Source organism: Lepisma saccharinum, chromosome 13 (assembly GCF_977018435.1).
Source record: "Lepisma saccharinum chromosome 13, izLepSacc3.1, whole genome shotgun sequence".
In the NCBI taxonomy this organism is placed as follows: Eukaryota; Metazoa; Arthropoda; class Insecta; order Zygentoma; family Lepismatidae; genus Lepisma; species Lepisma saccharinum.
In genome coordinates this window covers 71,434,587-71,578,765 of record NC_139241.1, presented here as the reverse complement: position 1 = coordinate 71,578,765, position 144,179 = coordinate 71,434,587, and the positions used below count along the sequence as shown (strand labels likewise).

The 144,179-nt window shown below is 37.2% G+C and overlaps 1 protein-coding gene, 1 non-coding gene and 1 pseudogene across 2 annotated transcripts; 2 read left to right on the top strand and 1 right to left on the bottom strand.

Annotated features, from left to right (window-relative positions):
- Nucleotides 1-23,746: 23,746 nt before the first annotated feature.
- Cad74A (cadherin 74A) lies at nucleotides 23,747-135,476 on the bottom strand. Its single transcript, XM_083134428.1, has 23 exons — nucleotides 135,330-135,476; nucleotides 100,288-100,614; nucleotides 98,256-98,746; nucleotides 95,040-95,264; nucleotides 92,809-92,944; nucleotides 89,812-90,509; nucleotides 87,457-88,229; nucleotides 86,047-86,177; nucleotides 84,018-84,298; nucleotides 82,690-82,809; nucleotides 78,706-78,981; nucleotides 76,569-76,752; nucleotides 75,614-75,840; nucleotides 57,075-57,210; nucleotides 55,478-55,653; nucleotides 53,579-53,699; nucleotides 47,263-47,432; nucleotides 45,104-45,188; nucleotides 39,125-39,408; nucleotides 37,436-37,623; nucleotides 35,944-36,067; nucleotides 30,996-31,120; nucleotides 23,747-26,368 (listed from the first exon to the last, which is right to left on the bottom strand). The coding sequence occupies exons 2-23, from the start codon at nucleotides 100,595-100,597 to the stop codon at nucleotides 26,182-26,184; spliced, it is 5,448 nt and encodes a 1,815-aa protein (XP_082990554.1). The 5' UTR covers nucleotides 100,598-100,614; nucleotides 135,330-135,476; the 3' UTR covers nucleotides 23,747-26,181.
- On the top strand, nucleotides 47,408-49,324 carry LOC145997410 (TBC1 domain family member 22B pseudogene; annotated as a pseudogene).
- On the top strand, nucleotides 108,364-108,520 carry LOC145997618 (U12 minor spliceosomal RNA). Its single transcript, XR_014443017.1, has one exon. It is a non-coding gene; the product is annotated as a U12 minor spliceosomal RNA (small nuclear RNA).
- Nucleotides 135,477-144,179: the final 8,703 nt, after the last annotated feature.

The window sequence follows — 144,179 nt, the reverse complement described above, 5'->3', positions numbered from 1 at the left end:
CGGAAGCTTGAAATAAATGGGTCGATTTTTTACTTATACACACCTTTTCTTTTGCCACGTGCAATAATAATAGAAGATAATTGCCTGGAATTAAGTAACCATCGCTTCCCAAAAAACAAGTTGTTGCAGCAGGATTGATTCAATTTGTTCCTCCAAATTTCGGACTTACTCAGAGGTGCCACCACATGGGGGGTGGGCATTGCCCCCAACCTTCGACGGAAGTCAATTCTAGGAGGGGCAAACATTGATGGCCAAGGGAACCTGCAGGGGGCACAGAGGAGCAATTGCCCCCTTCTATTTCAAATTTTATAAAAATAAAAATACATTTCGTAACATTTTCTTGCTCGCTTCGCTTGCAATGCCTGCTTTTCTCAGTCTCGTCAAGTTTAGAGCCGTAGGTAAGGGGCTGCGGGAGTCGGCCATGGGCGCCAAATGATCTAAATTTTAAAAAAAGTTGTGAAAGAGAGAATGCCTTGACCCCGTGTGATATTATTTGCTCCCTATTAAATCAATATTGTTTTCAATTGCAAAAATTGGATATAAAATTTCTTTCTCGCTTCGCTCGCAATGTAATTGTTTTCTGTAATGTAATGTAATTAAATAATATGTTTTGTATATATGTATTGAATAAACTTTGAATACGTACATAATTTAGTGTTAGCATCTTGCATACGTATTTTCTTATTTTATGTCGCTCAATGTTGCATATGTGTAAAACATATGTTGTACATGAAACTTATACATGTTATATGTCCAAAAAAAATATCTTCGGCATGCATTTTCTGCTATTCAAAAATACAGTTTGTGTGCTTGTTTTCCATTATTAGCTAATGTAAAGTTGCTGGTGTTGAAAAATATTTCAACACATATATAAATATGCCATTATTAATGTTTTTGTTTTTATTATTGGTACGTTTATCCTGGTACTTGCCCCCAGACAGAAATTCGTGGTTGCGCCTCTGACGAAAAATGTTTATATATCCTCTTTCAGTGCATCTGCTTGTTGGCATTTATAATATTTGATATTTTTAGGTATAGTACTGGGCCCTAAAGGGGGAGGGGAGATTATGACCCACAGAAACCTCCTTGTGCACGCTACTGATTTCTACCCCAAATGTTGACGTTACCGTACGTCACTGTTTTCTTTTCTTTTTAATAAACTGCTCCAATACCCGGTATTGCTGAAATATTCACTTTAGAGAGAGACCTTTCGTCTCTTCGTCTCTCGAACCGAACTAGCACAACACTGAGGCTCCGGAAGTTCCGCTGTCGTCAATGTCTTCAGCTTCGGACCCGAACTGGAAATAGTAGTAGACTTCGTTACTTTACGGTATTTAGTCCTTTTTTATTTTCGAATCACTAGATCTTATAAAGCCACCAATGGACACTGACTGATCACTAATCGACTGTATGAACTGTCACACTTACATTTTAGCCTCATTATATTCTAGAACGTTCCGCAGATAAAAGGATTCGTTAATATTGCCAGTAGTTCGACTCCTTCTCTTATTCAAGAACGTTCCCTCTCGCGCTTTCCAGAGATTAAAAAATTGCAATGAATCGCCCTACGTTTGCAGCTTCCAAATGCTGACAAGTCTTTGCATAGTGCTGCGACAACACCGAAAGCGCAAGAAAAATTTTAATGCAATATTATCAACAACACGGTTATAGAACATATTCCGTGTTATCTTGGTAAGTATTTATCTCCTTATATTATCGGCACATTATTCAAGAAAACAAAAACCTAATTTTATCTAGTGTAAACTGAAAAACTTTAAGGGGGGCTCCAGCGCCCTGATTCCACCTTGGATACGCGCTATTAACAATAACAGGGTTATAGAACATTCTCAGTCTTGCATCGATAACTATTTATCTCCTTATTATCGTCACATTATTCAAGAAGCCAAAAACCTAATTTTATGTAGTGTAATCTGAAAAATATCCTGTGGGGCTCGAGCCACCTGATCTCCACCTTGGATACGCGTTATTGACAATAACAGGGTTATAGAACATTCTGTGTCTTGTCTCGATAATTATTTCTCTCGAATTATCATCACATTATTCAAGAAGCCATGAACCCAATTTTATGTAGCGTAAACTGAAAAAATCCTGAAGGGGGTGCTGGAGCCCCCTGATTCCCACCTTGGATACGTGCTTGACTCAATAATTATTTATCTCCTTAAATTATCGTCACATTATTTTATTTCACACCACAAGAAACAAAAAACTTCATTTTATCTAGTGTAAACCGAAAACTTTCGGCGGTGGGCTCGAGCCCCCTAAGCCCCCTTGGATACGTGCCTGCTGCAAGTGTCCCTTCATCAATTTAAACTAATCACCACTCATCCTGTTCGTCGCGATTAGCCAAAAGTGGAAGAAGACGCTAAATAACAAAACCAAATTTATCCTCATCGTACCGATCAACTGGAGAATCTGAAAATTAACGTAAAAATATTAAAGGGAAATTCCAGGACATTCAGTAAAAAGTCATATGAGAATATGCCCGGACAAGAACTTTCCTTAGAATTAGACATTTAAAATAAATGCAATAGGTTAGCTGGAAAGAAAAGCTAGCAGTAAACTACAGCCTACAGGGACAAGATATCACGCAAATAATGTCTGAAAAAGAAACTATGCATTGTTTCGGAATAAATGTATTCTTCTATCGCGTATTTCATCTCTTGTTGTCAAATTAAATTAACAGCTTTGGTGTATAATATCAAAAGATGAATGAAAACGCAGCTTTTCATGGGCCATTTGCTACATTCTCGGCATAGCTTTATTCCGCTCGTGTCCGCTTGGTGACGTCAGAAGCTCTAGCCAATAACGTGCAAGTTGCGGGGTGGCCCCCTCTGCATATTCTCTATTGACTTGTGCGAACACTTTTCTAAGGCCTTATAAACCACAGTCTATACTATACTCAGTACAAGCAGAGTCATCTGACGGGGAAGACAACGTACTCGAACAGTGAGGAACTATCGATTAATGCGCATATCGATGTTTTAGCTCGGTTCTTGAAAATCGGATCGACTGTTTGCATTGGAATGTAATAATAATAATAAAAAGAATGAATAATTATAATTGTTCCGCCTTGTCTTGGTTTGTGCAAAGGAAATACCTAGTAAATATTCTACGTATTTCATACCCTCTTAGTGAGTTCCGCGTTCGCCATGGCTTATGGGAGTTTCTTATCCTCTTATACATATTATCCTTGGTCTAATCGTCAAAAACCAGTCAAGCAGCCAGCCATAGAGACTTTGATTTAAGGCATTCAAATGAACGAAGAGTCTGTATGCTTGCAACACTAGCCGCCAGGGGACCAACGATACGAGCGTATCGCCCCGTGTCAATTGTAGGATCCTGCAGTTAATCGTTGTCGGCGACCCACATAACTTCGTTAATATTTTCCCTCTGCCACCAGAGTCACGGGGTATGTTAATACGTCATGAGCCCGACCACATGATCACACGGAATCCACGTGGAGTATTTGATTCGGCAGTGATTGCGAGCATTGGACGATTTCCACTGATTCTGAGCGGTCGGATTGGTCCGCTCATATTGCATGGAATGCCGCATCGGCAGGGATTAATGAGATGGAGGTGTTGAGCTAGGAAGAGAGAAAGTGGAGGAATAGGTGTGATAAAGAAACACACGAGGCAAGTTAAGATACAGAAAGAAGAAGAGATAGACACGAGGTACGAACCAAGTGTGTCAGGAATAATATATACAGTGATGGACAAAAGTATTCATACAAAGGCATTGTCTGAATGAAACATGTTATTATACAAAGAAGACCGTAAAGGCAAGTCAAGTCTGTAGCACATATGCTCCATTGGAATGGCAAGAATAGCAAGGCAAAGCAATTGTGTGCATACAATTGAAATTGTCGTGAGAAATGTGGGTAATCCTTAGAAAAACTGCTTTCTGGATGGTCATAAGTATTCATACGCCAGGTTATAAACCCCAAAAAAGTTCGTGAAACAACAGTTTCCATCATTCAGTGCCAGATATTTGTTTACTGCACTTGCACCTGTGTAAGGAAGTGGTTGGTTTGGTGTTGGCGTGCTGCAGGAAGTCAAATGGGCCGCAAAGGGAAGGAAACCACGATCGAAGAGAGGAGAATTATGATATCATTATACCACAATAAGAAATCATATTCTGAAATAGCAGACATAGTTGGGAGAAGTCGTGCGACTGTACAAAGTGTCATCAAACGATATAAAGACATAAAAGTGCTGATAAATAGGGAAAGGGTTGGGCATCCTCAGAAACTTACTTCGAGAGAGAAACAAGGACTGTTGAGAATGATCAAGAAAAACCCAAAATTAACATCGTCAGCAGTGTCGGCACATGTTCACGAACACCTGGGAAAACAAGTGTCCTCAAGAAGTATTAGAAGGCTTTTCAACCGAGCAGAGTACAGAGCTAGTGTACCTAGAAGAAAGTCACACATCAGTAAGAAGAACAAGAAGGCCAGATTAACATTTGCAAAGGAGTATATGAGTAAAAGTTTGGACTTCTAGGATAAAGTGTTATTTACGGACGACAGCAAATTTAATATTATCCATAGTGATGGTAGAATTTTGGTGTGGAGAAAGCCCAATACTGAGCTTGAGCCTCGAAATCTCTTGGCTACAGTTAAACATGGAGGTGGTGGCGTTATGATCTGGGGCTGTAGGCTATGTCAGCCTCAGGTGTTGGAGAACTCGTCTTTATTGAGGGAACTATGGATAGATTTGTCTATTTGGATATTCTGAAGAACAATTTGCAGCAGAGTATCGATCATTTGGGTCTTGGGAATGATTTTTACTTCCAGCAGGACAACGACCATAAACATACAGCTGAGATTGTCCACCTTTGGTTGTTATATAATACTCCACAAACACTCAAAACTCCACCTCAGTCCCCCGACCTTCACCCCATTGAACATCTTTGGAGCCATTTGGAAACCAGACTCCGAAAACATGACATAACAAGCAAGAATAGAGTGAAAGAGGTCATTTTGCAGGAGTGGCACAATATTACATCTGAAATAACCACGCCTCTTGTTCATTCTATGCAAAAGAGACTGACAGATGTTCTCCATAACAGAGGAATGCATACTAAATTCTGACGACATGGTATTTGTTTCTTTCTTTTCTTCAAAATGAACTTTTATGTTGGTGTATGAATACTTTTGTCCAGCCAAAGAAGCAGGTATTGAGAATGTTTTGTATTTTATTTTTCTACAAGCAGCATCTGATATTTATTTTTGTTGTCAATATATCGTTTGGTGCATACTAGGTACAGCATTAACAGTTTTGACTTCCTTATTGTTTTCCTAGCTGCTGCAATTCGTCCTTTCTTCCTTTCAGTTCCACTGTATGATTACTTTTGTCCATCACTGTATATATATATATAGTATATATAAATTATATTAACAATTATAATAATAATAAATGAAAATAATTATATTATAAATATTTTAAATCGAATTAATACTAATTAAAATATATAAATTAATTAATATATTGTTATCACACGAATAAAAGATGGTATAAGAATAGAGATATAACAACACGTATTCATTATCTAGCTTATCCGTAGTTAAGATAGGCATAATTTCTATAAAAAACAAATGCCCTGGCAAAGAAATTACTGTCAAATAGATGAGGAATTGAATACATATTGCATAAGGAAAAAGGATGTTCCTGATTAATATTTTATTCGTATTATCATAAATAGTAGTGTGGAAGCATAATTTTTTGGTACTGTCTTTCAAAAGCCGTATGATTCCAATATAATCCTTCCCTTCCAATAAGCTCAGAGGAAATTAATAACCCATTATACAACGTTCATATATATTATATATTTAATTTTAGTTCTTGGTAAGTCTTCCGGGGGGGTCCGGACCCACTGGACCCCTCCCCTAAATACGTCCTTCGAAGAGAGACAGACAAATCAGAAGGAATGGTAGAGACAGTGAGAAAGAAAGAGGAAGGGTGGTAGATAAACAGTGAACTGATTAATATGTAGTAATGTGTTCGATACCCGGTGGAGGCACATAGTGGTTCGGATTCCACTTTTAAACTGTAGGTCCAGTCCTTATTAACCTTACTGTGAATAAAGTGGACTTAAATACCAAATCAATCAATCTTAAAATGGATTTCTATTGACTAAAAAACTACGTTCAATATCGCAAGTACAAGGTAACCAAAAAAGTTCTTGCCGTTTTTGACGTCCCATTAATCATGCGCTCACAGAGAGGAAACGAAATGACGCACGTGCCTGCCAAGCGATCGGGAGTTAGTCTGACCATCGACTGCCAGTAATACAGACACGTTGCGCACACACAGCAGTCATAGCTCGTCCAGTGTCGAAGAGAAATGGAGGTATCGAAGCAGCTTGTTCGCGTGTGTTTGTTGTATGACTTTAAAGTGGGCACTCAGACTGCACATGCATGGGATAGGGAAGTCATACAAGTTAAGCAAGTGGGTACCCCACACATTGTCGGCAGCCAACAAGGAACAACGAGTGACAGCCTGTTTGTCCTTGCTCACTCGGCACCTGAACACACCCATATTTGATCGCTTGCTCACTGGTGACGAAAAGTGGGTCCTCTATGACACTCCCAAGAGTACCAGACATTGGTTGTCGCCACGTGACCCTGTTCCTCACACCTCAAGACCACCTCTGCACCCACGAAAGGTTATGCTCCCTGTATGGTGGAATTGTCGGCAAGTGGTGCATTACGAGCTCCTTCCACCTGGTCAAACCATCTCTGCCGACCTCTACTCTCAGCAGTTGCAAAGGGTGCACCGTGCATTACAGCAGAAGGAACCGGCATTGGTGAATCGCAAGGGTGTGCTGTTCCTGCACGACAATGCCAAGCCACATGTGGCGAAGAGGACCCGGGAGACCCTTCAGCAACTTGGCTGGGAGATACTGAGCCATCCACCATATTCACCAGACCTTGCACCAACAGATTACCCACCTCTTTCATTCCCTCGACAACCACCTCCGTGGAAGATCCTTCGCAAATGAGGAAGACCTGCGGAACGCACTCACGGACTTCTTTGCATCCAAGCCCGCCAAGTTTTATCACCAGGGTATTGTGCAGCTGCAGGAACGTTGGCAAAAGGTGTTGGATGCTGATGGAGATTACTTCGAAACCTAAAGGTACGTACCGTCGTCTGTATTGCTCTTTGTTTATCACTGCTCTAGAACGGCAAGAACTTTTTTGGTTACCTTGTAGTAATGGGAGTGTATTTCAAATTTGTCAGTTATTCGCAAGAAATTCATCCAACTCTTTCGGTCATGCAGGGACATGTAGTTATTGCGCGAATATGAAGTATATGTTCCGAAATGTATTGAGAGACAGAGAAAGAGATTGATTGCTTGATTTGCTTGATTTTAGTTCGCTTTTTGTGCCACTTTTGGCTATTTTGCGAAGATGAGGATGAATGATGATATCATGAATGGTCACTCACAAACATCCAGGCCGAGATTCGAACCCGGGATCCCTGGTGTCCTAGCGCGATGTGATAACCACTCCACCAGGAGTGCAGCACAGAGAAAGAGAGAAAAGAGGTGATAAGGAAACACGCAAGAAGAGTTCGAGATGTAGAAGAGAAAGCGGTTATCCCGTTTCGCCTAAAATGGCGGCCAGGTGATAAATCACATTTATTGTGCCAATAAGCAATTAAGACAAACTGATTGATTAGTTTGGTGTTTTAAGTCCACTTTATGCACAGTAAGGCTAATCGGGACTGGACCTACAGTTTAAAGTGGGATCCGAACCACTATGTGCCCATGGACGTCCGCCCCCCCCCCTGGAAAATGAATGTCCACCTGAAAATTATGTATTTCACACATAATTTCATTTCAGTCACACTAATTTATGTTAATAATTATAAATTCGTTGAAGGAACATGATAATTTCAGACTAAAATAGTGTTTCTTGAGGGGCCATCACTATTATGGGGAAAACTTTGCCTCCTTTGCCCCCCTGGAAGAAATTGCCTTGCTTGCCTCTCCCTGGAAAAAAACCCTGCGGACATCCATGTATGTGCCTCCACCGGGTATCGAACCCGGGACCCCTTCATTACAAGGCGACGACGCTACCACTGCGCCATCGGGAGGCCAATCTGGACTACACGATAGAAATCAGACAAAAACATACACAATGGAGATGGAGAGCAAAGGATAGAGAAACTCATATGATTGAATCAACAAGAGTGGGAAACAGCAACACATAGAGATGTAACCATAATTCATATCATAACAAGCACATGTCATCGATCAGCGCCTACAAACCGCACGGATCGTAATGAACTTTGATGGCAAATAACGTACAATTTACATTGAAGAACGTGATCTTTAAGTAAACATGGCCAGGAGACCCTTGCAAATACACCTTTCGGCACAGCAGTGGGAGGTCCTATGTGCACTATTACCAACGTTGGCTTCCAGTGTCGTAGGCAGTTCGCTGAGAAAATTAAACAGGTGGGAGCTTACCGAGGCAAAGTTTATTAAGTTCCTCAAAGTCGTCAATAGGTGGAAGATTTGCAGTGGCGCGGTTTTGGTGGCCAGCAACAGAAATCACTAAATTGGTTTCTTCTGGTGTAAACATGCGGGAACCTTCATTTCAAGAATCTTCCTAAAGAAACACGTAGGTGTTCTTATAACATGATATCGCCTTGCAAACAAGTTCTCGGCAATGGTGGCGTCAGACTTTGGGGGTAAGGGGGAGGGGCAAAAGAGTAGTTACAGTAAACAATTTTTCAATTTTATCTATGAACACATGCCTGTTTTTCCACTTCCAGTACAATTCAATAATATATCACGAATATAAAAAAAAATAACTCAAATTTAACACGCATTTTGCAATTTGTTTCCACATTTGAGCTTGTCATCGACACAAATACCTTAAAAAAATAAATTAAAACGTGCATTAACAATAATTTTCAAACCACAAAAAAATTGGAATGATTATTCTGATTAGATTTCCTAGTGAAGGGAAAAGTAATTTTCTATAAACGTTGATGCAAATGTAATACGTTCAAAAATCTGCCAAAGTAAATCATATTTTCAGCGTCGGTATTGCTGCTACAACCACTTTCATCTTCTTCTTCTAAGATAACCATACCCAATTAGCCTAACATAACCACCACAGATTATTTACTACCTCAAAAACCTACCAGCTAATGGAAATGCTTGAAAAGGTTGTAGCAGCAATCACTACCTGTTTTCAGTGCCAGTTTCAACATTAAACTTATTTTTTTCTACTTGCATACAGTGAAACATTTCGATTTGACAAGGGAGTCCAGTACCTTCTTTCAAAGCATAGCGATATTATATACAAAACATCGCCTTGTAATCAAGTAGTCCCGGGTTCGATACCCGGCACATAGTGATCCAGATTTCACTTTAAACTGTAGGACCAGTTCCGATTAGCCTTACTGTGCATAAAGTGCATTTAAAAACACACTTAATCCAAGGACTAAAAATGTACAACGAGGGAAGAGGGAATACCCTCACCCTCACCCCCACCCCAACCCCCATCCCTCTCGTTCTCTACTCGATGTTCACAGCCCTGTCTTCTTTCGTCTCGGCACAATCTCTAATTCCATACTAGATTGAAATCTTTAAAGCCAACGTGTAGGTGAAAAAGCTGACACTACAATTTGCCCTTGCACATATCGCTACGAAGCTAAACAGGCAAGTGAACTAAAATATCATTATACGAGACGCTTGACCGACTGTACCCAGTGGCGGCGATTGGGTTCCAAAACCGGGATGGGACATAGTGCCAAGATAAGGTTTAGCATAGTGCGGGGGCAAAAGTGGCGAAACTTGGGGAGGAACTGCCCCCCACCACTCGCCCCCTAATCCCCGCCACTGATTTCGAGAATTATATCGAATTATATTTCAATCGATAGATTTTGATGTTTTATGTAATATAAAATTAGTTTCAAGACGCGGAAACCACAAATGAACTAGATATTTGATCCCAAAGTAGGACCTACGTAACTAAAAACCTATCTCGGACTACTTTCACCGTTTTTCATTCGTAAAAACCGGTTGTATGCACAGTAAAAAAGAGTAAAGAAAACGTGCAAATGATATACCAACACCAAACCTTGTATTCCTAACCTAACAACTTAAAATTATTGACATCATTATATTAACACTCCTAACGTAATGAAACTCTCACATCTAAAAGAAAACCATTATCACGAAATATACGTACGTGCATACCCTACCTTGAAAATATGCATTTTCCGCTATGAAGTTCCAGGCAGAAATGTGTCAAGTGGCACACGAATGGCATATTAACTTGACAGGTTTTATTCATAAAAAGAACTGTTGTATACGCCCTCATACAGCAAAAAAGTACGTGCATTGTTTTAAATCGATAGATTTTTATGATAACGTCACATTTGTTTCAGGGCGGAACCCACAAGTAACCGAGTTATTTGACCTCAATACTACCGTAAAAAACCATCCACAACTTCACTATAACTCATCTCCGCGAGCTAAAAACAAGAGAAAACGTTCATGAACAACAATCTTCGTAAAATATGCAAAAATTTTCACTTTCTAGCGGGGTTACAGGGAGTCAAGGGTACCCAACATTCGACACATGTGTCCAGATATGGTACTCGAAATCAGATTTAAAAGATACTGGTTTCTGTGTTACTTACGTATACATTAAAACTGTCGTGTTCATTCTCATAATCCAGATATAAGCGTAAGAAATTCCAGTCGAATATGGTCACCTTTGTACACGATCTTTACAACACACGAGCAAATGTTTCAATCTTCACATCTAAAAAACTAAACAAACTTTACATGCTAGAATAATGTCACTTGTCTTTCACACTTAAAACTGTACGTTTTGATCATTTTCACCATGGTAGATTTAACATCAGGGCAAAAATGTACTATTCCACAAACACATGTAACTTCTTCGTTTCGTCACTTTTAACATTCGTACTTACCTATCTGCTTTGCGGAACATTCTTGAAGGTATATTCACGTTGTTTTTTTTTGATGAAAGTAATTTCTATTATTCACATTACTAGTACTTCTTTATTTGCGTCGTTTCGCTTGCGTAAAACACAGTATGGTGCGTACATCTTCGTAGATCATCGCGCGTCGTGCTTGTGTTTTGTTGATGCAGTGTTTCCAACCTTCGAAACCCAAAAATACTCGTGAAGTGCAATTTTTTTTTAGCTTCTTTGCATTATTTTACGAACAAAATTTTAAATATGCTTGCCTAACCTAACCTAACCTAAACTAACCTTGCCGGAAATGGTTCGTGGGGCTATGCGTAAATGGTTTTGGGTGCTATCCGTCAATGGTTTATGGGGCTACCCGTTTTTCAAGTACCTAATTACAAAATCCACTGGATCTTCCACACCCGGTATGAATTTCACCACGATCCACGACAAGTCATCTTTTCGGAAAACAATGGCGTGGTTGGAAACCCTGCAATCGACAAAACACAAGCACGACGCGCGATAATCTAGGAAAGTGTACGCGCCAAAGGCTATTGTGCATCGGAGTTAATTTTCAACAAAAATAATGAACTTCCGCTATCATACATTCCCACATGACAGAAAACACCTTCCAGATGTTAGACAGTGAGTGCTATAGGAACTTATTACCGTAAGTAGTTTCTTGTGTAAAAATGAAGAAATCTGTTTGTGGAATAGTAAATTAGTACTAACATCAGATATCGCGCTGAAGCACCTGTACCTTCGGAGTTGCCTCTTCACTTCCCACTACATCAAAAGTCAAGTTGAAGAGTTTGTATTTCTAAATAGTCAAAAGTAAGATACCACAACACACTTTCTGTCATACAATTATTAATATGAATTATTTTTACCAGGGGGCGTAACGAAATAGTGTAGGTAAGTAGTAATCTGTGAGTGTAGGTCACTAGTGGAGAAAGATCAGTTCCCTGCTCGAAGTAAATTGAATCTAAACAGACTTAAATAGGAGAAAGAGCAAAAAAAAAAAATGTCCTACAAGCTACTTTAATTGCCGTTCAAATCCTCGTCAATGACAAACAAATTAACTTAATACAGATGAACAACTGTGGGCCAAAAGTTTATTTGGAATATTTTATGATAACTAAGTAGTGGTGATCTAGTCGGTCGACCTCTGTGACGGAGTGGTTAGCACAGCGCGCTACGACGCCAGGCCAGGGGTCCCAGGTTCGAATCCCGGTTAAGACATGGATGTTTGTGTTCGCCTGTCCTGAATGAAAAATAGATTTGAGATTAATTGATATGAGTATGGTGTGTGCGGAAGGCTGTCGCTTAGGGTCTTCCTCTTAATAATAATAAAAAAAGTCTGTATGGCGTCTGACTACCATGCGGGAGACCCGGGTTCGATTCCCGGGGTGCATGATTTAAGGTCGGATTTATTTCCGGCCTTGTCCCCGCATAAAGCGGCTCTGGGGCTCACCCAGCCTCAAATCAATGGGTACCTGGGAGCAACCCTGGGGAGGGCGATGCTGATCACATTACATCCAAAATAGCCGAGATCGAGAATGTGTGGGGTCTTACCCTCACATTCTCTAAATGTGCCTTCATGACACGGTCCTAACAAGCACGGGGAACCTTACCTTTACCTTTAAGAAGGATTTCAAATATTCGTTTTCCCGCTTTGTTGGCGGCATAGTAACGTCCAATGAAGTGTTGGTAAAACTAGAGTGAACTTGAGGGACTGCGTCAGGGGTACGCAGTTTTAACAATTCTTCTGCCCACCTTGCAGCCCAAACAATCCAATTCACGGAGGCCGGGGAGGCTTTAGCCTTTGATTTGCATTATTTAACGGCGCTTTTATGCCAATTTTTGACTAATCGCGATCATGAGGATGAGAGATTATTTGATGATAATGATGAAGGGACACTCACAAAGAACACCAATGCCCTGGCCAGGATTCAAACCCGGGAGACATGACGTCGTAGCGCATATATTGCAATTTTTTTTCAATATTGTAAATATTGTAGTTAAAACTTATTTGTAGCACAAATTCTGTTCTCCATTTTTTGTAGAAAATTGGGGTACAACTGAATCGACTTGAACATTAATATCATGATGTGCACCCAAAGGCAAAAGTAATAGAAGGCGAATTGTCCATCACCATTCATTCAGTGTTTTCAACAACGTAATGATCTTGAATAGAAATAAAAAATCCTTAAAACCACATAATGTAGACTAGAAAAAGAATTAAAATAGTGATGGGCAACTTTCCTACCATTATCTTTTCCATTGGGTGTACATTCATCAAAGCTACAGTCTGGCAGAATTAACTTCAGAGAAATGGCCGCTCTGTGAGTGATGCAACCTCGCTTGAATTAGCTAGAGCGGGGGACTTCCCGCTGTAACGGGCCAACGGAAACCCTAATGTTCGGGCGCGCGAAATGTTACCAACTATTGAAAGGACTCACGTGCAGTGACTGGTGAACCTCGGATGTTTTCAAATTACGAATTAAAGGTAAAGAATAAACTGTTTATCCATTTATTGTGTAAGATAGAATACTTATAATGCTTATAATTTTCTTAGCATGTCCTCTTAATACAGTGATATTTCCGTTACACAATGTAATTATTTTTCAAATCTTCCATCTCCCGTTGTCAGCTGATTGCCCGTGATTCGCGTGAGTGTCTAGCGTTCGCTGTAGGTTGGTACTCCTGCAGCGACGCCGGCAGCCATTTCTCTCAAGTTAATTCTGCCAATCACCTACACTTCTTAAATAAAGATGATTAAAAGAAAAGACAGAGAGTTGGCCGGACGGATCTATAGGAAAGATATACGACTTTTGGAACTTGGAACATCAGAGGCCTTAATGGAAAAGAAGTTGAAATAGTAAAAGAAATGAAGAACACCAAAGTAAAATATTTAGCCCTAACTGAAACCAAGAAAAAAGGAAATGGAGAAATTGAGTTAGATGACGGATATGTACTGATATATAGTGGAGTACCGAGAATGGAAAGAGCTAGAGGAGGGGTGGCACTTCTGATCCACAAAGAAAAGAAAAGCAATATAATAGATTGGGAATTCATAAGTGAGAGAATAATGATTGTTAACATTAAAGAAGAAGAAGAAAATATAGCAATGATAATAGTTTATGGTCCAAATGAAGATGATACAGTAGAGAATAAAAACATGTTCTATGATTCACTACAGAAAATCATAGATGAAAGAAAGGAAGAAGTATTGATAGTAGGAGATCTAAATGGAAGAGTAGGAAACAATACGGAAGAATGGAGACAGGTAATATGGAGAAGAGACATTAAATGATAATGGTACACGAATCTTAGAATTATGTGTAACAAATGACATGGTAGTGGTAAATACTAAATTCCCACATAAAGAAATTCATAAATACACTAGGGAAGAACCAACAAGAAGGGAAAAATCTATAATTGACTATTGCATAGTAGAGAGAAATACGATGAGAAAGATAAGAGATGCCAGAGTCAAAAGAGGGGCGGAAATCGGGAGTGACCATAAACTATTAATAATGGAAAGAGTAGTACAAAGAAGTAGAGTGCTAGAAACTAAAGGAAAAAGAAGACAGAAAAAACAAAATAAAATAAGAATAAAGGCATATAAATTAAAAGATACAAAAGTTAGAGAAAAATATCAGCAACTAATAGAAGCAAAGATACAAGAGAAACATGAAAAGGAAGAAAGAGATGTAGATAAATTGTGGGATGAATTTAAGAAGATTTTGCTACAGTCTGCAGAGGAAAGCTGCGGGACAACATACATTGGAAACAAAGTGAAAAGAACGGCATGGTGGACAGATGAGCTGAAAGAAGAAGTCACACACAAGAAAATATTGTGGAAAAAGTACCTATCAGTTAATGATTTAGAAAGCTTCAAAGAGTATAGGAGGCAAAGGGATATAGTCAAAAAGAAAGTGTTAGAGGCTAAAAAGAACTCGTGGAGAAAATTTGGGGAAAGTATGGAAGAGAACAGCCGAGAAAATCAAAAACTATTCTACAAAGTTTTAAAGACTACGAGAAAAGATAAAGAAAGCCCATTAAAATACATAAAAGGAAAAGATGGTAAACTAAGAACAAAACCAGAAGAAATCATGCAAAGATGGAAGGAATACTTCGAAGAATTGCTGAAGGATGAAACACAAACTAACAGGATGGAAGTTCAAACAGGAAACGAAAGAACAGAAGATACAGAAATGGAGGATGAAGAAGAGGAAATAAAGGATATCAAAGTAGAAGAATTAAAAGCAGCATTAAAGAAAATGAAGTTAGGTAAGGCTAGTGGACATGATGGTTTAACACCAGAAATGCTTAAATACATGGGAAATGCTGGAGAGCAACTGTTTTTGAACCTATTGAATGCTATATGGGAAAAGAAAACTGTACCGAAGGAATGGGAGATATCAGTAATAATCCCAATCTTCAAGAAAGGGGATAATAGAGAATGCAGAAACCATCGGGGAATCTCATTGCTCAGTGTGCCAGGGAAGATATATTCAAGAATCCTGGAGAACAGACTCAGAAAATATGTCGAAGAGCAATTGGAAGAAAGTCAAGCAGGCTTTAGACCAGCAAGAAGTGTACAAGACCATATTTTCACCCTCAAACACATAACAGACAAGACAATAGAATACAATAAAAAGGCACATGTATGTTTTATAGATCTACAAAAGGCTTTTGACAGAGTTCCTTGGAATGAGATATGGAAATCTTTAGAGAAGAAAGGAGTGGATAAAAACCTAATAAAAGCAATCCAAAGTTGGTACAAAGGATGCAGATGCTACGTGAGGACGAGAAACCACCAGTCAGAGGAATTTGAAATAACAACTGGAGTTAAACAGGGAGATATACTATCACCATATCTATTTATAATACTATTAGATGAAGTAATAAAGGAATGCCATATAAAAATGAAACAATTTCATGTGGGATACTGGAATATGAAATCAATTAAACTAACAGAGCTCATATACGCTGATGATATTATACTAATAGCTAATACACAGGCTAGTTTACAATATAACCTAAATATTCTTAATGAAGAATTAAAGAAAAAGAATATGGAAATAAATACGGAGAAAACTAAAACAATGATAATTAGCAGAGAAAAGACAAACCATAAGTTAAAACTGAATAACAAACCTTTAGAACAAGTGACAAATTTCAAGTGTCTTGGAGTAATTATAAACAGTCAAGGAAAAGAAGAGGAAGAAATAAGAGATAGAATCATAAAGACAGGAAAGCTATATCAAATGATAAACCGAGGATTTATAGGCAAAAAAAGAAATATCTACCCAAACAAAATTCACTGTATATAAAACAATTTATATACCAACACTTACATATAGCAGTGAAAATTGGACAATGACTGGAAAACACCTGCAAAATGTACAAACAATGGAAATGAGGTACCTTCGAAGAATAAGTGGGAAAACCAGGAAAGATCGGATAAGGAATCAAACCATTCGGCAATCTTTAAATGCTCAGCCACTACAAGAAACAGTTGAACGTAATCAACTCAGATGGTTTGGCCATTTGAGCAGAATGAGTGAGACGAGACTGCCAAAGCAGATATGGGAAGCACGTCCACAAGGAACAAGACCAAAAGGAAGACCAAGAAAGACATGGAATATGAGTGTCAAAGAGATTTTGGAGAAACGAAGCATAAGATGGAAAGAGGCACAGGAAAAGGCGATGGACAGAAACGTCTGGAGAACTCTCTGTAACCCCTCGACACCGGCAGGTAGAAGAGGACGCGACTAAGTAAGTAAGTAAGTAATTCTGCTGGACTGTAGTTCTGAATCTACTCTCATCTGAAGAAAAAAGTTTCGTAGTGTACTGACATTTCACAATTTTAGGGTCAGGAAAAGGCACATACGTCACAAACTTCAATTTTCTGTTGCTTTTATCTAAGTCACACTCAGGTAGGGTGACCATACGTCCCATTTTGAATGGGACAATCCCGTTTCAGAGGCGTGTCCTGGTCGTCCCGTCGATATTATTAAAAAGTCGCCATTTGTCCCGTTTTGTGAAAGTCTTGAACATCAAGTCTAAATTTCAGAGGGCCTTCAGGATGGCGCAGTGGCAACGCCGTCGCCTTGTAATCAAGGGGTCCCAGGTTCGATACCCGGTGGAGGCACATGGCACAGTGGTTCGGATCCCACTTTAAACTGTAGGTCCAGTCCCGATTAGCCTTACTGTGCATAAAGTGGACTTAAAACACTAAATCAATCACAATCTAAATTTGAGAGACATGTCATGCTAAAAAAAATTGTTGACGGAATTTGGTCTACGTTTCAAGAACTTCATAACAATCAAAATATTCCATTATCATCGAGAACATTCGAGCAGACAACAGTTTACTGTTTAAGTTAGCTCACGTCGCGGGTTGTATTTTTTGTATATGTTCCTTTATTTGTAGAGCAGTGAATCAGCATGGCCAAGAAGCGTATATGTAGTTTCAATACGGACCTGCAACAAGAATTTCAATTCCTAAGCCTTGACACACACTCATAAGACAAATCTCTCGTTGTGTGTCAGATATGTGGGGAGTTTTGTTAACAGTTGGCGAAGAATAAAGCTGTTCTGATGAATACTTCTGACATTCCTCAACTTCAGCGTAGAAATAACATCCAAGGTTGATCAGAAGGGAGCAGACACACATGTACAGTAAATCATACCGAGATTATAATAATTAATATGTTTTTAAAACGGAAGATCATATTTCAGTTATAATTTATGATGTATCATTCATGTGATCCATACTTTAATAAATAATAGTAACAATTATTTTATAATTAAGCCTAACCCTTTTTTCTCTTTTTTTTCAGGAAAGCCTTGGGATGTATCGGTTTGGGGTCAAAATATTATGGTCACCTTACAGTCAGGACTGGACTGGCTCACCGGAACAATGGGCAAAATCCTGGTGCGCCCTCTCGGTGACCCTCCCGAAAACACACATTCGGGCCCCCTCCCCCGCCCCTCAAATTCTCACTATTGGCCACCCTGTTGAGGAAAAATACCAGGGCCCTCTTGGCAGTCCCAGTCCGGCCCTACACTGAAACAATTATTATAAAAATGTTATATTGGGCATGTGTGAAGATTATAAACAGTGATGATTCAGCATGTATCAATATCATGAATGTAATGCAAGCACATAGTCAGGGGGAAAGTTCAGGGGCTGACCTTCTCCCCTAAAATCCTACAAATATTTAATTTAATTTAATGTAAAGAGTGTACAGTGGTAGTTAATTTTACTTCCTTATCAGGATGAAACATGTTGTAATATACTGAGAAATTTATCTTCAGCACTTCTACCCAACACTTTTTTGCCTTTTGATGGGCTGCTGATAAGGGATGAGCCCCCCCTCCCCCAAAATAAAATTCTGGCTGTGGGCCTGCTGTAATGTTTGCTATTATAAGACTAAACCTAAAAACTGTCTCCTGTAAAATTGCATTTTATTAAACTTAAGTGTTTTGTCCAAGCAGCTTAGATCCCCGTAGTACCCTGGTAACTGCTTCTTGCAGGCTAATGAGGCTCTGGCGCCTGGATCCTTGGCCAAGATAATCCTCCGAGCGGTCGTGTTGTCCTGTGTTTGTCCTTGTGTGTGCTGAGCACAGCCTGTTTTACTAGGAAAGGAGATTTTGTCCTCTGAAAGAGTATAATTTTAGTTCTTGTTAAATAACACTGGGGAACAGTGAAATTGCGGCACAGTGTTTGAGAGCTAATTTAGGGCAATTTCATGCTGCTGAATAATGATATAATAATATATTTCCTGAATTGGCTCTAATTTATGAAATAAATGCAACTAAACCAAAATGGCGGAAACATAAGATATACATATAAATGAACTTCCAACAACAATTTAATATTTCTTTTTGTGATTACAATCATTATTATAAAAATAAATTTATATAGGACTATGATCATAATAATTAAGAAAATATGTACACAATGAAGTAACAAACTATGTGAAACGTTTTCTATACGATTTCCTGCTGTATTGCTTTTTAGGACAATCCCTCTGTAAGCTCCAACAGTAGTCGGCCATCACGTGGCGATCCCACCGTCCCTGGTACCTTTCTTCCATTATCCTTATATCCTGATGGAACCTTTCTTCCTGTTCTTCACTAAAATCACAAAGGTTCTCAGGGGATCTGTCAATGTAGCTATGTAGAAAATGTATCTTCACACTCATATTAGCTCCCAATTTCTCAAAATTTTTCAACATATTTCCAACTATACTTTTCTGCTCTGTGATTTCCCAAAAAGTTTTTGACGATGGACACAAAGCTCAGCCAGGCCTCAGATTCGATGTAAGACATGTAAGTTGTAAAATTGGCATCATTTATAAGTGTACGAATTTGTGGTGGTCCGTCAAAGATTCCTGCCTTCAATTTTTCAATACTTAGTCCTGGAAAAGTGTGGCATATATGTATATTTGAAACAATCACCACTTGTATCTAAGGCCTTGACAAACTGTTTCATCAACCCAAGTTTAATATGCAGTGGCGGAAGGATGATTTTGTCCCTATCTATCAGCGGTTCATGAATGATATTAGCTTTTTCCACTAATATTTTCCCTTGGGGGCCAAACTTTTATCGTCCAATGCTTTTCTCTAGCACGACTATCCCACAAACATAGCAAACAGGGATATTTTGTGTACCCACTTTGCTGTCCTAGTAAAAAATTCACCATCTTCAAATTCACACACACGAGCTACTTATGTTCAGCATATTCAATTTTTTTCTAAAACCATTTTTATGTTTTGGTATTCTTCCTTAAGGTTTGTTGAGTGTCCAATATATTGCCTAGCAATGCTTCATAAGTTGCCTAGCAACAATTTACAAATAAATAAATAAGTTTCTTATGAGAATTTCAGCCCATTATCAAATTTTGATATTACCGAGAAAAGCGTAGAGTAATTTTACCTCCTACATTTTCCATGGTGTGTTTATTTTTATAACTGGAGTCAATTCAACTGAACCAATCATACAATTGGCAATCACAGCTGTTTTGTGTGCTGAAACTGTTATTAAACTTTATGCCGCAAAATAAAATCTTTTTTTTGTTCCCCAGTGTAATGAATGAATGAGCTAGTTCTACAAATTGAGTGAGAAAGTTTGCATATTTTGTGAGAGCCATATCCTCAATCTTGTTTCAGTTAAGGGTCTTATCCCCATATTGTGTGACAGACAAAAAATTGCCTATCCACTGATGTCCCCATAATACAAAAATTCACAAATCAACAACCAAACTGTCTAAAATTTATCAAAACCATTCGTGGTTTTTAGTTTTGCCTATTTGCCCACATTTCATTTTATTTTCAAATTAAAGTTTTCATTTTATATTATGAAAACTTACTGTTCTCAGACGGAGCATATCAGCTCCACAGCCTCCATGTTTGTTGGCAATTGGGTAGCAGTAGCTTATTCTCACATGCTATCTGGTTGACCACCGGTAAACCAACTTTTTTTTTCATATATACAGTCCTCACAAAAACTTTGGAATATTGTTATGTTAGACAATAGGTGATAAACACAGCATTGGAATGCAACAACACAGTGCATCTGTCTGGTGGATATTCTCATCTTTTTGCCAAGATATGCCACTGTGACTATCACCTATTGCCTAATATACCAATATTCCAAAGTTTTGTGAGGAGTATACAATACTATACACACACACACACACTATAATATATATATAATCGCTCTTCTCCGCTCCTAGTTTCTACAATGAACTCTGCTCTTCTTTATATAGTGTGCTGCCATCTATCGTCGCTCTCGGGAAACATTTGTTTCTTGAACCTTTCATTGTGTCGTCGGAACTGGCACGTGACAATATACTTTTGTTTCCTATTGACTATTTCTGGCAACACTGACTATTCTGTGCCTCTACTCTATGTGATGCCGATCTCTCTTTCCTCTCCATTGAAAATGCGACATATGTCGCGAAATATCGAACTATTTCTCTTCGTGTGGTAAGTATTTACTGTTTCCTTCATCATTTGTGGGAGGCGTCCGGTCATCGGGAGATGCAGCGATGACCAAGCAAAATAATAAAAATATTGCATTTTATATATTTTAGAGAATCAGTAAAAATAATAAGTCAGAATACTCGCATATTTGTGCGAAATAAGCCAAGCGACAACATGAAACAGCTCGAAATATGCAAGAGATTCGCTAATCTTAGCACATCGAAATGAGGCCCCAGTACTACCCCTCGTGCCAAACCCTCCTGCCAAGTTTCCTATTGAAGACAATGGTGTTCCTCGGCCCAGCTCATCGCAGAATGGTGCGAATCTCTCTGGTCTCTGCCAGTGCTGAGAACAGCTGAACACTTCCGAACAGGGAGAGAGGTCCAACGACCTGTACTTTCCCCCACTCTTGAAGGTCTGGGTCATAACAGGCCCTTTTCTCAGCCCCCATCCCCATGTTTACAGCCACGGTAGGGTTTGTCTGGAGTCATCAAGATTCTTCCGAGTGTCCAATGGCGTGCTCAAGGAGGGGTGGTGAGGATCATGACTCTGCATAGGCTCAATATTATTTGAAAAAAAAGAAGAAAAGGCAGGAAAAGATGGCAAAATGAGGACTTCAGGAATTACTACTAAAAAGTACACGTAACCCACCCTCTTCGAAAATCCTGGGCACACCACTCGAATGTCTGCTATTTCCACTTGTTAAGAGGAAAAGTACACATTGAACAATATGAATCTGCTTTTCATTATCAAAACAACAATTGGAGGCAAATCATAAAGGCTCTTTTTACCTTTAAACACGACAATTGAGGTGTTTGCATTTCACTTTCCATCATATTTAATAATTCTCATCGTATGGGATAGAATTATGTGTATTTTGTACAGTCATAAGGTATGTGGTGTGAGCTTTTACATTGAATTGGCAGTGACCTTGGCATTTATCACAGAGGAATATTGTGCCCCCTCGCTCTCCATTGAAAGATCGACACTCACGTTTGGCAAATCTTGCGATGACTACGTAAAAATGTCATGCTTCGCCACTGATTGATATATATAGTATGTATGTATGTATAAATTGGTGGAAAATTTGAAGTTGTCAAGACGTCTGTTTTTGCTTTACTTGCACGCCTGCATTGGCGTTTCATTTATATTATATCTATTTTAATATGTAATAAATACAATAAGTAAGACTTGTTGGACTAAACCTGGTCAAATTTTCAGGACTGTTGAGTAGGTCAATGGTACTACATAACATATCTTGAACTCCACACCCCACTCTTCTTCTCAATTAATAGTAGTAATAGAAATAAAAGAAAATCATGATGGTTTATATTGGAACAAGGGTTTCTGTATAGCTCCACCTTAGGAGATTGGGAGAACATGTGAAGCATAACAGTATATATTTATTATTAACGTTAACACATTGTAACCCAATCGCACTCTAGCTAAATGTCCTTGCATAGTCTTATGTTCCTTGAGGATAGTACCCTGGCTTAACTTTCTCTTTTGGTTATTTTACGTTGCTGTTCTATCTCTTGAGTTAATCATGATGATGATGATTGATTGATTTGGTGTTTAAGTCCACTTTATGCACCGTATGGTTAATCGAGACTGGACCTACAGTTTAAAGTGGGATCCGGACCACTATGTGCCTCCACCAGGTATCGAACCTGGGACCCCTTGATTACAAGGTGATGACGCAAGCACTGCACCATCGGGGAGGCAAATCATGATGATGAAAGTGAATGATGAACCTCTACTTTTAAAGGGGCAAGGCAGTGTTGGCAGAATATGAGAGCACAATTTTCCCTTCATGTTAAAAAACTCAAAACACCAACTATCATCGTCGTCATCATCATTAATTGACCTACAGAAAAACTGAATGGCACACTTCATGAAAAATATGCAAATACAAAAAAGTAGTGTGAACAGTCAACATAAAACACAGAGAAACTTTGTACTACTCACTTTTCCGCGAAGCTGTTTTAGGTTGTTCCATAGAAAAGTGTAAAGTGAGTACCAAGTTTCTCTATGTTTATTTACTACTGCATCTCCCATTTCTCAAAATATGAGTATAAAGTTAACTTTATACTAGTTTATACTAGCTTTGGTATTACAATACCATAATTTTGAAAGATAATAGAAGGCACTCATTGCTCCTAAAAATTAAAATTTTAAATTATTGATCATTTTTAGTGGGACAGTAATTTACTTGCAGAAGAGTTTGGATCTAATACAGGGTTGGAACTCTAAGACCATGATAAAATTCAAGTATAATTCCCGGTTTTCAAGGAGAACTTTCCAAAAATTCAAGGGTACAAGCAAATGCTTCCTCTATTTAAACCTTGCTTATTACCGTGTGTAATTATAAGCATATTAGGGAAATCCTTATGATTACACAAAACAATATTTCAGAAAATTAACAGTCTTCCATCTGCAAGAACGTGCACATGAGTGAACAACAAACGAAGAACTGACACTAACTCAGTCGAAGTTTAGTCATAAAAGAACTCTCAGCTTGCTAGCTCCAAAAAGATTAGACTTGGTGCCATCTTGCATAACTTGCTGTGTGTGTCAGATAGATAGTTCTGTAAAGAACATTAATAAAATATAAGGATTGAGAGATATCTGTCTTTGTTCTCCACTGCAGCTTTATTTTCCTTCCTCGATATAGAGAGGTTGTTCATTAATGAATGAACAAATAAGAAAACAAATTTTTAAAATAAATTATATTTTAAAAGAAAATTAAAATATATCACAAGTACAAAAAATGACAAAATGAAAACATATTTATACAACAGCAGGTTAGTGAAAAAACAATAATACTTCCGCACATTTACAAACTAACAAAATTGTTTATTAATGAACACACTCAAACTGGCTGATTACGTTATTAATTATTTCTAATGTAAAAAAACTAACAATAGGTGGAAAACTTGCCACAAAACTCTACAGAGACTTCATTGAATCTTGCATTAGAATGTTTCTACCTAAAATTCCTTCCTGAATAGCTAATTTGTTACTTATGATCCAGGATATTTTCTAAACTTCCAATGTGTAAATGTGTAAGCATTGCACAGACACAGGGGGTGAATCTAGGATTACCAGATGTCCTAATTTTCTTGGGCAGTCCTGGTATTTAACCATTTCCAGATGGGCAACGGGCTATACCCATCGTTACATACAAACATTTCTTGTGAAGGAACAACATGCTACAATCTACTGCCTCCCTTGTGCACGTATGTTGTAACCACCTCTTTCAAATTCCAACCACTAGATGTCAAGTTTTCTTCCTGAATTTTACTTGGACTCGTGTTGAATTAGGTGACACTTTGTTTATACTCTTGAAAAGAGAATTAAATAACTTATATGCACATTGTGTAAATTTTTTACAAGGATTCCACTTCATATTTCCCATTTAGTGACAATTTCAATCCAAAAAAGAAGTTTTATGGTTAATTTTCATAAATTACATTGTATTTCTATATTATGTTTTGAAAGTATGTTTTCAGTAACTTTTATTACAATGTTTATTTCTTTTACTTTCAAGAAATTGTTACAGGAAAAAATCATAACGTCAGAGAATTTATGTAAAATGTAACATATTATAAATCTGTGGAAAGATGACATATTATTAAATAATAACACACTTTGCCATGCATTTAATTTGGGGAGGTTTGCTGTTGAATACATTCCAAAAATTAATTCACTGCTCGGCGCTTCAGTGTATGTGGAATATGATATTACTACCATTGTCCAACTTATAGAAAATAACTCAAATTACTTTCTTGTAATATATTGACGGTGCTTGAATAGCACTCTATTTTTGTGTATGAGGGCCTCTCCCAATGGCATAGTGGTAATGTTGTTTCCTTCGATTGCTGGTAGAGACACATGGCACAGTGGTTCAGATCCCATTTTTATTTTTTTAAAAAAATACGTAGGTCCAGTCATGATTAGCCTATCTGTGCATAAAGTGGACTTAAAACAACAATTCAATTCATTTTGGGTGAGGCAGATGTCCCAGTTTTTCATTTTCAAAATCTGACAACCATAGGTGCATCCCCCCAATGTGCATGAACGAACTCAACAATAGCTAATCGTTATCAAGCTATAAATTCCATTGGACAGTAGCATGTGAGACAATTTTGTAGAGAAAATAATATATCTTCTTTGGCTGTTCAGTGCTACTTTTATCATCTAGCATGTCAATGTAATTAGAGGGAAAACTTCATCATAAATATAGTACAAAAAGGGGCAGGATTGCAACACTACACCTGTATTTACCCTACCTATAATACTGAAGAGTAAACACCCCACTGGTGCCATATAAACTTACCAAATTACAAGGCTCATTCATTCATAAGACAAGGCAGAAATATCTGGATCGTAAGATAAATCCTCTGAAATTACTAGCACCATTGTCTCCAATCCCATTATCTTTTCCCATAATTCAACCACCTAATTATGTACTTTGCCAATAATAATGTACATATAAAACAATTATTAGCACAGAACCTCTTAGCAAACACAATTTACTATGTTTGCCAGCATATAAGATGCATTTTTCGTACCTACTTTTGAGGTAAAAGCTTTATCACTGAATATTATAATGAATTTACAGTAATATAAAGTAATATATAGGTCTACTTTCAACAAATAACTTACCTAATCTAACTAGGAAAGAATACATTTTAATTTTCTTCATCACACAAGAAAACAAGAAAGATATCGTCCAATTCAGAACAGAGAAAGTTTCAGAAATGAAGGTAATGAAAAACTGACTATTGGCTTATAGGACGCACCCTGTTTTTCAGACCTATTTTTAAAGGAAAAAAGTGCATCTTATATGTCATCAAATATGGTATATAGCTCATGTACAGTTTGAACTTTATACGTTCAAAAATATTTGTTCAGTTAGTCTCCCCACATTAATAGGTTGCATACAAAACATACGATTTGAAGCAAACGGAGTAACAAGTTGAATTTCATTATGCTGAAGTGTAGTGCATAAAGAAACCAAATCTAACATGTCTGTACATGTGGTTAATTTATTAAAAATTAGCATATTGGAAAGAGGTTCAGTGTTAACATACGGAACACCACAAATAAAATTCCTACCAGCACCCTCACAATACCGATTTGTGGCAAGCCTTCCAGCCATATCACCATTTACCTCATGCAACACTTATTGTCAATGTGGAAAACCGTGGTAAGAAACGGCATCTAGATGACCTCCGCCATCTTGCCAGTCGTAGAGATGCATCCCCTCCGATCCCATGACGGATGGTGCCATTATCACAGATCCTGGTGGGTAGCTTTGGGCCATGTAGGGAGATTCAACAATATGCATTCTGCTGCGAGACAACTGGTGCTTGTACCTGGAAAGAGATAAGGGTGGTCAAAAGAATAGGCAGTTATAAATTCTCTGCATGGCATGTTAAAATATGATCGACCCATTTGCTTTGGAAATCGCTAATCGACATTCGCATGCTGGGTTGTGTGATATGTGGAAAATGTCATTTTGCACTTCATGAGTGCAGACTCATACCCAATTATGAAATATTTTAACCCTTGCCAATTCAATATTTCTGTTACCCACATACATCATCAGCTCTTATTTCTTGGTTACATAAAAAAATTAAACAGTTTTTGTTTATAATTTTCTTACATTCCTTCTCTCTGCCATTTTCCTACTAGCACTACTGGAAGAATACAACACACGATCATCTGTTCATATCAAAACACATGGCCTGTCAAGAAACAAAAAGAGTACAACCTGTGCTTTCTGTTGGTTAGAGTCCGCACTACATGAGGAAATGCATCGGACAGGCTCCAACAGCGGAGTGGGTGAACAAATGCCCAAAAAGATAAAAAAATGTCGGACGTCTTCTGACATCAGAGCGGAACAGGAAAATCATGATGTCGGACAAGGCCCAGCGTAGGATCGGAAAGCGTTAATGTGAACATATAAAAACTATAAAAATAACTGACAATTTTTCAGATTTTCCAAGAAATTTGTTCTTGCATAAATGAATGGGTTATTTGTGGAGAGAGGAAAGTCCCAGAAGGCTGGAATATTTGGTAATTTTAGTTTTATAACAATTAATGCGAGGCTACCAGAGGTACTGATTTAGTTGGAACAGTCCATTCTTCTTAATCACTGAACCAACGTTTTTCAAACTGCAGTAGTAATGTAAAAATGCCTCAGTTTCCTTGGTTAACTCAGATTCAGACATGTTCTTTATAAGAATCATTGCTAATATGTATCATTTCATTTATAAATGTATTATTTTCTAAACATAGAATTATCAATTGTTCTGCTGAAAGAAAATGAAAGGAAATTTGAAAGCATTGTTAATTTGCAAAATACGGTACTATTTGAATACTTATGAGAATTGAATGTAAACAATAAGTGCCAAGCTGTACACAATGTGTGACAGCCTTTGTCTGTATGGACGAGACTATGCTGCTGATTGTGAGGCTGGAGGGTCCATCAGCTAGTTAATTTTTTTCAGTAATTTGTGGACTATAATATTGAAACTCTACAATTTTACATCTAGCTGCAATATTCCCACAGCATTGTTGATCACATCGAATACTCCAACAGCATGTTGGATCTTCTCATCTTGCCAGACTGTCAGATCCGCCCCATTTTATTTATCTTAACTTTTAGTGCTCAAAAATTGTGTTTTTCTTTTTTGTTGACTATAGTCAACAATAAATCATAAAAATATATAATGTTCGCCGACCTCCGTGGCAGAGTAGTTAGCACAGCATGCTTCGATGACAGGGACCCTGGGTTTGAATCCCAACCCAGGTATTCTTTGTGATTGTGTCTTCATCAATTTTATCATATCATCACTCATGCTCATCTGTGTGATTAGCTAAAAAGCAAGCACGTATCTAGAAATATGTCTTGGGGGGGGGGAGTGTCCGAACCAAGTATCTCAGGAATAATAATAATGTTTAAATTAAAATAATGATATTAAATAAAATTAATACTAAATACAACACATAAATTAATATTATATTATTATTACATGAATAGGTAAAAAGACTATAAGAATAGATATATAACAGCGCATATTCATTACATAGGTAGATTACCTATGTCAAATAGATGAATAATTGACTATTTATTGAATAACAAAAATGATGTTACATGCAGTTGGACAAAAGTAAGTTTGTGATTTATATCACTGGTCTACATATGAATTTTTTTTTCTGCTGACTTAGATATTTTAACTGATTCTATATAATTTGAGGTCGCTGATTCCAAATATGTAGTCAGAAAAAGTGTATCACGTCACAATTTTTCACAAATCACATTTGAAAATTTTCACAATATTATAATACTGGGCTAAACTCCAACAATTTTCCATATAGATATCTGCACATAATGAAATTTATTTTTCTGCTGACTTAGATATTTTAACTGATTCTATATAATTTGAGGTCGCTGATTCCAAATATGTAGTCAGAAATAGTGTATCACGTCACAATTTTTCACAAATCACATTTGAAAATTTTCACAATATTATAATACTGGGCTAAACTCCAACAATTTTCCATATATCTGCACATAATGAAATTATAGGACTACAGTATACATAGGTGGCGTAGCTGATAACAGGTATTAAGTTGCATTGTTTCACAAGTCATATTTCAAAATTTTCAGAAAATTATATCCGGTTACATTCCAACAGCACTTGCAAAGAGAATGCGACGTAGTCAGATGTCCATGCAGAGTATCACGTCACGTTGTTTAACAAACATACGTTTCTATTTTCTCTATAGGGAGTTCTTAATGGACAAAAAGTTTAGGCAATTACGGCAAATTGATCAATTTGTTTCACGAGCACATACAGTCAACACCTGATGCCTGTACTTATGCTAAACTTAACATAAACCACAGAATAGCACAACATGCATACCTACTTAGGCAAAAAAATTTGTTTCTTTGATTTTCTGGAGTAGGTGGCCTCAGGAACGTCACGCTGCAAGCAAGCACCAGCAATAGTCGGCCATCATGTTTTCATTCCATCTCCCCTGATATCGGTGCTCCATGGTTTTTATGTCTTGGTGGAAGCGTTCGCCCTGTTCTTCACTTACGGCACCAAGATTGGACGGAAATACATCTAAGTGGTTGTGCAGGAAGTGAAGCTTGACACTCAAATTTACTCCTAACTTTTGAAACGTCACCAACAAATTTTCAACTAGAACCTCGTAGTTGAGCGCCCTGAAGTTTCCAAGAAAGTTTGTAATGACATCAGAAAAGGCACACCATGCATCTTTCTCTGTGCGGTTCATTGTTTGTAAGAATTCTTCATCTTTCATTAGCATCCTCATCTGAGGACCATCAAAAATACCTGCTTTTACTTTCTCATGCGTCAATGCAGGAAATTTTGAGCAAATGTATTTAAAGCAAGCCCCATTCTTATCCAGAGCTTTTACATACTGCTTCATTAATCCCAACTTAATGTGCAGTGGAGGAAGTAACACTTTCTTAGGATCAACAAGCTGCTTGTTCTGGATGGTTTTCACCCCGACTTCAAAGCTTTTCCTGGCAGGCAACAGTCTTCGTACCCAATGTTCGTTCCTTGCTCGACTGTCCCATAAACACAAAAAGCATAGATATTTCGTGAAACCTGCTTGTTGACCAAGTAACATTGAAATGACCTTGAGATCTCCGCACAGAAGCCAACTGTCATTTGCATACTTATCTTTCGAAGCATTTCTTTCATTGTTTCGTAGCTTTCCTTCAAATATACAGAGTGGCCAACAGGAATGGTTGCTACTTATTGCCATTATGCAGCAACACACACTTCAAACTCCTCTTCGAGCTATCAATAAAAAACCTCCATTCTTCTGCATTATACATACATCCCATAGCTTCAATTAGTCCCTTCAGATCTGTACAATAGACAAATTCTTCGTCCCTTTGAAAATATCTTAATAGATGCCTCTCTCTGTCCCGATACATGAAGGTTGTTCCAGACGCTAACATATTTCTTTCCTTTAGTCTACACAGGTCCTGCATACTTTATGAGGTGCCCAGGATTTATCTTGGTCACCCAATTTAATTCCGAAATATGCACTATATGCTTTCCTTACAAAGTCAGTAATATTTGTCCTTTGTTTTGGGGTTAACAATGTTCGAATAACTGATTGAAATAATATTCATTATAATATTCCATGTGCTGCCATCTTGTGACCTCTTTACGGACTACGTTGTTTCATTGCTCTAAATATACATCCCTAATATTAGATAATTTTCTATTTTCCTCCGAAACCTGACGTGATAGAAAAAAACGGATTTCGGTTTTGGATTTACCACCCTCGAATTACTAAAGAACAACCATCAGCCTCCAGTCAGCAAAATTGACGTAGACCAGTGTATTTTATGCATATTGAGTAGTAGTGTACATAAATCATCTTTGTAATGTTATTCAAAGCCGTATGATCCCAATATAATCCTTGTCTTCCAATAAGTTCAGAGGGAATTATACAACAAAGGCTAAAATAATATATTTTTCATTATTTAATTTAAGTACTTGATAAATATTTTGGAGGTGGGGGGATCCGGACCCCCTGGATCCCCCTTTACGGCACCTGAACAGGGTACTCAAATTTTGGTCAGAAGTTAGCATCTTAATGAATTCATTCAATGATGTAATTAATCGAACCAGAGCTCCAACTATTTCTGGGAACAAACAATTAATACTTCTTCTTTGGTATGACTCTACCTTCTCAATATTTCATGTCACAAAAGTGCATCTCTTTCAAATGTTACTAACTTGTATTGTGTTCTGTTGTTTTTCTGTCACTTCAGGCTAATCTTGGATGATGAAGATGAGTGATGATTATATGCTCAGGCTGGAACTCATACCTTGGAATTTTGGTGGCAAGATCAGAAGCTGACCACTTAATGTGTTTGTTCACTAAGATGGACCAAAATATTCATAAAATCCTTGAACTCAGCCAATAAACATAGGTGTTACTTACCTTGAGTATAAGCAGCAAATAACAATGCCAGCAATAAGTGCAGCGAGACCAATGAAGCATGCAATGGCAAGCACCCACAGCTCTATCCACGTTGCATCGCTTTTGGATAACTGAGGAGCACATTTCTAGAAAGAACAGAATGAATTTTATTATTAATTGTGCACACAATTCATCTTATTATTAAATTCTATGATACAGTATAATGTTAAGATAAAGTCAAATTATTATCAATATAATTCAATTTGATTTGAATATAGCAAATTGCTTGTCTAACATATGTTTTGCCAGGTTAAATTACTGTTAAAAGTGTTCCGTTAACATACCACCTTTACCTCGGTCGGTTCTGATAAAAAAATGCAAATAAAGAACTGAATCAGCTCACCATACCCTGTCCAGCTAACTGTAGAGCAGGGCCGCACATATCGGCAGAGGAGGAGGAGGAAAATTGAGTGGTGAAAGCACAGTGTTGCCAATCATACAGTCCTGACCATACATGTATGTAAGTACGGACCAGACCTTAGTCCATACGCTAAATGTCCAGCTTGTCAAAATTTGCTCTTGCAGTTTTATCCCTAATATTTCCCTAAGAAATTCTTAAACAAATCGTACGGACCTGGAGATAAAAATATGGTCCGTTTGCCATGTGCGTTCGGTATTATTCTTGTCAAAAGTTTGCAATGCTGCATAGCGAAGGAGGAAATCGGGTAACTCCCGTCGCCCATTACACAATCCCATTTCTCTCACTGTTCATTGGTGGAGCTGGCTCGCATCACAGAGACTTGTTCTTGTTTGCCTGGTCTACAGTTAGCTGGTATGGAGTTTAGTCCTGGGTTTCAATCCTGTCCCACACCGGAGCATTCATAATTAATAATTATATTAATTACAATATAGACAAGATCTTGGATTCTTCCATTGTCATTCTCTAATTTATCTCACACACATACTTTCTCTAATGTGACCCCACAATGGAACTGACTATGGAAACCAGCATCAACGGAACCGCCTGATGCTTTGTAAAATGTTGAAGTCCGTAGGAATCTCCCTCCACACTCTGATCTTCCAAATCTCAGTTTCACTCTCCAGCCCTCCGCCAGAGGGGCCATATTTATACTCCCTCCTTGGCAAGTGGGGGAGGAAGTTCAAATTCTATTGGCTAATTTAAATACTCTTGAGAGCTCATGGAAGAACCAAGAATTACAGAATATATCTACAGTTGAATTTAAACTAACATAAATTTACCATCTGGCCTGATCACACAAACTAATATGAAATACCAATACAATGCAATAAACAAGGCATAAAAACAAATACTGTTTGCAACAAATGTAATCTACGTATTTTCTTACAGTGGATTAACAAAGCTTTATAATTTAGCCCACACGGGACATGTAACTTAAGTGAAAAATGCAGACCTCAACCAGGACTGTGCTCGACACACAAGTTCGAGCCTGCATTTCTCACTTAAATTTCCATGTAGTGCATCTCCTCTGTGTGCCAAATCATAAGGCAATGTACACAGTGTGACCATATTTTCAGAAACGAAAAGCAGGACACTGTACTCGAAAGCCGTAGTTTCCATTTTTTTTTTCTTATTCCTTCCTGGTCTAAACCCCATTCCAAAAAGTACCAAGAGATAAATAAAACCAAGGTTGAAAAAATACAGTTTGAACCAAGATAGTTCAAGTTATAAGTGGTTTCTTTTCTTTAAAACAGTGTTCGAAGTGGGGAAAATGCTGCAGGGCATCCCCCAAATTTCCCACTTTCTCAAACGAAAACAAATCCTGTGTTACATTAATTCATATTAATATTAATGAAGCCATGTTCACACCCAATATCAAACCATGCATAACTTAAACATGAAAAAATGTTAATTTGGCAACTATCATTGAAATTGAATTTTTCAACACACTTATGAACAGCCATAAAAGAAAGATTCATTTGCCTATGATGCAAATAATGAAGTTATAATGCAACAACCAAGTCTTATCCCATTTCTCTTCCGAACTCTCTGAAACAGATTTTTCACGGGAATGAATTGCTTGAAACAAAGTACGCCTTTACAGAATCAACTCATGACAGGCACGTATCCAGAAATTCTTTTCAGGGGGGGGGCTAAACTTTTTTTTTTTACAGGGCTGTAGATAGAACCTCGCAAGGTTTAAGGTCGATGCTGGTGATTCAGTTCCAAAACGGTGAGGGGGAAAAGGTGAAATGAAATGATGAGGCAGGAAAAGTTTACTTTCTCCTGGTAGACAAAGGTTAGCAGTAAAAAGCCATAGTGTAGGGCTAAAAATGGAGAGCAAGTATCTCCTAAATCTGCCACTGTTTAAGATGCTGTTTTTTTCTTCTTCTTTCTTTCAGAACGTGATATCGGGACATTTTTTATCACTCGACTCTTCTGTTGCAATGTACGAACGTTCTGTTTGTGCCGAAATGATCTCAGTATGTGTATGTGTGTCCTCCATTTCACGAAGCTGTTATGCAATGAACAATCCATTCGAATGTGTTCTCCCAGGTTTGGATATGATCCTTTATGGTGTTGTCGCCTGCCTTCGAAACGTAACCTTAACAAAAATCCTAATTTTTCCATCCTTGTGACTTGGATCTTCAAGATTTAGGAAGAATTCAGACCGAAGGCACACACACGTCATTTGCAATGAGTGACCCAATCAACAGAAACTTTTCCCACCGTAGCGGCACGACAGGCTGTACAAGCCTGTGTTCGATTTGTGAAATCCTCAAGCAACACGTATAGCTTGTAGCTTCGGTGTGAAACCTGGTGGGTCAATCTCATTGTCACCTTGAAACGGCAGCTCGTGTTGACCACAGAAGAAAAATATCTTGTCAACCGGTGGGAATGTCCCTTAGTTTTATTCTATCTCCTTTTTCTGTGCTTGTTAATTAAACAGGCAACATCTTACGGGTGGGCATACACAAGAGATATGCTATGCAGAAAGTTTAGCAGAAAATGCAGGCTCCAGCAGGCATACGGTGCCAGTGCTCTACAGCAACAGCGAAAGATCAAGCGAAGCCAAGGGTGAATAGGTAGCTCACTTGGTAGAACAAAGAATGGCATGGTATATGCCAGAGACCTTGGTTTTGGAGTCATGGTCGAGCTTGCTTATTCCGCTAAAATTTCCACATATGCAACATCTTCTTGATTTCTCTTCTCGACATTCATAAAATTTTCGGCCTTCATGGCCGCCCCTTTGTGGTAGTTAGTGTTTGAGTGTTTTTCCAAAACAGTTGACTTAAAAGTCCTTTTTTAACCCACGAAACTCTCGGACTGCATACACGAAACTTGGTCCAGTCACTAATAAATTGTCACTGAAAACTTAGATTTTCAGTCGATCTGTGCAGCTTATTTCTTTTTTTTTAAAAAAAAAAATGATGCTCCAATGCCCATTACTGCTGAAATATTTACTTTAGAGACCTTCGATCTCTTCGGCTCATGACCCGAAACTAGCACTACATGGTCGGCAATGTCTTCAGCTTTGGGCTCGAACTTCTACTAGTGGTAGACTTCAGCACTTTCCAGGAAAATGTATCACAAGTCCTCTACCCCCCTTCCCCCTGAATCTCTACATCTTATGAAATTGTCAATGGACACTGTCACACTTACTCCTGAAGTCTTATTGAATTATTCTGTTGTACAGACCAACCGTGAAATTGAATTCGCATATTTATATCCATATTATATTCGGGAATGTTCCACACATAAAATGTTTTGTTAATACTGCCAGTAGTTCGACTTCACCTCGTATTCAAGAACGTTCCCTCTCGAGCTTTTCAGAGAATTAGTAATACAACGAATCGCCCGACTCATGGCACTACCTTCAACAGTGCTTTGTTGTGCAACTTCCAAATGCTGACAATAACGCTCAAGTTCGTTGCGACAACACCGAAAGAGAAAGAAAAGTTTACATACAATATTATCAATAATAGTGTTATCCTCAGGGTTCTAGAAAATTCTCCGCCTTTCCTCGATAATTATATCTCTCCTTAAATTATAATCACAATATTTTATTTCACACAGACAAGTCAAAAAACATCATTTTATCTAGTGTAAATCAAAACATTTCGGAGGGGGCTCGAGCCCCCTGAGCCCCCCCTCTGGATATGTGCCTGACTCATGACATCTCGAACACATACAAGTTAAGTTACGTTTTGTATTAATCAAATATGCTAAGACTTTAACTTTGAGTTTCGACTTTGCATAATGGAGTAGATGGGGAGATGAACAGGGAATGGAATTCGCCAAGTAAGTGTCAAAGGGAGAACATCCTTGAAAGATATTTAGCTTTTTGGAGTTTGGTCACAGACTGCAGGACAGGACTAACAAAGGAGACTGTCCTGCTACAACCAGGGATGTATGGTCACCCTAGATATGCAGCTCCATGCTTGGAGAGACACATCACGAAAGTGTCAGGCTGAATCCAGTGGTGGCAGAATAGGTTAAAAATTAACTCTATGATTGGCAGGAGCCAAACAAGTGTCTGGTGTTAAGCTAGAGAGAGGATTCTGGTCTCAAAAAGTCAGAATTTGATTAGATTTGATTTTTGTTAATTAGAGTCACTTTTCTGCCATTTTTGACAATGATGAGAATGAGTAATGATATGATGAAAGTGATGAACAGACACTCTCATAGAACACCTATGGCCAGGATGGGATTCAAACCCAAGACCCCTAGCATCATAGCATGCTGTGCTAACCACTCTGCCATGGAGGTCGGCTCGAAAGCCAGAAAACCGTGGCAATGGATCTTGATGCATCGATCACCATCAGACAATGAAAAGCTGTTTGGCAGGTTCTGACTCTCAAAAGACTGTTGCATCATGGATTTTATTAATTTAGTTGCTTTCTTCAATAATCTCTTCTGGATTTGAGAAAGTGGTGCTGTTATCTACAATATTCATAATAAAACGGACAAGTAGCTTTGAGAACCTACCTCTACAGCATGAACATCGTACTTCCGGTATATTTCATCCAAATCAAGATTATTTGGATCGTCCATAAGTGACTGCATTTCATCTAATTCATAAATCTCCTTTCCCACCAGTTGGAAACAAGAACTGAAATAACAAAAATTAAATATTAATGAAGCATTTATTTGATCAAAGATTTGACCACTGAAAGCTTGTTTCTTTAACCCTAGAACACTACCGTACGTAAAATTTATGTATGCTTTGCGCTCAAATTGTGACAATGGCTCCCACTATCATGGTATGAAATTTAATTTCTGATACCAACCGATATTTTTCCAACATTTTTGTATTTCATAAATTACACTTTTGCAGGGTCTAATTAACCTGCAAATGATGTTTTATTATGCATCAGATTTCCATGAAAAACTGGATTTTGTGATTACATGACAGGTATTTTAATATTCTGATGTGTAATTCCTGAATATCTTGAAGCAAAACTCCTGATAAATTGATGCACTGGAATCAATGAATGATTTGATTTATTCTACTTTGCATTTCTGCCACTTTTGGCTAATTGCAAAGATGATGATCATATTATGATAATATGTAATAGATAAAGGAACAATCAGAAATGCAGATGGACAGCATTCCACATACTGGCTGCAAGTCCAGACACCCCAACCTCTCAAGTCTGTAAAATGCAGTCCAGGGTACTACGTGTAAGGGAGGTTGACATTTGAGTGACTTCAGAAAGAGTCCCTTACACCACCCATGTAATTGAAGTGGAAAACATACACACTAATTATAAACTATATTTTGAACAACTTTTAATTAGTACAATTTGCAGGCATTAATATTGGTATCGGGGGGGATTTGTAATAATATTCAATTTATTTGTAAAGAACCTAGGAGTGAATTATCAAAAAATGCACACAGTTAAGGAGAATTACTAAATGCTGTTCTATCAGAAGTGTGTAATTAAGTGGCCTCTTCTAGTAAATTAAATGCACTACTGTACTTGTAGGAGCCACGGTGGTGTAGTCGATAGGGTGTTTTACTGTCATGGGGGAGACCCAGGTTCGATTCCCAAAGTGGGTGATCTAAGGCCTGAATTTTTACAGCCTTGTCCCCATATAAAGTTGCTCTGGGGCTCACCCAGCCTCAAATCAATGGGTACCTTCGGGGTAAAGGTGGCTGGAGCATGGTGCTGATCATGTCACCTTCAAGATCGAGAATATGTGTGACCCCCACATCCCCTAACTGTTGGTTGGTTGATTTGGTGTTTCAAGTCCACTTTATGCACAGTAAGGCTAATCGGGACTGGACCTACGGTTTAAAGTAGGATCCGAACCTCTATGTGCCTCCACCAGGTATTGAACCCAGGACCCCTTGATTACAAGGCGACAATGCTACCACTGCACCATCGGGGAGGCCTGTCCCCTAAATGTGCCTTCATGGCATGGTGCAATATGCATAGGGAACTTTTTACCTTGCTGTACTTAACACTTGAATTACCTTGTACTGCTGAAGTCAAGACTTCCGTCATGTTTTGCATAAAACTGGGTATCATATATGTTTACAGACACCGGCAGAAGTAGAGCTTTTTCCACCTCCTGCTGAAAGTTCTTCAGAATTTTCCTCACTTCCGTTGGAGGTTTGTTGAAAACAAACTTCAGGAGATCTCTGTCTCTGAGCACAAAAACCTACAAAGACAAATACAGTATTGATCAGTGGCAGATCCAGTTCCTAGGGAAGAGTATAAGATGAAAAAAATTCTTTGCTGTTGTCGCTTGTTAAGGCTCGGCTGGACCTTTGTCGATGCCAAATGGTTTCAAATTTTCTTCCCCTTTTGGAAAACCAGTATGATATTCCAAAATCTGAAAAATTACAAGACTTCAAGCGAATCTTCATGTTGTTTGATTTCGCTGTTGCAAAGATATTATCAATAGTTTAATAGATAGAGGCATGCATATTTCATTTTTTAAGGAAACAGGAAATATGAAACAACGCACTGCAATGTTCATTTCTCATGTTTTTCAAAGTTGTGAGGTACATTTTCTTAGCAAGTGTCGTCATCAAATGATGAGAAATGAGCTGCTGAATAACAAAAATTTATAATTTATTTACTGGCGTGGGACTTCCTGAAGTCTGAATTATCTTGCGAGCAGTGGCGGCGATTAGGGCAATTGCCCCCCCCCCCACTTTTTGTCACTTTTGCCCCCTATGCTAAACCTTAGCTACAAGAGAAAGTAAACTGTCTTTGCCCCCCCCCCCCAAGTTTTGGCACCTTGCCCCCCTAGTTTTGGAACCCAATCTTGTGAGTTATGCAAAACATGGAAAATTGATTAATTATGCTATAAATATTTGAAAAGTAAAAAAATGGACTCCTTTACACAGGCAAAACTTAACTCTCATAACTACATAAAATGTACTATTAGGTGGGAAATGTTTATTTTGTGTATTAAGCATAATTTTTACATCAATTTTAGGTTTTTATTTACAATTTAAACATTTTATATACACAACGTTTAATCTTAAAATGTGCCTAGATATTGTACTGAAATCTTGATATTTTTGCACCATAAATATGTGTTCCTATTAACAGACTTATGTAGTCACAAAACTATTGAGAATATGTAGGTAACAGTGAAAGCAAATCACGTGAATGACCTGGAAGCAATTCTAAGCATATGTATATTTTACGATTTTGGGATATCATAGTGGTTTTCCGAAAGGAGAGGAAAATTCTAAAAAAGCTACACTGGCATCAGCCAAAGATATAGCCAACCTTAAAGCTCTCATTTAATAGATCCCCAATGGCCAATAAATATGTTTTCCTTATTGTACTTCACTTTTTTTGTTGTTTCTGTAGACTAATAGTGGCAATGAAGATGGAAGGACAATCACAAAAGAATACACATGATCTGGCCAGTACTCAAACTTGGAACCATCACTACTTAAAGTTGCTACAAATTTTCAGCTATATGGATATTTATATAAAACCAATATGTATCTGAATGTTTCTGATACCATATTTGGATTATAGATATTTGAATTATCCAGATATTCATACAACAAATACCTAAAAAAATCTCTTATATAAAGTGGAGATAAACTATTATTTGTATGTGATCATTCCTATCATGAATTTCAAAACTAAATATATCATTTGGTGCATGCACAAAATAAAGTCATTTTCCTCACCTTTACATGGGCATGTGCAGATTTATTTTCGGCGTCCGTGTTAAAAGCTTTAACCTCGAGTAGAAAGTATCCATCTATGAAGCCAGCAAGACTGTCCGATGTTCGAATCTCTCCACTATGTTGGTCCACCTGGAACACTTTGGTTCCAGATTTGCGCTCTCCTCTGTTCAAAGGGAAGAACGATGCTTCAACAATCTCATATTTCATCAGGCTAGCATCTGCATCAGCATCAATAGCATGTAAAGTCACCAGGGCAGTGTTGACCGGAACATTTAAACGAACGCCTGGAAAATAAGTAAAAAAAATAATTTAATTACAATGCCATACACAGCATGCATATCCCCCTCGACATTTCTGTTTGTGATTCATTTTCTTTTCTACTCATTAATATTATAAACTACTAACAACAAATAATAATAATTATTATTATTTTTATTATTAATAGGGACATTGTTAGTTTTATATAATTCTACTTGATATGACACATCAAAGATTATTTGGCTGTTTTTCTTTCATTCTTTATTATTTTTTCTACAAATAATTAATTCTCTGAAATATGTGTCAGTTAAAAGTGCTATTCGTCACTCAGGGGAGTGGTGAAAATATTTTGCTATGGAGAAAGTCATCATGTTATTTTAAGGTTGCCAAAGTTTGGGGGAGGGGAGTAGCTTCATTATTTGAGTAGTTACTTTGCATGTCCTCTACTGAGATATTCTAAGAAAAGAGAAGTTTGAACGAGAAAACACCCCCCTCCCCATCTTCCAGCAAGTGGTAGCCCATAGACCCAAGTTCAAACCCTCACATGAACTCTTGTAAAGGCCCACGTGGTCATTTATATGTTTTGTTATAATTTTTGCCTACTTCAATTAAGGGAGGTTTCAGACGAAAGTTGCAAACAACACAGGTTGCGTGTCATGAGGATTTCACCAATCAAATGTAGGCTTGTGCAGTATATCATGCTGCTATGGTGTAAAACATTGCCGCTGATTGTTTCATTCCCAAGCAGTGACGTCGCCAGAAATTTTTCTTGGGGTGGGATCAAGGGTGAATAAAATATCTTTAGGTGGGCTCTGGTTCGGTGGTCATGGAGAGGGTCAGCGCTGGGAATTTTTCAAAGGTGGAGCGACGTTCATGAAGATTGTGCTGTACTGGAGAATTCTTGTTCATGGCTCAAATTCATACTTATAATGCAATTATTACAAATATTTTGTATGCCATTTTTATTAGTGTTAAATATTCGGCATATAAATTTCCTGTGTTTTGTAAAAAAAAAAAAATATTATAAAAATAAAGTGAAATAAGCTTTTATCGATTAAAGAAAAGTTTCTCTATACTTTTACAAGACAAACGAAGCTTGTAAACATAATAATGGAAAAATTATATATTATTAATATCAACTGATATTTTTTTTAAAAAAAAAAGATTTAATTTACCAAAACTCATTTAGTCACAGTTACAGGAATACTATAAAGAATTTTGAAATAACCATTTTGAACAAATTTATTCAATAAATTTTTCCTATTTTTGTAGGCTTACTTATTGTTCTTACATGTGTTAAAAGTTTAATTTTATCATTTTTCGCACGTTAATGAAAGGAAACCAACGTAATGGAGAATCTAGAAATGTTCTTCACATTTGAGGTGAAACTGAGTTATGTTAGTCAATTGTTAAGGCCGTTTTGGGTGCTTTATACTATAATTATTTACTAGCTTTATACATCATGTATTCAATATATTTGGGTGGGCAAACAGGTGGCTGGGACTATTTTAAGGTGGGCTAGAGGCCACCCTTGCCCACCCAGTGGCAACGCCCCTGTTCCCAAGTGGCATGTGTCACAGTTACTTGTAAATTTGGTGCAAGATCTTCTTAAGAAAAAAATTTTGCAAGTTACGATAAGTTTTTGTCATAAACATTACATTAAGTGACCTTCATTTCACAAGTAACCAGAACCGTTGGGCCAACTAGAGATTTTACATGAGAAATGTTGGGTTTACATTGGTTAGAAAATTGAAATTGGGCTTATGTTGCACCAACAGTTGTTTCCAATGCTTGCTTAACCATGGAGAAGTGAATCAAAATCAGTTTTAAAAACTACTTTCTCTTGTTAGGACAACTTTCAAGAGTATGATGTAAGTTCTATAGATGGGACAGTGCTGTGTGGCAGTGTTTCTTTCCGAACATTTCAATCATAGCACATACTCAAAATATACAGAGGTTGTTCGCTTTATATCCGACCATTGTCGATTCGGTGCTGCCACCTGGCGTATCATGCTGGAACTATGGGTCTGCTGGCGGGAGCAGTGTTGTGTCTGACCTTGTAGGTGTGTGAGTGTTGGTAGTGAATGTTATCAAATTGCATCGAAAATCAACCGGTATTGGGAGGCCCTTTTCCATGCTAAGTTTTCATACGTACGCATTGTGAAACACTCGGGGTGACTACTGCGAAAGCTATTGTGGCCAGTTACACACAAAAGGCTCTCCTTGCGAAACATTCACCCACAAAAACCACCAGGAGAAGGGCTGCAAGCGAAGTGTCACACACCGTGACATTGACGGCAAGGGGTGCAGCAGCAACTTTGTTCGTCAGTGCAGGGAAAGTTTCCCTCGTGGCTTTATGGTTGTGACGTGATTCGGATATGAGGGTAAGTTGATGATACGCAAGGTGGACAAAAACGTGAAGGTGAATGCCAGATACTTCCAAGACTCCATTCTGACACCTATCTATCGGAGAGACATCCCAAAATTGTATGGAATGGACGCAAACCAGGTGATGATCCATATGGACAAGGCTTCGAGTCATACCGCCAGAACATCACTACGTTTTTATCAGGAAATGGCAGAGAAATTAGGAATTCGTGTCATCCCGTTTGAAGACATTCCTGTGAAAAGCCAAGATGCCAGTCCAATGGATTTTTCCGCATTTGGACTGTTGAAACGACGTCTTCAACATCACCACCCGCGCACCCTGGATAGTCCATGGAAAGCTTGCAGGGAGGAGTGGGACAGAATTCCCATGCCTGCCCTGCGCCGGAGCTTGCTGTAATGTAAACTGCAATGCTGTGCAATAGTCCACAATGCTGGGGGTCCAATAGAACATGATCGGTGGTGTTGGCGAGGTATCTCTTAAGATGAGTACCCGTCAAAAATGGTCGGATATAAAGCGAACAACCTTCTGTAATATTTTGTTAATGAAAGTAGAAGCCATTTGTAACTTGATGTCGTTTGTCAATCACCATGGATGAGAGATATTTCTGTATTGGAAATTGCTTTATGGCTTGTCTGTTTAGCTGTAACAAAACAAGAACATTCTTACAGGTATCCATGTGAAAGTGCGTCATTATTTATAAAATAAACAATGCTATATACAGACTGTTGGCCGGCCATACGTTGGAATGATGGCCAAAATCACAGTTGCCCAATGGTATGTTCTTACATTTGGCCAACACTCTTAGTATGGTGGGTGGCCCAATATTCAGCCAACCACTTTTGATTACTGATATCAGCTGAAGTATCAGTATCGGCTGATATCAGTGGTAGTGGTATCTGAAAGTGTCAGTTCAATTTTATTTACTGATGCCTGCCAATACATTTCTGGCATTTCAATCATTTGTGGAGTCCACAAAAGAGTCATGTGACACGTTTGCAGTCTAATTATTGTGGAAGTTATGCAAAATTGGAAGTTTCCATTAATTTGTCAGCAATCTTGTGCAAAAACTTTATTTGGTGATGACATACTGTGTATTTTCATACCCTGATGTAATTTTCGGATCTTTTGACACAAAACTCTGGTAAATTGGTGATTATAATTTGTGTGGAATACTCAATAATATTAATCAATATTTCAAACAACTTTTAATTGTTACAATTTTCAAGCATCGTTATCAGTGGGAATCGGCGACAGTTGAAGTTAGTATTGGCTCGACCCTAAAATCTAGACTGCATAGTTCAACAGCATTCTGAGATCTGTGCTTTGACAAGTGGCTTTTCACTAGGACATGGCCAATGCATCTAGTCCTATTACCTCAGTAAGGTCTAGAACATTTTGGTACTAGGTAATTTTGGTGCCACACAATTTGGTGCCTGGGCATTTTGGTGCTTAACATTTGGTGCCTTTCTCTTTACACACCCTTTCACCTCTGACTTGAACTTTGGACTTTTACTTTCCAGTGACTATAAATACTGAATGCGAGTTTCTTCCTCATCACTTACAAAATTCAACCAGTTCTGGGTTACTTCGAAGACGACTACATAGGACGTCAGCAACAAAGAGGTGGAAGGCATCAGCCAAAGTCCTCCGTCGGACTTTGGAATCACTATGAAGCTGTCCTAAGTGGAAATGTGGAGGGTTCCAGTTGCATGTTTCCACTGACCATCCCACTAATTGGTGGTTACCAGAAGTCCCGCGTCGAGAAGTAGTACTCAACAAAACTCGATATGGACAGCTAATCAACAGAAACACTGAGTGACGAAGAAAGAAGTACAAGGACTGTTGTGTTCGACTTGAAACACTTGTGGCTGCATGTGATAGGACAATCATCGTTCGCTACTTACGAGTGTTACCCATAACTTTTCCATGAAACATTGCTTGGGTAACAGTATGATATAGTGAAAACACATTTCCTCATATTTACAGGAGAAAAGACGGGAAACTACTTACGGAATTGAGTTCCTGTGGACTTTTGGAAGCTTGGAATAGTAATTTTTCCATTCGTGCAACTTATTCGCCCAGTAAATAATGTAATTTTCGACATTCACGTATCTCCGTTGCACGATAGCTCATGCCACCATTACCATCGACTATGTGACTCAAATGTTCTGTGCGTTCGATTATGTAACCCCCTGTTAGTGTAGCAACCATGCGGTAGTTTTACAAGATGACGTGTGAAGGTGAAAGTGAAAGTGAAACAATGTGTGTTTTTTTTTCAGTTTAATTTTCTATGTTTGCCTAACCTAACTGAACCTAACCTAACCTTCTGTGAATGGTTTGTGGATCAATTTTTGCTTAAAAACCTTTTGTGAATAGTTTGTGCGGCATTTTTCGGTTCATAAGTTTGGAAACACTGTATATCAGCTGACGACACTGCATATCAGCTGACGATAGACAACGTGAGTCAAGATTTGCCCGCCATATTGTGTGTAACGAAAGTGAATTAGCAACAAACAATAAATACTTGTAATGTGAAATATTACGCTTTTTTCAGTGAAAAAAACATAATCCCAAGTTGAAAAATGTTCCGCTATGCATAAAAGGTAAGTATAAATGTAAATAATTCTGAAATAAACGAGTGAAATGTGTTTTCACTATATCATACTGTTACCATAGCTTGTATGTAAGGAACACAAAAAAGAGGAATTAATTCAAATGAACATTAATTTATTTCTGTACACAAAGTTATATGTTGCTTGCACCAAAATCTCCTGGTGCCTGAGTGTGTGGCACCAATATTATCTGGCACCAAAATGTCCTAGCACCAAAATGTCCAACTCCCACCTCAGTTATCTAGCTTTCCATGATTGTCCTTATGATGCAGGATGAACACTGAAATTTTGAAGCTCCTATCAGGAATCGAACCAGAGACTGTTTACAAGAAAACTGAGAGTACTAAGCAATTAGCTGCATATGATTGATTAATTGATTGATATAGTTTATTTTACTTCGCGTTTTGTGCCTCTTGGCTAATTTGCGAAGATGGGGATGATTGATGAAATGATGAAATTGATGAATGGACATTCACAAACAACCAAGCCCGACCGGGATTCGAACCCGGGACCCTTGGCATCGCAGCACGATGTGCTAACCACTCGGCCACAGGGTCGGGCTTAGCTGCATATGAACTCTTCAGTCTTTCACACATATTATGACTGTTGCTGCCAGTATTTCAACATGTCATTGAAATTATATCCTAGCACTCTTGCCTCATACTTATGACTTTGAGACTAGCAAAGTGTGAGTAAAATTATGTAAAGAATAATACTTACCCAAAGTTATATTGTTCTGTAGAAACTCGGGATTGTTATCGTCAATATCTTGTACAAGGATCCTTACTTGTACTTCTGAGGGATCCTGTAATGAGAAAAATTATAAAAATATTACATTTCATTTTCACTACTAAGACACTTGACCATTTCTATAAAGTATGAGTTCAATATTGTTCAACTCCTTCTGTCCTAACATCATTGTTACTACTACTGTACGGAGCAATGTAAGTACAATATTCATAATAATACCATACATCCCATTTTTCACATACTGTAGTTTTTTGTTATACAGTTTCATTCTTTCACCTCTTCTGGTTTTCCTGAAGTTATTCTGTATGGTCAGAGTTTGTTGTTATTTGAGGTAGACTCGGTCCTATCCACCTTGAAGTATCGAGACTCAGTACTATTATCGTATGAGGGGAAACACCTACGAATCATATATTTCGGACTTCTTTACATTGCTAACGTGTTATTTTCGAATGTGGAACATTTCCTAAAGTGAAATAATGCATATCAATGTCTATTTCTTAGATTTACGAGTACTTACTGTTACTTGTTGTTTCAAATCTGTAACACATTATGGCAGTGATAGCTTACTGGTTTAGGGGGCGTTCTGAGAGTGTTTTGTCGATTTATGCAGTGTTGCAACCTCGTTCACCGGAAAATATCTACTTTCGTGCCCAGATTTGAAATTATGCTAATACGTCGCAAACCATTGACGTTAGCCCCAAAAACCAATCACGTTAGCCCTAAAAACCATTCACGTTAGCCCCAAAAACCATACACGTTAGCCCCAAAAACCATTCATGTTAGCCTCAAAAACCATTTTCCGTAAGGTTAGGTTAGATTAAGTTAGGTTAGGCAAGCAAAGTTAAAAAAAAATTAAAAATACTCGACACTTCATGTTCTAGTGAAAACACGGCGAGGCTGAAACACTGGCTACGGGGTTGCATCATCTTAGCACACGGAACATTGCACTCTCGTGCAGAAAGCAAATGGCGGGAGCAGAAACAGCGTGTCGGACAGAGATTTTCGCAGAAAACAACATGCATTCACATTAAAATGGATCAAATCTACATTCAGGAACTTCCACAATGCTAAAGAAAATGATTTCCGTAAGTACTTTCTCCAGTAAATTTGAAGGAATCCGTTTCCCTCATACGATAATGTTACCTGAGACTCTACTGCATTTGCATGTAGAACTCTTATTAGATTGAAAAATTATAGGTGTAATAAGTACTTACCTTACATATATAGGTAACAGTATGGTATAGTGAAAACACATTTCTTCAAATTTACAGGAGAAACTACTTATGGAACTGAGTTTCTGTAGACTTTTGGAAGCTCATGGAAGTGTTTTCTCCCTTCGTTCAACTTATTCAGCCGGTAAATCATGTATTTTTCGACATAAATATATCTCCGATGCACGATAGCCCTTGCCACCATTACCATCGACTACGTGAATCAAATGTTCCGTGCATTCGATTATGTAACCCCCTGTTCAGTGAAAAAAGCAAAATCCCACGTTCAAAAATGTTCCGCTATGCATAACAGGAAAGTACAAATGTAAATAATTAGGAACTAAACGAGTGAAATGTGTTTTCACTATACCATACTGTTACCCATATATATTGTGAATTTATTTAACCTGTTTGTTTTCAAGTATTGGCATAGGTGTAACTTATGGCCTATTTTGGGGGCGAGGGGCAGAATCGAACTTAAGGCTTAATTTTGAGTAGAGCATACTAAAAAAAGTTTTCCATCCCATACAAATATTATTTGCAAAATAACTGTTACATTTGCAAAATCACAAATATTACTCTTCCTTACTTTGCTCCTCACATACCAAGAGGTTAGCAACGTGCCTAGCTTGTAAATTTTAATCGATGTGAAAATTTGGTGGGCAAGTGCCACCCTTGCCCCTACAAAGTTACGCCTGGAGTATGGTGTGTGTATCAGTTGGAGTAGGTAATAATACTGGTATTCGTATTAGTTCAATATTAGTTCTAATCCTGGAGAATATATGAAACTCGGTTACACTTTCAAAATTAAATAAACAAAAATGTAGGCACAAAAGTCTTTGTATCAAAAGAATATAACATTATTGTCAATTTTGTTATTTGCAAATTACTACTATTTTCCTAGCCAAGATATGTTACCTGTCGTCTGTATGGTCTTCTCAGACTTGGAGGCCTTTCTGAGGCTTTGAAGCATTTCACTGTTAGCAGATGTTCAGCAGAAATTTCCCTGTCCACTCGCTTGGCAACAGTGATTTTACCTTTGTTCTCAGGTGTCCTGCTTATCTCAAAGAAGCCATCCTCATTACCATCTGTAAATAAACAATTAGCAAGTAAACAATTAGTGACAGAAGATACAATACAACATAAGATCTGGCAACTATGAGATACAATGTATGTTACAGAAATGAACAATCAACTATTTTTGAATCTGTTCAACACTAGATGTAGTTTATCATGGAAGTTTCTCTGTGGATGAACAAGAAGCGTGTGAACTCTCACCATAAGAAACAATGTGTTAATATTGTGTCGTACTGTGGTAGGACTAATGATTATGAAGTAGGACTGGGATTTCAACTTACTATGTATAATCATGGTGTAAGTATAATAGACCATGGAGCTATAGCCTCCTTTTGGAAGAAGAATTCTAAGACCGTTCCTGGAAGACCAAGCCCAAAGAAGGAAATAACTAAGAGTCGCCAGAAAAATTCACCTTCAACATCATTCCAAGATTTCCAGGAAAGTGTGCGTGATGCTTGGGAAATAGATGATGATGAATTCTGCACATTTTCAGATGTGAAGATATCTAAAAAAGTAGCTCATTCTGCTGCATTGAGTGTTATAAATAGTCATCGAACAACCACACCAGCAGAAACTACATCAGAACATGTTGATTGTGCTATCTCAGAAGAGAGAAAGACTGAAGCCATGTTACGCTTGGCATCACAGGAAGATATCACTTCATCTCCTCAACATAAAAGAAACATTCAGGTCTCTAGCTCTCCACCATCTTGTAAGCATTTTCCTGGAAGACCTCAACTGGTGGGGAGCTTAGGAAAATCAATACTTTGTTCATCTCGGGAAGCCATAGATCGTAAAAGTGCAAGGTTGGAAAAATTTCAAACATTGGTTAGCAAATCTCGCCTGCACCTTGAGGAACTACAACAACTGAGTTGGTCAGGTATTCCGATCCAGGTTCGGGCTACTACATGGCGACTTCTTTCCGGTTATCTACCGGCAAACATTGATCGAAGAGAGAATTCTCTCGAACGAAAACGAGTTGACTATTGGAATTTTGTGAAACAGTATTATGATACTCAATTGGATGAGACACATCAAGATACATATAGACAGATACATATAGATATTCCCAGAATGAGTCCCCTAATAGCCTTATTTCAACAGAAAACCGTGCAGGAAATGTTTGAGAGAATATTATTAATTTGGGCGATAAGACATCCAGCATCAGGTTACGTTCAGGGGATAAATGACTTGGTAACACCTTTCTATGTAGTGTTTCTGCAAGAAGTTTTACCAGAAGGTGCAGATGTTGAAACCTGGGATGTTTCCAATTTGCGTACAGAGCAACGAGATGTTATTGAAGCAGATTCCTTCTGGTGCTTGTCAAAGTTTTTGGATGGAATTCAAGATAACTACACATTCGCTCAGCCAGGCATCCAGCAGAAGGTAAACCAGTTAAAGGAGCTTATTCAAAGAATAGACGTGGAGCTTCATCATCATCTTCAGAAGCATGAAGTTGATTACCTGCAATTTTCATTTCGTTGGATGAACAATCTTTTGATGAGAGAGCTGCCGCTGCACTGCACCATTCGACTCTGGGACACTTACTTGGCAGAATCTGATAAGTTTGTAGAGTTTCATCTATATGTTTGTGCAGCATTTCTTTTACATTGGCGTAGTGAACTACTTCACGAAAAGGACTTTCAGGGTCTGATGTTAATGCTTCAAAACTTACCCACACAACATTGGAGTGACAGTGAAATAAGTCTGCTTGTTGCTGAAGCGTACAGACTGAAATATATCTTTGCAGATGCTCCTAACCACCTTCAAAACAGCAAAAGGTGACCAGGACCTTCAGCTGTCACTGAGTGATGTCAGTATTCTTTATTCAGTGTGATGATCGGGTGGTGCCAAATATTATGTGATAGGTTATTAGCAAAGTAACAAAGCTGGCCATAGTGCAAAGGTGTTGAATGTGGTGTTACGCATATAGACATCAAGTTCTTAAGCATTGTAAAGAATAGCTTGTGTATATAAGTTGTTTTATCTTTGATCATGAAAGCATTTATATGATCTTAATATTGTAATTATTGAAAACTTATTTTAGTGTGCATCGCCCTTGTATTAATTGAAAAGTGAGCCACAACTTTCTTATAGGGTCATTCCATGTGAAATCAACAATGAAGAGGCATTTTTCAATCTCAAATATTTTGATTCATTTGAAATTTGGCATACTGGAGCTATGAAAATATGCCAAGTTACAGATCTATATCTTATGTACAGTGTTGCAAACTGTGCGATTTTGACCATTTTTTCCAACATCTTGATAAATTAAAATTGCAATATATCAGGATATCTATATAAGTGAGTTTTTTCAAAAAATAATGTGTTATACATACACTATTAGGATAGGTTAGAGTAGGTTAGGTAATGCACGATGCCATGTTTTGATAGACAAATTCCTATTATTCAAAAGTAAAAGTCTGACAGAAATGAAATACAATATTGTTTGAATTAACGTACATGAATCTGATGTTTAAATTCCCAGTTATTAGAAATTCCGGGTGATTTCAAAGTCCGGTCCCATAGCCAACTCTCTTATTAGTGCACATAGAGAAAAATGCAAAGAGGGGAAAGTTGTTGGAAATAGATAAGTTTCAATTTAAAGTGCTTGAATTTTCAATGTATCGTGTACCGTTCAGGCTGTACACTGGTACGAACCTCATTTGTAGCCAAAAATGCCACATGCTTGGACCGGAATATTGTATAGCATTGCAATACCACACAGTACAGTAAGAATTGATGATATTTAGAAGCAAAATAAACAAATATAAAAATGTGAATGTGTGACACGCACAGTGGTACAGTGTGCTTCTGTATTGCAGCCTGGTTCTCATTTGTGCTGGTCTGGGTTTTTAAGACTTGTTTATTTTCCCTGTAATTATCGTCATCGATTCTTAATTTACACTCTACTACCTAGTATTGCGATACTAGGCACTATTCTGGGCCAAACATATGGCTAGCAATGAGGCTCGTACCAGTGTACAACCTGAAGGTACACGATACATTGAAAATTCAAGCACTATAAATTGAAACTCACCTATTTCCAACAACTTTCCCGTCTTTACATTTTTCACTATGTGCACTAATAACGGAGTTGGCAATGGACTGGACTTTTGAAACACCCTGTATTTCTAATAATGGGGAATTTAAACATCAGATTCATGTACATTAATTCAAACAATATTGTATTTCATTTGTGTTAGACTTTTACTTTTGAATACTAGGAATTTGCCTATCAAAATATGTTATCTACCCTAACCTAACCTAACCTAACTCTAGGGTTCCAGTGTACCAAGTTTAAAATGAATCAAAAAATCTAAGGTTAAGGACCTTGTTAATTTCACATGGAATGACCCTGTAATAACACAAATTAAAAACAGATATATGCAAGACTTTAAATGGAAATTTTCATGAAGCACAACCCTTTAATTTCATTAACATGGTGTAGTATTTCTTTTCTCTGGTTACTACAGTGATGAGATTTATGACTAGCGAATTGATTGATTGATTGATTTAGTTTATTTTACTTCGCGTTTTGTGCCTCTTGGCTAATTTGCAAAGATGGGGATGAAATTCATGATGAAATTAATGAATGGACATTCACAAACAACCAAGCCCAAGCGGGATTCAAACCCGGAACCCTTGATGTTGCAGCACGATGTGCTCATGACTAGTGAAATGACACACAATATTACAATTAATAATTAATATTAAAATTCACATAAACATCAAATAATATAAAATACACTGGATGCAAGTCTTCCGGAATTTTCTTCCCATTTTAAAACTTGTTAGCTCTGCAAACTAGGGGGCAAAATTTGAAATAAGTGTATACAGTGGAACCTCGATTTTGAGTTCCCAAATTTTACATTTTCCCACATTATACATTCAATTTTGATAGTGCTAACAAAGCAAAATGTTGTAAAATTTTCCTCGATTTTTAAGAATTTTTAAGAATATCAGCATAAGTATGGGTATCAGTTGAAAGTGGTATTGGCTCAGCTCTATTTTTGATATTTCCACTTCACGTGAAACTACCTGAGAATTTGTATTTGGTATTTTTAGGGCTGATCTGATACCACTTTGAATCAATACCAATGCCGATAATTACAGATACCAATACTTGAAAGTTGTAACAATTTAAAACTGTTCAAAATATTGATAAATATTAGTGTGTAAGCAATCTACACGAATTATATGCATCACTTTATCAAGAATTTTGCTTTAGAATATTCAAGAATTACATCATAATTATAAATACATGTTATGTGATCACAAAATCCATCTTTTCACGCAAAACTGGTGCAAAATATTTAAAAAATCGAATTTTGCATACTTTTCAGGATAATTAGACTCTGCGAAAGTGTTGCAAGGCATTCTTGCTTACCCCGTGAAAGACTAAAATGCCTGAAAAGTATTGGCTGGTATCGGTAAATAAATTCCAGCTGATACTTTCCGATACTGATAGCACTGGTATTGGCCAATACTGATACATCGGCTCATGGTGCAAAATCCTGGGGGGACGGGTGGATTTCCCCCCACCAACAATCTTGGCCTCAAAAATTCTCCCCACTAAAAAAAATCCAGGTGGGAGAGTTTTTTTGTTATAACAAACAAAAGATAAGCAATTACTTTCAATTTCAAATATGCTTTTCTAAGAATAATATCGAAAACACAAATTAGTGTAGTTGTGAGTATTGAATTTACGCACAATAAAAGTAAAACAAGAATGCAAGACAATAATAACTATGAAATCTAATGGATTTTTATTAACATAAAGCACAAACTGAACAAAACTTACACATAATCAAACCACTTCAACTATTTCATAATTTATTAACATCTTTAACCGGTTAGTAAAGGAATTAGTTAGCTGCTTTATAATATCTGATAACCTATGTATAATAGTAACAAATTAATTTCCTTTATATAATTAATTATAATAATAATATATACTTAATTGAGTAATTTATTTTTACTTTAAATAACATATATGTTATGTAATAATATAATATATGTATATCGTATAATTTACACATATGTTTAGTTTGTGGGGGGAGGATGGTTTGAAAATTAAGAACTTTCTCCCCCCACCAGTTTTCAATGATTTCGCACCCTGCGGCTCAGCCCTAGTATTTTTGATATTTTGTGAATTTTTTTATCTGCCGCTTTTGACTAATCGTGAGGATGTGTGATGATTAGATGAAATCAATGAAGGGGCACTCTCAAAGATTGCCCTGGAACCTTTGTAGTAGAGATCAAAAGTCAACTACTTAATGTAGTCAATACTTCCTGAAGAATCCTGGGTCTTCAAAAGTAATATTTTCCCAAATGTGATAATTACGTTGAAATTTGTTGTCAACGCAAGTAATTTGAAACAAAAGTTCTACTGTAGTACCACAATATTTCCTGACCTCCGTGGCAGAGTGGTTAGTACAGTGTGCAATGGTGTCAGGGGCCCCAGTTCATATCCTGACCCGGAAAATAATAACGCATGGTGCAACAGCCCTTGAGAGTCACGGCCAAAGTACCGACTGCCGGCCTCATTCCCACCTGCCGAGCTGGAAGACCATTCAACCAGTTACGGAGTAACGTGTGGTCAGCATGAGGAACCCCCAGGCGTCATTGTAGGTTCTCTATGAACGGGTTACGCTACTCGTTCGTAGCTCCCCAATTTCCTCATGATGGTGGGTGGCCACCAGTCTCATACACAGTCCGAAATCTCAGGAAAAGTTGTTACACTTCTTTTCCTAGGAGTCCCGTAGCCTGAGCCCAAAGCTTGATGCACGGTGCGGGACATTGGCATGTTTTTTTTTTTTTTTTTTTTTTTTGCGAGTAGCCCTCTATCAGTTTCATCATGTCATCGCTGATCCTCATAGCCACAATTAGCCAAAAGTGTCGGAAAAGTGAAGTAAAATATACCAAATCAATCAATCAACCACAATATCTGCACTCTTGGAAAATATGCACACAACATGCTTTCAAGTGACTTGAACATGCAGCATCAGGCCAGAGGTTCTATTATGGCAGTGGCCAGTAATATTCTGCACTAATAATTAAAGCACATCTTAAAATATATAAATGTTCTACGTCTATTATCTTATAAAATACCTAATATAGGGTCTGTACTTATAGCATAGAAAAGCATACTTACATGTAATGAGGTAATCCACAAGCCCATTCTCTCCGATATCTTCATCAATTGCAGATACCGTTCCAACTTCAGCACCAATTGCAATTTCTTCAGCAATCTTCATTAGAATTGGCTCATCATGCTGCAAATAAAATTAGAAAAATTTAGGGCTTGTAAAAACATGGTTATGTATTCTTTAAATTAGACATGCACCAGAGATGTACTACGTAGAATTTTCAGCGAAAAATGCAGGCTTGACCAGGACTCGAACCTGGGTCTCTGACATACTGTGCCATTGCTCTAACCACTGAGCTGCCTGATTGTTCGCTGCTGCTGTTTTACCTACATGGCATCGTCTCTGCTAGTGCTACCGAAATGGGATCTGTTGCCTTTGAAACACTGTAGATGCTGGGAGGAACCAGGCAACGCTGACGTCAGTAATGTTTCAAGGGCAACAGATCCCATTGCAGTAGCACTGACAGAGACGATTCCACACAGGTATAACAGCGGCAGTGAAAAATCAGGCTAAGCCAGGCCGGCTCGGTAGCTCAGTGGTTAGAGCAATGACACGGTATGCCAGAGTCCTGGACAAGCCTGCATTTTTCGCTGAAAATCCTACATGGTTATATGTTAATAAATACAGCTATCTTTTTGGTCTTTCTTCATCAGTTTCATATACTCATCACTCATCTTCATTGTCTCAATTAGCCTGAAGAGGCAGTTAAGTAACATGAAAATAGGAATACAAAGCTTTTTCAACAAAACTGCAAAACTGTGGGAAATTGAAAATGATTTTTTGTAACAATTGGAATTAGAGAGTATTTTACAGAGTGGTCACATAGTGGGCGTATCCCCCTTTATTTTCAACACTACGATGGTTATGGCTAAATCCTTGATATGGACACATACCTGATACTTTAACACTAGAACGATGAGAGGGGTCAAATGACCCCTCTTTAATAACTTTCCACATTTTTCTTATTTTTTCCTAGAAATTTTGTGACTTTTCATAATTATTTGTCCTTTTTAAGATAGTATATTTAAATCTACCAAGTTTATATTATTTCTGTGAAATTCCACGTAATACCCCTAGAACAATGGATGGGTCAATTTGACCCCTGTAAAGTTTCATTTATACGTGCTGCAGTTTTTGTATCATCCTGTCTTGAGCATGTTCTCACTTGTCACAGTTTACATGCATGTGTCATTTAGGTAATGTTCTTAGACAGGGAAGGACTTCTCCGAACATGTCGCGTCAAGTAGGAGTTTCTCTTGGTGAAATGTTGCATATTTGGAGTGTTGTTGTTGGTGATTTTAATTTGTAATTAAAATGTATCACAAACCACCTAAACACTGAATTTAATACATAAAACACAGAAAATAATGTAAAATAAAAGATAGTTTCAATTTCAAAATAATTTGGAATTTTTTAATGTATTCCGTATGAGGGGTCAAAATGACCCCTTTTCACTGTTCTAGGGGTGTACGATCCTCCGCCCTTATAGTGTTAAGAGTCCAGAGCATTGGTATGGACACTGTCATTCTTGTAGCACAGCCAAATCAAAGCAAATCCTTCCACTCTGATGATCAAGGGAACATGATAATCAAATTAATTCTTACTGAAAAATAAGTATTTTTCATCTGCCACTTACAGGTATAATATTGATTGATTTGGTGTTTTAAGTCCACTTTATGCACCTAAAGGCTAATTGGGACTGGACCTACAGTTTAAAGTGGGATCCGAACCACTATGTGCCTCCACTGGGTATCGAACCTGGGACCCCTTGATTACAAGGCGACGACGTTACCACTGCGCAATCAGGGAGACCCTTATGGGTATAATAGATGCTACTCTGACATACATCCTGTTCCCAACCTGCCCTTCACAATTTGCTGGAAACATACAGCAACTTCACTTACCAGCCTCCTCTTGAACATTGGTTTGTGGTCATCTATGTCCCTCACGTTCACTTGTAACACTCTTGAGGATTGCTGGGGAGGATTGCCTAAGTCTTGAGCCACAATGATCAACGTGTAATTCTCCTTATTCTCCCTGTCCAGAAGCTTCTTTGTTGTTATCAAGCCAGAATCAGAATCTAGAATAAAGCAAAACAATGGAATTAATTTATACATTCCATCTTCTGTACTTCTATTTATTTAAATTAGGAATGGACAAATATGGAAATTGTTGTTGATATCAGAATAGTGGTAATGCAAATAATAACAAAATGTCAGCACTGTACAGCTATTATTGGAAATATCAAGGTTGATAAAATTATATTGAAAACTTTATTGATAAACTGATATATTGGATGGTACTGCATATTTTGGTGTTGCTAAGAATTGTAAAAAAAATTTACTACACCACCAACTATTCAATTCTAAAAAATAAATAAATACATGCATATATTACATTTGTCACATAATGAAAATTTTCATGAAATAATGTCCCAAAAATATACGTAAATCACATTATTTGAAAACTAACATAAAAAGTAATTTCAGTATACTAAATTTCTTTTAAATTTTCTGTTTATAACAGTTTAAAGAAAATGCACCAAATTGTTAATTTGTAGAAGAATAAAAATAAAATAATAGTGTTTAATATAACTACTTTGGAAATATTTAGTGCATAGAAAGAATTCTGTAAATTTCAAATATAAATTAACCTATTTAATCACAATACATGAACTGTTCATACAGTAAAAATGTATACATTAATCACTTGCTTTTTATTACATTTTTAATCATGAAAGGAGCCAACTTCCGTAACGGAGTGGTTAACAAAGAATGCTACCACACCAGGGGTCCCAGGTTCGAATCCCAGCCTGGCCATGGGTTTTCTTTGTGAGTGTCCCTTCATCAATTTCATCATATCATCACTCATCCTCAGCTTTGCAATTAGCCAAAAGTGGCTGAAAAGCAAAGTAAAATAAACCAAATCAATCAATCATTTTAAACAAAGATGTAGTGGTAATTTGACAACTGGAACATGAACTATTTTTTTTTTAAATCAAAGATGTTAATTTTATAATTGGGAAAAGAGACGCAGTGGGATAAAAACAGTTTCGCAGATAGAGTGAGTACTAATTTCTCCATATTTAAAGATGTTAATGGATACAGATGTTTTCGGCTTTAATGGGTCCTTTAAATAGTGAGGGTTTTTTTTAAATTGAAAAATATCAGGGACAGTGTTTAAGTGTTTCTAACCCAACCCTCTACCTAATCCTCATATTACACTTTACAACGCAGAATTATGGTTCAGTGCTTAGAAAGAATTGTGAACCTGATGAAGGGGGCAGTTGTACCATGAAACGTCGTTCTTCAACACTTACGTAAGTAGTTTTTTAAAATAATTTTATACTATTTTTAGTATTGTTTATATTATAAGTGAGTAATACGCACCCAACCACAATATGTTATATTACTTCATTTTGTAATTATTTATTACTCCACTCATATTTGTTTCATTATAGCAAATGTAACTTGCAAGTATAAAAAAATATATATTACTTACTGATTGTAAATGCAACAGAGTTTATTCCAAATTTTCCATCATCTAAGAACTTGTATATTATTCTCCCATTTGGAGTGTTTGGATCATCTGCATCTGTGGCTACAACCTGGAACACTGGTGATCCAATCGAAGAATTCTGAAAATAAATTTGAAACAAACACAATGCTAAAATGTGATTGAAACTGAACTTGTACATACAGATATATTTTTAAAATTATAATTAAATTTTGTACCTATGATTTGGTAGCAAAACAGACTCCCGAAATTTCCACTACATGAAAAATATCCGTATCTCACACAACATTTTCATAAGATCATTAGCCTCCTCAATGGTGCAGTTGTACCGTTATTGATTTGTAATCAGAGGGTCCTGGGTTTGATATCTGATGTAGGCATATAGTGGTGCAGATCCCACTTTAAACTGTAGGTATAGTCTCAATTAGCCTTTCTGTCAATGAATTTTTCTCCCAATTATCTATTTTACCACAGGTAAACAAACTTTATTCCTGTATATAGAAATTGCCGAAAAATTTGAGTTGTCAGTCTTCTGATTTTGTTTTACTTTCTTACCTGCATTGGTGCTTTATTTCTATTTCATCTAATCAATATATAGTAAATATATACGAGGTGTGGCTAGAAAAAACTGGACTGTTGCTACAAAATCTTTTATTGGTTATTTTGTACACTTCGCAACATCTTATTTGACCGCCCTGAAAAATTTCAAAGTCCGGAATTCGTAAATTTGGCAGCATAGCGCTTCAGAGCCAACTAAGAGTAGCCAACTTTGCAACATTTCTTCTTCCTGAATGAAAACGCTCTTGTGATTTTTTTTCATTCTTTCACATTCCATAAAGTAAAGATGCCCTAAAGCAGTAATAAAATATATGAGTAGACAAAAAAATGTTAAGTAGAAATACGAATGTTGAAAATATTTAAAGATTCTTCGTTCCGAATTTGAAAATAGGAAAATGTATGTGCATTGTGAAACACTGAACAGGTTCTCATCCACCTGGAAAGAATTGCGGTCACATTTGAATGCAAGAAGGCAAATTGATGATGATTTTATGCGAAATGTATAGTAAAGATACCTTGCACAACACCAAACAATTCTGCAAAGTGTGTCCTTTCCTTGGTTCTTGGCGAAAAATGGTTCGAAACTCCGGCACAATGTTGCTTCAACTGAGATTAACGTGTTTTACTAAGGTTTCTGTTAGCAATCTCCTGGAGTAGTTGGTTAGATGACAGCACTTTCATTTTTTTACTGTTTTCGTCAAGATCGAAACATCGTAGGTTCAAATCCCACCCTTTCCTTATTATTTTTTTCCTTTTTATTTACCGAGTACGAAGTGTTCTAATAACGTAATATAATATTATATGATATTACTGTAAATATTTATGCGATGCATGTTCAGTGGCGGCGATTGGGTTTCAAAACTGATGGGCCAAGGTGAGGAGGAGGGCGGAGGGCAAGGACAGTTTCTTTCCCTTGGTAGATAATGTTTAGCATAGTGCTGGGTCATCTGCCCCTCCACACTCCATAATCGTCGCCACTGTGCATGCCTCAAGTAATGCTTCTACTAATGTTTTTAATCCTTCAGTGATTGGCAGGGTTTTCGGAAATACTTTTCCATTCATTCAGCTGTTATAAATTAACACATATTAAGAACTTACATGTCAACTTTCTGCATCCGGAAATGCTGGACATAAATCGCATAAATATCAACGGAAATATCCAAGAAACGTAGATAAGCATTCTCGTCTAAAGCCGTTTACTTCCCGAAAAAGATTTCGCAAAGAAGTAGGTTTGAACCCATGACCTTCCATTCCATAAGCAAACGATCCCCCTACACCACACGGTTCACGTTATTTTATGCACTCGGTTCGGATTCCACTTTAAACTGTAGGTCCAGTCCCGATTAGCCTTACTATGCATAAAGTTGACTTAAAACACGAAATCAACCAATTCATCTCCTTTCAGAGTGGGCCTTCTATGATACTGTAGTCCGCCGGCATCCGAAAATACAGTTCTGCTTCGCGTATACCAGAGTGTAATTGCATTTAATATTGTGACTAATTTTACTTTAAAACTACAGATTAAAGCAATAATAGTGTCCAGAAAAAGAACCTCAAAGTAGATATTCACACAAGGTATTTTAATCCATTGCCAAACATTTCAGTTAAGAATAATATTATGCTTTTCTATTGACCGTATTTTCGATTCATGGTGAATTTGCTAAAAGGACCATGTCAAGAAATCTAAATATGTAAGTTTTACTAGTAAATGCATTTAAAATGCACGAAACAACAGGGGAGGAGAAAAATAAACCTAAAAAATAAGTAATAATGAAACAAAAACTGTTAAAAGTACTGACAAATAAACTAAAAGCCAAAAAAAGGCCGAAAAATGAAAAAAATGTAAAATAGAAAGTGTTTTCTGGCTCTAACTGAAGGGAAACGGACGTGATATCAGGTTTAGCATTGTTTTTAAGGGTCAGAAGAAAAGTTGATTTTTCATCTACTTTCGGACCCTAATTAGTAATTATGACCATTGAAAAAGTTGGAGGTAGCTTACTTAAAATTTTCTTGCTGAGGGATCGTATCGTCCCATATCTCCACTTCATAATAAAGAATAACATCAAGTTCATATTTCGATAATGACTTGGAGTTTTCCACCACGAAAATATGTTTTTCATAGTTTGAAGTTCGTTAGTATTATCTTTCAAGGTTTCCATTGTTTTAATTTCACGCATATTTTATATTTCATACGTTCCTCTCTCTTTTCATACAGTCTTTGGAAAAAAGCTGAAGTTTCTTGTCAAACGGGGTCTGGTTCAAATGACTCCTCTTCGCTCTCCTGTTCCTACTTTAAACAAACAACAAAATACTTCGTAACTAAAAGATTGCTTGTTCAAAACACGGAATTTTTACACAATTTACAAAATATGACAAAATGCCAATAGACATGTTCATCATTTTTACCTTTCAGCGTTTCTCGATTTTATCTGAATTCGTTTCCTCATGAAAATTGCCATGAGGAAATTATAGATATGACATTATGTGTGAATTGGTTTCTTCAAACTGGTAGCAAATTTTAACATGAGCTACCTGGAGAAGAGGTAGCGTGCTTGATTCTTACGAGGGAGGTCGTAGGTTCGATTCTCCACCCAGGCAGGATTTTTTTCAGGAGTATATCGTTGGGTGTAAAGTTTATCCACAGTGCTAAGAAGTTAACATTGGTCTCTGTATTTCACGAGAGGAAAGGAAATAGTAAGAAAAAGTTATTTCGATGTTAGGAGGAAGTCACATGCGACGTGGAATGCGCAGAATCAAGTTACATAGAGCTAAATCTGTAATGGTGGTTTCGAATATTGCAAAGTTAGTGCGGAAAGTTTGTTATATCTGATACTCGAACTTTCTGTTCAAAGAAGGCAAACATTTTAGATACAAAGCAGTTAGGAATTAACGATCATTATGAGGTTTTGAATTTTTTTTGTTTGTCACTCACTATATAAATACTTATTAGTAGTTTCTTATCGAATCGGCCTTCGTCGCAATAACAATTTACTTATGTTAATTAGCGATTTACTATTCGTTATAGACGCATGGTAAGATGGTGGTGAGGGGATTGGCAACAGTCCTTACGAAGGAATGGACATAAAATTACCAATCTTAGCAATTTGAACTCATTAAACGCTCCCCTTCGTTATAGTAATGCACTACATCACTATTCAACATAACTGTATGTCTTTTTTTAGTATATCGAAATCAAATAATCAATATTTTAGGTGTCAGTGAAGAACAAACAATACATAACTTAAATAACATTACATTTTGCATCCTGAATACATATATGTGATTTGTGAATTAATCATGATGTGTGTGTTAACACAACATATGAACAATAACTAAAAAGAAAAGTTTTAACTTTAAATCCTGGAAATCTCCAACTTCTAAGGGAAAATATGCGCAGAAGGGATCCCTCAAGTGTGCATCAGATTCATTTTTTAAATATTCTGTTCAGCAAACAAAAAAAGAAAGAGGAGAGGGTGGGATTTGAACCTGCGACCTTTCACGCTTGACGAAAAATAAGGATAGCAGCGCCTAACCAACTACACTACTTTAACTGAATGACGTTGCACCCTTAAAAACATGTTGACGTTTATGAAGACTCCCACCTTCCTGTGTTTCAAGCACATTTTCTCGACAAGTCGTGTAAAATATATGTTTTTGAGAACTGTTCGATATTATGCAAGGTATTGTAAATAAAATGTCGCATAAACTACTCACAAATTTGCTTCTTTCTGGACAAACTTGATGGCAATTTCCTCCAGGTGGAGAAAAACTCTATTCAGTGTTTCAAACCCCCCAAATTTCAAGTCGAGCACGCAGAATCGTAAATATCCTTCAAGGTTCTTTTTTCCAATATCTTATTTCTGTTTGATTGTGTATTATAATAGCGGTTTATAGTTTCTAACTTCATGGAAAGTGTTAAATTGAAAACCTCTCACCGCAGCATTTTTTGTCTAGTGGAAGGACCTACTCAAAGTTGGCTACTCTCACCTAGAGCCGAAGTGCAATGTTGCTAAGTTTAAGATTTCGGGACTTAGAATTCTTTCAGGGCGTTCAAATAAGATGTTGCGAAGTGTACAATATGAACATTATCCCATTCAAAGTACTCCCCTGCACTATCGATACACTGCTCCATACGAATCTTCCATTGCTGGAGTCAGTGCTGGAAATCATTTTCCGAAACCATGTTCATGACCTCCGTCACTTTTGTTTTCACACATTTTACGGTCTTAAATCTGGTTCCTTTCAGTGCTGTTTTGACCTTTGGGAATAAAAAAAAGTCGCACCGAGCAAGATCCAGTGAATAGGGTGGATGTTCTAACACTGGGATCCCATACTTGGCCAATAAAGCCTTGACTGATAATGCCGTGTGGGCAGAAACATTGTCCTGATGAAGAATCCATGACTTGCTTTTTCACAAATCACGTCGTCGTCTTCTTACTCGTCCACGAAGGGTCGTCAGCATCGTAATGAAATATTGTTGGTTGACAGTTTGACCTTCAGGTACACAATTCGAATCAATTCACCGACACTTGCAATGTTTGATTCCGTTTTTGACGTGCAAGAAGGTCCAGGACGTTTGTCGTTCGCAATCACTTCTCGTCCCTCTTTAAACCTTTGAAGCCACTTAAATACTTGAGTGCATGATAAACACACATCTCCGTACACTTCCTTCAACAAACCATAAGTTTCTGTGGCGGATTTTCCGAGTTTGATAAGAAACTTCAGATTGATATGCTGTTCCACTTTCACACTTAATTCCTTTTCCGACGGAGCACAGATGTACGGTTCACTTCATCCACAAACTACAGAAGAACTGAGCACCGCGCACCCTGGGCAATCACACACCCGGTAGGTAAGATATCACGTTGTACACCCATGCACCGCTTATCCTTGACGCGCTTGCCATTTGTCGACAGCGACATTAATCCACTTTTTTTTCTAGCCACACCTCGTATACAATATTTAAGAATTGTTGTGGTTAACCAGATCAAATTTTCAGAATACAACACTGCTTTCTGTGCATAAAGTGCAAACTATCCATAACATGATTAAGAACATAATAAATTTCCGAAAACTGTTATGTCTGTGCACTTTAGGGTTGCGAGTGATCCAATAATGTCAGTACTGAGACCAGGGTAAAAACTGCCTATTTAATCCTGACTCAGGAGTAGTTGTATTGGCTATATTATAAACTCAGGAAAGTATGAACCCCCCTCAAGCAGATTTGGCTATACTTAAAACAAGCTCAACATGAGCATATGAGCTTTTTGCTCAAGTGTGGAACCCTCTCCAATCCAAGATTTTTGTAAAAAATGCCCTCGGGAATTTCTCGGAAAGTATGAACCCCCCTCAGATTGATTTGCCCATACTTACAAAAGTTGCATCAGCCAGATTGTTGTCCATAAACTTGTCAAAAATATGCCCCTCTTGATATTTTTTTTGGCTACACTTAAAATTAAGCTAAAACCCATACCCACCCACACATATTTACTTCTGGTTTAAGTTTAATTGGATACCAGGTTCAATTTGTTTATCTAATATTAAAACAATGCAATATGCAGAGCCCCTCTAGAATTGCTCTGTGACCCTCTTATTTCTTACATCATATGTTTGCATGTTTCAAGTGATTCTCCTCTGTGTTAGTGTTTGTTTAGATCAAAGTGATTAATGTGCACAATTCCCGACACGGTAGTATTGAATTTTTGCTTTGCATGTTTCAAGTAATTCTTCTCTGTGTCAGTGTGTACAATTTCCGACACGGTAGTATTGAATTGAGGAGAACAGATGTGTTGTTACAGTGCTTCTCATACTTACAGACCTGTTTGGTTTAATTCATATTAAATATATTTCTGGTATATTGAACAATATTTTGTCTGATATTTGTTACATCCAGCTTGTTTGTTGTAATCCACTTATATTTAGAGTCAGGCTTATATCTGTCCCAGCTTGTTATACAAAAATCAATACATAACAAGGTTATTGCCATTCTAGACATGCATGTTTGTGCAGGTATTTGCGGAATGTCAGTGTGAATCAATATTTATTCTCTTTTTCCACTTGTAGGCTATTGGCTTTACAACCTGTCATAATAAGCATAGAGTTTTGATTTGAACCCCAAGAAATTTTATATAAATACCAAAGCCAAAAATATTAACACACATACATACACACACACACTAAATATACAAAACACACTGCTGAACCCAACTGATATTTTTTTATTAAGCATAGAATTTTGATTTGAACCCCAAGAAATTTTATATAATAAACATAACAAAATTCTAATATTTATTTTTGTTTAACAGGCACAACAAGTTCTGAGCACATAAGCAGGTTCTGAGGAATACAAGGCAGCAGCAGCAGCAAGCAATTAACTTATAGAAGGCAGTGTGTATCCTATCTAATTGCATGGATAATCTTGACACAGGATTTTTTGAGAGAAGATGTATTTCAAAATACATAAAATCTAAGTCACTTGTTGATGATTTAAAGCTTAGATTCTTTGGCCTGTCCGAGTATGACCTGTTTACAGTGCAAAATGAAACTGAAATGCAGTGGGTGCTTGCCAGTGACAGGCCATTCCATTGCCTGTATCTCAACTATATCACCAAGTTTGAAAGGCTTGTATACAACAGGTACAGGAGAATTGTTGGATTGTTTGTTAATTTTTATACAAACAGGTGCCATTATGATTTAAGATTGAAATTGTTTGACAATTATTGGTTCAACAATTACTATGAGCATTGTTTAGAATATAGGATGTGCATGATTGCATCTCAGAGTTCAAATTGGAGACATTATAAATATTCAAATAAAATTATTAACAGGATATCTAAAAATAAGAATATTGAATTTGTTACAACTGATAATGGGCATTTGTACAGTGGTGAGGATTTCAATCCAGAGTTTGTATCATATTCCAAGTGTATATGTTTGAATAAGCTTGTCATGTATTTTATAAGGCAAAAATTTAGAGATTGCACTTATGATTGTATTGTTGAGGCACTGCGGCAGAATAATTTGCATGACATATGCAATTGTGGGAGAGTTTTGTCCAGCCTCTCAGTGTGATTTCAGGCACAGGAATCTGGCAGTTGGGAATCAACCCGCAGCAGGCAGCCCTGATTATTTCAGCAGAGACAGCAATCAAGGTAAATAAATATTTGCTGCAAGTGTAAATCCCTGCCCATCACAGCCAGGCTCGGGTCTGAATGCAGGAAGAGGCAAGATATTTGTTTGAAATCTGCTTGGGTATAATTTTCTGATTTTTTAATAGCAGAGTTGTGTTACTGTTATTGGAATAGGCTTCAAATCACACACAGATACCCTAAATACTTAATATCATCATACCTGACAGAGCTGTGTTGTTAGTGGGGAAGAATTGCCATATCTCTATACATGACAGAGATGTGTTGTTATTGGGAACAGGTTTCATATCCCAACACAGATACTATTATGAATAGGTAACAGATTTTGAATAATATTTTTCCAGAAATCTATACTCCATATCCCTGTACAAAACTGTGCTATGTTCTGTGAATTATCCAGACACAAACACAGAAGATAAATATATTCTTAACACCCGCTTTAGCTGTGAGTGCTGTTATTAGGTACAAGATTCAATTACACGTGATTATCTAGATATTTTAATAGATAGAAAATACATACTTAATTAAATCTATATTCAATATCCCTATCCCTAACAATTACAAATCCCACCCAGAATCTTGCCGATATTGCTACAAGCATGAAACTGAAAATAACAGAACTGTGCTGTTATAAGGAACAAGCTTCAAATCCTACACAGACACAGAGCCTTGTTGAGTTTAGAATTATTATAATAGATATTTTAATAGATAGAAGATACATACTTAATTAAATCTATATTCAATATCCATATCCCTATCCCTAACAATTACAAATTCTACCCAGAATTTTGCCGATATTGCTATAAGCATGGAACTATTGCCGTGAAATAACATCTAGATGTTTCCTAAACATAACAGAACTGTGCTGTTATTGGGAACAAGCTTCAAATCTCACACAAACACAGAGCCTTGCTGATATTTCGGAACTGTTGCCGTGAAATAACATCTAGGTGTTTCCATAATTTCTATACATAACAGTGATGCTGTTATTGGGAACAAGTTTTGAGGTTCAGGCACTCAAGATGGTTGAAGCCATATATTGATACAAACAAGCTTCAAATCTCACACAAACACAGAGCCTTGCTGATATTTCGGAACATAACATCTGGATGTTTCAATAGTTTCTATACATAACAGTGATGCTGTTATTGGGAACAAGCTTCTCCCACACAGATACAGAGCCTTGGAATCTAGATATTTTAATAGATAGAAGATACATACTTAATTAAATCTATACTCAATATCCCTATCCTAACAATTACAAATCACACAGATACAGAGCCTTGCTTGGAACTTTTGCTGAAATAACATCTAGATGCTTCGTCCCTGACAGAGCTGTGCTGTTATTGGGAACAAGTTTTGGAATCTAGATATTTTAATAGATAAAAGATACATACTTAAATCTATACTCAATATCCCTAACCCTAACAATTACAAATCACACAGACACAGAGCCTTGCTCGGAACTGTTGCTGAAATAACATCTAGATGTTTCATCCCTGACAGAGCTGTGCTGTTATTGGGAACAAGCTTCAAACTTGGAATCTAGATATTTTAATAGATAGAAGATACATACCTACTTAATTAAATCTATACTCAATATCCTATCCCTATCCCTAACAATTACAAATCACACAGACACAGAGCCTTGCTGATATTTCTACAAGCACGAAATTGTTGCTGTAACATCTAGATGTTTCTTCCCTAACAGAGCTGTGCTGTTATTGGGACTAAGCCTCAAATCCCACACAGATACAGAGTCTTGGAATCTAGAGATTTTAATAGATAGAAGATACATACTTAATTAAATCTATACTCAATATTCCTATCCCTAACAATTACAAATATTTCTACAACATTTACATGTTTCCTATACATAACAGAGCTGTGCTGTTATTGGGAATAAGCCTCAAATCCTACACAGATACAGAGCCTTGGAATCTAGAGATTTTAATAGATCGAAGATATATAATTAATTAAATTTATACTCAATATTTCTATCCTAACAATTACAATCATGGAACTGTTTGAACTAAATCTAGATGTTTCATCCCTGACAGAGCTGTGCTGTTATTGGGAACAAGCTTCAAATTCCACACAGATACAGAGGCTTGGAATCTACATATTTTAATATCCCTATCTCGAACAATTACAAATATTTATACAAGCATGGAACTGGTGCTGAAATGTTTCATCCCTGACAGAGCTGTGCTGCTTCAAATTCCACACAGATACAGAGGCTTGGAATCTACATATTTTAATATCCCTATCTCGAACAATTACAAATATTTATACAAGCATGGAACTGGTGCTGAAATGTTTCATCCCTGACAGAGCTGTGCTGCTTCAAATTCCACACAGATACAGAGGCTTGGAATCTACATATTTTAATATCCCTATCTCGAACAATTACAAATATTTATACAAGCATGGAACTGTTGCTGGAATGTTTCATCCCTGACAGAGCTGTGCTGCTTCAAATTCCACACAGATACAGAGGCTTGGAATCTACATATTTTAATATCCCTATCTCGAACAATTACAAATATTTATACAAGCATGGAACTTGTGCTGAAATGTTTCATCCCTGACAGAGCTGTGCTGCTTCAAATTCCACACAGACACAGAGGCTTGGAATCTACATATTTTAATATCCCTATCTCGAACAATTACAAATATTTATACAAGCATGGAACTGTTGCTGGAATGTTTCATCCCTGACAGAGCTGTGCTGCTTCAAATTCCACACAGATACAGAGGCTTGGAATCTACATATTTTAATATCCCTATCTCGAACAATTACAAATATTTATACAAGCATGGAACTGTTGCTGGAATAACATCTAGATGTTTCATCCTTGACAGAGCTGTGTTGCTTCAAATTCCACACAGATACAGAGGCTTGGAATCTACATATTTTAATATCCCTATCTCGAACAATTACAAATATTTATACAAGCATGGAACTGTTGCTGGAATAACATCTAGATGTTTCATCCCTGACAGAGCTGTGCGGTGAGGAACAATCTTCAAATTCCACACAGATACAGAGGCTTGGAATCTAGATATTTTAATAGATAGAAGATACATACTTAATTAAATCTATATTCAATATCCCTATCCCTAACAATTATAAATATTGATACAAGCATGGAACTATTGCTGAAATGTTTCATCCCTGACAGAGCTGTGTGGTGATGCTCAAATCCCACACAGATACAGAGCCTTGTAATCTTTAATAGATAGAAGATACATACTTAATTCAATATTCCTATTCTTAACAATTACAAGTATGGAACTGTTGATAACATCTAGACGTTTCATCCCTGACAGAGCTGTGTGGTGATGCTCAAATCCCACACACAGAGCCTTGGAATCTTTAATAGATAGAAGATACAAACTATATTCAATATTCCTATCCCTAACAATTACAAGTAGGGAACTGTTGATAGCATCTAGATGTTTCTTCCCTGACAGAGCTGTGCGGTGATGCTGTTATGAGGAACAAGCTTGGAATTGTTATGGATAGGTGAAGTGAAAAATTGAATCAATATTTAGAATGGAGCCTTGCTGATATTTTTACAAGCATAGAATTGTTCTATGTTGTGTATAGTGTCTTGTTTTTGTTGATATTGTTATTGAAATAATAGTAACAGAACTGTGTTGTGTTTAAGATAAGAATACATACCTGGATCTGTATACATATTTAATAATGTCCCTATCCCTGACAGAGCTGTGCTGTGATGCTGTTATTAGGTACAGGCTTCAGGAAATTATACCCAAGCAAATATCAAAATTTTATGTACCATTGCAGGTGTCATGCCTGTTCCTGCATACAAACCAAAACATAGCGGAACATACATAGCAATTGTATGTTCCTGCCCAGCAAGGCTGTAGAAATATCCGCTATGTTTTGGTTTGTATGCAGGAACAGGCATGACACCTGCAATGGTACATAAAATTTTGATATTTGCTTGGGTATAATTTCCTGAAGCCTGTACCTAATAACAGCATCACAGCACAGCTCTGTCAGGGATAGGGACATTATTAAATATGTATACAGATCCAGGTATGTATTCTTATCTTAAACACAACACAGTTCTGTTACTATTATTTCAATAACAATATCAACAAAAACAAGACACTATACACAACATAGAACAATTCTATGCTTGTAAAAATATCAGCAAGGCTCCATTCTAAATATTGATTCAATTTTTCACTTCACCTATCCATAACAATTCCAAGCTTGTTCCTCATAACAGCATCACCGCACAGCTCTGTCAGGGAAGAAACATCTAGATGCTATCAACAGTTCCCTACTTGTAATTGTTAGGGATAGGAATATTGAATATAGTTTGTATCTTCTATCTATTAAAGATTCCAAGGCTCTGTGTGTGGGATTTGAGCATCACCACACAGCTCTGTCAGGGATGAAACGTCTAGATGTTATCAACAGTTCCATACTTGTAATTGTTAAGAATAGGAATATTGAATTAAGTATGTATCTTCTATCTATTAAAGATTACAAGGCTCTGTATCTGTGTGGGATTTGAGCATCACCACACAGCTCTGTCAGGGATGAAACATTTCAGCAATAGTTCCATGCTTGTATCAATATTTATAATTGTTAGGGATAGGGATATTGAATATAGATTTAATTAAGTATGTATCTTCTATCTATTAAAATATCTAGATTCCAAGCCTCTGTATCTGTGTGGAATTTGAAGATTGTTCCTCACCGCACAGCTCTGTCAGGGATGAAACATCTAGATGTTATTCCAGCAACAGTTCCATGCTTGTATAAATATTTGTAATTGTTCGAGATAGGGATATTAAAATATGTAGATTCCAAGCCTCTGTATCTGTGTGGAATTTGAAGCAACACAGCTCTGTCAGGGATGAAACATCTAGATGTTATTCCAGCAACAGTTCCATGCTTGTATAAATATTTGTAATTGTTCGAGATAGGGATATTAAAATATGTAGATTCCAAGCCTCTGTATCTGTGTGGAATTTGAAGCAGCACAGCTCTGTCAGGGATGAAACATTCCAGCAACAGTTCCATGCTTGTATAAATATTTGTAATTGTTCGAGATAGGGATATTAAAATATGTAGATTCCAAGCCTCTGTATCTGTGTGGAATTTGAAGCAGCACAGCTCTGTCAGGGATGAAACATTCCAGCAACAGTTCCATGCTTGTATAAATATTTGTAATTGTTCGAGATAGGGATATTAAAATATGTAGATTCCAAGCCTCTGTATCTGTGTGGAATTTGAAGCAGCACAGCTCTGTCAGGGATGAAACATTCCAGCAACAGTTCCATGCTTGTATAAATATTTGTAATTGTTCGAGATAGGGATATTAAAATATGTAGATTCCAAGCCTCTGTATCTGTGTGGAATTTGAAGCAGCACAGCTCTGTCAGGGATGAAACATTTCAGCACCAGTTCCATGCTTGTATAAATATTTGTAATTGTTCGAGATAGGGATATTAAAATATGTAGATTCCAAGCCTCTGTATCTGTGTGGAATTTGAAGCTTGTTCCCAATAACAGCACAGCTCTGTCAGGGATGAAACATCTAGATTTAGTTCAAACAGTTCCATGATTGTAATTGTTAGGATAGAAATATTGAGTATAAATTTAATTAATTATATATCTTCGATCTATTAAAATCTCTAGATTCCAAGGCTCTGTATCTGTGTAGGATTTGAGGCTTATTCCCAATAACAGCACAGCTCTGTTATGTATAGGAAACATGTAAATGTTGTAGAAATATTTGTAATTGTTAGGGATAGGAATATTGAGTATAGATTTAATTAAGTATGTATCTTCTATCTATTAAAATCTCTAGATTCCAAGACTCTGTATCTGTGTGGGATTTGAGGCTTAGTCCCAATAACAGCACAGCTCTGTTAGGGAAGAAACATCTAGATGTTACAGCAACAATTTCGTGCTTGTAGAAATATCAGCAAGGCTCTGTGTCTGTGTGATTTGTAATTGTTAGGGATAGGGATAGGATATTGAGTATAGATTTAATTAAGTAGGTATGTATCTTCTATCTATTAAAATATCTAGATTCCAAGTTTGAAGCTTGTTCCCAATAACAGCACAGCTCTGTCAGGGATGAAACATCTAGATGTTATTTCAGCAACAGTTCCGAGCAAGGCTCTGTGTCTGTGTGATTTGTAATTGTTAGGGATAGGGATATTGAGTATAGATTTAAGTATGTATCTTTTATCTATTAAAATATCTAGATTCCAAAACTTGTTCCCAATAACAGCACAGCTCTGTCAGGGACGAAGCATCTAGATGTTATTTCAGCAACAGTTCCAAGCAAGGCTCTGTATCTGTGTGATTTGTAATTGTTAGGATAGGGATATTGAGTATAGATTTAATTAAGTATGTATCTTCTATCTATTAAAATATCTAGATTCCAAGGCTCTGTATCTGTGTGGGAGAAGCTTGTTCCCAATAACAGCATCACTGTTATGTATAGAAACTATTGAAACATCCAGATGTTATGTTCCGAAATATCAGCAAGGCTCTGTGTTTGTGTGAGATTTGAAGCTTGTTTGTATCAATATATGGCTTCAACCATCTTGAGTGCCTAAACCTCAAAACTTGTTCCCAATAACAGCATCACTGTTATGTATAGAAATTATGGAAACACCTAGATGTTATTTCACGGCAACAGTTCCGAAATATCAGCAAGGCTCTGTGTTTGTGTGAGATTTGAAGCTTGTTCCCAATAACAGCACAGTTCTGTTATGTTTAGGAAACATCTAGATGTTATTTCACGGCAATAGTTCCATGCTTATAGCAATATCGGCAAAATTCTGGGTAGAATTTGTAATTGTTAGGGATAGGGATATGGATATTGAATATAGATTTAATTAAGTATGTATCTTCTATCTATTAAAATATCTATTATAATAATTCTAAACTCAACAAGGCTCTGTGTCTGTGTAGGATTTGAAGCTTGTTCCTTATAACAGCACAGTTCTGTTATTTTCAGTTTCATGCTTGTAGCAATATCGGCAAGATTCTGGGTGGGATTTGTAATTGTTAGGGATAGGGATATTGAATATAGATTTAATTAAGTATGTATTTTCTATCTATTAAAATATCTAGATAATCACGTGTAATTGAATCTTGTACCTAATAACAGCACTCACAGCTAAAGCGGGTGTTAAGAATATATTTATCTTCTGTGTTTGTGTCTGGATAATTCACAGAACATAGCACAGTTTTGTACAGGGATATGGAGTATAGATTTCTGGAAAAATATTATTCAAAATCTGTTACCTATTCATAATAGTATCTGTGTTGGGATATGAAACCTGTTCCCAATAACAACACATCTCTGTCATGTATAGAGATATGGCAATTCTTCCCCACTAACAACACAGCTCTGTCAGGTATGATGATATTAAGTATTTAGGGTATCTGTGTGTGATTTGAAGCCTATTCCAATAACAGTAACACAACTCTGCTATTAAAAAATCAGAAAATTATACCCAAGCAGATTTCAAACAAATATCTTGCCTCTTCCTGCATTCAGACCCGAGTTTGGCTGTGATGGGCAGGGATTTACACTTGCAGCAAATATTTATTTACCTTGATTGCTGTCTCTGCTGAAATAATCAGGGCTGCCTGCTGCGGGTTGATTCCCAACTGCTAGATTCCTGTGCCTGAAATCACACTGAGAGGCTGGACAAAACTCTCCCACAATTGCATATGTCATGCAAATTATTCTGCCCCAGTGCCTCAACAATACAATCATAAGTGCAATCTCTAAATTTTTGCCTTATAAAATACATGACAAGCTCATTCAAACATATACACTTGGAATATGATACAAACTCTGGATTGAAATCCTCACCACTGTACAAATGCCCATTATCAGTTGTAACAAATTCAATATTCTTATTTTTAGATATCCTGTTAATAATTTTATTTGAATATTTATAATGTCTCCAATTTGAACTCTGAGATGCAATCATGCACATCCTATATTCTAAACAATGCTCATAGTAATTGTTGAACCAATAATTGTCAAACAATTTCAATCTTAAATCATAATGGCACCTGTCTGTATAAAAATTAACAAACAATCCAACAATTCTCCTGTACCTGTTGTATACAAGCCTTTCAAACTTGGTGATATAGTTGAGATACAGGCAATGGAATGGCCTGTCACTGGCAAGCACCCACTGCATTTCAGTTTCATTTTGCACTGTAAACAGGTCATACTCGGACAGGCCAAAGAATCTAAGCTTTAAATCATCAACAAGTGACTTAGATTTTATGTATTTTGAAATACATCTTCTCTCAAAAAATCCTGTGTCAAGATTATCCATGCAATTAGATAGGATACACACTGCCTTCTATAAGTTAATTGCTTGCTGCTGCTGCTGCCTTGTATTCCTCAGAACCTGCTTATGTGCTCAGAACTTGTTGTGCCTGTTAAACAAAAATAAATATTAGAATTTTGTTATGTTTATTATATAAAATTTCTTGGGGTTCAAATCAAAATTCTATGCTTAATAAAAAAATATCAGTTGGGTTCAGCAGTGTGTTTTGTATATTTAGTGTGTGTGTGTATGTATGTGTGTTAATATTTTTGGCTTTGGTATTTATATAAAATTTCTTGGGGTTCAAATCAAAACTCTATGCTTATTATGACAGGTTGTAAAGCCAATAGCCTACAAGTGGAAAAAGAGAATAAATATTGATTCACACTGACATTCCGCAAATACCTGCACAAACATGCATGTCTAGAATGGCAATAACCTTGTTATGTATTGATTTTTGTATAACAAGCTGGGACAGATATAAGCCTGACTCTAAATATAAGTGGATTACAACAAACAAGCTGGATGTAACAAATATCAGACAAAATATTGTTCAATATACCAGAAATATATTTAATATGAATTAAACCAAACAGGCCTGTAAGTATGAGAAGCACTGTAACAACACATCTGTTCTCCTCAATTCAATACTACCGTGTCGGAAATTGTACACACTGACACAGAGAAGAATTACTTGAAACATGCAAAGCAAAAATTCAATACTACCGTGTCGGGAATTGTGCACATTAATCACTTTGATCTAAACAAACACTAACACAGAGGAGAATCACTTGAAACATGCAAACATATGATGTAAGAAATAAGAGGGTCACAGAGCAATTCTAGAGGGGCTCTGCATATTGCATTGTTTTAATATTAGATAAACAAATTGAACCTGGTATCCAATTAAACTTAAACCAGAAGTAAATATGTGTGGGTGGGTATGGGTTTTAGCTTAATTTTAAGTGTAGCCAAAAAAAATATCAAGAGGGGCATATTTTTGACAAGTTTATGGACAACAATCTGGCTGATGCAACTTTTGTAAGTATGGGCAAATCAATCTGAGGGGGGTTCATACTTTCCGAGAAATTCCCGAGGGCATTTTTTACAAAAATCTTGGATTGGAGAGGGTTCCACACTTGAGCAAAAAGCTCATATGCTCATGTTGAGCTTGTTTTAAGTATAGCCAAATCTGCTTGAGGGGGGTTCATACTTTCCTGAGTTTATAATATAGCCAATACAACTACTCTCAGGAAATGACTTGCTGATTTTTGAGGCCTCAAATAGCCAGTAACTCTCAAATAGTTGTGTTTTAAAGTGCTAAATTCACAACATTTTCTGAACTAGAAGCATCAGAAATTTCTTGGAAATAGAAGTTTCATTCCAGAGATGTAAAACATCAATGAAAAATAATGAGTAAAATTCAAAGTTTTCAGTGTCATGTAATGAAATTACAGTTATTTTACTATATGTTTCAATAGTATTACAAAACAAAATGTTAATCTGCACATATACATATGTGACACTGCCTGTTGCTCACCGCCATGTACAAGCAGGTTTCATAGTTGGAACATCATTATGTATTTTAGTTCGAATAGAATTAGGACAGCCAAGAAGTCTAACTGAAACAGCACGCCTAACATCATGCCACCAATCTATATACAACAAAAGCTCGCCAAAAAAAAAGAATGAGTTTCCAACAGTATGGTAGTGGCCGCTGAAATCACAAGAACACCAATAAAAGCAGTTTTGCACATAGTGAGTAGTTCCTTTTAGTGTATTTATTTTTATTTATCTTTTACCTTCGAATTTCAGTTCATTAAGCAACCTGTTGAACAAAGTAACTGTAAAAGTAACACACAGTTACTTTTAAAAGGTATGGTAACTTGCTGAATTACTCTTTGAAGAAAAGTAACTACAGGTTGATTCATAAAAAAATAACCCATTGCAATTGAATGAGGGAACTGCATCGAGAGTATTTTCAACAGGATGGTGCTACGTGCCATGCTTCAAATGAGTCTTTGGTACTGATCCAAAGTTTCTTTGAGGACCGGATAATTCCATGAAACTTGTGACCATGTAGATTACCTAATTTGACACACCAAAACTTATTTCTGTTGTGTTACACCCTCAGAGACAGGACAAATTGAAGGAGAACATTACAAATGAAACCACCCATATTGACAAAATTGTCAGCATGTAATGTAAAGTTTATTAAACTCCCATTTTATGCTACATTTTATATGTAATAACTTGTTGCTAGCCTTATTCTTGTTCACATACAGTGGTAATGAAATGTGTCAGCTTTATGTGAATCACTCTGTATAGCTGCAACTCGCTAACTCTTGAAAAGTAACTTTTCAAAGATTTCTACTTGCATTTTGCATCCAAAGGAAACATAACAGAGCTATGATAATACAAGCAACTTGATTATACCTTGAATATCTTCTTCCTTACCTCAGACACGTATGCTATCTCGTTCAGTGTTGGTTTTACAAACATAGGAACTCCATCATTGGTCGACACGTCTCCTATGAATATGTTCAGCTGAGCATCAGAGAAGAGTTGAGGTGCTCCGTGGTCCTGTCCTCTGACAACAAGCATGTACGGTTCCTGCCTGCCTTTCCCTGTTAGCGGCTTCTTGGTTGATATCACCCCAGTTGCATTGTGGATTTCAAATAATCCTGAGAATAAACAAAAGAATTATAATACTGTATTCACCAAAAAATAAGCCGTGGCATACAAATTCAATAAAACTGAAAGAACATGCAGAAATTCAATTCCCAACTTCACTAACAATCCTTTTAAACCTCCCTATAATGTATAATGTGAATCTTCTATAATTATGCCCATAAACATGAATTCAAAATTTAAATTTACAAAACAAAAATTTACCTGTATTCGAGACCAACAATTCAAACTAAGTATAATGAAGTGTAGTGTAGTGATCTTGTGTGCAGGTGCCTATTTTGAATGATAGTAAAATCGCACAGTAAATGTAAGAAGAATGAAGAGGAACACTACCACTCAAACCAGTTGCGGCAATTAAGGGGTAGATTTAACCCCCTTCCTTTTTGCCCTTGCACTATGGCACCCAATTGCACCCAGACACAATGGCCAAATGCGAAGGAAAAGGTTTTCTCTTATTTATTCTAGCCACTTAGCATGTGCTAATATGGAAGGCTTGCCATCTCCTTTCCATGAAAACTCAACAGCTTGTCCAGCTCACATATAGTTTGGTACCAGATTGCTGGTTCTTGCAACTTAAGTAAATGCATACAGACAGGTACTTTGTCTACTCAAATTCTAATACTGTGGTATGGTGAGACAGCCCAAGTTCCAAGTGCAGTATATGCCACTGCAAGGTATTATTATAATGATGTGTAGTAAAAAGATACAAAAATTAACTTACCATTAATTTCACCTTCATCTAAAAGTTCATACTCAACAACACCACTCTCTCCTTCATCTGCATCTGAGGCTCTGATTTGTGTGACACTGAATCCAACTGGAACATTCTCGGGCACAACAGCAGAATATGCCTTCTCAGAGAAACTGGGTGCATTGTCATTTACGTCAAGCACATCAATGGTTACCTTCAAATAATATTATCATTTATTATTATTGAAAATCAAATATTCACTACATTGTCTGGTAAAATTAATCTGTATTTCTGGCATACAATAAAATTTGGAAAGGCGGCCCTAATAGATACAAAAATAACTCTGATTTTAGAATATTCTCAAGGTCAAATCAAAACATTTGGTTGCAAATTTAAAAATCACTAATAACAAAAACTAGCTGCTTAAATCTTCCACTATAAAATGGTAAATACACCACCACAATGTTACCCCCTTGCACACTGCAACATGCCTTCAAGTTAGAGGGGGTATGGATGGAGGTAGGACCCTCATTCACAATCATACACTCGTACACATTCACAATGTGGACCATTTGGGGAGGTGATGTTATCAACACCTTACTCCTGCCAGAGCCGCTCCATCCACGGACACTGTTGAAAAAAATTCTCACCTGAAATTGCTCATCCCAGGAATCAAACCTGGATCTCCCGTGTGCCAGTCAGACAAATACACCACTCCTTTTGTTATCAATCAAATTATTTCTGCAGGGTTATTCAAGCATTTGAGAGCTAATGTCGCTCAGGAATAGTGATGAGAGTGATGTTAGCTTTCGAAAACTTGGAAACGGAATTATTCTCTCTTTGGCCACGGTGGCCCAGTCGGTAACGCGTCTGACTACCATGCTAAAGGTCCCGGGTTCAATCCCTGGCCAGTTCAAATCCGGGAACTTTTCTAACGATGGAAGCGGCCCCGGCGCCCACCCAGCATCGAATAACATGGGTACTTGGGGGAAACCCTGGGGGGGGTAAAGGCAGTCAGGGGCATGATGCTGATCACATCACCCCACTCACAACCGGATCAAGAAAGTGTGGGGCGTTACCCCCACACCCCCTATACGCCTTCACGGCATGGTGCTATGCACAGGGGAGCACTTTACCTTTTTACCTTTTTTTTGTTAAATACATATATAAAGTTTAGTTAAAGAAGTATAAGCCAGAATAAAACTAAATAAAATTAGAAAGAGAGGTGTAATTTTTCATATTAATTATATTACATTAAATTAAACTATAATTAGAAGCAGTTTCACAAAAAATTTCCCCCTTTAAATGGTTCTCACTAGTCCCTTGTGAATCTCTTTTAAAAACATATAAGTCCGGCAAAACGGACTTTCAAAACTTACTCATAAATTTAATGGTATATGTGTAATTCCAGTACTATTTATTTGAAATAAAAATACTCAATATGCAGTAAATAATGTATACATATATTTAATGCAATTTTAAATGTAATTGTGCTTTATTTCTATCTTCCTTTCAATTTCCTTTGTTCTATCTCCTACTATTTTATTGAATTGTTGTAAATAGCATGTATGAATTTTCATTGTTACATGTACAGAGGGGTCCCAAGAAATATGTACACTTTTCATTCGTAAATATCTTTGGGATAAATTGAAATGAAAATGTAATTTTATGGTGAGAGTGTAGTTCAATGTTGTCTCACACGAGCGGGAAGGTGTAGTGTCATGTTCTCAGATGGCGCTGATGTCCTTGAGAGATAGGACAGTGAAGCAACATGGCTGAAACAAGGTTGTCTCTTGAGCAACAAAAGGCAGTGTTGAAGTAGTACTTTAAGTTTGAAAACATTAGCAAGGTACAGAAACAATGGCAGCCATCACACTGCCACACATTACAGAATGCAGTTCATGGAGCAGTTAAGAGGCATCAACAGTGTTTGGATGATAATGGTGGACACTTCGAACATCTATGTTGATTCCGAAATTTTAGGACACCTCTCAGGTAAATTAAATTTTTATGTAAATGCAGCAGTTACGATTTCAGAGTAATATTTTTAATATTACTGTTAATGTGTGTATCCATTTTTTGGGGTCCCTCTGTAAGTTTATTACCAATATAAGGAAGCAAAGGCTCTTGTATGGGTGAAAAACAAATAATAAATAATTTGGCTTACCAGTGCAGATGATTTTCGTTGATTTGCCCCTCCTGCTGGAGTGTCCACAGCCAACACCAGCAAATTCATAGTGGCTTGTCGCTCCCTGTCAAGGGTTGCATTTGGAGCAACTTGCATTACTCCCGAGACGGGATCAATTATGAAGAGATCCGATCCCTCCCCTGACAGAGAGTAGCGGATGGATCCATAACCCAGATTGGTATCCTTATCATTGGCTCTTATTGTAATCACGGGCTCAGGATGTTTTGCTGACTCCAAGATGCGTGTTTTGTAATTCTGAAAAGTACGGACCAGGATCTTCCATGTAAAGTACAGTTATTCTTATGCATGTACAAGGATACAATACAGGAGGATTGATAAGTTCCCAGTCTAATGGAAGATATGCAATATGGATAGTACTAACATTAGCTGCATAAAGTGGTGTGGAAACGAGGTTGAAAATCACATTAAAAACACACTACAAATGATTTATTGATTTTTGTTAATTAGCATCGCTTTTCTTCCCCTCTTGGCTAACCATGATGATGAGGATGAGTAATGTTATGATAGAACTGATGAAACAACACCCAGGCTCATGCCAATATTCAAACTCAGGAACCCTGGTATTGATTGTGGCATGCTGTGCTAACCACTCTGCCATGAAGGTTGGCAACTCTGCACGAATGTTACTTATTTTCAATTGCTTGATGAGACATATAATATTTCAAAGATTCATTGTTAATAATTCTGTTTATAGGTACAGGAAAAGAAACAAGTGAAATGTACCAAAACATTACGTAATTTAAAAAAAAAAAAAACAGTTGCTACAAAGACATTTGGATTGTTATTCTTCTGCTATGAATGTGCACAGAAAATAAGCAAAGATGCAGCCACAGTATTGGATCAGAGGGTGGGTGTTCAAATCCAAATCTGAATTATCCAAATCCAGAAGTATCCAAATTTGAATCTTGGGATTCAATATCTGAATCCTAACTCCTGGAACTGGCATCCGCAACCAAGTTCTGAGTCCCGAATCCTTGATATGAATCTTTAATCCCACATTTAAATCCTGAATCTGGGATTCAAATCTTGAATCGCAGATCTGAATCCCAAATTCTTGGATCTGATATCCAAATCCAGAATATTCAATCTGAATCTCAAATCCTGGATAGATGAATCCTAAACCCTTGATCCAAATCCTAAATCGTGAATGTGAATCCAAATCCTAGATACAAATCCTGAATCGGAGATCTGAATCTCGATCTGTGGATCCAATATCTGAATTTCAAATCCTGGATCCAATATTCTAATCTCAAATCCTGGATCCAATATATGAATTCTGAATCTAAACAGATCTTCATTATCTAATATCTGGTTCTTAAGAGATTCGGATCTGTACATTGGATTTGGGTATGAAAAGTATGAAAATGCAATGCATAAAACATGCAATCTAAATTAGTCACATGCAGGGACGGCCGCTCATAAGGACGATACGGATGCCGCACTGCCATGTGTAACCACAAGTGAACAAACATTACATTAACATTTATATATTAGCTTTTACATTGTCTGAATTGCAAATATTCCATTGCTTATAGATCATTGGTTAGTCGGTTCTGTATTCATTCTTCCGCGACAATTGCGAAGTTTGGACGCCACCGTGCGGCGGAATACGGAACTTCGAGAGAAATCTGGCGGGGTGCCATCCTCCCACTTTACGAAACGTAGAGCATTCTCAGGTGTGGCCGGGAGGGGTAAGAGGCAAGGGAACTGTGGGAATAACATGCACGGGATCTGCACCTGGGAGGACGGAGGGTTTGTCGTCCGAAACCCACCCCCTAGGCAAAACTTCCCCTCTGTCCTGAGAACGGTAAACAATGAAGAGTTGCCAGAAGCAATGAAGTTAACATAAGAAAGAAAATTACCAACAGTTGAAAAAAATCAATCATTCTGTATTCCATAATCTTATTCACTTATCACATAAGAGTAGAGCAATAAATAACGCAAATTTCCAATGAGGAAAAAAAATATCGGTAACTGAAAATGTACAAACTCTTGCTTCATTTTTGTTATTTACTGTCGCTTTCTGCTACTTTTCGGTAATCACGACAATGAGGATGAGTGATGATATAATGAAATTGATGGAGGGTCACTCACAGAGAACACACATACCCATGCCAGGATTCGAACCCAGGGGCCATGGCTTTGTAATGCGGTATGCTAGCCACGGAAGTGGGCTATCGATTCTTGTTACACACAAAATTATTGTATATATGTGTTGTATTTTTTCTGAGTTTAGTGAAAAGTACATTTGGATTACAATGATGTCGAGTACATCATGTAGATTTAATTACATGTTTTGATTAGCACATTTGAAAAAATCCTGATATTGTGACAAAGTTGTCCAATTTCTTTTCAAGGCGGATGTTAAATAAATTAGAAACTCGTCATCTAAGAGCCGCTATAGGAAAATTTGACAAAATTGTCTGGCAACCAGAAGCAATATAATGACCGGGTGGGAAGATGATAGTATTAACACTTGTTGTTCCTTCATTTTCCATGGAAAAGTGAAACTTTTTCAGTACTTGTGTGCTGATGTTGTGCATTTGTCGCGATGAACAGTGTGGAGAAATTGTTGGTGCAAAGTTTTTCTACCAGAAGTCTGGATGAAAAAATAAACAAAAAAATCCTAGGCCGAATTTGAATCTAGAACAAGTGTCAAAGAAGGGAGGTTATGAGTCCACTCGCAAATTTCGCGTTGAAGGACAGAAGGATGAATTTCAGTTACAAGCATGTCTGAAGATTTCTGGTAAGTTTGAAGTTTTTACTTTAGAGCTTCTGGTAACGCAGATATCACCTTTCCAGTGAGATATTTATTTTGGTGCCCTATTTCACATATCAATTATTAATGTTGGACAGGAAACTTTTTCTATGTAACTTTTTTACTAGAAATTTTCACGATCAATGCACGTAAATATTCGTCATTGTGCTTATCAAGTTGTGTAAAAATTAATATCCCTTCTTCTGAATTTTCCGCTCTGTTAACGACTAAATCTGTTAGAATTCTATTTCTTCTTCCATCTTCTTCGCATTACTGTTAAATAATTATTAATTTATTATAATATGTGCAAACGTGCAAAGCATGATATTCGGTAAACACGAACATATCAATTTCTTATATTGTTGGCTGCTATACGAAATTCATCATGTAAACTCAAATTACTAGTAGAGCAAATTTGTGCCGGCCCCCGTGGCAGAGTGGTTAGCACATCGCACTATCATGCCGGGGGTCCCGGGTTCGAATCTTCGCAAATTAGCCAAATGTGGCACAAAAGGCGAAGTAAAATAAAGCAAATCAATGGAGCAAATTTGTGAACTATCCCCCCTCCACTTTGGTTCACTACGAGCCGCCACTGGTCACATGTGGTTACTAGAAGTAAAAGTGGTCAAATATCATGGATGACCATGATAAAGTGGCAAGACAGCTGATGAGGCACAGAATGGCAACAACTGAAAGAAAGAAGAAGAAAGAAAAAATTGAAGAAACTTCTGGACAAATAAGGCTGTTAAGCTTGATATGGTATGAACTTAGGAAACTATTTGGACCTTAAAGGGCTGAGGAGACAGGTTGGAGAAGGTTACATAATTTAGAATTGAACAATTTGTATTCCTGTCGAGATATTATTAGAATAATTAAAGTCTTAGGTGTGCAGGCCTTTTGGTACAAATGGGAAAGAAAAGAAGAGTTTACAGGATTCTTGTTGGGAAACCTAATGGTAAGAGACCTGTAGGAAGGCCAAGACGAAGTTGGAGGGATAACATTGAGATGGACTTAAAGGAAATCGCTAGGGATGGAAAAGATTGGATTGATCTTGCCAGGATAGGGACAGATGGAAGGCTTGTGTTGCTGCGGCCATAAACCTTCGGGTTTAAGAAGGCTAGAGAGTTAGTTAGTTAGTTAGTTAAGCTTCACATGAAATTGATGTGTATTTTTAACAACCTTACCTCTCTTGCAAACTCTGGATTGTTATCATTAACATCCTCAATATTGACAACCACTGTTGCTACGCTTGCACGCCTAGTTCCACCATCTTCTGTAACAGCTCTGATCTGGAAGCTTATGGACTGGAAGAGAGAAAACAAAGAAGTACTTTATGGTAGAAATAAAAAGCAAGATTGTACTGGAATAGCACATAATAAATACAGAGAGAACTTAAATAAAAGATAATTTTTTTTAGAAAAGTCCAAGAACTCATCAAAATTCTCATATTTAAAATTACAGCACATTGCTTAATTAATAAGTTTTATAATAATTGAATACGATTTGGCATTATATTCTTCTAGTTTGTCTATAGTTAATATGTGAACGTTTTAAGAAAGCACATTACTTGTGACCAGGGTGGAGAAAAATTACAATTTTTATCATTTTTGTTGATTTTTTAAAATTTAAATCCTTTTTTTTAATGCGCTTAAAATTGCTTGTAAGTTTTTGGCACCATACATATAAATACATGTTTTTTATAGAAAGGCTTTTTCTAGTAAACAAGCCTGTAAAATATTTGAACAGTTTGATTAAACCAAATAAAAAATGTACGTAAATATAATTTTTTTCTGTTTCCTACTATGGAAATGTTTGTTTAGCGTGTTAATGAAACTATAATAATTTCAGTTACTTTTCTTCCAGTGAAAATAAAACATTCTAGATGTGCTATACAATTGTAAAATAAAATATTAATTTAAATATTTTTATAGTCTTTGTAGTTGAATTTTGGAGATTTTTTTTAATGATAGTTTGAAATATATCAGCTGCCATGTTTATTTACAGTTTAATGATAATGATATTATTTACAGTTTAACATGATTAGTATTATTGAATTTTAAATCAAGAGAAATCCTGTGTTTACATTTCCTTTGATATGAGCTTCACACCATCAGTACATATATTTTATTTCCTTTATTTTCCTACCTTAGAGCCTAATAAACACTATTAAATAATTACAAGATTAATGTACTTTCACTAAAAGTGATTGTGATATCTAAAAAATCCTTATGCACATTATTCTCTAAATAATTTATTTAAAGTGATTTAAATCAGTAATTTTTTTCAAGAAAATCATCTGATTTAAATCTTGATTTAAATTGTGATTTAAATCAACCCGATTTAAATCAATTCACCTCATCTCGGTCAAGAGGTTCCAAATAAGCTTAGAGATTTATATGTTTCTAATTAATTTACTTCCAATCAGAATACAACTAATAAGTTCCATTGCTTTAGTTCCATTACAGAAAAATCTATTTAAATATAAAACTATTCTAGCACAAATAACTGTTACCTTTTCCAGCATACTCTCAAAATCCAACTTCTTGTTCAGAATTATATTGCCCGATTTGGAGCCAACCGATACAAAGTCATGATCATCCGAACCAGGAACTTCTTCGAATCTTTGAATTGCTTTCCCTGTGAGGGGGTCCTTGGCAGACAGAGTGAGCAACGTTGTTCCGATTTCTTGCTCCTCGGGTACGTTCACTCGGACAATAGGGTTGCTCGGAGTCCACGGCAATGCGAATACTGGATTGCTGTCACTGTAGGCTTGGATGTAGATGGTTACTTCAGCTGAAAGTATCACGAGAAAGTTTATTAATGACCACACACACTGAACACAGTCTTTCATTGGCAGACAGCGAAAACGACAGTTCTTTCAATTTCTCTAGTGTGGAGAGCATACATCTCTTTCAACACTATTGCAAGTGAAAAGATCATTGATATTTTTGCTATGAGTTTATTCAAGCTTAAAAAAATACATTACTGAAACATTGCAATGAATCTACTGCACTAATATTATGTAATTTGAACACTATAATTGGGCTTGGCCTATTGGGCTCTGAAAATGAATAGATAAGTACAGTTGATGCAAATATACTAGTAGGCAAATTGTCCAATGCCATTTTCATTATTTCCTTTCACATCCAATTTGTATGTAAATAAAATTTCACACCAAAGCGGAAAGTTACGCATGACAATGGGTACATGACAGTGGTTTCTTGCCAAGTGGCAAGTGACTTGGGCAAGGGACCCACGAGACATGGTTTTCACACTAAAGTAGCAAATAACAAGTGACACAAAGGTTTTACAACAGCAAGCATGGGCATAACATGGAGCCTAACTTTGGAGGGGAGGGGAGGCAGAATCGAAAAGCAACCACCTCTTTAAAACAGCATCCAGGATTATTTTGCTAAATTACATTATGTAATTCATAAAAAATAATCTATTTCTTTGTTCCTAAGATCCCAGGAGGTTAAACTAAACAAAAGATCAAAGCAACATCATCTTCCATATTCATAACCCATACGGACATGGAGTTCACATTTAAGTGGTTCACCACGGGGTGAACTTTGCTCACACAAATTATTAAGGCTGAGCAGATACCGATTCTGATGTATCACTATCAGCCGATATCAGTGGCATCGGTATTGGAAAGTATCAGTTGGAATGTATTTACTAATATCAGCCAATACTTTTCCGGCACTCACGCTCGCAAGCCTCACAAGCTCCACAAAATTTGCAATCAGCACTTTGGCAGAGTGTAATTAATATTCCTGGACAGTATGCAAAATTCAAAGTTTATTTTTATTCTACACCAGTTTTGTGTCAAAAACTTAATTTTGTGATAACATAACATAACATGTATGTACATATTATGATGTAATTCTTGAATATTTAGAAGCAAAAATCTCAGTAAAGTGATGCATATAATTGGAGTGGAATAGTTACAAACCAGTATTAATCAATATTTTGAACAACTTTTAATTATAACAATTTTCAATTATCGGTATTGGTATCGGTGGGTATCGGTGAGAGTATCAGCATTTCAGCTCAGCCCTACAAATAATTTCCGATTCTAATTCCATTTGGTGAAAATGCACCAGAATAATGTAAAAAATCTTTGTTGTTTTGGAGAGTATGTATGTGTCCTCATGTGGCAGTTGCAAACAGCTCTTTATATGAATCATTAAGCTATTAAAAAATAACATCAACAAATGTGTCAAGCTCCCAAGTACTTCTTATGGAGAATAACAACAATCCCTCTTTAACTTAATTTTTCACTAATCAGAACATTGTTTTTGCACTCTTTATTTTTCGTCTAACATGTTAATCTTTAAACTCTTTTCTTTCCATTCATTTGCTTTGTGCAATTATATTAAGTAAAATTTACATACTTCCATAAGTGCAGTAATAAAAATCCAGCTTACATCCAACAACAGGCCATGAATTTTCTCTGATTTGCCCCTTTGTGGAAGGAAACTCCTTACTCACCCTTAAAACTACTTTTCAATGATGCACATTTAGGTTAGCATACATACCAACTGCCACTTGATTTTCAACGTCTTCCACAGCCTGCACATCCCTGGCTTCAACAGTGAAGATAATAACTGCTGTGGATTGGTGATCTAATGGTTGGGCAATAGTGACAGTTCCTGTAGTCGAGTTGATGCTAGAAAAATGAATTAGGTGTTACCATAGTACATTTTCCTTAATACCACAGGATTACAATATTGATCCACTCATTTCTATTCATATGCTACTGGCATTTGGCAACACTGTTGACCTTGGCTCCCAGTGTACCTTCCTGGAGCAGTCCAGCAACCTTGTTCCTTCACTCGTTATTTGAAAAAAAAAAGATCCAATCTTGACTTGTAGATCTCACATTCCAGTGGGGCACAATCATTTTCGGACAAGTAGTATTTTCATATATGTAAGTTCATGCAGTGGCATGTCAAAGGAGGAGGGGGGGGCTTCGTGGGCACTATAATGCCCTTCCCCCACTTTGACTCAGCATCTCCAAATGAAATTACTTTAAATACTGGAAAATATAACAAAATATAGGGAAGACTACTAAAAAATAAGACATCATACCCCTTCTTTTCAAATTTCTGGTCAGGTCACTGAGTAAATATTTCTAAAATCTGTTACAATAGTATGAAGTAGGGGTTTCCATATCACCAAAAACCTGTTGTGAATCTTGTGTGTAAAGAGAATTATAAAAGTAAGATTCTAAGATATGTATTTTTGTTTGGTCTCATCACATTCAAATGTCACTAGATTTAGTATTTCCTCCCTCCTGTAATGTGTTGAGAGAAATAACTTATATTTTTTTTTGTTAAGTGAACCAGAATACTTTAAAAATGACATTCTAGCTATAGAATCAGATACATTTTGACAAATCATGGGTAAAAAAGGTAAAGTGTTCCCCTGTGCATAGCAGCACGCCATGAAGGCATATAGGGGGTGTGGGGGTAACACCCCACACTTTCTTGATCCGGTCGTGAGTGGGGTGATGTGATCAGCATCACGCCCCTGACCGCCTTTACCCCCCAGGGTTTCCCCCAGGTACCCATGTTATTCGACGCTGGGTGGGCGCCGGGGCCGCTTCCATCATTAGAAAAGTTCCCGGATTTGAACCGGCCGGGGATCGAACCCGGGACCTTTAGCATGGTAGTCAGATGCGTTACCGACTGAGCCACCGCGGCCACATCATGGGTAAACACTATAATATTCCATGGATCACAATAGTAATCCGTGCGACCAATGAGAAGCATTATTTCCACGTTAGCCCTTATTGTGACATTCTCCAAATTAAACGACAAACATTCTCGAGAGGCCTATTTTCAATATTATACCCATACTATCAGTTTCTAAATGCAAAAGAGATATAACTATTTCCCCAGAAAGTGACGAATGTATGTATATTATGTAGTTGACATATATCATACCTGAAAGCTGTTTTGTAATTGTATGGCACTGTAGACTTAATATTTACACCAGTTTTGTCCGCAGCTCTTATTGGCTCGATTATTTTGTACTCAAGTTTCGCATCCGAATCGGGGTCAGTCGCCGTCACATTCAAGATTGATTCACCAACCACCACACTTTCAGAAATGTATCTCACATACGATTCTTTAGAAAACACAGGGGGCTTGTTATTCACATCCTCCACGTTAATGATGACAGTGGCAGTTCCAGTTTCTTGGTACGGTGTTCCACTGTCCACTGCATGGATGACAACTGCATATTCTCTGCCATTTTTATCCAGGTCAAGATTAGCTTCCGGAGCTATGGAAATTTTACCTGATTTTGAATCAATTACGAAATTGTCCCTCGCTCCGCCGGCTATGAAATAAGTTAGCTGGGAATCCAGGCCATCAGGATCTGTAGCCACAGACTGGAAAACTTGCATGCCGACAGGCGTGTTTTCTTTCACTGTTGCATTGTACGGCTCGTTCCGGAAGATCGGTCTTTGATTACCATCGATGCCAACGTGAATGTATACATTAACTTCACTATGCAGAGGAGGTTTTCCGCCATCTGTAGCCTGCACTTTTAGTTCATACTGGCCGTTTGGTGTGTCGGCTGCCCTTACAGGCCTGTTCATTTTAATCTCTCCGCTAACTGGTTCGATGAAGAACACATTGTCTTTAGCATTAGATGATGTAATTTTGTAAAACACTTTTCCGTCTCCTTGGTCAGGACCATCTATGTCTGTGGCCTGAAAAATTGAATTAGTTTATTATGAAGTTATCATCATAATTGTACATGTTATGTTAAATTAAGCATAAGTATGTAAATGGTATAATTTTACTAGATACTAGCATGCCTAAGTAACATGTACATGAAATTATTCAATACTGTATTGTACGCTAAAGGAATACCACCCCACTTTCTTTGAACACCAATGTTTATTCCAGTAGTAATTACCCTATTTCCACTCTTGATAGTGTTGCGAATTTTACTATTTTCTGTTTTATGTTGTAGCAGAGCAGCTCGTACTTTTTAAATATCATAGTAGTTTAATAAGCCAGAATTTATTAATATTTAGCCCAGATATATGTTTATTTACAGCAATAATACTAATACTAATAAATTTTGCACTGTTAAGCCTTGTTTCCATTGTATTAAAAACACTAAATATGCTGACCAAGGCAGTCTTTATTTCCATAAAAAACACTTAACACATAACATTTCAACCCCCTATCAGGATTTTTCTCAGGCTCAGAACTAGAGTAAAATCCTTTGATTTTGTAACAGAAGAGGAAACCACATGATCAAGAAACTCCTTTTCCCTATCCTAAAACCATTCACCTGTCCCAAACACAGAGGATTACACATTTGACACTAGCATCACTAATCCAAGATCAGCGCTGCAGATATGCAGCTTTGCAACGTCTGCAGATAGAGACAGCCTTCATCTGTTTATCACTTTACATCACATTTATGTAACAAGTTGGATGAAGATATAGTTAAAATAACTTAGTACGTCTTTTATTCACCATGTGTGTGAGTACTTTGGAAAATACGACTCAAAGTTCATTTCAGGAATAACATTTTTCATTTTCTGAGTGCATTTAATTTTTAATTTTTACATCACGCACGTATGAAGCAGAGACTTGGGCAATGACAGAGAGAGACAAATGAAAGATGCAGACAGTGGACATGAAATTCAGAAGACTAGAAGGGAGAGAATAAGGAATGAAGAGATATGACAGACAGTGGGGGTGGTGAAGCTTCATGACAGAATAGATCAGGCACAGATGAGATGGTTTGGACACATGAAGAGGATGGGTGTAGAAAGACTGCCAGTAAGAGCTTACGATGCACAAGGAGTGGGAGTAAGGCCAAAGGGGAGACCAAGATGTCAGTGGAAAGAGCAGATAGTGAAGAATGTTAGGAGAAGAGGACAAGATTGGATCACCGTGGAAAGAGAGGAGTGGTGGAAGACCAGAAAAAAATGGAGAGGCTTGACTTCTATGCTGACCTAGCCAAAGGTAGGAAACGGCGAAGGATTATGCTGATGACATCACATGACTGATGAACATAACAGAGTCTAACTAGAAAATGTAGGCTTCTCCAGGGAATTATACAACTAGCACACTTTGGTCAGTAATTTACGAGGACTGCAAAATGAACTTTTATATCTTTTATTTACATCATTTATCTATGTAAATATGTGCACGAAGAGTTACTCATCTTTTCATATATTGTATGAAACACTAGTAGCACATATACCTCACAGTTTTAAATATTTCCAAGTATTTTTTTAAAATAATTGCTCCAAATGAAACACTGCTTACCTTAATGAATAACTGAGGCTCAAAAATAGACGAACCTTCCCTCAGAGTTCTTCTATAATCTCTTTGTTCAAACATAGGCCTGTTATCATTCACATCTTCCACTTCTATAACAACACTAACAGTTGATATTCTACCACCACCATCAGTCGCCGTGTACGTCAAGGAGTATGACTTTTGAGTCTCGTAATCTAGACATGTCTCCTGACTGCATTCTGCAACAAAAAGTTCGCCAGTGTCTTTGTCCACTCGAAACTTTTCTGCACCAAAACCTTTCACAGAATACAAAATTTTCCCGAATGTTTCACTGTCAGGGTCCATAGCACGTAACTCTGTTATCAAGGAGCCTGGTTTTACAGTTTCAGACACCTTGAAGTTGTACGATGAAGACTTAAATGATGGGGCATTATCATTTGCATCTACAAGATTCACAGTTATCCTTGATTTGCTCACTATTCTGCCATCCACAACAGCAGCAACATCGAAAATGAACTCCCGTAACTCGGAGTTTTCATAGTCAAGCATATCTGTGTTTCCAACTCTTATGATCACTGGAGTTCTTCCGATTGCTGATGATGGATATACACTGAAAACGCCTTCTGAATTTTTCACATTTATTAGTTTCAAGAAGTATTTTGCATTATCGCCAACATCTGTGTCCTGAACAACCAAGTTCAATCCAGGAAGTGGTGTATCTTTACCTGCAAACAGAAGGAAGTTTAATTTCATCGTACAGCAATTCTATCTTATTTGTGATATATTCATAACTTATTTTATTTTACTAATGCATATGCTTCATTGCTATGATTTGGGAGAACACATGCCTCCTTTATTGAAATTTTATTTGTAAATTAGAGATGATCAAGAACTGTTACACAATGAATTTTGCCAATGTTTTGTTATGTAACTTGTCCTTATACATGTTTATTCAAATTTAGTTAACTAAAACTAAAGCTGACTAACTACGAATGTATTATTCAATATTGATTCAAATGTGGTTCTAAATATGTGCCATAGCATGAAGTTTCATCTCTAGGCTGTCAGAGGTCAGTCGCTCTGTTACTGGTGTATCTGACCAATAAACCAGTTGACATGGAGTCATACAGCGGTGCGGAGCACACACAATGTTGTCTGTGGTTTCACGAAACATGTTCAACAGCATTTCAGAACTACGTATCGAAAAGTTTTGTCTCCAGTAAAGACTGTCAACCATAGGAGTAGCTAGAACTTTATATTTGGGTGTGCACAAAGGAAAAAAAATTAGGTCTTGTACCTTTTTAATAGCATATTTTGCAACACAATCACTTGGCTCTTTAACTGCACTGATGTTTGTAAAGGAATATAAATTCACTAAATGACAGTGTTGGAAATTTCTGAATATATGTAGTAGAAAAAATCAAATTGCATAGAAATTACACACACACACAAAATGTTCATAAATGTTACAAACAAATACATCAAAATACACGTCATCTATAACAAGAGATGTCTGTCAAAAGGTACAATGTTCTTAAACTTATCAATAACTTCATTTACATCAATAGCCTAAGCTTTTTCCTGTTCCACAAATAGCAAGAGCAGGGCTTCCAATCTATCCTGCTTCTGAGTTGCTCATAATTTAGCTTTAACTTGAGAAAGCTGTGCAGCTTGTGACAGGTATAGAAGAAAGTTGCTGCAGTACAGAGTAGAATGCAGTAAATATCTTTTTTCTCCAATGACATCAAAAAATCGAAAATCTATAGACACCTGTTTCATCAGCGATAATGCACACATTTGTACCAAGTAATGACAATTTCAACTTCTTACAAACTGCCGCTTATTTTCTCTCTTATTGAAATATCTGTCTTTAATTCTCTTTGATAAAACAGCCCATTAGGGTGTGCCTAGGCACACCCGGCACACCCCGTAGCTACGCCTATGCTGTCAACTCTCTATGGCCTGAGACAACGGATTACCAATGCAGAGTTACAAGTGGATGCAGCCATGCTTACGTGAATATGGGATGAAGTTTCATATTGGTGGAATATTTGCCGAGTGGCAAAAGGGAGCCATATCGAACATTTTGCAAGAAACATGAAGTTATGTAGATTTTAATGCAGTAAATAAATTAAGTAAGTATATTATACAAATGGAGTTACTAGGTAACTAATGAATAACCCTGTATTTTTGCAGACAAAATAAAATGCCTGAAAAGTATCGGCTGGTATTGGTAATTAAAAATTAACTTACACTTTCTGATACCAATACCGCTGGTATTAGCTGATACCAATATCTTGGCATTGATATCAGCTCAGCCGTAGGGCTGAAGGTTTAACTTGGTTTCACTCCCACAAAACATTTTCTTGTTTACAGAGAATGTCCTGCAGATGATAATGGTGTTTTTGGTAGGAGTCAAATCAGATTAAACTTTCTCGTCTATAGTCTCTGCTACTACTGCTAATAGCCTATTCAGCATATCAAAATGAGGTACAGTTTGTCCACAACAAATTTAAAACATAACTTCTCTGTTTGTAGGAAACTTAAGCAATTGTTAAATAAAAATTAAAATGAAATTAAGAAAGGATTAAAAGTAATACTAATATATTACAAAAATTGTTTGCAGAGTCCAAGTATTGTTATAAGTCAAGGTGTATATATGATAATCAAATAGAATGTGTTGTGGACCAACATCATTGTGTAACATGAAGACCAGAAACCAGGGTGAGTAAAATCTGCTGTAGCAAATTTATCCTTTTGTAATTTCTATTGCAAGAATTTTCCTATAACAAAAACAATGATTTTTCCAGGAAAGGAGTAGATTTCCCTGACTTTTCCTGCAAGAGTAAATTTCCTGACTAATAAAACTAATAAACTGCATTAGATCATAAATAGCAATCACCATTTTCCAACAAACTATTATCATCATAAACTTAAGAATAATTTTCAATATTGAAGACAGGTGCAAGCTTGAAAAAGTAGTGTCAATATTTACTAACCAAGCTGAAGAGATATTATACTTACCAATATCTTCTGAAACATTGATGTGGAAATTTTCTTTGCTAAAAACTGGAATCTGGTCATCCATATCAGTAACAACAATTGTTATTGTAGACGTGGCTTCTTCTCCAAAGAGTTCATTATTAATCATTTCTGTAGCCTGAAAAATAAATATATGTGTATATTCATTTTCTTCCTTCTTGATCATTCATGAAATGTCATAGTTCAAAAACAGGACATTCTGTCAGATAACTAGTACTGTATTCTCTTTGGAAAAGACTACATAAAATAATGGATATTGTTATTTGGAAAAATTTCATTGTGATATTCACAAGTTCAAAATGAAATTGGCTTTGTTTTATAATAGAGATTTCAATCATCAAATTCAAGACACAATTATAATTTGCTCATATTCTGTAGGATATTGCTTCAATTTCATAAAATATAAGAATATAACAAAGCTTACGGATGGGCCGATATGAAATTGTGGCTGATACCGACATAAAATTTACCAATACCGACAACTGATGTTCTACAGATCTGATATAAAATTTCAAATGGTCCATTGACCTCCTTAATAAATCTATGTTACCAGATGACCCAAGCTTTCTCAAACCAAAAGAAACTGAACATTTAGACATTTAACAGTAACAAATAAGCAAGAGATTACAATAGATATGTTGAACAAGAGAAGGTTCCAAGCCACGTGCAGTTTGATCCATTCTCTCACTCCTAAGGGTTCACACTGACACTTCCCACATTCTGATCTTGGCCAATACACTGTTGTGGAGCCAAGCTACGATGCTACTGTTAGCGAAATTATCAAAGATGTTGGCAGGCACATTCATTCCACCATAAAACTCAATTTTCATAGGTTCGTGGCTTGGTCCTTCTCTCGTTCAACACCTCAATTATGCAACTGAAAATGGTAAATATCTACTTGTATAAGCTACGTAAAACAATATAAAGCAAGTTAATATTTTTTTTAAGAATCTGGTATGAACCAGTGGAGAAGCTAAGGCGTAAATACTGGGTAGGCTGAAAAATCTGCTTATATTTTTTTTATACAGCAGGTTCATGCGTCGATTCTTGTTGGTCGCAAAAGTATCAATTCCTCTTTGCTTGAAGCCTTGATCAATAGAAAGTTCTTTAACCAGTTTTTTTTTTCAATGGCTATTGTACTGAGACTGAGAGAACTTTATCTTTCATTTTTCATTGAATCACGGAGATATTTTTTTTTTTTACTCTCTTGAGGGTGCTCATACTTCTTTCGGAGGAATCTGGGAATGTCAAGACCAACTTCATAAGTTGTGTTACTTCTTTGTAGATTGTTTGAAGATCATTGCTAACTATGAATTTTAGAAGGTCTGCAGGAGGTAAATGCTTTTCTTCATCACAGATATTCTTTAAATCATTTTTTAATCGTTCTTTGTTGAAAAATGGATATGTGGACAGAAGGTTAATTAATTTCATCACAAGAAAATGTAGTTTATATTCCCCAAAGCTATTTTGGTCTACCAATTCAACAAATTTTATCTTTTCAAGATCTCCAAAACGTATTTCCAGTTGCACAGTCAGTGTGTCCAATATTTCGTAGGTTAAGGATCTGAGAGCACGAAGTCTTGTCCACTTACATTTATTTTACTGCAAATCATCTTAGAGTTTCCAACACAGTTTCACAGTATTATATTTTTATAACATAAATACACTATGTGACACACACACAAACACACGCGCGGATGCACTTGAAGTAAATTAACATTCAACAATGCAGCGCGTGAACGACGGACACACTTTGCACGAGAAGAAGCACAACAGGTTTGGTTCTGAGGCTAGCCGCTTTTATCCAGCGAATAGGCGGTCCCTTCCCCTTCCCCTCCCCTCCCAGTACACAGAGCTCACGCTGTAGCTGCCTTTGAAACGTGAGGCTTTTCGTCAAAAGCCTCAGAGTTCGGCCCGAACGCGCTCTCTCTTTCTGGCCTGCCTGACGAGATATATGGAAGGATCGGCGGAACCAAATGTTCGGATTACATAGTTTAATTCGTTTTAACGAACTTTGATTGTTACAGGGTATAAGAACATTTTAATTTCAACATTTTTTGGGGTAGGCTAAGCCTCAAAAGCCTCATAGGAGCTTCGCCACTGGTATGAACATTACATGTACCTCTTAACTCCGACCATTTTCAATTAACTTTAATATTTGGGCAAAATGTGAGAACCCTTATGTGACTATCAGTAAACAAAAGAATTCTTACCTTGACTTGAAAAGTATATATTCCACCATTTTGAAGAATTTTGGCATTTTCCCTGTCAAGAGGTTTTGCAGATGTTCTTAAAACAGCTGAAACAACTCCTTGTGAAGTTACATTTGTCTGTTGCAGCTCAAAATAGCCCTCTTCATCCCCTTCCAAAGTCAAGAGAATAGATCTTGGTTCACCAGTGTCGCCATCTCTTGAGTTAATTGTTAAAATTGAAGTTCCCTGCATTAAAGAGATATTCATATCATTCCAACATTATATCAAACATACAGCATATGTCGTAAACATATAAACAACATATGTAATAACATTCTACATTCTCTGAATGTTAGTGACAATGGTTCTACATTAACATGCAGTGTTAATTGGACATTATCCATTGTCTAGTTCAGGGGTTTCCAAACGTTTCCGTTTCATGGCACCCTTAGTGTTTCAAGACATTGCCATCTAACACTTGCAAAGCTCACTTAGTGATGTTAGGTTGCTTGCCTGAAGTAAAAAATAAACATGTAAAAAGTACTAAATAAGCACGTATTTGTACAATCACATCATTTCAGTGAAAATATTGGAACATTTCGTGGTGCCCCTGTAAGCCAGCCATGGTGCCCCAGGGTGCAGCGGTGCACACATTGGGAACCACTGGTCTAGTTCTTTAAACTATACTTATCCTAAACACTAAATTTCGAGTATAGTTTAAAGTACTAGACAATGAATAATATGAAATTAACATTGCATGCTAAGATAAAAGTGTATACTGACTATTCTCTCACATTATCTTTTTTAATTTATTTATTACACACATACATATATGAAATCATGACAATTGCCATGTAGTAAACAGCAATACATTTTGCTTCCTATTGTTAAGAATTGCATGAGCAATGCAGAAAATTTTGGCTCAGCTTAGGTAGGTCATGTTCGTAAAATATTATCAAGGAAATTGAATATTATATCAGCTTCTTCACATTCTACTTGTGCAACAATACATCCAACATACAACAACCAACCAATCAAGTTTTTATTCTCAAGGCTCAAATAATGAAGGCCTTCACATCACATTTCACGATGTACTGTCCAATGACTGACCTCCATCAGGCAAACCGAGAAAGAACACCATAAGAAGATCTACATCATTGGCGAACTTGATAAATAAACATTATTAACTAGAAAGTAGGACAACTACTCCAACGTTTATACATTCATTAACTCTACTTTATTTCAAGAATATGAAAAAGAGAAAAATGCATATGTGCCCCCCCTGGAAAATGAAAGTCAACTAAAAATTATATATTTGACACACATAATTTCATTTCAACCACAATAATATGTGTTAATTAATGAACGAACATGATAAATTCAAATTAAGCAATGTTTTTTGAGGGAACAACATTATTATTGGGGAAAATGTGGCTTTTTGGCCCCCCCTGGAAAAAATACCATCCTTGCCCCTCCCTGGAAAAAAATCCTGCGGACGTCCATGCACATGTCAAGTTATACTCCACTGATACATGCTGTGATGATGTTAGCATGCTATACATAGGCTTGTAATTAGGTGAAAGTTCGCCCTGTTTCAGTAATCTGTGAGGCAAGGCTGTGCATAACGGTAGAGAAGATGAGAAAGTGAGTGGATGACGAAAAGCAGTGCTCTTGCAAATGGCAATGAGATTTTGCAGATTTTCAATTGTCATATCTTGAAATTTCAATTTCTGGTACGTCAAGTATTAAAACCTTATGTTACTATATTTTCTGAGGCTTTTTTAACCCAACAGAAAAGACTTCATTATTCTAAGTATGGGATGTAGCTTAACCTTACTTTGCAATGTCAGAAATTTGATCACATATGTTACCTCATATTGACCAAAACGAGTTGAATCTAAACGTTGAGATTTTTACTGTGAGATAGGTTCATGCAGGGCTTCCTTTGTGCCAAATTTCAGAATTTTTGAAGAAGACCCATCTGAGATATTTAACCCTGAAAACTGTCTAAATTTAATGAACTGCCATGTTTGAGCCCATGCTGTAATAAAAGTTTTAATTTCTAAGCACTGATACTTTATTTGCAGACACCCTGCAGGTAGGTCTACACATGAAAAAAAATTCAAGTCTTAGACTAAACCCCTTCATTAAAAAAATCTGGCTTAAAAATCCAAATTCTTAACTATTGTTACCCAAATTTCCACCATAATTTTCGTACTTAGGATGCAATTTATAGCAAAGCATACTTGATTATCATAGAAAGTATACTTCATTAGCTACAAAATGAATTTTGTTTCAGATCTCTAGCTCTAATGGTTTTTGAGATATTAAGGTTTCTGTAAACTTCTACATGAGCAAAAAAAAAAAGCCATGCACCATGTTGGAAAAATGGCTGCCCCAGAAAAACTAAAGACAATATTTTTTAAAAAAAATTGGTTTTGATATCTAGAAACATGTACAAACGTATGTACTAAAAATGAAATTTTTCTAAAATGGTCATGCAACCAAATATTTTAATATTGGTTGATTTGACATGGAATGACCCTGCAGTCATGTTTCCCTCTCACAAACTTGAACCTTCTGAGTCACTGCTTGTGCAGAGGACTTGTGTTCATTCATTTTCTCTGGAGGTTCCAGGGCTTAATCAAACATTCTTTCTTTTTTTTTAGGAAAGTTGGCCAAAAAGGGTGGGATTACAGCTCTTTAATGCCCACCCTCACCCCAGATATCCAACCACAAAGTCTGTACAGGGTGGAGCAACTGAACCGGATGGTTCAAATCAACACTGAACGGAAGTTGTGCAAAGTAAGGGCATTCAGCTGTTCATTATCTCAAAGCATGTCAATCAGCATAGAGCAGTGGTCGAAACAACATCGTGCTTTTGTGCTTGAATTTTTTTTCATAATGATTGTGTTCGCAATAACGGCAGCAACCTCACAAGCGTGCTATTCAAAAAATGAACTGTCCTCGTCAAGAAACTGCAACTCATGCTATTTTCCTAAAATGCTTTCAGATGTAGTATAGCATGTATTATACTGACTTCATTGCATGAAAGAGTTTTGTTTTTATTTGTAATTAAAACTATCAGGTTCAATGCCGCACTCTGTATATTCAATTTATATTCTGGTTAATATTTTTTCTCCTCTTGGGATATATGTGATGGTGCTATAATATTTTAACAGAGCAACCAAAGGATGGGAGGGAGGGGAGTCTGCAAAAATGTCCAACAAGTCTTACCTCTGCAGTACCTTCAGGAACTGTTGCCGAGTACGGAGCATTGAGGAAAATAGGTGGCTGATCTTGAATATCTTTCACTTCCACGACCACATTTGCAGTGGCAGAGAGTCGGGAACTGATATCACGCGATGAATCCTGAGCCAACAAAACTAGATTGTACGAGGAACGTCTTTCGAAGTCTAATGGCGACAAAAGCCGCAGAATTCCAATATAGTCTCCTTCGCCAAATTTTTCAGAAGAAACTCCGAAAACAGAACAAGCTTCCGGGGACTTTTCAGTCATGCACTTCAGTTTAATATCTGCATTCACTCCACCATCCGCATCGGTGATGGAGATGTTCGCAAACACAACAGAACCAATGTCGCTTGTCTCTGCAAGGGTGAATGCGTATGGACGATTCTGGAAAACTGGTGGGTTGTCGTTTACATCCAGGACTGGGATTTCACGTCGCAGTGATACTGTGTTGGGTTCAATACCTGCCAGTTTTTCATCTAGAAAAATTGAAAATTATGGATCAGTGAAAGCAATAAATTATACTCCATACTCATTGACAAGGAAAACAAGCATGTACCAATCAAATTTAGATTTATCATATAATTTTGCCATAACTTACAAAGGATAAAAGTAATGGTTTTTATTTCGGTCACCTAAAACTTGGAAAATATCACATTCAGCAGAGAAGTGCATCAGCATACAGTATTACATCAACACCTTTTCTGATCAAGTATCTAACTGCATTAATCTTAGTTAATATATAATTTTGAACTGTAATTTCAAAGTAATACAGAATTTAAGGCCTAAAATGATATTCATTAAGTTTCAGTGAAATTGACAATCAAGACAAACAGCTTTTGGAAACAAAGTTTGAAAAATAAGTAGCAAATATATTTGATGTCAGAATTGGTTAAAATCAAATAAAATTTCCAGAATAACATTAAAAATTATGTGATACATTACTCACATCATGTATCACTGACTCTAAGGCAAAAACTTAGTTTCATAAACCTTCCTAAATCAGTCTTGGAAGTGAGGGGATACAAGGGGGTGGTATCCTCCGAGCTAGGAAAATGTATGTAAAGCATCCACTTAGCTAGATAGCCACAAGGCTAGAGCAAACATACCACCATCTCAGAATTTTCTCTTCAAGCACTGTCTCAGATAAATAAAAAGGTAGTAATAAATTAAGATAGCTCATGTCACAACTGGTATATATGAAATTTAGTAGGAACATGTTAACCAGTGAAAATTCACAGATACCACTTCCAGGTCAGAATCACATAAGCACTCCTCACATTTAAATGAATAAGGTGTTAAATGACTGATGTACATAAATAAGAATATATTTATCAGCATGACATGCTGTCACAGGCATTGAGAGAGAGTGCTGGAACCATTCTGTGGACTCTCATGAGAATTTACATCATTCATTTTAAATTAGGAGGAAGTAAAAAGCTTGCTTTCTTTATAGTCAGTAATAACAATAAAGGTCAGTTAATTAGCATACTAACAGAACAACCAAAGTAAAAAAAAAAGTGAGGCGTAAAAGACGAAAATCATTTTTTCATATTCTACCATTTAATCTGAAAGGATAATTTGTTCCATAATTATCAAAATTACAAAAATTAGAATTTTTAAGACAGATCACACAAGGGAAACTTTATGACTAAAATTTATCTTTGGACTGTAAAGCTTTTTCTTGCACAAGGTGTAAAATTTAATAACAAAGTAGAATAAATATAAAGTTCCTTCAATATATTAACTGTTCAAAAAGTAAAAAATAAAGAAAAACAGTTGTGCCAGATGTAATTAATCATCTGGTGGATGAGCAGAAAAGGCTTCCTAAAGATGTAATAGTAATACAATGAAAAATATATAATAACTTGTTATTGCCCCTCGCCCCTTCTTATACAAATTTCTTTCAGTGTCCATGTATGATTCATAAATCTGCACATCTAACAGTTGTGGTCTGCAAGTGCAACTCGTATGTCAATTACCTGTAATATTGATAATAACTTCCAAGATTGTCAATTACCTGTAATACTGATAATAACTTCCAGCAAATCTTGGGTTTCCCTGTCCAATGGCCTCAGTAAAGTCACAATGCCTGATTTCTTGTCAACCGTGAAATGGTCTCCGCTGATGCTGTAGTGAACCGTGGAACCTTCAGGATCCACCCCTTGCAGGGTGTACACGGATGTTCCAACGGGGGTGTTCTCTGGGAGAGAGAATCGCGCCATGTCGCTGCCTGGGAGGAAATAGGGAGCCCTGTTCACTTGGCCATGGCACTGGCTCCATTGCAACACCAGGAGGCACGCCACTAACCACCAGAAAGCTGACATCATGGCTCCACAACCCAAAGCTGCAAGTAAATGCACAAATATTATAAATTGTATATATTTAATACATATCAGTCTTTGGAATTAATAAAGTTACATTTTCTTATCAATTTCTAAATACATGTAGGAGCAAAGAAATTGCATTGTGTGATAAATACTTCAGTTTGCAAAATTTGAGTTCTCTAAATTGATTTTTCACTGGGGTACAGTGGGATCCACTAGTATTACCCTGCAAATTGTCCATGATTATTTTCATTAATTTTTCTCTTACACCGTATGCGTTAAGCGATGGATTTTTAGTATGCTGATACAGAAGTTGTCAACAGCTTGTTTTGAGTTTTATTTTAATTCTTGAAGCTCTTATTGGGTCAAATAAAGTGCACGAACATGGTGATGGACAATTTGCATGGTAATACTAGTGGATACCACTGTACTACAATTGCCCCAAGAATATAGAGGAAACTGATATTTTACAGTTTTTATTAACTCTTCTCCTCTCAATGAAAAATGGGTTTATTTGATATATTCATGTTTATTCCCCTAAAAAAATAGAACAATGTGATGATAGTAGAGACTGCCTATTTATTATTTATGGAAGAAACTCTCACTGTGATGAAAATCGAAATTCTCAACTAAGATGATTTTTAAAAATGTAGTAGGATCAAGTCATGAACCAATTTACACACACCTCTCCGATTCTGACCAAATTTGCGTATGCTTGAAATCTTCTTCTGAAAATAAAACGCTCATTTGAGGTTACTGCATTTTGAAAATTTCAGGTATTCTGAAAACTAATTACATATTTCTTAAATGAGGTACAGAGCTGAGAAGGCACTAAATTTTATAGCTCTTACAGCCACTTATATTATGCAGGGTCAATTTTAGCTTAAAAACCTTTGTGAATAGTTTGTGTGGCATTTTTCGGTTCATAAGTTTGGAAACACTGCATATCAGCTGACGACACTGCATATCAGCTGACGATAGACAACGTGAGACAAGATTTGCCCGCCATATTGTGTGTAACGAAAGCGAATTAGCAACGACCAATAAATACTTGTAATGTGAAAAATTAAGCTTTTTTCAGTGAAAAAACTTAATCCCAAGTTGAAAAATGTTCCGCTATGCATATAAGGTAAGTACAAATATAAATATTTCGGAAATAAACGAGTGAAATGTGTTTTCACTATATCAGACTGTTACCAAAACTTCAAAATGATCAAAATTTTAAAATATATTATTCGAAAATTTCCTCATCATCGATTTTTTTTTCTATAAATACAGGACCCTGCGAATACTTTCACAGAGTTAGGTTAATGTAATTTTATAACACCATTAAGCCTTGTTTCCATGATTATGATAAACTAAATATGCTGACCAAGGCAGTAATTTATTTTATTAAAAATATAAACTAAACGTAACGTTTCAACCTTCTAGCAAGGTCTTCTTCAGACTCTGTATCAAGTACAAAAGTAACAAGATACAAAAACAGGGCCTTATATATACACAAACATTACTCCCTCCAGACTATTTAGAAAGTTGTTTGGAACTTTCTAGAAGGTGACTTTCACTTTCACCATCTTTACTTTCACCTCAAAGGCTAAACTCAATTACTTCCATATAGAATGTGGTTGGACTTTTAATCTCATGATCTTTTTCCTTCATTTTTCTTCCTTCTCCTCTCCTCTTTCTCTCTTGTCCTTTCCACTCTTTCTAACATCTTCTTCCATTCTTTGTTTAACTTCAGTCCCCCATTCCAGTTCATTGTGTCTTCTTCACCTTTCATCTCTATTTCCTTGGCTTCCTTCCATTTTCTCACTAGCATTCTCTTCTCCCTTCCTATCTGCTTAGCCTCATCCCACTCTATGTCGTGTCCTGTTTCTCTCATGTGTTTAAATATTGCATTTCTCTCTCTCTTAAGTCGTACATCATCCCTATGTTGTTTCAACCTGTCTTTCAGCCTTTTCTTCGTTTCTCCTATGTACACACTCTGACATTCTTTACATTTCACTTCGTAGATAATCCCTTCCTCTTCCTCTTCTCTGTTTTCCTTATTCTTGTTAGCATTCCTCGCTATTCCTAAGATGCTTCTCCCTCCCTTCCTGTAAGTTTTAATTCCCGCTTTCCTAAGCACTTTGCATATCTTTTCCGTGGTCCTCCCCATACTCCTTATTCCAAACCATCTCTCTTTTTCTTTCTCTTCCAATTCTTCCCTGCCAGTTTTCTTCCTTCTTCTGTTTATGTCCAGTCTATCCTGCTTCTCATAGCCATTCTTTTCCAGCTGTTTCCATAGGCTATTTATTTTGCCTTCTTTTTCACATTCTTTCATGCATATTTTCTTGATTCTGTCCTCCATATTCTTTATAAAATTTATTTTTGTCACCTCACCTACATCACTTCTTTTGTGGCAGAATACCCCTGCTGCACACTTTTTCTGATGCCAAACGGTTTCAATTTCATGTCCTCTATTCCTTTTCATCAATATATCTAGAAAGCTTAACCTGTTTTCTTCTTCTATTTCAAGTTCCAATAATATCCCTCTTTCTTCATCTTGAATTTCTTTGGCAAAAATGTCAAGCTGCCTCTTCGTTCCCTTCCATATGCCAAAACAGTCGTCTACATATCTGCAAAACAGAATTATTTTGTCACCTCCCTTTTCTATCACTTTCTTTTCCCATTCATTCATAACCAATTCAGCCAATGCTGGGCTTAGACTGGAACCTATATTTAGTCCTTCACTCATTAACATTATTTTATCTCCCATTATACTGTAACCGTTATTCCAAATGGTTTCCAGAGCCTTGACTACCCTTTCACTATCCCATTCTCCTATAATTTCTTGTCCCATTCTCTTTTTAATAATGTCCAAAACGTGTCCCCTCTTGATGCTCGGGAACATACTTTTCACGTCTAAGCTAAACATTGTCGTCTTCATCTCATTTAACTTAAGTCCTTTTATAATAGTCCTTAAGTCCTTTCTAAATAGTCTGGAGGGAGTAATGTTTGTGTATATATAAGGCCCTGTTTTTGTATCTTGTTACTTTTGTACTTGATACAGAGTCTGAAGAAGACCTTGCTAGAAGGTTGAAACGTTACGTTTAGTTTATATTTTTAATAAAATAAATTACTGCCTTGGTCAGCATATTTAGTTTATCATAATGTAATTTTAATTTAACGGAGATTTTTTCCTCTGCCAACGTTGAATGGGCGTGCTCACGGGGGAATGGGGACAAGAAGGGGAGCAGGGGCGGCGCCAGAACTTTTCGACCGGGTGGGCAGAAGCTCCATATTGATAGATTAGGGTGGGCAGTATAAATTTAAGACCATATACGTACATGTGCATGTAAGACGTATATGTATCCCCTCTCTCTTACACTCCCGATTTTCTTCTTGCTTCTTTTCCCTTTCCATTTCAGGTTTTCCTCTTGATTATTTTCTAATCTAGTGTCGCAACTTGTTCAATTTCATTTCGGGTTGCCTCTGATGGACACAATTATTTCAACGAAGTGTTTATCCATGTGCAACCATACATTCACAGTCACAGTCTTTCATGCATATCAATACACTCCTCACAAAAAGTTTGGAATATTGTAACGTTAGACAATAGGTGATAGACACGGGCATGTGTGCCTAATATAACAATATTGCAAAATTTTTGTGAGGAGTGTATAATGAAACAAATGTAAATTAGTTATAAGCTTGTGTTGCATCACATTTTGCTCTTCGTGAACAAAAAAAAAGGCACATACTTGATTTTATGTATTCGGCAACAGTGATATAAAGTGCAATGGTAGACAATCGTGACGTTTCTCGTAATTTAAATGCATGTTCCTGAGCATAGTAGTTTCATCGTATGAGTTTTTGACTGAAGAGTTATCTCACTCCTTGGGGGGTAATTTTTCTTAGCTTCCAAGGTTTGTACAATTGACAAATCTATCTGAATGTTTGCAGTAGGGGCGATTAGGTGTAAACATTTGAGGGGCAAGGGCAATATACTTTATTTTGGTAGAAAAGGCTTAGCATAAAGAGGTCATAGTGCGGGGGCAAAAAATGCCAAAAAGTGGCAAAATGTGTCGGGGGGGACTGCATCCTCTAGCTCCTGCTCCCCCTAATCGCCGCCACTGAATGTTTGGATTAAAATAAACGTCTTAGTAGAAATAATTTAAAACACACGTTAGTTCGTTGTCCATGAGGTATTCCTAGGCTAATGAAAGGCTATTTTGACAAAATGTCACTCATAAGTAAAAAACAAGCAAGATTGAGAAATCTGTTCAGAATTGAAGATATTATTAGCTAAGTTGGTATTCGTTTTCTGAACTAAGTCATGTTACTCATGCGGGATAAGCAATACACGTATGGTTGGTTACATGAACATATTTTTTGAGGTAACAAAAATATTTAGGACACAAGGAATTCATCGAAGTTGATCACCTTGCCAGGAATAATACATCTATTTTTTCATAGATGACTTACTTGGGTTGCACGGCATGACCATTTCGAACGCACTAGAATGTCAACCTCTGTGCTGTACAGCATACCCTGCTAACTATATTCTTGCAGGACAACGAGTTCCTGGCGCCTGGAACCACAATCGAAATAATAATTTATGGGGAGTTGTATTTTGAGTGTCCGCGTGTGTTTGTTTTCGGCCCTTCGTCGTTTTCATCTCTTCGCCATTTAACCTTATCGTCGTCATTATCAAAATTAGCACAGAAATGACTTAAAATAAAACAAATCATCCACAACTTACTCTTCCAAGGCATCTAATTCCGTGAACAATGACATTGTTTTCTAAAAGTCCCAAATATTTGTCTCAGGCAATACACCCTCTTAAAATGGACGCATCTTCTGTAGAGGTAAAATGACACGTTTGTTGAGAGTTCTTTCTGTATATTTTTTCTCCAATGGCATAACACTGTCGCATTATAATGAACAGGCCCTGTTCGACTCACCCCTACTCTGCTGGAAGCACAATGCACACTGGTTCGGACTACACATTAAACTGTAGGTTTTGTCCCGATTAGCCTATCAGAGCATAATATTGGGCTTAAAAAAAACTCACAAAAACGTCTTCTGGATACTTCGTGACATAACTTTTTTTATTTACTTCAGCTGCATCTACAGATTCTGTCGACATTTTCAGCTGATTCATAAGGCAAAATTTATGTGTCGAACGAGGATTTCTAAATATGATAAAGTCATTATAACACCATTAAGCCTTGTTTCCATGATATGAAAAATTCAATATGCTCCAGAAGAACTTTCTAATAGTCTGTAGGGGAGCAATGTTTGTGTATATACAGTATATCGTCCTGTTTTTGTACCTTGTTACATTTGTACTTTGTGCAGAGTCTGAAGAAGACCTTGCTAGAAGGTTGAAACGTTACGTTTAGTTTATGTTTTATAATAAAATAAATTACTGCCTTGGTCAGCATATTGAGTTTTTCATATAATAAGCCACTTATTAGCAATTGAGTAATTCTGTAGCTTTTTCCATACATAACTGGTTTATCAAAATTTATTGAGTTCGGTATTGTACTGATTATTGTGAATCCTTCTTATTACTAGAACGAATATAAAGTTGATATTTCACATGCATATTGGTATTTGAAGATGCCAGGTATATAAAAATTGCAATTAAATAAAGAAAGGGACACTTCGGGAATTTCAATGCAGAGCTAATTAAAACTATACTACAATCTCTAGCATACTTAAACCCGAAGGTTTATAGCGGCAGCAACACAAGCCTTTCATCTACCCCTATGCGGGGCAAGACCAATCAAATCTTTCCCATCCTTGCCGACTTTTTTTTTTGGGGTCCATCTCAACGTTATCCCTCCATCCTCGTCTTGGCATTCCTACTGGTCTCTTACCATCAGGTTTCCCCAACAAGAATCCTGTAAACTATTCTTTCTTCTGCCATTCGTGTCACATGGCCTTCCCATCTAAGTCTTCTTGATTAAATTATTCTAATAATAATTAAAAAGTCGAAATAATTTATTGTTTGCTGGAGGAAGTAACGCTAAGATGATGTTTTTATTTGTTTATTTGGAGATTACTTTAACCATACCCAGGCTGGGATATATACACGGAGGCCCGGAGCTGCAGTTCTCAAGTTCACCCTAAATTCTGATCTAATCTTGATCATACACTGCATAATTTTGAGCCTCCTAAGTCTACTAGCTGCTTCTAATCATACGCGTAGAAGTATTAGTTATCACAGTTTTTTGTTTCAATAGCTCTAGTAATTACTTTCACTTTCTAATGACAAAATTGGCTTTTTATGGGTTGATAATAATGTGGTTGAGTGTAAGAAAAGGCATGATCCTTAATTTCCGCCACAAAAAAATAAGAGACAAATAAATAAAAAAATAATATGTGAACATTTCTAACATAGATAATATTCACAAGTAAAATATACCTTTTATGAACACCAGAATACACTTATTTATCGAATCATTCATATAGCTATCTCCAAGTATATGTACTTATTGAATTTGATTGGGTGGGCAATCGGGTGGGCACAGGAATTTTTGGGTGGGCGCTTGCCCACCCGTGCCCACCCCTGTCGCCGTCCCTGAAGGGGAGAGTTGCCCCTCCTAATATTTTCACTTAAAACTTATTGTAGAGAGATTGTATTCCGTCAATAAACAATGTTACACCCTTAAAAAAGATTAAGCATTTTCAAGCCGATGAAAGTTCCAAGTTGCGAAGGGGAGTATTATTTCTCATGTAATTGGATGTGTCAGTGACATAGTGAAGGTGTTTAAAACTGTTGTACCAACTGAACGACTACTAATATTGTCAGTGGCGTGCCCAGGATTCTCGAAAGAGAGCGGTTTACGTACACTTTATCTTGTAGTCCGCCCTCATTTTGTTATCTTTTCCTACCTTTGACGTTCTTTCTTTAGAAATACTGTGCCAAAGGGGGAAAACATAACCTCCCACCAACCACACTTGTGCACGCCACTAAATATTGTATAATAATGTATTTTCGAACGACTGCAGAAGTTCATTCTAATGTTGGACAATGTGTATCATACCTCATCATACACTATCCAATATTTGCAAATATATGTGCTTTCAAGCCGGGTGATGAGGATGAGTCATGATAGGATGAAATTGACGAAGGGACACTCACCCATGCTCAGGGTAGAATTGGAACACAGGATCCTTGGCGTTGTAGCGCGGTATGCTAACCACTGCGCCACAGTCAGCACATTCAGTTCCCAAGCGGGTCTGGTGAAACTTTTTGTTTAAGAAAAGCCTGAATTTATTTACATTCGGCTTTCCTTAGAGTAAAGAATACCGCATCGCATAGGTTATATGCACAGGAATCAGGAATAGTTGTTGGGGATACGGACCAACTCTAGATACGCCCCTGTTTTATAGTGATCAAAAAAAGTTTATAAAGAATTAATTTCTCCATTCTTCGTCGCTCCAACGGAGGTTCGCCCTCCTGCATACGTGACACGAAAATTGCCGAACACCTGCACGAAGCCTTACAGATTGGTGGTCTTTCAAAAGTTGTCAACAGATGGCAGCAAAACATCATTTACAATTCTATGGTATTTTGACCTTTGAAACAAACATAATGAATTACTTGTTCAATCCTTTGGATTACTTTAAGCTAGTATTAATTACTCTATATAAAATGGTTTGACGTATACTTAGTGTTTTTCAAATTACGTGTATGAACATGAATTAAATACAACTTCCCGCAGCCAGTCTTTAGGACAATTAGATGTAGGGTAAGTTTCCCATGGTTTGATTTCGTGCCTTAAACTAATGAGTAAGGAAAATAAACGAGCCTTGGTAACGCTTGGCTCACGCTAGCCAAACTAGCTAAGGGAATTTTTGCATAGGCAAAGGTCGTCCCACAGAGTGACTAGCCTACTTTTGCAAGTCGCTCGGGTGTCAGCGATCTGCCTAAAAACAAAATACTAACAATATTTACCGAGAATAAGAAATTGAAACATTTTTGTTGCCATTTACCATATGGAAGGGGATTTGATGGAAAATTACAGACATTTCAAGACATCAGACTGAATATTGGTAGTGATTGCTGCCACAACAATTTTAAGCAATCCGATTGACTGACTTGACGGTTAGGTTAGATAGAAGTGCTGTGCTACTAACTCCAACCCTGAATATTAGTACAAATTATATTAGGTTTTCAATTCCATAATTTAATACTGTGACTTATTTACACTCTTCTGCATTGAAGCAAAATGTATTGTGTATTTATATTTTATTTCGCGCCGCTTTTCTACATATTCGGTTTAGAGCAAGGATGGTTTTGAATTATGTACTTCTGAATTGGAAGATGGAACGCAATTGACCAGAGTTCGAGCCTGGGATATTTGCAGTGCTCGAAGTGAAGGGGAATGGCCACCCCCCAGATAATTCACTTTTAGTTGCGTCCCGGAACGGTTTTGATTCAGGGGAGATGCTTTATATATAACATTCTTCACATTAATTTTTGAAAGTGCATTTCCTTCTTGCAAACAGCTCGTAGTAACTTTCTGAGTATGGGATGCGCGAGTGTCGCCTCGTCCATTTCATGTAATTATCGCTCATCCTCCACGATTAGCCTACAGAAGAAAAGCAAAGTAAAACAAGGAAAGATACAAATAAAGTGCCTGTGTAGCCCTAGGGGAGCCGAGAGAGGAGGAGAGCATGTGATTTCAGAGCAGTAAAATCTTAAAAATCGAATTGTCCACAACTACTTTCATTATTTTTTCTTGCGTCCAACGTGTTTTCCCTTAAACAGAAACATCGGTCTGCGAGACCTTTAGTGTTTTGTAGTTCTACAGTGTGGCAACACTGATTGAGCTGTCTCTCCCCAAGACTAGCTTGGTCTCCCCCCCCCCCTCCACAGTACCTTATTATCAACCTCTTGCCTACACTCTGCGCAAGTTACTGCTCAGTTTGTAACTGTTTGTTACGAGAGACTTATTGTTGTTTGAAAACGTGCAGGTCTAACAGACCGGGTGTTTCGCATTACATTTTCTATGCCAAGGTTGGAAGTGATTTACATAATATATTTTTCTTAGTTTTCTTCCCATGTAATTTTAGTTTTCAATAAATTTGAGTTATTAATCATAATTTTGCCCTTTTATTGTCTGAAAAAACTTTAAAAAATGTAATACAAATATTAAAAAATAAGGTCTCTCAGACCGGATGTTTCTAATTATGAAGTAAAGACCTGTGTTTCTGTTTAAGGAAAGGATTGTTGTTTATACTAACAGCTAATTTAGCGGTTTGTTTCAATTCTTTTGCACTCTTTGCGTAAAACTCACGAGAATAAACCCGGCGATTGGACAATTTGCTTGGTAATATGCATGCATCCCACTGTACGTCGCTCTTGCAATTCCCAATAAAATAGTCATTGTTGCACATAGTAATTAAGATTTTTGTAAAAGGTTGACCTACTTCAAATTCAAATTATAACAATGGCAAAACTTTGCAATTTCAATTTGGTTCTTTTTATCTGTACACCAGTCTACATTCGTCCTCACCGTCGCGATTAGATTAAAGACAGAAAAGCGACGTAAAATGGGAAAGCATAAAAATATTTACATAATAAAGCGAAAATAGGAAGGAACAAGCTGGTGACGTAGCCTATACTTGGAATACATAAGAAAATTCTCAGGAAAGAATGCAAAACATCTTCATCAACGGTAATTTAACATTTGTAGCGACAATAAAACAAATCTTGCAATAAAACCTGGCTTAACTCTAGTCACAGAGAAAGATATTACAGCACGGCTCGAAAAAAGAAAGTGTTTGCTATGTTACGCTGCTCCGTTAAATGTGCAGATCCGCATCTCATTAGCGTCAGAAGGTAATGAAAAGTTAAACAAGGGAAATTTGTTCTCAGAAGAGGTCTAAATGAGAAAGTAAAAGACGGCCTCACTTTCATATGTCTAACGGGACGATCTGCAGAGAGGATGAAACGTCATGCTCTCGAAGCAAGTGTCGACACGTTTTACACTCGCCAGCTCAAAACCGAAACGCATTTTCGAAACACGACGTTTCACACCTTTCTAGCGCCTTTCTTCTTCCGTAATCAGTGGGCGCGATTAGGGGGGTGAGTTAGTTGCCCCCGCACTATGGCCTCTTAATTGAATTTAATTGTTTTTTTTTAAATCCACTTTATGCACAGAAAGGCTAATCGGAACTCAACCTGCAGTTTAAAGTGGAATCCGAACCACTATGTGCCTCCACCGGGTATCGAGTCCGGAACCCCTTGATTACAAGGCGACGACATTGGAACTACGCCATCGGGGAGGCCAGAAGGGATTATGAGAACTGAAAAAGAGAAATAACAAATGCGAAACTGAATAAGGAAGAAAGTATTAAGAGACATGGACGTCCGCAGGATTTTTTCCAGGGAGGGACAAGGAAGATATTTTTTCCAGGGGGGGGGGCAACGTGGCATATTTTCCCCAATAATAGTGTTCATCCCTCAAAAAACATTGCTTAAATATGAATTTATCATGTTCGTGCAATAATTAACACACATTATTGTGGCTGAAATTAAATTATATGTGTGAAATATGTAATTTTTGGTTGACTTTCGTTTTCCAGGGGGGACCACGGCCCCCCCTTGCCCCCCTTCCGGACGCCCATGTTAAGAGATAACAGAGAAGGACAGAGAAGGAGATGAGAGAAATATATAGATGGAAAAAAGAAAGAAAGAAACAAGTGTACAAACTAGTCCAAGGGCCAAACACACATAAGAATTGACCAACTAGTTACTGACTAATACGAGCTGCAGTGAACTAGGGCGAGGGGATGGGGTTGTGACTCATGATCATGAAACACATAGGCATGCACAAAGCGGCAGTTGCCTCCGCAATGTTTTCGAACAGAAATTCAGTGTAGAGAGATATTATCGCCGTTAATCAACAATATTATAGAGCCTACTCTTACAAGAAAGATGAGACGTTTTGAAGCCAATGAAAGTTCCAAGCAACGAGTAGGAATTCTTGTTACAGCTGACCGAAGAGCAACATTGTACGATAGGATATTTTCGTAAGACTGCAGAACATCGTTCTAATGTTGGACCAACAGTGTTTCATATGCTATCCAATATTTGTAAATACATGTGCATTCAATTCGTAAGCGTGTAATGGAGTGGCGTCTCGTCCCTTGGGGCTTCCGGGGTTAGCCCCTAAAGAAAAACGGACGTGTTCACGTAATTATCAATCACCATAACGCATAACGATCACACAGTCTTTTAAAAGGTGATTTTTACCCACGTAAATTCATCGTCTGTTGCAATGGATACGACAGCGCTCCTAGCGGCATTGATGTCAATTATCGTTTTCCGGGGCACGTCGCAAAGGAAGGCGTGGCCTACACCCACCTACGCTACAGTGAAGGTCACTTGCTAGCAGAGAGAGGAGGGAAGAGTGCAATGGATTTGAGTGCTGATTCGGGGCTAGCTCCGTTGCGTCGCGTTCGATCTCGCGTGTTGTTCTGAAGTGTTTTGGTGGCTTTCATTCGCTATGTTTGAGTGAGTTTGGCAGGGTTGATGTTCGAACACAAATTGATGAAGGACATAGGCTGTCAATTACAAGACACAATGAATTTGTCCGGAAAGATAGGCATATATTAAATAGAATTATCGATTGCTTAAAATTCTGTGTCGACATGAACTTGCTCTACGAGGACATAATGAAAGAGAACAATCTGTAAACAGAGGCATCTTCCCAGATTTATTATCCCTTCATAGAAGAGGGAAAACTAAAGAGGGAACTTCGTGTTCTTTATTGTAGTGAAGAGTTGAAAAACATAAACTCTATCAGTAGATTGCATTCATTTTTTATTTAAAATTATTTGGAGGGTACCTTTTCAGAAACAGTAAAAATGACAAACATAGTTTTAATAACTCCAGTGACAACAGCTGAATCTGAACGATGTTTCAGCACATTGAAGCGTATTAAAACCTACTTAAGAAATGCAATGGGACAAGACAGACCAAATGCCTTGGCACTTGCTTACAATAGAGATAGAATACATTTCAAACATAGAGGGCTTCAACGAAAAAGTAATAACAAAATTTGCTGAGCAGAAGAACAGGAGTCAACGTTCGTAGAAAGGTATGTTTCACAACAATACCTGTTTCTTTTGTAATCATGTGAATTGTCATTATATTTTAAATTCTTTAAAAAAATAAGTCCAGTTTTGTAGTTTAGAAGAAGATAAATACCCGTTTTTTTGTAATTCATGTAATTTATCATTACATTTTAAATTCTTTCAAAAAAGTAAGTCCAGTTTTGTAGTCTAGAAGAAAAACATACCTTTTTTTTGTAATTCATGTGAATTGTCATTATATTTTAAATTCTTTAAAAAATAAGCCCCGGCCAAATTTGAGGTCACGAGACGCCACTGCTATCCAATATTTGTAAATACACGTGCATTCAATTCGCAAGCGTGTAATGGAAGTTTGAAACCTCTGAGTTTTCATTAGATTCGGCTTCCCTTTACTTGCAGTAAATATGAGTCCCATTTCCGCATCAGAGGTGACATGTATATAATTGCACTAAATGTACACAGGATTTGTGAATGAGATTCTGTGCCCCAGGTTTTGAACGCATCAGTGTATTGTAAAACAGTGAGTTGGAATGTAGTGTTTCTTTCCCCAGCAAGGCATCATAGTGTCTGACTAGATTTTACAATTACTGTGATATATTTAGCCTGGAGATGCCACTCATCCGCACAAAGTTGAGCATAGCTCAAAACATTAAAAACCTTGAAGAAAAACAGAGAAATCAGGACCCATTAATCGTCTTGTTCTGTTAAATAATCCTCGTTCATGGAGCATTTGAAATAAAAGCAAGACCAAAGTGTTGTTCTACAATATATCTGACAAGAGAGCGCGGCCAGTTTGTTTATAAATCCTGCAAAACTTCGACATTATCAGTTTCGCAGTTGTGCTTCTGGCAAGCGCCGAAGCGTGGCGCTGTATTCGCTACAGAAACCAAGTAGTGCATGTAGTTTACCAGTGAACATTTTACGGTTTCTTAGCAGCACATTTCTCGCTATTTAACTCGCTAGTTCAAGTTTGTATTTGAGAGACAATTTCTCCACATACGTCAAAGTACTTTATTCGTTTGGCGATCGAAATTCTGGAATGAGATCGTACTGCCATCGTCTCGCGTTTGATTTTGAGTCAAAATTTCAGTCGTTGCAAAAAGAACAATTGTCTCACAAAAACTGAAATACAGATGAACCTGATTTTAATGAGTAAATTGTGTGCGAGTTCCTCTCAAAAGAGAAAGAAACACTGCTTATAGGACTTTTGTCATTAGCGCATAAGAAAACGAGTATTATACGAGCTTCATTAGGGTAGAAATAGAAATACAGTATCAGAAGATAAGTAGCGGAAGTTAGGAATGTTTTATCTTCTACAGAACTTCTTCCTAAGTGCTAGAGATCATCTTTTGTACATAAAATAGGAAGTAATGGATTGAAATTTCATTTTATCTCATTCTATTCTTCGCAGGAAGTGGCTTCAAGGTCTTCTCAACAGTCACTACAGTAGCAATGGCTTAGAATTTCTCTGAGTGTCAAACTCTCTTCTTCAATAAAAATGGCAGAGACATTTGGAAATGAACAAAGCCTGGAATGGCATATGGATTCTTACTGCATATAAATTGCTTCTAAAAATGAAACAATAAGTCAGACTGCCGTCATTCATCTAGAAAACGGTGTAAGCTCATGCAAATGCGTGGCCTTGTGACACTGTACGAATTAAGCTTCGTGATTTGGGGGAAGATGCCCACTCAGTGGTGTACTAGTGATTTTATTTTGGGAAGTAGTTTGTTTTGTACATGCAAATCTTTATATATGTTACCAGCCAGTAAACTTAACTATTGCCTTGCGATTCTAAGTGCCATAGAACACAGGTTCTAACAATGGCGTGCATACAAGATAGCTACCGAAGCACTGCTTCGGTATGCAATTCGAATTTAGCATAATTCCAAGGATACTTAGACTCCCCGAAAGTGTCGAGAGGCATTTTTGCGGAGCCCGTGAAAGACTCAAATGCCGCAAAGCAGTGGCGTGCGGTGTTTTTATCAAGGCAAGCCTGCCCCTTGATGTACTATTGTTTATCTAAAAATTATATATTCAGTGCTTCGGCTATCTAAATGGCCACTGCACGTTACTGGGTTCTAAACTAAGCCATTAAATCTCTCAGATAACGTTTACACGTAATTTATATACACTTGATATATTTACATTCTAAGAAAATCCAAACTCGTACACAAAAAGAGCTAGCGAACTAGGAACACCGCAAACTTGCCAGGTTCAAATTCATTTCCATATAAACTACCTACAACTATCTTGTGAACACTGATACATGCTCGATGAGGTTGGTCAGGTAGAGAATTATGTCCTTCTTTAATCCACAAGCCTGCATACTTTTCGGCAGAGAAATGTTTGTTGACTGTACCCCATTAATAATGTACTCGAATGATTTTTAGTTGTGTTTGACCGTTAATTCGCACACTGCCATGTGGTAGGAAATATTGTCATTTCCGTTCAGCCTAAAATTAGTCCAATAGCGGACTTGTCAAATCTCTGTTTCTTGAAATAAAATTTTGCGATTTTCCTTTGTTAAAGGCAAATATTATACGATTTCTGTCAATAACCCAGCTATCATGAACGCACAAAAAAAAGTGTTTCCGTTGATCTGCACACGATATTGAAGACAATCGTGATTTATGCAATCCTGATTTTTTTAGTACGAAGATTGTCCGCTGGCGGCGTTACGTAAGGGCTATAAATAATGCAAGAGCTTTGAAACCTTCTTCCAGTTTTCTCAGCGAAAGTTTTAGGCGGAATCATGCCTGTTTCTCTACCAACGCACGATCGGAATTGTAAAATTTATCTCTTAGAATTCGGTTCCGTTTATGAAATATCCACGCAAAGCTGCAAGAAGCGAAAAAGAAGAAAAGAAGTCTCATTAGCATGTGTCGCCGTGCAATAAAACGTTCGCTCGAAGGCAGACACTTCAGTTTCCACGTTTAATGTCTATGGCTCCAACTTAACGGCAAAAATGCCGTACTTTTTCCCACAGGTTGGAGATCGCCATGCGATTCTCAGTTCTATGACCTTGTAAGACAGAGAAAGTGGAATGGCGCCTTTGGGAACACAGCTATGCTTCTTGCAACTTCATATAGCATGAGAAAAAAGTAATGATTTTCTCCCAGTGTAATGGTACAATACAATTGTGCAGCTTGTCATAGTCTCATAGCGGTGCTATTCAGATGCGCATTTATTTTATCAGCTCGCTGGGTACTCTCTTAAGTACGTTATTATGGCATGTTTACGCATAACAGAATTACAGTAAACAAGTATGTGCATCATAACTGTTTGGTGTGAGCAGCAACTATTTCAAGGAATTCATTGGTTAATATCAGGGCCGGACTGGAACTGCCAATTGGGAGGTGGTAATTTTCTTTGAGAGGGCGCCACAAAAAATCGTCGATTATAATGGCCCAGCATTACAGTAAAGGCTGAATTGAGATACACATTTTTTTTATATAGGATTTATTAAAAGTAGGCGCAAGAAATTCAAGGGATTATTACAAATACAGATAATGTCAAGTAGTTTCACTAGAGTTACAACGTACATCAATTTAGCCCCAATAATAAAATTTAAATATACATTTAATAAAATACAGCTTAAATAACTTGTGACGCAACAACACGTGAGGGGGCTTACCTACTGACCTCCCTCCAAACCTGCCGAGGTGGGAGGTCATCCAACCAGTTACGGAGTGACTGCAACCATTTATTTGCAAACATACCTAAATATGTATGTAATAGTGAGTTAATACTTTCACGGGTGAAGCATGTGCGATAAGACTGTAGGACTAGACCGAGTAAAAATCGTTAGACCCACATTTTGCATTTTCAACATCATCACACGAAGTTATTTTCTAACAGTGTGAGATAATTCTTTATCTACAAAATAAAATGATGTTGATTAATTTATGTGAAAATACTTACTTCAAATTTTCACAAGCGGAATAGAACTGACAACTAGTGTGATTCTGAACACTGTACTTCCTCGCCTGACACAAGGCCAACAAATGAAACAGCGTACACAGCACCAAGTCCGGTGAGTAGGATCATCAGAGGCGCCAATTTCACATAAATATTGGGAGGGGGCAAGGTTAAAAACAATATTTCTAAATACTTCTTGAGGAATTGGGGGGCAGAAAGTGCCTTGTCCACCTAGAGTCTGCACCTACAAAGATCATGACGAGTAAAAATGGAATACAACATCAGTAACATCATTGATTAGCACAGCAGTAAGAAAATTATTATTCACCAGTGCTTTATGTGACCGATTGTGAGCAATAGGACAAAATTGCGTCGAATGTGTGTTTTCGGAAGTGTGCCAAGACGAGAGGGCGCACCAGGATTTTGCCCGGTGTCCCGGTGGGCCAGTCCGGCCCTGGTTGATATCAACGGGAAACGTAGGGTTTTGGTCGTCTAATTTGGTGGTGAAGTTCTACTCTCCGCACCCCTCCAAAAAGAATAAAAGTGGACACATGAATAATATTAATTAGCTGTTTTAATACAATTGGTGTGCAAGCGATGTACTTAATTTACCAGAAATAATAAGCGAAAGATTGATTGTTTTTGTTTACTTCGCTTTTCTTCCCCTTTTGGATAATCGCGAAGATGAGGATGGGGGTGATATGATGAAATTGATGAAAGGACACTCACAAAGAACACCTATGCCCAGGCCGGGATTCGAACCCTGGACTGAGCGGAAGACTGTCATTGCCCGTAGTAATCACATCTTCAGCACTTGCACTTTCTTTGCAGCAAAGCATTACAACATTAAAATCGTTTTTCAGAGCAAGCCAAGCAATAAAAGCTTCACACTGTTCATTTATGCGACAGCGAACTATTCAGTGAAGCATTGCATTGTGTGAAAATGAGCACAAGGTCACATCTCGCAGAAGAATAGATTGTGTAGGATTTACCTGCCTTCGTAAGGCGTATTCGGTGTCGAATGTCCACAGTTTCATGGATAAGTCTTCATTTTCTTTTCGCTCTCGCACGCTGTTGTCTGAACGGCTAGATTGTCATCTTTTCTCATCCGTTGATGATATCACGATGTAGATTCTGACGTCATGGCTCTCTGGTGATTTCTACAGGATTCGTTACCAAGAAAGAATATATCTGATGATGAAAGCGTAGATCAAGTGGCGTGTCTGGGAGAGAAGGGGAATAGTCTCCCTTTATATATGTTATATTCAGGTGCCCTTAACTTTTGAAAAACAATGGGTGGACTCAAAACACTTAAGTTTTAGTTCACAAAAATTCTCATAAAGCCTCCCTTCCATGTATTTAATGCACGCAGGGACGGCGCCAGAAATTTTCGACTGGGTGGGCAGAAGCGCCATATTGATAGATTAGGGTGGGCAGTATAAATGTAAGACCATATAAAGTATATGTGTGTATGTAAGTCGTATGTATCACCCTCTCTCTTACACTCCCGATTCTCCTCTTACATCTTTTCCTTATCCTGTTTTCCTCTTTATTCTTTTCTAATCTATCCTCCCATCTTGTTCCATTTCCTTTCGCTTTGTCTCTGATGGACACAATTATTTCAAGGAAGTGTTTAGCATGTGCAGATTCTAACCACATTATTTCATGCATGTTAATACAGTGAAATAAATGTGAATTAGGTTTAAGCTTGTGTTGCAAATACAAGGCACATACTTGATTTTATGTATTCGGCGACAGTGATAGATTCCTTTGATTGGTTGATTTATTTGCTTTATTTTACTTCGCTTTTTGTGCCACTTTTGGCTAATTTGCGAAGATGGGGATGAGTGATGACATAATGAAATTAATGAATGAACACTCACTCACAAACATCCATGCCCAGGCCGGGATTCGAACCCAGGACCGCATCGTAGCACGATGTGCTAACCACTCCACCACGGGAGCCGGAGCGACAGTGATAGAAAGTGCGATGGTAGACAATCGTGAAGTTTCTCGTAATTGAAGACATGTTCCTGAGCATAGTATTTTCATTGTATGAGTTTTTGACTAAAAGAGTTTTCTTACTCCTTTGGGGATCACTTTTCTTAGCTTACAAGGTTTGCACAACTGACAAATCTATCTGAATGTTTGTAGTAGCGGCGATTGGGTGCCAACATTTGAGGGGCAAGGACAATATACTTTTTTTTTTATAGAAAAGGCTTAGCATAAAGAGGACATAGTGCGGGTGCAAAAAGTGGCAAAATGTGGCGGGGTTACTGCATCCCCCACTTCCCGCTCCTCCTAATCGCCGTCACTGCATGTTTGGATTAAAATGAACGTCTTATTAGGAATGATTTAAAACACACACGGAAAACAAATTCTTTGTTCACTGTCCATGAAGTATTCCTCGGCTAATGAAAGGCTATTTTGACAAAATATCACTCATCTGTAATAAACAAGTGAGATTGAAAAATCTGTTCAGAATTGAAGAGATTATTAGCTAAGTTGCTATTCCTTTTCTGAACTCCCAAATACACGTATCTAATGCGGGAGAAGCAACACAACACACGTATGGTTACATGAACTTTTTTGAGGTAACAAAATGATTTAGGACACAAGGAATTCATCGAAGTTGATCACCGTAACAGCAATAATTCATCTATTTTTTATAGATGACTTGGGTTGTATGGTGTGACCATTTCGAATACACTAGATTGTCAACCTGTGCAGCATACCCTGGAAACTTAATTATTCTTTCAGGGCAACGAGTCCCTGGAGCCTGGAACCACTGTCAAAGTAATAATTTATGTGGGTTTGTATTTTGAGTGTCAGAATGTATTTGTTTTCGCCCCTTCGTTACTTTCATCTAATCACAATTAAAATGACTTAAAATAAAACAAATCAACCACGACTTACTCTTCCAAAAATGGAGTTTCATTAGCTCGTACCTCTTAGAAAGTTGAGGTGGTAGTTTCAATTGCACAGCTTTTCATTAGTGGATCAAGGCAGCTAATTTCGTGAACAATGACATTATTTTCCGAAAGTCTCAATTTGTCTCAGGCAATCACCCTCTTAAATTGGACGCATCTTCTGTGGTGATAAAATGACACGTTTGGTGCGAGTTCTTTCTGTATATTTTTTCCCAATGGCATAACGCTGTCGCATTATAATGAAGACGTCATGTGTTGAACTCCCCCTTTTCTGGTGGAAGCACAATGCACAATGGTTCGGACTACACGTTAAACTGTAGGTTTAGTCCCGATTAGCCCATCTGAGCATAGAAGTGGGCTTAAAAACAAACTAACAAAATCGTCTTCTGGATACTTCGTGACATAACTTTTTTTCTTTACATCAGCTGCATCTGCAGATTCTGTCGACATTTTCGGCTGATTCGTGTGGCAAACTTTGTGTGTCGAAAGAGGATAAATATGATAAGCCAGTCATTAGCAATTGAATAATTCTGTAGCTTTTTCCATACATAACTGGTTTATTAAAATGAATTCACTTCGGTATTGTAGTGATTATTGTGATTCGTTCTTAGTAGAACGAATATAAAGTTGATATTTCGCATACCATATTGATATTTGAAGATGAGAAGTATATAAAAATTGTAATGAAATAAAAAATAAGTACACTTCTGGAATTTCAATGCAGAGCTAATTAAAACTATACTATACTCTCTAGCAACCCGAAGGTTTATGGCTGCAGAAACACAAGCCTTCCATCTGTTTCTATCCGGGGCAAGATCAATCCAATCTTTCCTATCCTTACCAATTTCTTTTATGTCCATCTCAACGTTATCCATCCATCTTCGTCTTGGCCTTCCTACTGGTCTCTTACCATCAGGTTTCCCAACAAGAATCCTGTAAACTTTTCTTTCCTCTGCCATTCGTGTCACGTGGCCTGTCCATCTAAGTCTTCTTGATTAAATTATTCTAATAATAATAATAATAAAAATAATATTTAAAAAGTCGAAATAATTTATTGTGTTGCTGGAGAATTAACGCTAAGATGATGTTTTTATTTGTTTATTTGGAGATTATTTTAACCATACCCAGGCTGGGATTTATATACGTATGTGGAGGCCCGGAGCTTACAGCACCAAGATCTCACTCCAATCCCCTCTACACAGTTTCAGTTATAACTTCTTGCCAAGTTACATGGTGTGGTTTGCTATTATATTTTTTTACCAAATCCGAAGTACCTAATTTTTTTTTATTATGTGGTACTTTTCAAAGCAGTCTTTTCCAGTCCTCAAGTTTACCCTAAATTCTGATCTAATCTTGATCATACCCTGCAAAATTTTGAGCCTCCAAAGTCTACTAGCTGCTTTTAATCATGGAAGTATTCATTTGATCACAGTTTTTGTTTCAATAGCTGTAGTAATTACTTTCACTTTCTAATGAGAAAATTGGCTTTATATATAAGATGATATGTGAAAATTTCTAGCATAGATAATATTCACAAGTAAAATGTACATGTTACAGAATACACTTATTTATTGACTCATTCATATATATCCAACTATATATACTTATTGAATTTGATAGGGTGGGCAATCGGGTGGGCACAGGAATTTTTGGGTGGGCGCTTGCCCACCCGTGCCCACCCCTGTCGCCGTCCCTGAATGCACGCCAACAATACATCCTTACCTATTTTTTTTTAATGTTGATTTCAATAAGTAATACACCACTAATCACGACAACAAATATAAAAACAACAAGACAAATTCTTGGTCAGAGGTCCCGGGTTCGAATCCCGTCCCTTCATCATAGCATCACTCATCCTCACCTTCGCGATTAGCCAAGTGGCAGAAAAGCGAAGTAAAATAAACCAAATCTATAATGACAAATTATTGGATTGGCTGGGGCTCCGTGGGATGAGTTCATATAAATTTGAGCCACTCATATTAAATAATGCGAAATATGATAAAAAATATAGGACTTTTCTCTTATTTTACGTCGCTTTTCTACCTACTGTGATGATCCCGACGATAAGGAATAATAAACTAATGAAATGAATGATGAGGCAAACACAACATACGTAAGGATGTCGAATCGACCCTTCTTAATAGAAATGTTTGATACATTGTTGGGAAGGGAATGAATCAAGGATTCCAGAAATGTAAAGTTTAAGGTGAGGAAACAATTGGAAGTGGAAAAAAAGTAGTATTAATTGCCCCCCGATTCCGGGCTCCGCCCCTGGGGTAATTGACCTACCGCTACCGCGGCCCCGCCTTTTTCTATAGAGTCCCTTTGAATGAAAACATGAAAAAATACGAATGAAAACATGATTTTTTTTAAAAAAAAAAGTTGAATCCTAGTGGAAATTCGCATATACCGGGTGATTTTTTTAACCTGAATCATTTGAATATCTTGAAAAAAATCATTCTACAAAAAAATGTTCCAAATAAAATGTTGATAGTTTGGAGGGGGAAGTATAGTGGTGCAACAAAAGAACCCCCCTCCCCCTCTTGTGGGTGGGGCGGGGGGCAACTTTGAAATTTCAAATAGAAACCACTATTTTTTATTACAGATTCGGATTTTACGTAAAAAATACATAAGTTTTGTCTGAAACATTTTTTTCGATTCGTGATAGATGGCGCTATAATCGACAAATTTTCATTCCTTGAATGTTTACACTTTAAAACTAATGTATTTCATTTCGCAATTAATTTAAATTAAAAAAATAAAACATTATTCCCGTTGAAAACCAAAGTTCGACCTGGCAATACTGTCTGTTTACAACATGGATTAGGTTCAAGGAAACCAGCCATGGCAAGTAATGTAGTAGTATTCTTTATATAATTTCATAGAAATGTAACTTCAAATTGAGAAATGCACAGTGGCAATTCGAAGTGTTAAATAGTACGTACTATTAGCGCACAATATTTTTTTTACTTTCAAACGGAAAAACACAAGGGTCGATTGTGCAGTCTAGCCTTATACATCTATATTCTATATCTTCTGCTAAGGATTCGAACCCGAGACTGTTGGGTTCATATCGCGGTAAGCTTGCCACTTTGCCACGGACAGTGAAAACATAAACAGCGGTTCTGCGTTGTCCTGCATTTTAGTTGTTGAAGAAGTGTAATAAGTAAGTACTTTGTAATCTTCTTTGCTGCAATCTTTTTTCTGCGAAGTGTCCATGGGCGTCGGGAAGGGGAGTTCGTCGAACGGGTCCGTCATAGAAATTGAAATCGTTCATTTCAAGTTACAAAAAAGTAGAAGCATTGTTATTTTTAGTGTTAATGACAGAAATAAAGTTCATTTAATTAGTATTCGAACAGAATAACCAAAGTAAAAATTTACACTAGATCGAAAAGAAAAGTGTGTAAAATCAGGAACCAGGTATTATTTTCATATTCCACCCTTTAATCCATATAATTAATGGTTCCACAGTTTTTAAAATTACAAAAATTGTAGAGGTCGGACAACATAAATTTTATGAGTAGAATTTCTCCTAACTATTAAAGCCTTTTCTTCAACGTGATGTGTAAAAAAAGGGGGGAAACGGTTGTGCTACTTGTCTGGTGGATCGAGTACCGAAGTCTCCCCATTTTATGTAAATAATAATAAATTTGAAATAATATTTGTTTATTTTTATTAGTTGTAATATTTTATTGTAAAATAACAATTATAGCCATGCTAATAAAAATTATTATTTCTACTATTCAAGTCTTATCAATGGTCTAACCCCCCGCCCCCTAAAACCTGCTGGCGACGCCCATGCCTCCCACGGGCCTCGTCTTGAATTGCCAACTATAAAGTACTAGGGAGACGAAATCGCACTATCGCCAAAAACAATTGAAGGGGCTCTTTGTGAGGCTATCCAACAACAGGCAGTACGCTGAAACTCGATTTCTTTCCTTCAATGCCTGGCGCTGTTTTCGTGGTCGGCCGTAGCCAGCTTCGCATCATGTGCCTGGGCGACGGAGCGTCACGTCGGATGGCTTCAGTGACGTCCAATAAAGAGGCCTGTTCAGGTTCCCTTTGACTCCGAACGTCTCAATCTGTTTTTTGGAAGCACCGAGTTTCTGCCACGAGAAGTGAAAGCGCCAGGATCAGCTACGAGCCTGTTGGAGTCGCAATTTCGGAAAGATCTGATATATGTCGGCTATCTAGCTAGCTATCTTTTTGGGAGAAAAGGTTTTGTTGTAACAACATAATAAAGCAATTACTGTAGTTTTCACTTCAAATATACTTTACTAAGGATAATATCGAAAACACACACAAAGTAGCATAGGCGTAGCTACGGGGTGTGCCGGGTGTGCCTAGGCACGCCCTAATGGCTGCTTTATCAAAGAGAATTAAAGACAGATATTTCAATAAGAGAGAAAATAAGCGGCAGTTTGTAAGAAGTTGAAAATGTCATTACTTGGTACAAACGTGTGCATTATCGCTGATGAAACGAGTGTGTATAGATTTTCGATTTTTTGATGTCATTGGAGAAAAGATAATTACTGCATTCTACTCTGTACTACAGCGCTTTTCTTCTATACCTGTGAGAGAGAGCTTTCTTCAAGCTTACCCAAGTTAAAACTAAATTAAGAGCAACTCAGAAGCAGGATAGATTGGAAGCCCTGCTCTTGCTATTTGTGGAACAGGAAAAAACTTAGTCTATTGATGTAAATGAAGTTATTGATGGGTTTAAGAACATTTTACCTTTTGACAGACGTCTCTTGTTATAGATGACGTGTATTTTGATGTATTTGTTTGTAACATTTATGAACATTTGGTGTGTGTGTAATTTCTATGCAATTTGATTTTTTTCTACCACATATATTCAGAAAATTTCAACACTGTCATTTAGTGAATTTATATTCCTTTACAAACATCAGTGCAGTTAAAGAGCCAAGTGATTGTGTTGCAAAATATGCTATTAAAAAGGTACAAGACCTCATTTTTTCCTTTGTGCACACCCAAATATAAAGTTCTAGCTACTCCTATCCAAAGTACTGTGTTTGTATTGCATGCTTTCTCTCTCTCGCTGCCATTAACAGATCTACGCCAATAACAATATACACGACACAACAAAAGTAAAACAAGACTGCAAGACAAAAAAACTGTGAAATCTATTTGATTTGTATTAATAGAACGCAAAAGCTAAACATACTTCAACTATTTCGTAATTTATTAACATCTTTAACCAGTTAGTAAAGAAATTAGTTCCTTACTTTATAAATATCTGGTAGGGCCAACCTCGACTAACCTGCCTCGGCGATTCATACACACACGCACACACTCTACCTAAAGTTTCCCACCCCCCTTTCCATTTATCACAAATCTCAATTTATGGTCATTTCGGCACTAATCTTAGTAAAAACGACCTTACAGGTGGAATATTCTGGATAAATCTCTAGTCTGGCTGAGCCTAACAGCATTTTCTTTAAAAAATAAAAAATAAATTCTTGCCAACAGACTGGCACAAAGAATTGGATGGGTGCATTTTTTTGCATATTGGGGATAATATTTACACAAGTATTCAAATTATGTTGCCTTTTTGTTTAGCTGCTATACTTTGCTGTGAGAAAATGTACCCACCAGATCATAACAATGGGTTCTATTGAAGTGTGACCAGTTTTCTGTCTGTACGTGGTCATAATAATGGTTGAAAGCATAGCTTTTGCAGCCCACCATATATTATCTTCATTATGCAAAACTGAAATTCGTAATTTAAAATTCTCTAAGAGTTCATATATCTGTGAACCAATTACGCTTGACTGTCTTCGATAGATCCACCTTTATGTATTCCTCTCGTTTTAAAACAGCCAAGACCATCTATGCTTATTGACGACCCTTCAGAAGCTTCAGAACACAAAGCTGGCCAAAGGTCTTTTGTAGGCGTAACCAAACCTACTTAACGAATAACCTACATTCGGCGTACAACGGTATTGGCCCAATTGCCGGGCAAGTGAAGTGTAAAATTGTAGGAATTGAGGTTTGGAACGGAACGGAAGGTCATGGAACCCGCATGTCCACCTTTGCCACCGTGACGTCAGACTGATACGAGGCCCTCTATCGAGGAAATGTTGCGGCAGACGAACCGTTACGTCTTTCCGGAAGTTGAGAGGCGAATAATAGCTCTGCCGAGGACGTTCAATGCATGCCTTAGAAATGTCGGAGAAGCAGCGAAGAGAGGTGAAGTTCACACGCATCAGTAACTTGTGGTGACTTGCGAGAAAAGAAAAGTGACGAACAATTTCATATGCAGGAATCTACGCATTCAAACTCAATAACAAATCAACATAAGCTGATATCAGAGGAGGCAATGAGCACTCCAAGAAGAATAAATTATGTATAAAAACCATTGTAATTATGTCAAATCGTAACACATAAGTAAAATACTTTATTCTTGAAAGCATATAGTAGGAATCTGTGTCCCTTTATAATCTATTTCCAACATGAGCATTCGTACAGAAAACAAAAAAACTTTGCATTTCGAATAAAGTTGCTAAAATATTATCGAGAATGAGAGAACCTTGCAAAAATCAGAACGAGACAGATATTTGTAAAATCTAGACTAGACCTATACTTAGTATCTTGTTTCGATACTATCTCTAACTGGGCCTACCCGATGATAACGTCGTCGCCTTGTAATCAAGGAGTCAAGGGCACGATAGCCGGTAGAGGTACAGTGAGATGCATAAGAATTGGTCGGCAAATTGTCCAAGACTACTTTTTGTTATTTTTTCTCAAGGGGGGGTACATGCTTTTCTAGGATTGTAGCTTGTCCACAATGAGACTCCAACATTTCGAAAGTCTATAACTTTTTCATTTCGGATTGTACAGCTGTGATTCCGGGAGAAGCAGAAGCAGAAACTCAAAAAGTTTATGTGGTAACGTTTTAGTGCGCTCAATAGCCGTAGTGGCGATGCAACAATCGATTGTTTGAAAATGGAGATTCCAAACGAGCGTGCACAGGTTCTGTGGTGGTATGGAGAAACAAAATCAGTTATTCAAGTGCAACGAAACTTTCGTCGTGTGTACAATAAAGATTCTCCGATATTCAAGACTATGGGTGCTATTCACCGGATGTTTACATTTCTGTGCTTCCTTGGCGCTGGCGGGGACTGCACTTCCGGTTTTGAAAATAATAACATTGAATTCAATGGTGTAAAGGCAGTGTCTTCGGAAAAGGCGACAATATTTGTGTGGATTTTGGTTCCAACATGAGAGAGGGAACAACCAAGAATTGTTCTCAGGTATCTACGCATCATTTTCAGACAGACCCAATATTGAAAGATCAGTGGATTTAGGCAGTAAACCGAAAAGATTGGACACAAACACGAGGAAGTAGGCTCTGCAGTCGGCACATGATGAAATCAAATGAAAATATTTTAGGTATTTCGAAAATTATAATTGTCTAACGGGCATGTGTTGACTACATTTAAAAGTTGGAACTATTTATAATCATATTATAACGAATTTGCCTTTTGGGTGTTGATAAGCGCTCTCTCCATGGGCGTCGGTAGGTCAGTCAACCCCTCCTCTCCCCCCTCTGGAAATTGGCATCCATCATTTCAAGTTGCAAAATAGCAGGAAGTTCGTTATTTTTATTGTTAATAACAGAAATAAATTTAACTTGCTGAGTATTCGAACAGAGTAATCAATGTAAAATACGCATTAGATCGAAAAAATGAGTGAAAAATACATTTAATCAAAGAATAAATGGTTCAACAGTTTTCAGAATTCGAGAAATTATAATTTTAGACGAGATCACACAATATAAATTTTGTGAGTATTTTTTCTAACTTTTGAAGTCCTTTCTTGAACGACACTTGCAAAAGTTAATAACAAAATACAATAACTGTGCATGTCAGTATAGTAACTATGAAATGTAAAAGTATTAATGGAAAATAGTTGTGCTGGATATTCACTCGGATTCTGGATCGAATAGCATGATAAAAATAAACAACAATAATAATTCGAATAAAATATATTTAATTAGGTAGTAATTATTATTATTATTTATTTTACTGTTGTTATCGAAGTATTCCAATGTTTATAATTAATGCAAGCTTCATTTCAACCTGGAGAAGTCTTTTCAAAAACGAAGTTTATGGTAGATCAACATGGCCTTGGAAAATATTAGTATTGTCCCTTATATCTGCATCCAAACGATCCGAGAAATTGCCAAACCTTTTCTAGGTACCTTTGTTTCCATCACTCAAAAATTTAAATGATCCATTTTGTTTCCGATCTTTTATAAGAAAATGAGTTCGGTGACTATCTGTATTCCACTTGTTTACATTGGAAAATTCGCCAAACCGGATGTTCTTTCCCCGCCATCAATAATCGAATTGTCTGATCGATCATTTTTTGTTTACTCAGGAATAACCCCCCATAAAGAAGTGGTGTGATCAGTTTTTGGCGACCGGCAATGTTTTGAAAGGACACTGTGGTGGTAAACCCAGAATCCAGGAACAGGTTGTAGAAAATGTGCGGAGGTCATTCGAAAGGAGTCCACAGACGTCAGTAAGACAAGCAGCGAGAGAACTTGGTATGAAACGGTCGACAGTTCTTCACTGCTTGTCTTACTGACTTCTGTGGACTCCTTTCGAATGAACCTGTGCACGCTCGTTTGGACCCAGCACTATACTGATACTGTTCAGTGATGAGGCCAATTTTTATGTGTCGGGGGAGGTGAATAAGCAAAATCTGCGATACTGGTCACCCGAAAATCCACATTGGGTAGATCCCAACAAGGTGGCGGGAGGTGAGAAGCTAATGGTGTGGTGTGGTACTTAGGGTTCCCGACTTGTTGGTCCATTTTTCATTGAGGGCAACTTAAATGCAGAGGGCTACTTGCTTCTGCTACGGGAGCAGATCTTACCATTCTTGCTGTCTGAGGATGGGAGCTATCCTGAATGGTTCCAGCAAGATGGTGCCCCACCGCACTATGGAATGATGGTCCGTCAGTACCTGGATCAACAATTCCCTCACCACTGGATTGGTCGCCGAGGGGCTGTGGAATGGCCTGCACGCTCACCTGACCTGACACCATTGGACTTTTACCTCTGGGGCCACCTGAAAGCCATGGTGTATGCTACGAGAATCAGAGATGTGGCCCATTTGCGCACACGCATAATGGATGCCTGTGCTGCAATCTTTCCTGAGGTTCTGCAGAATGTGGTAAGGTCATGGGAGAGACGTTTACACGTGTGTGTTGCGCAACAGGGACGCCATATGTGTTATAACTTTTGTGGTACCGTTATCTCTGCAACAATTAAAGTTAGGTGCAAACAAATGCCATAGTTGGTTTCCTGGTTAAATTCTAGCCCACTTTGATGTGTCGCACGACCCCCTTCCCATTTAAAATTTTTACGTTGGTTTCAAGATGGCGGACATCAATATGGCCGCTGACCGCGCGGGTGGCGTCAATTTTGTTCATCCTTGCGCGCTGCAGTGCCCCTTGTACCGGGGGTGTTAAGTGACTTGAGCCACCCTGTACAATCGGTACTCACATCAGTAAAACCAATAAACTTTCCTCCTTATGCACGGATCTCAAGACAGTTGACAATTGAGACGTACTAACATGGGATGGTTCGTCCAACATAATTGAAAGAAAGTCTGATTTTTCAGTTTATTTAAATTGTTTTCACTCACGACATCACTAATTGCGTGTATTAGATCATTGCATTGCATGCTTTACAATGATGGGAATAGCACTCGGAAAATTTTTAATCCTGATGATGTCAGAGAAACCCTGCCGTAAACATGGGAGCTGAAGAAAAAGGCCTTTTAAGAACAGACCTTCAAGCGGTCGTCGGGTGTCTTCCGAGCAGGTAGAGAGAGATTCGCACATTTTCTGCGATGACCTGGGCCAGCGAACATCATTGACTTGAATAGGAAACATAGCGCGAGTGTTGGCCACGGGGAATAGTACTGGGCTATCGTTCCGATGCGCTAAACTTAGCGAATCCCTTGCGTGTTTCTAGCCGTTTCATGGTGCCGCTTGGCTTATTTCGCACAAATATGAGAATATTCTGACTTATTTTTTTCTTCTTCTCTAAAATATTTAAAATGCAGTGTTTTTATTATTTTGCTAAGTCATCGGCGCCTCTGCCGTGAACGTTCACCCCGTAGCACTGGAATTTTCCACAGCAACGGTCTTTTGAAAGACAGCTCCCCAACTGGGAAGCTAAAAAACAGGAGAATCTAATATCCAGTAAAAGCACAAGCACATATTCTTACAATCAATAACATATAAAAGTACACACATGGAAACTTATTAATTCACCCTACACCTTGTAGCTGGCCAATAATTAATTAATACAATACCACAAACCAATAATGATCAATCTTATCATTACAAACATTAATCAAGAACTTTATTTTTCGTCAATTGCATCTAACTCCTCGTTTTTTATTATTCAATAAATGTTCAACTCTTTATCTATTTGACATTCATTTCCTTGCTAGGGCAGCTGTTGTTACACACATTTTGAAACGCTAGATAATGAATACGTGCTGTTAAATCTCTATTATTTTTACAATCCATGTAATAAATAACTAACTAACTAACTCTCTAGCCTTCTTAAACCCGAAGGTTCGTGGCTGCAGCAACACAGGCCTTCCATCTGTCCCTATCCTGAGCAAGATCTATATACTCTTTTCCATCCCTACCGATTTCCCTTAGGTCCATCTCAACATTGTCCCTCCATCTTCTTCTTGGCCTTCCTACAGGTCTCTTACCATCAGGTTTCCCAACAAGAATCCTGTAAACTCCTCTTTCCTCTCCCATTCGTGCCACATGGCCTGCCCATCAAAGACTTCTTGATTTAATCATTCTAATAATATCTGCTGGACATGAATACAAATTATGCAGTTCTAAATTATGTAACCTTATCCACTCACCTGTCTCCTCATCCCTTTTTAGGTCCAAATATTTTACAATCCATGTAATAATAACAATACAATAAGTATTTACATATTAAATTAATATCATTTAATTTTAATTACATATCATTTTAATGTTATTATTTATTATTATTTTTATTATTATGAAGACACTTGGTCGGACCCTCCCCCCCCCCGAAATGTATTTCTAGATACGTCAATGCCGAACTTAAATACAGGGTAATTGAAAATGAATGGTGCAACTTTACACAGTTAGTTATTATGACGTTACTATTTATGATAGAAAATCATAGAAGGCATCAATATAAAGAAGAACTCTGGAAGTTTTACTCACATGACTCACATTATAAAGATTCAACATGGGAACCACGTATAACGCGGAAAAGGTCCAAGCACGAGACAGCAAGTCGTTGTCATCGGTTTCGAAGGCATTAACAATTCGCAGATGGAACTTTTGCCAATCTTTCTGAAAGGTGAAACATATGCATTACTACCGAAAAGCATGCGGAAATGTCACCTTTGTCATTGAATCAGTTCTCGATAGCTCAAACACAGAATACGCCTTGTACTGGTCACTAGCCATTTTGCGACACTGGCGATCCTGGTGGATCATCGGCTAAGCAGAATAAGCCCGCTAAGTGGGAATAAAACTTCCAGAGTTATTCTTTATATTGATGCCTTGTCTGATTTTCTATCATAAATAGTAACGTCGCAATAACTGTGGAAAATTGCACCATTCATTTTGAATTACCCTGTATATTGGTGGCAACAGGACGCTCCCTTTGATGTTAATGTGGAATTGCAGTTGAAATAGCACCATCTTTGATGTCTTGTTACACCACTTGCTGTAAAACCACACCAAATATCTAGGCCTTAATACGCGATTAGCTGCTATATTACAACAATTAGGGTTAGTAATTTTATGGACACAAAAGTATGGATGTTATAAATAGTAACAAAAGGAACAACGGTACAGAGGGGGAGGACGATAAGAAACAAGATAACAGTCAGATAAAGTGAACAGGACATTTTACACTTTCTTTCATAATGATCAGTGAGCGTAAGTCCTGTCAATTATAATACTGATAATTATCAGTTTAATTCCTTGTCTAATAACTAACATTTTGATGTACACTAATTGGTAATTGTTATGTAACCGTTTTATAACCAATCTCCTTCCTCTATTAAGATTTCCGTTTTTAAGTCATTTGTTCTGTGGTGTGAAACTAACCAGATTCTGTTTCGCAAAGAAAATGCCGAGAAAATAAATTTCGCTTCGTAAGAATGCATTTCTCTTTGCGAAAATCTAGATTGGAATATAGTAACTCAAATGACAAAGATGTCATTACTTAATATCCTGCAGGTGCACACGCCTCACTTGATCCACCAACCCATCTGAAACCCTGGCGAGGGAGCCGTGGCGCTAGTGTCGCTACGGATAAGCCTGTAGTTCTCATATTTTCCCGAGGTTTCAGAAAGCTTGTACTGCCACAGTTTCGCTTCTTTATACTTTTTTGTCCAATATTACACATTAAATTGCTTTTATGTAGAATTTTCTATTTCTTCGTGCAATTAGCCTTTAATTCTTCTTAGTGAGGGTGGAAACTTTTGTAATTAATTTTACAAAACGTTAAAATGAATTAATCAAAATTGCACTATAAATTACAGAGTTGCAATTGACAGTAAACTTTATACTCAGTTGACTGATTGACTCGGTTTATTTTAGTTCGCATTTCTGCCACTTTTGCCTTGTGAGGATGAGTGATGATATTTGAAATTTTGATTGATTGATTGATTGATTTGGTGTCTTAAGTGCACTTTATGCACAGTGAGGCTAATCGGGACTGGACCTACAGTTTAAAGTGGGATCCGAACCACTACGTGCCTCTACTGGCTATCGAACCTGGGTCCCCTTGATTACAAGGCGACGACGCTACCACTGCGCCATCGGGGAGGCCGTTGAAATTGTTGAAGGGACAATCACAAAGAGGCCGGGAGTCGAACCCGGGACGCGCTGTGCTAACTACTCCACCAAGCAGGTCGGCTCTTACTACTCCACTACTAGGAATGGTATCGATACTAAGGCTTTGTTTCGAGTTGTCAATTACGATCTCGATCTCGTATCGATTTATAAACAGTCTCGTTCTCGAACTCTCGAAAAACTGATTTTCATCCTGAATGTATAAAACCACGCAACACTAGCTCACAATTTCAACTAATTGATTAACCTCGTAATTACAATTAAAAAATATATTGCCCATGTGTTTTGTGGTTGTATATAAAATGTTATTTTCGAGGACTCGTAACGCTAAACCGAAAAACTTGAACTTAGATTAATAACAGATGTAGCGGAGTGATTAACACAGCGAGCTTACGGCGTCAGGGGGCTCGGGTTCGAATCCCAGCCTGGGCATGGGTGTTCTCTGTGTGTGTCCCTTCATGAATTTCATCATATCATCACTCAGCCTCATCTTCGCGATTAGCCAAAAAGTGGCGGAAATGCAAAGTAAAATTAACCAAATCAATTCATGACCTCTATACGCTGTGAAAGTGTGTGTGTGTGTGTGTGCGACGACACACTCAATGAGTTGTTTATACTATGTGTTTCGACACTGCTAAGTCTCGTCTCGTCAGTATTTATGTATGAGTACGTCACTTGGGTGTAATATTCAAAGCGGTTATACACAATACAGAGAGATGACGTCATGAATGAGCACGAGATCACTCAAGAAAGGTTGCAAGTTTTTGGTAATATCCAGGCAGACTAAAATTTTAACGATAAAATATCATAAATTTTAGGACAATTCCGTAGTGGGCTTGAACCCATCTTGGCTCCCCCTGTGAGAACGCCATCAATACAAGATTCGAGTTCCACTATGAGAGGAAAATACACTAGACAGGTCATCGCAAGAGCTTGTGTTCAAAAAAGAATATTGAGATAAATTTTGTAACAAAGGAGGACGAGACGGCTGACCTAAGATTGAGAAACAATGATTAGGATCTGAAAATGATGATGAAAGAATGAAGAAGGCCACGTCTCAACACTAGGACCAGGTGACTTGAAATTGTTTTCACTGTTCAATAGCGATCGGTCGAGGGCAGGGTCTTCCTAGATGTTGCCAAAAACAACTTTGCCTACAAACGCTACTGATTTAGGAACGCCTTTGATCTGTCTGGCCGCGGAAAGCAAATCGAAAGGGCAATAATTCAATGCGGGAATGTAAAATAGATAAAGAATATAATATTTATTGAATAAGACAAAAATGATGTTAGATCCTGTTGACGAGAAGTAAAGTTTCTGATTTTATGCATATTATTATAAACAGCAGTGTGCATAAAGTCGTATTATCCCAATAATAATTGTTGCCTTGCAATACGTTCGGCAGAAATAATCCTCGATTAAACAAATGTTAAATAACTATTTTCATTATTTAATTTTAGTACTTGGTAAGTCTTTCTGGGGGGGTGCGGAACCCTTGGCCTCCCCCCTAAATACGTCCTTGACTGGCACATACTTATAAAATGTACAGTGGGATCCATGAGTATCACTGTGCAAATTGTCCATCACCATGTTCGTGCAGTTTATTTGATCCAACAAGAGCTTCAAGAATTAAAAGATAACTCAAAACAAGCTGTTGACAACTTTTGCACCAGCATACATAAAAATCCATTGCTTAAAAACATCTAGGATGTAAGAAAAATATTAATGAAAATAGTCATGGACAATTTGCCGAACAATACTAGTGGATCCCACTGTACCACTTTATGTGAACAGGAGTGTACTTTGACGTGTATATTCGTGCTTCGTTCTTCAAGATCCTGTTCATATACCGCATTTAATAACGCAATGTTAAATGCACAAATGCCCTGAATCTTACTTTTGACATAAAGCATCTTAATATTCCAGATCCCGGTAAAACAAGTTTCACATTTGGATAAATGTTGACATCGGTAAAATATGTATCTACTTATGATCGCTATTCATTAGGTCATGCAAGTTTGCATGGGAATCTATCAACAAATAGTAGTCAGAAACTGCAATAGGTGAAAAAATCAAAATTTACACATTCATGGTTTTGTCAACGATGTACAATGTGACAATGTTTAGCCATCGAATCAGTAGAATGATCCTGCATTGTTCTAAAGATAGATAAAATAAATTCTAACATACGCACGATATTAAATCTCCCAAATTGCCTAGATTTCTTCACAGATCTCAACATGTGAACGCAGTACATGATATTTTCAAATGTTACATTTCAAGTGAGAATAGACAGTTAAAATTTGCAAAACCATAGTTATAATTATAGGTTATAATTATTTTCTGCTACAGCGACATCTATTCAAATCTTTTGTTACTAACTCATCAAAACCAAATGTTTACATTTTTCTCATCCTTTGAAAAAGATACGTTGTTTTAACCCGGTAATGTTTACGCTTTGTAATCAACTACGTAAGCTCCGTCTAGGAATTCATATTCATCCAGCGTTTAAAAGCTGTCCTGCGGGTCATTTGGTTGCATACATTGTTTCGCTATCGAAACCGTTCGGCCATGACGTTTTATGATCACTTCCTGAAACTGTGTCGCCCAGTCAAATTTACAGCCCAGTGTTCAAATAAATTACCAGTATATAATGCACAATTGTACACAAGTTTTCGGTTTCATTCCACGTTACAAAATGCACATTTGTTAATCTTATTGCTGTCGCAAGTTAGTGTTTTGTTTCGAAGATTTGACAGACGTGCAGTTCGCTAAACGGTACATCAGAGGGCGTGCTTGCATATTTGGGGAAAACTTGTATTGAACACAAGTTTAGTATGATGTCTGCGTTAAAGAGAATGTTAATACTTACGTCTTGAACTGTTGTTAACTCCTCCTTCTTGTTTTCTTCACGTTATGTTCATCTTATTCTTGTTCGCACCGCCATTTCTTCTGAAAGTTAAAAACACACGCACACACCTCCCGTTCACAATACGGCAAAACTCAACAGGTATGCGAAGATCTGAGCAAGTCATTGAACGTCAGTGCCTGAAGGTATATTTCAAGGGGAAAGTGCTGGGCAGTGTTTCCAACGGCAATTGTTGAAAACTGTCCAGATTATATTGCCCGTATCTTTTGGTATGTTTCTTCGATTAAATTTGAACCGAATGCGTTTAGGTGAGTGGATAAGGTGGCAGATTCGTACTCGAAGAGGTCGCAGGTTGAATTACACGGTTACAAATTGTGGTTAACTTTAACGAAAACGAACACTCATGGGAATTTCTACACTACTCAAATTGCAGTAATGTCAAAGGATAGAGTATGAATGGCTAATCAGATAAACATCACAATTATTAATTAATATTCTTGTCATGTTTGCAAGAATTAATTCTAAAAAATTTCTTGCTCGCTTCGCCCGCAATGCAACTGTTATCTGTCTGTCACAAAGAGTTTTTGTTTATAAATTGAATTTTTTAAAAAAACAAATGCAATAGATTCCTCCACGAGTGTTCCTTTATGAGTGTCCCTGAATCCACCCCAATGTTGAGGGGAGGGGGCTGGAGGATGCTATTTCCCAGTTATGTAAATTTTCGTAAAGCATCCCTCAGCTAGCATAATTTGCAAATTTGCATAAGCTCCCCCCTCCTCCCACGTACTGCATTGTCTCCATGTTGATCCATATAACAGCCCTGTAGCTCAATATTTTGGTGCCCTAAGCAGAATTGTGGTCCTCCCCACTACCAAGCACCGATAATTTATGTATCCTATTTATTTATTTATTTTTTTATGCCATGGCTTATGATATTTACATCCTACAAATTTTGAAATGAGGAGATAAAGAAAACTCATAAAAAATTATTATAGGTCATATTTAAAGATTCGTCATTTGCATTTCTGAATTTTAGAAAGAGTTTAGCATATTTATTATTACAGTTTATGCCTTAGCGTCTGAAGAAAATATTTGAAAACGTACTACTACTATCACTTTGGGAAACAGAGAATTCCAGCTATGCGTCACCAGAATATAAGCCTACAACCAAAAGAAGAAAGAAATATTGAGAATATTAATAAAAATAAATAGTACCATTTCGAGTCAAGTTAGGATATCAATTAGTGATAATAATCAGGGTGCGAAATCCTGGGAGGGACGGGTGGATTTCCCCCCACCAACAATCGTGGCGTCAAGAATCCCCCTCACCAAAAATGTCCGGTAGGGAGAGTTTATGTTACACTTACAAGCAACAAAAGATAAGCAAATACTTTTAATTTCATATATACTGTGCTAAGAATAATATCGTATACGTACACAAATTAGTGTAGTTGTGAGTGTTCAATGCTATTTCTCTCTGAAGAGATCATTAACAAATCTACATCAATACGAACAATAAAAGTAATACAAGAATGCAAAACAATAATAACTATGAAATCTAATTGATTTATATTAACATAAAGCAAAAACTTAATAAAAAGTTACACATAATAAAACCACTTCAAGTATTTCATAATTTATTAACATCTTGAACTAGTTAGTAAAGGACCTACTTTGCTACTTTATAATATCTGATATATTTAAAAGTAACAAATATATTCCTTTTTGTGTAATTAATAATAATAGTATATTTAATTTAGTAATTTATTTTTACTTTTGATAACATTATAAATATGTATATTGCATAATTTATATGTATGTTTGTGGGGGGAGGGGGTTTGTAGATTAAGATCTTTCTCCCCCCAACAGTCTCAAATGATTTCGCACCCTGATAATAATGTAGGATATATCTCTATATGCATGGTAAGTATGTAACTTCTTAACCTAGCCGAACAGGCAACTTCATGTACCGAGTTGAATGATGACATCTATTCTCGCGTGGCAACTTTTCATCACTTGAAAATCTTCAATGGGAACAAGGGTCGAGTAACACATTGTGTTTTTCCTCTCCCCTTATCTCTGCAAAGAGTAAGTTTCTGTCGTATATTCTGAAATTGGCACTCTCTGTGCATGGGGCCCTAGGCTTCAGCCCCCCTCCCCCCCAAGCCTACTCCTCGTTAAGGGCCTGCAAGAGAAACAAAAGAAATTATGTTACTTATCATTCCAAAGCCTCAGAAATGGATATATCCCGGCCAACTTGTTGTAGTGGTTAGTGTAACCAGCTGCGTTCAAATCTTACGTAAAGTATCACTGGAACGAGTACTTTCCACCCGTATGTGGCAACACTTCCAGGTCCACGAAGTTTGTGGCTAAGAAGTTGTGGCACCTGGCGATAGATGTCCGTAGTGTGCAGAGCTCTTGTAAGATACGTGGGAATCTGGAAGCTTGTTTGCCAATATCGACGTAAACAAAGTAAATTGGCGAATAGCAGATTGGCAATCTGGAAAACTTGGGTTCAAATCATGGAATCAGCTTGCAGTTTCATGCTTTATTCGCCCCCCTTTATCGACTAGGGATAGATCACAAGTGTCAATTCGCAATATTTATTAGGCTATAGATGTCGCAGTTCATGAGACATTCGTTTCGTTTTCAATGTGGCTACGCATAACTGGAAAAAATCTCCTCCCAGCTGCCTTTTGCACCTCTCGACTGCTTGAGTAGCTAGGCAGAAGGTTTTTCTGTGTCAAGTTTCCCATTCCGTCGATGACTACAATGGTTCATAGGCCGTGGTTGCAGTCAGGTAATCTGTCACCTACAGCAGTGTTTCTCAACTGCCTGGCCGCGGCCCGGTACCAGGCCCTGGCGTCAATTATACCGGGCCGCGAGACGTTCTCCTGAAGTTTGCGACTTGCAGCCCAAGCTGACAACCACCTGGAAAGATGACAAGTCGTTTAGCGTTCACTATAGATGAGAGGAAATCCTTTCTAGCCCGTGCTGGCGATAAACCAAATTTTACCAAAATCCGCTGAGAGGGGACTGTTACCTATCCAGCCTCCAAATTTGAATTACGACAGGAAGAGAGAAGCGAAATTAACCTATGAGATAGAAAAACGTTTTACCAAATTGACCTATCACCATTATTGAACTTAACTCTGTAAGATTTCCTGTATTCTGTATTTGCAGTGAAACCCGGAAGTTTCATTGATTTGATACCAACTGCAATGTTTGTTTACATTCTGAGCACGGCCCCTTGTGAGTTTGGATCTGGCAACACTGTCAATCAGAGCTGGAAAGAGCTTTTAAATCTAGAACGGGTCTCCCCTAATTCTATTAGGAACCTGTTACCCATTATCATACATGCATTTTTATCAGAAACTTTGGTCGCAGCTTGCTTTGCGATGGAGAAGTTTTATGCTCTGTGGCGCCCTCTACCCTAGCAGATCCGATTAGGACAAGAAGCAGCAGGATCTAGGCTCAACCAGCAGTGTCTCATCTCTTGCTTGCTTCTTCCTTCGTTGAACTTTTATTCCGATGCATCTGCCCGTGCAGTGGGCTTTAAAAAAAATCTTGTAACAAAAGACTAACCCTATTTTCGCTCGTGAATGACGACAATGGTCTCATACTTGGTTTTGTTCTATCTTGTTACTAGTCTGTACAAGGAGTTACATAAAACGGAAGAACATTTATTTGCAAAATCCAAATGAATAAATAATTTTCAAGGGTTTCATGAAAGGAAACTGACATTTTCAACTATATTGGTTCCTAACTAAATGAAAAGAACCCTATTTACAACAAAATGTCTCTTCTCTTCTATTATCAACTATGGAAGAAGATAAATAGTATGCAAAAAACAACAACAGATGGCAGTCGTGAGGCAAGAGTGGTCTTTTTCCCATAAAACACTAGAATATTTCCTATATTAGGTTTCTTCATACGTGAGAAATTGTTCGAATTTGGAAGAAAGAGTATGGAAAGTTCTCACACACCAGCAACTGATACGCAGTATAATTTTCATTTAATTCCACGGCGCCCCTTGCTAAGTTATCACCTTTCGCCATGTTGTTTACACAGATTACGTAATATACGTGTATATAATAGTCTACGTGTAGAATGTAGACTATCGTTGTTTACGCGTAGACGCACATCACTGGTTCGCATGCTGAACCCTCGGCCGTTATAGATTTCCCAGACCCTGTTACGCTACTCACTCGTAGCTCCCCAATTTCCTCACAGGCCGAAAACCCAATGAAAAGAAATTATACAGTATGTCTGAAATACATAATTATTGATATTCATTTTTCAGCGGGTGCCGTGTTACCCTTGCCACTCTTCCGGACGTTCACGGAAATAATTGAATACGTAGACCTAGAGAGATACAGTGATGTTAGTAAATAATACCGAATATGCTGTTTATCAATAGGGGATGAGGGTTCGCTAGAAGGGCACTTTTAGTAGAGTACTCCATCTCCCTACAAAAATGTAAGGTTGCTGGGCATATCTCCAGTTCAAAAATAATGTTTTTTGCCATGAGTAAAATAATTATATAATTGATCCAAGCACTTTGCATAATCAAGTGAAATTTCCTCTTCTCATAAAAAACAAAATATATACAGGGGAGTAGCTAGTTTCTTTTTATTCGGATGGGGGCCAACCTTAGATAAAGTTTGCAAATTTTTTAGGGAAAATAGTACTGGGAAAACAACTTACAATGCATGTAAATGATACTATATGTGTGTGTTTGAATTGTGACTGCTGAATCATAAAATAATAGGATACATTTACCAAAATGTTATTCAACACATTAAATTCACACAGAAGTAATTTTGCGATTTTCGGGGTGTTCCTTATAAAATAATGTGCAATAATGTCTGGTTATTGTAGGGGTCAAGTCATTGATATGATATTCAGTAATAGAAATAATAATTGTTATTATTATATCCTAACACTTCTAGTAGATCCACAGATCCAGCACAACTATTTTACTTTTTCATTTCATATAGTTGCTATTCTGGAATGTATAGTTATTCGATTTTATTTCATTGGCATACCCAGGGGGAGTGCTGAAGGGGCTACAGCCCCCCTGAATTTTTTTAGAAAAAAAATCAAATGAAGGTAAGTAATGAAGTCGGAAATAAAAACTTAAAATTAACCCTATAATCATTTTTGTGTTTGAATAACTTTTATAACGAAGGTTTAGAATGGTAATTGGAAATCATATCTCATGAAAATAAAACGCCAACAACGTGGTATCACCAAAATTGATTTAGGCCGATGTATTCTATGATCCAAGCAAATATTTAATCTCATTCTGTTCAGTAAAGGTTAGATTCATGACACTGAACCCGCGTTCGCCTTCAGCTGTAGATATTGGTACAATTTTAATCGAATTCGCATAATCCTTGCGTGAGGTGAATATTTGTTGTTGTTTTTTTTATTTTATATGTAGATGTGAAAATATTTAACTAGTGACGCACATAAGTTTTCACTTACATTAAAGTTCACCTGACATGTCTCATGCCATGTGTGTGTGTGTGTGTGCATTTAATACGAGAGGACTACATGTGAAAAGATACCTACGTTTTCAATCGGCTATTCATATTGTGCACCAAAGATTGACAAAATTACTTTGGAACGTATGGTTTTAATCTAATTCCTGAACTACCGTCCTCCTACGCGATGAATCAATATTTTTCAATGTTTCAAGATTAGCCATCAGGGTGCGAAATCACTGAAAACTGGTGGGGGGGAGAAAGTTCTTAATCTACAACCCCCACTCCCGACAAACATATGTGTGAATTATATTATATACACATTTGTAATGTTATTAAACGTAAAAATAAATTACTCAATTAAAATATATTATTATTATTATGATTATCAATTACATAAGGGAAATTAATTTGTTACTTTTATACATATCAGTGTAAAGCAGCTAATTCCTTTACTAACCGGTTAAAGATGTTAATAAATTATGAAATATTTGAAGTGGTTTCATTATGTGTAAGTTTTTGTTTAGTTTGTGCATTATATTAATATAAATCAATTAGATTTCATAGTTACTATTGTTTTGCATTCTTGTTTTACTTTTATTGTGCATATTGATGTAGATTTGTTAGTGATCTCTTGAGAGAGAAAGCATTCAATACTCACAACCACACTAATCTGTGTGTGTTTTCGATATTATTCTTAGTAAACTATATTTGGAATTAAAAGTAATTGCTTATCTTTTGTTTGTTATAACAAAAACTCTCCCCCCTGGAAATTTTTGATGGGGGGAATTTTTGAGGCCAAGATTGTTGGTGGGGGGAATTTCCTTCGTCCGCACCAGGATTTCGCACTCTGGAAGCCATGCCAATTTCTTGCTTTGCTCTAAGAACTGAAGCATTTTGGTTTTGCATATACAATGATAGTACTTGCCGTATTTGTATAGAGTCTTAAAATATCACAAATTCCATCATAAATTACTACTTGGACAAATGTCTTACCAATCCTTGAAACCTGAAACTCCCACGAGTCGATCAGGGACCATCTCGACTTATTATTATAAAACACAACAAAACACTACAGATCACAACAAGCTCTCGATCATGATTAAACGACGAAGCGATCCAACATACGTCAGAAATACCGCCCAGTTTTAGTATTCGATAGAAAAGACTTGTGAAACACTAGAAGTCCGAGAAAATACAGAATACATGGGTATCTAAAAGAGAGACAGCCAGGGGCAGCAATTTTTCAAAAAATTTGTGTGGGCTCAAACACTTGATTTATAAGTTCACAAAATATCACATAAAATAGGTATTCGGCGGTTTGGGGCCCTACGGTGCCATATAAATTGGCGCCACTGTACAAAGTGGACATAAATTACGTAACGATTTTTTTTTTAGGTATTGTGCGGTAAACTTAATTGAATTCAACTGGAACACCATACATAGTTTACAAGTGGGTTGGAAATAATGATCCCCGGTTTAGATGTGTCATTCATAACCAGAGATTTGATGTTTCAAAGCAGATAGGGGAGGGGGTGAGAATCCCACCTATCGCCCCTTCAAATCGCACCCTGCATTAAAATGAGTAGATGCATATTTGTTCCCTACTTTGAAATGACAAAATTCTGATTTTCCGTTCCATCACATTCCAAATGAACTCATAACGATGTCTTTATATGTTTCGGAATTATCTGCTTTTAAAATAGCCATTAGTGTTGCCCACGAGACGAGACTTTGGCCTGTCTCGTCTCGTGGAGCCTCGTGGAAATGCTGTCTCGTCTCGAAAATATTCGTTTGTCTTATGACACATGGTCAATCTCGTCTCGTCACGAATTTTTAAAAGCCTGTCCCGTCTCGTCCCGTGGGCAACACTAATAGCCATAAATTCTAAAAAAAATAAAGAAATAAAATGTATTTATGTAAATCCGGATGTATATACAAACACACCATATAGCTAGTGGACGAATTTTGTACCTCGCAGATGAAAAATGTTTCTGCACCATCCAAGTTCACAAGTTCAGCCCCACCCCCGAATAAGAATCCTGGGTACGCCACTGGATACATCAGAATGACAATTTTACACTGAAACAGTAACAGCAGGAAAACAACAATAACAACAACAACAACAACAACAACAACAACAACAACAACATAGAGTACAGGATGGCACAGAGATTAAATCAGAATTATACATACATCGTTAACAATTTTCTAAAAGTTTGTTCTGGCAAGAATATGTCCACATTTGGAGGCAGGTTATTATATGAGTGAGGAAGCCTGTAGAAAAGAGAAGGGAGAGCCTTGTGGGGGCATTGTGAGAGAACTTATAGCTTTTACGCACCTTTTTCAAGAAAAATCTGATATTAGGGGAAATTTTAGTCATTACATTTATATTGTGTGATCTCACATAAAAAACAACTTATTTTTGGAAGTTTGCAAAATCGTGGAACTATTTATTCTTTGGATTAATTGGCCGAATATTAAACCATGAATTTCTGACTTGTTCCTTTGTTTTCTGAGTTAATTAACTTTTTACCACAGACAAATGCCTAATACATTTGCCTGTGCTTTTACCTTCCTTATTTTGATGGAATACTAATTATCGATTGTGAAAATAAGCTTTCTGTTTTTCTCTAATTTAAAATAAACCTTGCCCCCTCTTCTGACTTCCACGAAGATACGTTTACTGATGAAAATAGAAGCACAAGCTGAAGTTTTTGCACATATGGGGTTTGCTTGAATAATTGAATAACAGGCTAATATGCCTCGTGTGTCGGATTAACACCTGCCAAGGTAAAACACAGGAGTGATTTTATGTTATCTGCTTTTTCGAACTCTTTCTCCCTCATCAGGTTGAATGTTCTCCATATAGGTGAGCAATTGACAGATGGGGATGTTTATTTAGAACAAACAAAAAACGGGGAGAATCAGGGGGGAGGAAATGTTCACCACGTATCACGTGACTTATGCGAGTAGGCGGTGAATTTGAACTGGGTTGCAGGTGGGCGTGGATATGAACTGGTCTTCGCTCGCTTTCAAATGAAAAGGGTTCCGTAAAAAGATGGCCCCTAGGGGGAGCAGACTGGTACAGTTGTGCTCGGAACTGAAGGGGGTGAGGCATTGTTATTCCACCCTTTCCTTCCTACCCTTCTATCGCTCTCAACACACCCTCCACAATGTACCCGGGACCTGCTCGCATTCTACAATAAAAAGTTGCACTGCTTTTTTTCTTGTCTTCCACCAACACCTGTCAGCCATTATGCAACGTTTTCCCTCACTCGGGATTATATTCTGTGATTTGCTATTATTAACATCTTTACGCTTGTTCAACTTCATCGGTGCTTACGTTTTGCAAAAAAGGAAA

What these genes read in the sequence shown, in the direction of transcription:
- Cad74A (XM_083134428.1), bottom strand. Translation starts at nt 100,597, where the DNA reads ATGATGTCAGCTTTCTGGTGGTTAGTGGCGTGCCTCCTGGTGTTGCAA. An exon ending in AATTACAAAACAGCTTTCAG is followed by an intron (nt 86,178 to 87,456) that starts GTATGATATATG and finishes TCATTTTTCTAG; the next exon opens with CATCAACTCGACTACAGGAA. An exon ending in CAATGTTCAAGAGGAGGCTG is followed by an intron (nt 53,700 to 55,477) that starts GTAAGTGAAGTT and finishes TTTTATTTGCAG; the next exon opens with CATGATGAGCCAATTCTAAT.